Source organism: Drosophila teissieri, chromosome X (genome assembly GCF_016746235.2).
Source record: "Drosophila teissieri strain GT53w chromosome X, Prin_Dtei_1.1, whole genome shotgun sequence".
In the NCBI taxonomy this organism is placed as follows: domain Eukaryota; kingdom Metazoa; phylum Arthropoda; class Insecta; order Diptera; family Drosophilidae; genus Drosophila; species Drosophila teissieri.
In genome coordinates, this window is record NC_053034.1 from 8623885 (window position 1) to 8743290 (window position 119406).

General features: G+C 43.0%; 4 protein-coding genes and 2 long non-coding RNA genes across 17 annotated transcripts; 2 read left to right on the top strand and 4 right to left on the bottom strand.

Moving 5' to 3' along the window:
- Positions 1 to 14317: 14317 nt before the first annotated feature.
- LOC122624893 lies at positions 14318 to 18175 on the bottom strand. Its single transcript, XR_006326518.1, has 3 exons — positions 18037 to 18175; positions 14550 to 14657; positions 14318 to 14466 (listed from the first exon to the last, which is right to left on the bottom strand). It is a non-coding gene; the product is annotated as an uncharacterized LOC122624893 (long non-coding RNA).
- Positions 18176 to 24384: 6209 nt separating this feature from the next.
- On the bottom strand, positions 24385 to 79036 carry LOC122623574 (transcription factor Sp9). 4 transcript variants are annotated; one of them, XM_043802802.1, is made up of 4 exons: positions 51879 to 51936; positions 51058 to 51448; positions 27523 to 27851; positions 24385 to 27340 (listed from the first exon to the last, which is right to left on the bottom strand). In XM_043802802.1, exons 2-4 carry the CDS (start codon positions 51169 to 51171, stop codon positions 25609 to 25611), a joined length of 2175 nt encoding a protein of 724 aa, XP_043658737.1. In that variant the 5' UTR covers positions 51172 to 51448; positions 51879 to 51936; the 3' UTR covers positions 24385 to 25608. The 4 variants fall into 4 exon arrangements, with proteins under 4 accessions (XP_043658737.1, XP_043658739.1, XP_043658738.1 ...); XM_043802804.1 differs by lacking the exons at positions 51058 to 51448; positions 51879 to 51936 and adding an exon at positions 78932 to 79036; XM_043802803.1 differs by having other exon boundaries at positions 24385 to 27325; positions 51058 to 52112.
- A 5583-nt stretch (positions 79037 to 84619) lies between these two features.
- On the bottom strand, positions 84620 to 87326 carry LOC122624592 (transcription factor btd). Its single transcript, XM_043804230.1, has 2 exons — positions 86514 to 87326; positions 84620 to 85881 (listed from the first exon to the last, which is right to left on the bottom strand). Exons 1-2 carry the CDS (start codon positions 87275 to 87277, stop codon positions 84630 to 84632), a joined length of 2016 nt encoding a protein of 671 aa, XP_043660165.1. The 5' UTR covers positions 87278 to 87326; the 3' UTR covers positions 84620 to 84629.
- A 5936-nt stretch (positions 87327 to 93262) lies between these two features.
- On the bottom strand, positions 93263 to 94685 carry LOC122624575. Of its 2 annotated transcripts, none has more exons than XR_006326484.1 (5): positions 94606 to 94685; positions 94279 to 94512; positions 94141 to 94218; positions 93991 to 94081; positions 93263 to 93935 (listed from the first exon to the last, which is right to left on the bottom strand). It is a non-coding gene; the product is annotated as an uncharacterized LOC122624575 (long non-coding RNA). The 2 variants fall into 2 exon arrangements; XR_006326485.1 differs by having other exon boundaries at positions 93991 to 94084.
- Positions 94686 to 95716: 1031 nt separating this feature from the next.
- LOC122624547 (mediator of RNA polymerase II transcription subunit 13-like) lies at positions 95717 to 100156 on the top strand. Of its 5 annotated transcripts, none has more exons than XM_043804180.1 (2): positions 95717 to 95836; positions 98828 to 100156. In XM_043804180.1, the coding sequence occupies exon 2, from the start codon at positions 99324 to 99326 to the stop codon at positions 100149 to 100151; it is 828 nt and encodes a 275-aa protein (XP_043660115.1). In that variant the 5' UTR covers positions 95717 to 95836; positions 98828 to 99323; the 3' UTR covers positions 100152 to 100156. The 5 variants fall into 5 exon arrangements, with proteins under 5 accessions (XP_043660115.1, XP_043660118.1, XP_043660114.1 ...); XM_043804183.1 differs by lacking the exon at positions 95717 to 95836 and adding an exon at positions 96167 to 96184; XM_043804179.1 differs by lacking the exon at positions 95717 to 95836 and adding an exon at positions 97258 to 97438.
- A 381-nt stretch (positions 100157 to 100537) lies between these two features.
- LOC122624546 (CREB-binding protein) lies at positions 100538 to 117348 on the top strand. Of its 4 annotated transcripts, none has more exons than XM_043804175.1 (13): positions 100538 to 100678; positions 101021 to 101614; positions 101708 to 102076; positions 102141 to 106277; positions 106341 to 106630; positions 106700 to 106857; positions 108620 to 108730; positions 109129 to 110077; positions 110246 to 110476; positions 110550 to 110780; positions 110896 to 111299; positions 111402 to 112893; positions 113152 to 117348. In XM_043804175.1, the coding sequence occupies exons 1-13, from the start codon at positions 100624 to 100626 to the stop codon at positions 114046 to 114048; spliced, it is 9918 nt and encodes a 3305-aa protein (XP_043660110.1). In that variant the 5' UTR covers positions 100538 to 100623; the 3' UTR covers positions 114049 to 117348. The 4 variants fall into 4 exon arrangements, with proteins under 4 accessions (XP_043660110.1, XP_043660112.1, XP_043660111.1 ...); XM_043804177.1 differs by having other exon boundaries at positions 108650 to 108730; XM_043804176.1 differs by having other exon boundaries at positions 102159 to 106277.
- Positions 117349 to 119406: the final 2058 nt, after the last annotated feature.

The following is a 119406-nucleotide window of genomic DNA, read 5'->3' on the forward strand; positions in this document are numbered from 1 at the left end:
TCGCTGGCTTTATGGCCAACTGAAACGCAATCCACGGGATGGGGAAAAAAACGAAAAAACCGAGAAAAAACGACGGGAGGGGCAAAAGGGTGGTGTGGGTATCAGGTTTGTTGATCTTTCGCGATTGTTGGCAATCGATTTGGATCGTTGGGCGATGCGCTTTGATTGATTCGCTGGTCGCCGCGTTTATGGCCCTAATTAAAAGATCCGTTATGCGTGATCGGTCCACCTTTCGGTGTACGATCATTTCGGATCGGTACGATCATGTGCGTGCTAGAAAACTTACTTATAATTTCACGCTGTCTTGCCCTGCTCTCCCCGACCGACCAGTTTCTTTATTCAAGGCACCTCTTTGCGGTTGTCCGACCGTTTAAAAATCCATTTGCAACTGACCCTGGACAACTGTTTTTCATTTATTTCTCTCTTATTTATTTTTTTATTTTTTATGATGCACTGGAGCATGTAATACCTTTGTAATGTTTGTCCACACCAAACCGCAGCAGTAGAGATCCTTGCGGTCCACGCCTGCTGACGATTGCAAGTTGTTCGATCGCTTTGTGGTTTCATGCTGCTGCAAACCACCTGCATTCTGATCCTTGGCAGAAGTCAAATACTAGCTGAAAAATCAATAAGGCAACGGACAAAATCTACTATTACAATTACATTTTTATCAAATAAGATTGCAATCATAAAAAAATGTTTGTTCACACCTATAAAGAAACAAATTAGCAGCAAAGTACCATTTCCCAGAAATTCGTTATTAAATACACAACTTTCAACACAATTCCAAGGACTCTGCTGCGCTGCGCCCAAAAGTTATTCAATTTCCTACATGATTATTTAACGCTAAGCCAGCGTGTTTTGCATATTGTTTGTTGTTTGCGCTAATTAAGCTGACTTTTAATTGCCTTTTATTGCGCTTAATTATTGGAGTGGAGTCGCGTAGAAAATGGTGCCCGCATAAGGTCGCTGGCGAGAGAAAGAGGTTTGGGGCACGTATGTAGTGAGGTCTCATAAATTTGTATATATATGACTGGATAATTGCGGTTCCCGCGGAATTAGCCCAACGAGCCACCACGCATCTCGATTTCCACTCCCATTCGCACCCACATTACGCGCGGGGCGTGGCCACACAAAAAAAATACAGAAAACAAAAAAAATGTGAAAGAAGGGGGCCAGGGGAATGGGGGCGTGGCCACCGAGGGCAGGTGGAAGCGAACTCCACCACACAGAAATGAACTGAATGCATACCAAAGCCGAGCTCATTCGTTTCCAGCTTGTTGCTCCAATTAAAAAAAAGTGGTAACAGAAATACAAAAAAAAAAAGAAAACAACAACTGGAAAAGTGGCAAAAACGTATACAACAAGCAACAACAAGCAAGCCATTCATATTCATAACCATTTGGCGGTTGGCTTTTTTTATTGCCTTTAATTACAACGTGCTCCGTATTCAAATTGTTCTGGGGCTTGGAAAATTTTCAGAAGCAAACAAAAGACTTAGGCAACGAACTCGACTGATCTTTAAGCGGCATTTGGTGGGCGGGGAGTGGGAGGAGTTCAATGGGGTGGAAAGGGAGAAAATATAACATTTGTAAACAGACAAGCCCGAAATAAGAAATATTCTGAAGTTTAATTTTATCTCTACACAGATGACAGAAAGTAAAGTAGTAACGTAATTAAACGACACTGAAAAGGAAATTGTTGGTCAAATGCTTTTGCATTATCATTATTTATTCATAATTTGTTTATTGTTTAATTCGTTGTGCGATTAAACTTAATAAATCAGATAGTTCAGAGTTGAGTCTTATCTTTAGCATCGACATCGGATTGCTTCTTTGATCCTCCCCCATTCTGCGCGTTTCATTCTCCTCGATCAGCATTTTTATTTTATCCAGACCATTTGCATAACGATCTCGACTATCTGGGGGTATACATATCCATATCCACATCCCCATCCACATCGGAGGCATCGTCAAGTGCATCCTCCCTAATGACCGCGACCGTCATGCAAATTGCAACTGCTGCAAGACTCACTCGCATAACGATGTGCCATCAATGCATCAGCTGCCAAATTACATGTTGCAGGCCGCCGAGAGAAATTATGAATTATTACGGAAAATACGAAAAATAAGAAAATAAGAAAAGCAACGGAGGGAAAATGCATGCCTGACAACTAAGACAAGGATCTGCATGAGGATCTCAGGCATAGAGTTCATACATAGGATGGGGTATCAATTTTGGGGTATAAATTAGAGGAAGTGGAAAAGGTGCCGCAAAAGAGGGTCGATCGTGTGTCATTGTTATAGAAAAAGCCTGACACCGGAACGCACAAAAAATATGTATATATACATATATTTTTTATTTCGTGCATGTATGAAATATATAAACTGGGCGTTACCCCGGCCACGCCCCCAGCCACACGGTCCGAAAATGGAAATCGTAATAAACGCAATAATAATCATGAGCTGGGAAAACAACAATGCGCGAGGGCAGAAATAAAAAATAGGAAAATATATTTATATGACGACGACGACGACGAACCCAATGGATATGGTAAGCGAAAGCCACCCCTAATATTTGATTTACTTTGCACCACCTCCGCCGGATAACCGAATTATAAACACATAGGTGCACCACCATCCAGCATCCTTCATCCTCCATCCTCCATTCAGCATCCAGCACGTGATGCCCTTCCTGCCTTTAATTTTTTTTTGTGGGCTCTTGGGCTCCTCTGAGTGCTCCTCCTGATGCCCTAGTGTTTCGTTGTTGTATTAAGCGATTATCACCGCAGGACACTAATCGAATTGAATCGCATCGAATCGAAATCGAAGTCGTAGTCGGGGTAATAGTGGAGCGTGCTTGGCCCTAAGTTATCGTCGCTCCTCCTCCTTCTTTTCCTCCTATTTTTCCGGCAGCTGCCATCTGAATGGCATTTCCCGGCCTCAAAGGCGATCATTGCTAGGAAAGGAGTGGAAATCAATTGCCATTGATTCGCAAATATCCGAAGATAAGCTCAAGAAAACGTTTGCCTTGGGAAAAGTTCGCTGCGCAGGAACAACGATGGAAAATCTGTAAGCGAATTGAGTAAGAAAATGCAGGCTTTTCATGGTTTTCAGGGTTACTAAATAAAAAATGTGTTGGATTAACAGCATTGGAATTATTTCAAAAGGAAAGCAAAGCAGTAAGACTCAGAGTTTACTAAACGTTATATATCTAGTTATTATTTAATTAAATAAACCATTTATTTATTCATTCAAATGAAGAGTGTGCCGTTTAGGAATGATACCGATTGTCTTGCAGATAAGTAAAGTTCAACTGGTTTATAAAGAGATTCGCGCAGAATCTGGGGAATCTTTCGAATCTTCAGAGGCAACTACACTCTGAGAAACCCGCCTTATCTCCCGGGGGCAAATGGCGCATAATTTCCATTTGGAACGGCCATTTTTGCCACAGCAATTACTTTGGTAGCCTGAACCTGTCTCGGGGAAACGCCCCCCCTGCTCCCCAACAATTTTTCAGCGAACGCATTGCATTCGGTGTAGTTTTTGTTGTGCAAAACAACAAAAAAAAAAAAGAGGCAATAAAAATTAAGTTGCAGTTGAATTTGAAATTCAGATGACGACGACGACGACGGACGACGACGACGACTTGCCCAATTATTATTAATAATAGCAACAACAGCAGCAGCAGCAGCAGCAGCAACTTGAAGAAGCAGCAGCAGCAAGTTTTAGCAGGAAAAAAAAAAATACGGAGGAAAAAAGTTAATAGGACCGCATTCATTAAATCCATTTAATGCACAGAGAGGCAAATTATTGCGCTAAAGGAAAAGCAACAACACACTCGGAAAAAAAAGGCCGGCAGAAAAAACGAAATAATTGCAGTTGGCTGAACACCCCAAATGGCCAAGAAGAAGAAGAAGCAGAAGCAGAAGTAAAGAAGTAGAAGAAACGGCGACGTTCGGTCGGCGGCCATTAAAATGGCCAACGAATTGGCCAAAAGTGGGCTGGAAAGGGGCAGGTGGCAGGGGGCGGGGGGCGGATGGAGTTGCCAAGTCCAACTGGCCATGTAAACTGGCTTCGCGGCCTGTGCAAGCGAGAGAGAGAGCGAGAAAGAGAGAGAGACACGGAGAGTCGCGAATAGAGCGAGACCGAAAACCGGTAGCTCCACTTTAATGAGCGCCAAACGCAAAGAAACAAAAATTCCAGTCAAAAGGAGCTGCGGCCTGTTCCCCCTCCCCCAAAAAATACAGGGTACTCCAAGGGTGTACTCCTTACTTTTTAAGATGCAGCGAAAAAATGCGTCATTGATTCAAATTTTATGCGCTTTTTGCAATTGAATAGTACTCATACTTTTATAGTAAGATTCAAAGGTATTCTTTTATGTATTTTCTATTCAACAATTTCAAAATAATTCTTTTTCCGTGAAAAAAAAACCTTAAGAAATAATTTTATCTTATTTTCTCTTTTAACAAACAGTTGCAGTCTTTAGAATAATACATTTACAGGGTATTTCACGCTTCGGATGCCTGGAAGGTTGGCAATGTTTGTGCTGCCCGCATTAATTACTTTCTGGGAAAACACGCGCGCCATTTTGGTTTGATGGGTCAGCTGAAGGGGGCGGGGGGTGGCATTTCCTTCACTCCATTTAAATTGTAATTTCCATTGGCTTTCCATTTGTGCATTTTTCGCGTTCGGTTTGCCCCAAAAGATTCGCCGTCTCTTTCTTAATCGTCAAACAATTTGCAAATCGCATGCAATTTTCCTGCCTTCTGACTTTTCCTCGTTACTGCCTTCGTGCTGTTGCATTTCCTGTCGCCAGCTAAACCCCCTTTTCCCCCCCTCTCCCCCCATTTTCCGCCGCCCCTGACCATTCCCGCATACGTTTTGTATATTACATGATCATTAATGAACTGCTCCAATTATAGAGAGCGAGGAGAAAAATTACAGAAAACAAAAAGTACGTGAGGAAAATAAAACATACTTCCATATCTGGATTTCCATATTGCAGGGGGGGGAATGGGAGGGGGGGCCCGGGGGGTTTCTGGGGAGGCGCCTTGGTCACTTAAATTGTTGTTTTGCATGTGAACTTCACATTTTCCACACCTTTTAATTGACGGGCCCAAGCGAATCCATTCGGAATAGGACGAACGGCCAACGAGCGAGTGATGGTAAATGGTAAATGGGAAATGGAAAATGGGAAATGGACAGGGGAAATAGGAAAATTTCTGAGCGGAAAGCGCCAGCTGCCCGTAGCAATTTCTGCGACTTTCCGCCGCGTTTCCGCCGCCAACTGGGCCACGTCATCGGATTCAATTGTCCAGCGGAACCACGTGGATCCGATAGACAGATTGGGTATCTGTATCTGCATCTGCATCTCTATCTGTATCTGTATCTGTAAGCTGAGCACCCAAGAGAGGTTTTCAAAATAAATCGGTCACAAGTGTAAAATTACTTGATTATTACCTTAAGCGAAATATAAAAACATTTGTAAGCTAAAAATAATTTGTATGTTTATATTATTCACAACTTGGCTAAAAATGCTTATAAAGATGAAAGAATAACTGTTTTGTGCAGCTAATTACCAAATCTAACCATCCCTATCATTTTTAAACGGATTTAGGAAAATTCATTTATGGATCAGTTTTTGCGTTGTTTGTAAGGGGTAACATCGGAAAAAATTGCAAAATATGTGAAAAAAAATGTATATCCATTTTTAAACACAGTTTTATTGGAAATTTAATGACGAACTCAACGAGATATGGCAATCCATAATCAGACCATTATTTTTGAAGTTGTGGACAAAAAACCGATATTTATATGACAAAAATTCGGATAAACACCTTTCGGCAAAAACTAACATCAAAAAAATTGAAAAAAAATGTGAAAAAAATGCATTTTTATTTTTAAACACAGTTTTTTTTGGAAATTTAATGACGAACTCAACGAGATATGGCATTCCATATTCAGACAATTATTTTTTAAGTTGTGGACAAAAAACCAATATTTATATGACAAAAATTCGAATAAACAGCTTTTCGCAAAAACTAACATCATAAAAATGTAAAAAAGTAAAAAAAAAATGAATTTCCATTCTTGAACACAGTTTTATTGCAAATTTAATGACGAACTCAACGATATATGGCTTTCCATAATCAGACAATTATTTTTTAAGTTGTGGACAAAAAACCGATTATTATATGACAAAATACGGATTAACAGCTTTTGGCAAAAACTAACATCATAAAAATATAAAAAAAAAGTGAAAAAAAATCAACTTTCATTTTTAAACGCAGTTTTATTGGAAATTTAATAACGAACTCGTCGAGATATGGCACTTCATAATCAGACAATTATTTTTTATGTTGTGGACAAAAAACCGAATTTTATATGACAAAAATACGGATAAACAGCTTTTGGCAAAAACTGACATCAGAAAAATTGGCAAAAAATGTGAAAAAAAAAAAATTTTATTTTTAAACACAGTTTTGTTGGAAATTTAATGACGAACTTATCGAGATATGCCATTCTATATTCCGACCATTATTTTTAAAGTTGTGAACAAAAAACTGATATTTATATGACAAAAATTCGAATAAACACCTTTTGGCAAAACTAACATCAGAAAAATTGGCAAAAAATGTGAAAAAAAATTAATTTAAATTTTTAAACACAGTTTTATTGGAAATTTAATGACGAACTCAACAAGATATGGCATTCATTATTCCGACAATTATTTTATAAGTTGTGGACAAAAAACCGATTATTATATGACAAAAATTCAGATAAACAGCTTTTGGCAAAAATTAAATAATTAATTGGAATTTGTATCATAACTTGGCTTAAAGTTGTCATATAGCTGAAAGAATAACTGTTTTGAGCAGCTAATTACGAAATCTAACTATTCCTGTTTCTTTTTTGACGGAATTTGGGAAATTGATTTTTGGGTCAAGTTTTGCATTTTTTGTAAGGGGTAACATCATTAAAATTGGCAAAAAAAATAGCAAAAAAAAAATTGTCAACTTTTGAACACAGTTCGATTGGGAATTTAATGACGAGCTCAACGAGACATAACAATCCTCATTTAGAGTACAACTTGAACTGTTTTGGTCAAAATAGTGATTATTTTTGGGGTAAGACGTAAAAAAGTAAGTGCAGTGATTTCAGAGGGCGTTACTTGGGAAAATACTTGTCAATCACGCTGGAAGCTGTGGAATAAACCCACTGACGCAACCAATTGGAAAATTGAAATGGGCGCGTTACGTAAGGCCAACTCAGTAGCAGGTTACTGGACATTCGTTCGATTGGCACTCAATCAGCCGCCTGAAATATTGTATCTGCCAGATCTAAAAATCCCCCGCACATCCCATGTATTGAAACGAATTCCGTCACGTAAGACGCGATTGGCACCTGCGTGGCATGGAGTGGAGTGGCGTGGCATGGAGTGGAGTGGCATGGAATGGCGTGGCGTGGCGAGTCAATGAAATCGATGGAATCGAGTTGATATTGGCCCGAATCGATATAGCCGGGCTAAGAGCGAACTAACGGTTAGCGGGCCATTTCGCAGGTAAGTTAATAATGCGCAGTGCCCCGCGGGAAATTGCAGAGAACGAAAAGCCAGCGCATTCGTAATTGAGCTTATTATTATTTTTTTTGTTTGCTTGTTGTGTGTGTGTTGTATGATTACGTTTTAGCAGCTTTCTTTTCGCTCGAAATGACGCATTTTTGTGCCGGCCAGCAAAATGGCAACAATCGCGGAATCGCAAAATCGCTAGCCAGAAAGAGATGGCTGGCTCAAGCGGCGGCGTTTCGCGATTGGATTGCAAGAAACTGAGCAAAAAACAAAAACAAAAAACCGGCCCCGCTGGCAAACACACACATTCGCACAACCAGCAACATCCACAGCAACCAGCAACATGCACACCAGCAACTAGCAACATGCAGCAACAGCAACAGCAGCAGCAGCAGCAGCAGCAACACGCGGACAACGCCTTCCAACGTGACTGATTGCCACTTGGCACGCAAGCCAAAGGAAGCCAGCCACGTTGCCAAAGTTACTGCAGTCAGTGGTTTGGCTAAAAACTAAAATAGCGCCCCCCGCCCCCCTCCGTCCCCCCTTCAGCGCAGCCATTGTGGCCAAAAGCAATGGCCGTCAAAAGCCGCTGTTGTTTACCATTTTGTGCGTGTGTGCTGCGTTTTATTTGCTGCTGGCATGCAAACTCAAGCCCCTTTTTTATTTCCAGCCACACCCGATCCTCAGTTGGCTTGGGTTACAAAAAAAATAACAAAAAAGAAAAAGAAAACTGGTTAGATAGCAGGGGGGGGGTGGTGAGGGGGAAAACTCGTTGGATGCTCTCCACCAAGATGATTGACTTCTGCTGTTACACTTTAAGCAGCAGCCATCGCTGCCGATGGGTACTACACTATATACACGTGGATCGGCCAATTATAGAGGCGACTCTATAAAAAAAAGGAACCTTATTGATAAGGTGTGAAATGAAAACATTCCAATAAAAAATATATAAAACAAATATTAGCAAGTTGTGCACTCTTTCTAATACGAAATACTTCATTCGCTGTAAATACATACCACATTATTATTAAACTACGATTGTTATCTAATCTATCTATCTATCTATCTTTTAGCTATCTATCTATCTATCTTTTAGCTATCTATCTATCTATCTATTTATCTATCTATCTATCTATCTATCTATCTATCTATCTATCTATCTATCTATCTATCTATCTATCTATCTATCTATCTATCTATCTATCTATCTTTTTTAGTATCTCGAAAATGATCTTAATCATATTAAAATGCTTATCCTGTGTGATTTGAAGCCACTTTGGAGCACTTTTAGCTAGAGATCCCACTCAGTTTGCAGTCTTGCCAAGCAGTTGCATCTATTTGTGGCATCCATTTGGGCTAATAGTTTATCTCTTGCGTAGCTGTCATATTACAGGGTATCTGAAGCTTCGTTCTGGCCAATTTCGGGCTATTTGTCTCTGCCCGATTACCGATCAGCGATCGAGTCAGAAACTGGAATTGTGGGCATCATCAAAATGCTGCCGTTGTTATTGTAATTTTTTATGATAATTTGCGGAATTTTGTTTGCTGCTGTTGAGCGTGATTACAAGCATTGCACTCTTGGCCATCAGCGGGCTGTTCTTGTTCTTGTTTTTTTCCGCTTTTTTGCTTATTTTTTTTATTTTTTTTTTGGCCCGCAGGCACTGGAATCGGAGGCAGTGAATCGGAGTTGGCCAGTTTCCAGACTTGGGGCCATCGAAGCATTGTTATTAGGCGCATCTTATCGACAGGAAGCGATCATCGCACATTGGAATGGCCTCGACTTCGACTTCGACCCCCCCTCCCCCCTTTCACCTCCCTGAAAAGAGGGAGGGTGGGGGGGTTAACCCCCCTTTATTAACCCCCTTTTTATGAGTGCCACTGATTGCTGGCTGTGCACTTGTTGTTGCAGTTTGCTGCTGCTGCCGTTGCCATTTGCAGTTGCAGTTGCTTATTAAATGGATTTCGTTGTATTATTAAGTTCTCTGGCATTCGTGGAAATTGTTACTTAGCCAGCGCAACTGGTTGTGCTTGTGGTTGTGCAGTTGCTACTGCATTGCAGTGATACTCGCAATTTTCCATCTCGATTTGGCATTGTTCGTGCCCGAGCAGCACCATCCACAATCCGGCAATCCAGCAATCCGGCAATCCGACAATCTGGCTATCTGGCTATCCGGCAATCCAGCAATTCAACTGGGCCAAAACCAGATGCCAGATACATTTAGTGGCTTTGTTTCGCTGGCTCCCCCGCCAAAGTGTGAATAAATGCATATTAATCTGGCGCTGTTTTGCCTTAATTATTTATCATTACTTGGTTTAGGCCACGTAATTGCCAACTGCAAGTTTCCCTTTTTGGTTTTTCCTTTACGCCAGCTGGAGGAAAATGGCAAATAGAGACGTTAGATTTGGACCAAAGATTTGGGGAAAATCATAGAGGAAAGTTGCAACTCTATTTTAGCTTGACTGCGTGGCTTTACCCCCATTTTTTTTAGCAAAATTAGAGGCGCATTTTGCATTTTAAATGGTGTGAATTGGAATTTATACTTTTACTTGACTTGCAATATTATAATAAGTTTCTAGGCACAATTCAGCATTATAAGCTACTTAAGATCATAAATATATTTTAGAAATCTCGCAGGCAAATCGAAAGCTATGTATTACTTGCTACATACTACTTACTATTACTTTTCAAAATACGTTTATGCCAAGTCTATTCACACGTTAAGTCTTTAGAAGTACATATTTTCTTTGTATTTCTAGGGACCTTTTTGAATTATGACAGCGCCATTAGATCAATCATTCAGCTATTTGCACTCAGCTTGAGTTGAGGGAATTACGCTGAAGGACCTCCCGACGACCTGAGAGGTCCTAGCACGTGCTCTTTGCCCTCCCCGCCCCTCTCCACCTCCGGGGGTAATCAATCTTTCAATTACTCAAACAGCGCGCGAAAATTACGCTTTTCATTTTGCCAACCAGCCAACTAGAGAGGGAATAATTTTCAATGTTTTTTTGAAATCAAATTATTCGCCAACTGGCAACTGTTTGATTCCAGGCAGCTGCAGCAAGGACACCGAGGACACCGAGGACTTGGCATTCTCGGGACAGGATGTTGGAAAAACGATACTCGCGCGCATTGTTGCCGATAATTATATAGTGCGTCGATGTCGATCCAACGCACCCAGATTTCGCTATTCAGATGCCGAGGAGCGATTGGTGCACATGGGCACATGGCCATCCATCAGGAAATCGCTGGCATCAGCGAGTCGCAAGCACATGGCTTCCGCTCGCCAGGACACTCGAGACGCAGGACCAACAGCAGCAGCAGCAACAGCAGCAGCAGCAGCAGCAAGTTCCTGGATTCGCGGCACCCTGGGCTCTGATTTTTTGGGTGCTGTGAAAGCGCTTCCGGCCGGGCTCTATAATTATATTAGTGCGGAATTCAATGCCCGAAAAGGGTGCACTACTCACACACACGCACAACACGAGCTGGCGAGTCCTGCGTGGAAAGTGCTGCGTAATTACGACAAATCACAGACAGCGTAATAGAATTCAAGAGCTAGTGCCAGATTTTACACCAGGAGAAATATATTTTCGAAATTCATTAATTAGTTGAACCACTAATTGGCATTTTAAATATAATTTTAAATATATATAATAAATATATACCATTACTGTATGTATATTAAAAAACAAAATATTTAATAATAAATAATAAAATGAATAAATAAATATATATAATAAATATATATGTACTATTACTGTATGTATATTAAAAAACAAAATATGTAATAATAAATAATAAAATAAATAATAAATAATATTAATATTTAATAATAAAATCAAGTGAACGGGTATATGTATATATATTTGCCAGCAGAAAACATGTTGAACTTCATTTCTTTTCTCAATCAATTTACATGCTAAAGTGCCTGGGAAGAAAGTACTTACTTACTGAAAGTACTTACTTACTTTTAGCCCTCAAAATGAACTCATATTCGTATTTGTTTTAGCACTTAGCCAAATCGGCAATTGGCAATTGGCAACTGGAAATTGGCTCACCCTAAATCCAGATTGCAGCAGTGTATTGTGCGCCTTTGGTTTTCGCACACTTCCGGTTTGACATGTGACAGGCAGCGTGTCCTTGCTCCCCCGCTCCCCGCTCCCTCCTCACCCGATGCCCGTTGCCCGTTGCCCATGTGCCGAGTGGGCGTGTCACGCCCGCCCGTCAAATGAATGGGCTGCTCCCCACCTTCCTCCTTTCGCACAGGATGCAAAACCAACAAAAACGAAAGCAAAGCGAAAGAACAAAAATTCAAGCAAAATGAATGCAAGAGTAAAGGCAAAAAAAAAAAAAGAATAATAATAATAATAAAAACCCGCGCCAGAAATGGGCCGGCTGTGGAAGGTCCTGGCCGGGCTACTACAGCTCTTTGGGGGCGTGGCAGGATCCGGGGTTTTGCACCTCGTCAACGTCCCCCCCCTTCCCCTTTTCCTGCTGCTGCTGCTGCATTTTAAAGGAGCTCGCTCGCTCGCGTTTGTCGCTCGTCGCACAATTGGCACGCCCGTCACGCCGCCGCCTCCTGTTCTCTGACGCTCTGCATCTCGCTGCCCAGCATCGGGAATGTCCTTTGTCCTTTGTCCCTTGGCCAGGTCCTGTTAATGGCCCGGTCCTCTGGCTGCACAGCAAGAAAATACTAGCACAAGCATCGAACTCTTTGTTTTCATTTTACAGCATTTTTAAGTCAATTAGGTGGCAATATAGATAATAGATTATTAAAAGCATGCTTTAAAAAAGGGCAAAAATAAAGACTTATAAATTAAATGAAAATAGTGAAGTTGCTTTGCATTGTTATAAAATATTTACAATAGATCAAATTGCTTTTAAATGTTATAAAATAATATAATATAATTGCTTTTCAAAGTTAAAAAATAATTACAATATATCAAATTGCTTTTCAAAGTTTTAAAATAATTACAATAGATCAAATTGCTTTTAAATGTTATAAAATAATTACAATAGATCAAATGGCTTTTTATGTTATAAAATAATTATAACTATTGTAATTAAATTAAATTAAATTAAAATAGTTATGTTGCCGTTCAATGTTATAAAATAATAAATCTAAGAGTTAAAATAAGTAATTGGATTTCGATGGTTTTGAAACGCATTTGAAGCTGCTTAAATGATTTTAGTTTATGGTTTTAGTTTATTTCATAGGGACTTTCATTTGCTGCACTTATTCGAGGACTCACTGAAAAGTAGAGCCCATTTATTGCAGTGTAGCCACACAAAATCACACGAACTGAAGTACGCACCAGCGTTCCATGGAACGTGTCGACCTAATCAGCTGCGAGCTGCGCGTTGTCCTCGTCCTTGTAATCCTTTTTGTGCATCAATACATATGGATATGGATGTGGAAGGGAATGGAATAAAATCATAAGGCTGCACTCCCGTTCCGCCCATTTTGGCCCTCGCTTTTTCGGGGGCGTGGCCAGTTGGCTGCATAATTGTGTGGGCGCTGATACACTTAAAAATTTTACCAGAAAACTGAGAAACCCATTTGACAATCTCTTCCGCATTTGCTGCTAATGCGGATCAGATCCTTGACAGTAACAATGCGTCCTGGGGGCGGAGTTGCCATTGTGGGTGGGTCCCAGTTATGACAGCCTAATATGAAGGATTATTCTGGGGGATTCGTCGGAAATGTTTTGCGAATTGGCTTACGATGGCATTTGGGTATTAACATTAAATCGCTGGCAGTTGGGCACTCTGAAAAAGGGGTGTGATAATGCTGTTTCTGAGAGCACTTAAATATGCCAACAATTGATCTGTAATTATTTGCATAAATCCTCTTCACAACTTGTTCAAAATATATAACACAATAATAACTCAGTTGTATGTATCTTTAAAGCCTTCGTAAATTAGCAAGTAAATTATAGCGAGTATACATTTCTATGTATGAATTGGTTTCAAATGTAGTTCGTATAAGAAGTAAAGCACATTTGAATATAATATTTTAATATAAAAAATCTATATTATTTAAAGTATAGAATCCAGAGAGAGAGACAGACTGAAAGCGAGGCCATCTGGGAAAAATGGTGCATCCCCTTGAATCGATTGACTGACTGCGGCATTTGGGCCAAGTTCTGTGGCCAATGGTTTCGACCTGGCCCTGTACTTATCGCAATTACACGGTGGCAACTTGCCACAGCAAGTGGCACGTTGCACATCACAGTGCGTGTGTCTCGCCGCATTAAAAGTAGACAAATAGTACAATAATATATTAAATGGTAAAAACCAGTAAAAAAAGAGAAAAAAGGGTTGCCAGGTGCGTGACAACGAGATGAGAAAATGAAAATGCGCTCGTCTGCCCGTTGACGTTTTTTTTTTTCCATTGCACGCATATGGCTTATGGGTTATTATTGCCACTACTACTACTACTGCACTGGAAATGCGTTTTTCAATTTGCAGTTAAATGGCAGTTAGAAAAGTACACGCGAACCCTGAGATACTCGTACAGCCGCCTTTGACTTCTCCGTTGACCGCAAGGGCGATTACCAAGGTCCATCAAGCATGGCAAAAATGGGGGAACACAAAAAATAAAACAACAAAAATACTAAAAAATAGTTTACAATAAAAGGAAAAACAAAAAAAAAATAGATGGCAAATGGGGAGGCAGATGGCCAAACAGATTGGTGGGCCAAGAAAAAGAAGCCGAGCTAAGTGAAGCCAATCGGCGGTCGTTGTTTGCCACAACAAACAATCGTTGGTTGGCCAGCGGAGGGTTAAGCCATCTGCCCTCTCGCTCGCACAGCCGCTAGGCCATCTCTTTCGCACACGGTCTCCAACTATGCGTATCATCCCAGCCATGGGACTCTTGCCTCAAATGAAATGAAAAACTGAAAGAAAAAAATAATAAGCAGAGGAAATATATAGATAGATAGATATATAAACTGATTATTAACTTTAACCGCGTAATTACAGGAGGAGGCGGTCTGGGGGCGTGGCACTCGTTCCGTTGACAGTTTTTTCTTCTATTTGTATCTCCAGTCAGTCATTGTCATATGCTTGGTTATAATGTATAGTATATCTGAAAAAAAAGCCACTCATTCGCATTTTTCACATTTTCCATTCAATTTTTTGTCGTTTTTCGTTTTTGGTTCGTTTCGTTTATTTGCCATAATCACATAGGCGACGAGCAATGTTTATTTAATTTCGCTCATTGTTGTCTGTTTATTATTATTTTTTGTTGTTGTTTTTTTTCTTTTTTTTTTTGTTGTTGTTGTTGCGCTATGCCTGTAATGTAATCAGGGGGCTGTGGCACGCCCACTTTGGTCAGCGTTTTGTCGAACATTTTGCACACAAACGTTTAATTTTTTTCGTATTTCTTTTGTTATTCGATTTGTTATGGTTTTTTTTTTTTTGTATTGTTTGCGATGTTTGCACAAATTATATGTTGTAAACAAATCACACAAAAAGTAATACAAACCTGCATGGGTCGTATACATTTAAGGGCTTAACTTAACCTGTAATCAAAAACCTAAAAGTTCTAGAACTTGGAAGATGAAACAAAATAGCAAAAATAATTATGCTAACTATGCTGTAAGAATATATTTATAAGATAAAAATATATATATATTTAATTTATCCAAGCTTGCTAATATAATTCGTTAATTACGCATAATGTTGCCAAAGTTTTGGGCCACTCAGGCGATTCGCTTTGCATGCCAAACAAAATCGAATTATGAACTGAAATTATGCAAAAAAATAAAAATAAAATCAAAATTATAGGAAAGGGGAATGTCCGAATCAGTCAAGTGTGCATAATGCGTCGGTTTATTCATGGGAAGTCGATTGAAAACGTGGATAAATGCCAATTGTGCTGAAAGTTCGTTAAGCAATTAAAAAGTTTGACAAAACACAACGAAATTAACGCACAAACACATCAGGCGCGATTTTCAATTTAAGCATTTGTATTTATATCCTTTTTCTGCATATACAAATATATGTATATATATATATATAAATAACCCCCGGTTTTTGGTTAAATTGTTTTGTTTGCTTTTATAGGTTTACTACGGCGAGCGAAGGACATTGAATGCATATGCATGCATATGTGGGGACCACATGCTGTGCATGCTCCTTTGTTTGCCACCGATCCTTTTGGCCAGGACACTTCTGCGGTTAGCCAGGGGGGTGGGGATGGAGATGAGGAAGCAGCAGCAGCAAAGGATCGCAGCTCGAGGGATGCAGCATCATGCCAAATGCAATCTGGCCGATCGATTCGATCGATCAGACAAATGCCAGGCGACCGAAAACTGACAGCCATTATCATCGTTTATGGGGATTTACGAGCCCCTCACTCTCTCACTCTCTCTCTTCGGCAATTGTGTGTGCGGAAAATGGGAAATGCACAATTGGAAAATGGGAAATGGGCAGAGGGTTTTCCCCCTCCGCTGGCCGTGATTTGTCACTGTGAAAATTTGTCAGCGCATGTCGCGTAATTAGAAGGCCTCGAGCACAACAACTGCAAAACGGAGTTTTTGGTAATTCGGATTTTGGATTTCGGAATTCGGAATTTTCCTTTAATTGATAAATTGTGTCGCATGCTGCGTTGTCCTCGACGCCGACCGCACTGCCATTGTGTCGCTGGACTCGGGAGACAGGGATTCAGGAGACAGGGATTCAGGATACAGGGATTCAGGATACAGTATACAGTATAGAGGATTCTGGATTCAGGACTACGGGTGCCGAACTCTGAACTGCGGACGCTCATTGTCAGTTGCGTAAAGTTGACATTTATGCGTGTTATTGTCTGTCCCCTCGACGATTGAGCGTATCAATTACTTGGGCAAACACAATCGAGTCCGCAGCCCTCATAAAGGACTTTGACTTCTGTGTGCCAGTTTGTCTGCCATTTGCCATTCGGCATTTGTGTCCTTGTTGTAACTTTTTATTATTTCCCTCACTTGCCTCTCACTTTTTGCCTGGCCGTCGTTGGCCATTTATGGCCGTGTCTATTGTGCGGCAAGCAGAGGAATCTGTATGTCCTTTTTATTATTTCTTATCATTCTTTTTCTTTTTATTTCTTTTTTTTTGTCTGCCGGTGGGCAACGGTAACTACTTCCTGGAAGTCTCTATTACACTGAAAACTTACCGACCACGGGCGGCTCCTTTGAGGGAATCTGGGAAATAAGAGCGGTCAGTTCCAACAAAGGGCTAAACAAACTTTGCCTCAAGTTGCAACAATTAATTGGAATAATTATAATTGATATACCAATTTGCAAGTGCAAGCAAATGCATACAAAGTCTAGGGGTAATAACAATAGAGTTATTAATTGTAACTTGCAAACTAATGTCATGCTTGGGAACTAAGAATATATGCTTATAAAAATCATAATTTTTAAATTAACAAACAAACAAATGGTTAGCAAAAGAGTCTAAATATTTGAGAAGTAAGAAAAAGGCCTAAATATTTGAAAAGTAAGAAAAAGGCCTAAATATTTGAAAAGTAAGAAAAAGGCCTACATATTTGAAAAGTAATAAAAAGGCCTACATATTTGAAAAGTAATAACAAGGCCTAAATATTTGAAAAGTAATAAAAAGGCCTACATATTTGAAAAGTAATAAAAAGTTTGAAAATACATTGATCAATTTTAATATGACCTAAAAACCATTCCTAACAAGCACAACTCTTAAATAAAAGCCTAGAAATCAATAAGTGACACTTTTCTGTGCCTTTGAGTGTCTTTAAAAATGCCTTTTGAATATATATATGTACATATATGTATATACATGTATGTATTTGTTAGAATTTTCCACAATTATCATTTTTAATTTTCAGCAGTGCTGTGCATGTGTGGCTAGTTGTTGGCCATTGTGGGATAGTTGGATACCAAGTTACTCGCATGCGGGGACATTTGTGCGGCGGCCTTTGGCAAATTGCAAGGCATGTTGAATCGATTCGAATCGAAACGAATCGAATCGAATTCGATTTAACTACTGCCAGTGCACACAAAACGACAATTGCCGATCATTTTCTAATTAAATCATTAAACTTAATAGCCACTTGTCTCTCGGAGGTGGTCGAGTGGTCGACCAGAATGCCAACGACATGAGTTGTCGACTTAGAATGGCTCTAATGGCAAAGGGAGTTCTAAAACGCGGAGAATGGGTTGTGAATAGTCCTTGCCGAGCAACCAGGACACTGGTCAACTGACCAGCCAGGTAGTTTCACATTTTCACATTTTACATTCCCTTCGCCGCCAGATTGCTGATTCAGATGATTAATGCTAAATGGATTATGTCAAATTGCGTAAATGCCACGAGGTTCAATTGCTTTATTCCCCTGCGGCGCTCATTGTCCTCTGTGTGACTGGCAAAATTCAATTGCTGCAGTTGAGAACTGGTCCATCGTTATGGTATTTTTTGGAACTTTTCTTTAAATTAGCTGCCACATTACCACATACCAAATAGTTGACAGTCAGCGCACAGATTTCCGGCGCAAATTATTCTGCTCGAACGGCCAACGACAAATGATTTTCATTAGGATTTCTGTGGAGTGCGGAGAATTTTATTTTTTCAGAATTTTTAGAAAGGAAACTCGAAGGTAGCGAAGGGGCTATTGATTTTGAAATGGAAATGGTTGACAAATTTCAAGTAGAATTTATGGTTAGCATTTAAATTATGTACTAAAATAATGCACTAAATAATGAAATATATTTAAGAGATAGAAGTAGAAGTTAAGTACATAATTCTTAAATAATTCTCAAAGTCATATAGAAACTAAAAAGCTGCTAAGAAACTCTTGTCTTATGATAGTTCCTGAAATTCCTTTAAAATTCACTAAAATTGTAGATTTTTTTAAAGGAATTTCAGCTTATTTGTATGCCGCAATTAGCCAATTTGGTTTGATTTTTCAGTTTGGGCGATTTCTTTCAACTTTAATAACACGACCAGCAACTGAAATCAGGTGACCAGGTGGGCGGTTTGGACTTTTCCAAGGGCTTTTCACCGCTCGGCAATTTGTTGCACAATTCTATTTACGTAAGCAGAGCCGATGACTGCAGGCGAGGATCGACACGCGATGCAGTGCATCGGCAGTGGAACCCACACATCTGTAGACACCACATGCCACATCGCTTGAATTACAGGGACTGCGATTGGGAATCGGACAACTGGCCAGGTTTCCCAACTCAAAGGAGCAGCAAGGAGCATGCAGTTGACGAGGAGCTGAAAAGTGGCATCGAAAAACTTTTGCAGCTCTCTATAATTTCCACATAAAGGAAACTGAAAAATAATTATTAATGTGGCACATTTTTTTATATATATGTATGTATGTATATACTATTTTTGTGTTTTTTTATTGTGGCACCTCGTTGTGGCCATCGAATCCTGCTGAATAATTGAGAATGTCCTGCGGCGTTGGTGCGAAAGGCATGTGCGATACGATTTAAAATTTCCCAGGACACTCTGCCTTACGTGGGGTATTTGTATTTAGCTGTTGGTTATACAAATTAGCAGCAAGGAAATTATAGATAGGAATAAATTCTTATATAATATACTTTATTTTAAATAGCTTGCTAACTGATATATGGGCAAAACCTTGCCACACACTTGGAATCTTGCTGCAAGAACACATAAATGCTCGTTAGGGTATCAAAAGGGCAGGGTATTCGATTGTCAAGACTCGTTAGCCGCATTTAGTTTTTCGGTTGTGTTGTTACCAACTTTACTTGAATGTTTTACCATAATTGTTGTTGGTCTTAACAAGCTACACGACAGCAGCGTCAAACCGCAAAATGTTCATGAGGACACATCCACATGTAAAACCAAAAAAAAAAAGGACTACAACAAGATATCCACACAATTATACATGGAATAAAAAACAAACGAAACTAATTGTAATACCTTTCATTTGAAAAATATTAATTATAAAGCACGGAAATTTTCAACTGCCAGCTGTGGACATGTGGAATTTCTGATCCGTTTTTCCACACATTTCTTTTTTATTTTTTTGTCGGCTTAGAGTACTAATTTCTTTTAGGTTTTCACGAATGCAATGTTGACAAGTGGGCGTGCCTCGATATGGGAAAAATAAGAGTAGAATATGGAAACGGGGCTAATTGTGAGAATTCGGACAAGTTGTGCGCGGCGAAATCTGATAAAAACATATCCAAAAACACATGTTGCCAACAACCTTTTTATATTTTTTGTTCTGTATTTTTTGGGTGAAACCGAAGACTTATATTAGCAGGGAATGGCATTGGGAATCATCATCTAATGTGCGGATGATGGATGATAAGCCGACAAAATAGCTCGACACTCTCGCACTTCCTGTGCGCCTTTTTTGTATTTTCGCATCGTCTCCCGTTTCATCAATGGAAACTATATTATTGCAGCGTGGGAGCTCCGGGAGATGCCGGCAAGGATCAGGACAGGTACTGCTGCTGCTCCTGCACCCAGACGAATGTACATACAACATACTACATACTACCAAACTACATACAACATACAACATACTATGTGAATGAAGATTCGCTCTGACACACGATACTACTTCAAATGGCGAGGAGCAGAGAGCCAAAATGAAAGAAATAAAAATGAAAAGGAAGCAAAGGACAGGACAGGACAGGAGACACTCACTCGGGTGCAGAGCAAGGATAATAACGAGGCTAATAGACGGTATCGAATTTAACTCTAGCAGATAATCATCTTCGGGCCAAGGTAATTGTCTAAGGATACTTGACGCTGTGCCAGCAAGTGTCCTCCGCCGAGGTTAAGGAACTCCCAGCTCCTTTTCACAACTCTTTGTATATATCCTTTTTGGGACTTTTTGGGTGCCGGTGCCAGGTTCCTTTTGTCCTTTGTCCTCTGGCCTTGCGTGTCCTCCTTCGGCTCCTTGGGCTCCTCGTCCTCCTCTCAGCCAGTTGGATGCAATGAACCGGAGCAGATCCAATCTGACGTAATTAAATGCAACTATCTGCCATCGATGAAGATCCCTTCCTAATATCCTTTTCCGCGATTGCGTGCCACAATTAAATGGCATTTGGAGTTTCGAAAAATACGCGCTCAATTATTTACAGACACAGAGATATCGAAACTATAAAGTAAATATAAAATAAAGCATGTAAAATATAAACAAAATATAGAATACATTGATTGTTGCAACAGAAATTGTATCTTCAAGATTTTCGCTGATTTTGGTGAACCATATCATTGAAAATTTAGGATTTTCTTTGGTTTTTTTCTGCTCAGTCGCCAGTAAGCCAGTGCTCACTGTACTGGCACTTTCTCAGCCGAAAACCCGCCAAGTGCGACTGACAGCACTGGGAACTCAACCCTTTCGAAACTTCCGCTCAAACGCACGCAGTCGAAGTCCAAATGATAGGTTCGTCAATTGGAGACGCAGTCGAAATTAAATATTACCATTCGCCGAAGAGTTGTTAACGAACTTATTAGGCGCAAGGGGAGTGCCACGCCAGATAAGTAACTATATATTATACATATATATATGGAATATTCGTGTATATCTCTCTCTAACAACAGAAGCAGAACTTTGCGTCGAACAGATAGATAGGTACACTTCTCGAGTACATTAAATAATTGCCTTATGAGGTGAGGTGAGGAGAGTGGGTTGAAAGGGGTGAACGGGGTGAAGGGGTTCAAAAAGGGGGCGGACTGTACTGAGGGGATGGGGGGTGTGGCTACGGTTCGGGCTATGGCGATGGCTATGGCTATGTCATGTGGCTGGGCCAAGCGACTAATTGAGCAATTAGTGGCTAAAAAGGCAACAATTGAGGCCATTTGCTGGGAAACCTGCGGGGAATTCGTAATGACTGCAAATGAATGGGAGAAGCCTTTGCGAGCACACCTTAAAGGTCGAGAAGTTTTGCTATAATATATCTAACCATTCAACTTGAAATCTAGTGGGGATCCTGTACTCAACATATCACATTGCTATATTTTCTAAAATATAATGTGCTTAACCTTTATATAGTTATTGCTATGCAATCCAGAACAAGATATCTATATAAATTGCGTAACTTAATTAATTATTTTGAGGCAGGCAATGATACAGTTAGGGGGTTCCTTCGACAACTCTCAACGTGAAATTTAGAAACCGCAGGATAACAAATGTCATTTGCCACAACAATTTGTAATCAGCGGCAACACACAGAAAAAGTCAATATATAGGAATATGAATATAGAGACGAAGGGAAAGAGCGTCGCAATCGCGTCGACAGTTAATGAGATTAAAACACCCAGCGGGTATCCTTTTGCTCTTGGTCCTTGGTCCTGGGTACTGGGTCCTGGGTCCTGGTTATCCTGGCCCAGCGGGATATAACCAAATTGCGCAGTGCCACACCAAAGAATTGAGAAGTCAAATCGAGAAGTGAGGAGGAAGTGAGGAGGAAGTGAGGAGAAAGTGAGGAGCGCAGAGGGAAATATAGGGAATGCGAGGAATCCGAGACGAGAGCGCTGCATAAATCACTGCCATAAATTAGTTGGCTTTTAATTACGATTATTATGCTGATAATAGGGCGCATTTAACGCGCGATAAACATAAATAATCGTGTCAAATGCAAACAGATGTCGAAACAAGATGACAACGCCGATGCTCCCAAACAACTTCAGCAACTCCAAACCAAATCACAGAGTCTCCATTCAGGCGACGACTAAAGATTCAAAAAGATTAAGAAACTCTACCGACTCCTCGAATGCCGTGTAATATTTATTTCAATGGGATTTCAGCGAAACAAACTATCTAATCTTTGTTCCCTTTAAACAGCAATTAAAAGTCATTTGGATATATGTATTTAAAAAACAATAAATCTTTATTAAACATCACCTTTTCAATAGTTTGCTTAAGTATCTAAACTTATTTCTTATAGGAATATATGCAAATAGGTTATACCCCATTTGATCGATTATTGCCTACAGGGTATGCAAATATTTTCTGTGCGGCGTTCATTTTTTTGCTTAATGAAAACAATGTGTGAACAAGATTTGTGAACGGGGGCAGTCGGGGGCGTGGCAACCATTAAAAGATTCCTGGGATGCCTTCAACAACTCGGCGTTGACACCGTCTTGGAGTTTTGGGGATTGAATGGGGATACTCGCGGATACATGGGATCTGGATCTGGCAATGAAAGTGGGAATGGAAATGGAAATGGGTGTGGAACTGATGAGGATCTCGTTGCTGGCGCCTAACTCCGCTCAAATGTGTGAAAATCATATCTTAATTAAAGTTGGCTGCTAATGATTTTGTCAGCGCCGCAGTGTCGCTCGTTTATCATCGTCGCCAATCCTTTGGCCCCACTCAACTGCAGGTCCACAACTCCTTTGCCACTATACAAATATATGAATATATATACATACATATCTATATATACGAGTATATATTCAGGCAGCCCATGTCCTTTGCAAGGCGATGCCAAACGCATGTCCTGTCCTTTGTTTTATGTCGCTAGCTATCTCTTTTTTCACATGCCCCCCCGCCCCTCCTTTTGTGTTTGTATTTTTCATTATTTTAATTTACAACTTGCTCTGGCACTCTTTTGAAATCCGAATCCTGCAGAGTGCAGAGTGGGTGAGTATATGAGGATGAGTTGCCCAGCAGGATGCGGCTACCATGTGACACACAATACCCAGAAAACAGAACAGAAGAACAGAAGTCAAGGATTTCGAAACGAGAGAGAGTTGCCTCATTTCAATTCACCGCACTTGAGAGTTTTCTTCGAGGAACACTTACCAAACCCAAACTTTGATGGCATGATTTATGCCAAGAATACCAAAGCGTTTTTAACAAATTTATGGACATAATTAGATACCATTTTCACAGTTTAATAAAATAAAACATTCATATAGAAGAAGTTAAATGATAAATGATCTTTAATGTTTATGTTTGTAGCAATAAGCTGGATTTTTAATGCTAAATATACAGGTAAAATTCATTTGGGCAGTAAATAAAAAGGTACAAACACGTATCTTATATTTTCTAATGTCTATAGTCACTATATCTGTAAGTGCAAGCCATAATTTTTCATGGCTTTAAGTGAGCAGCAGCTTTCCATGGTTTTCCATTAATTCTCCCTAATGTGGAGAGCACTCATCGTCGCCCAGTTTGCCCATCTCGGCCAGAACGTTATTCATTTGAATCTTGAATTCATTGCCCTGGCAAATTGTTTTTTTTTTTCTATTTTCTCGACCGCCCCCCTGGGCGACCACACCCCCACCGAGGATGTCAAAACACCAGCGGGAAAAATAACTGCGCAGCTTAATCCACTTCTGATGCTGAATGATAAAAGGGGGTTGATATCGGAACGTTGGAAACAATCTGCACCCACTTGACTTGGGTGAGAATCTGAATCTGTTCCAGCGGATTGCGAGGGTGCCTTTTAGCCACGGTAATAAAATTTAAATCACCCACACACCACACACATCAGGATATCAGGACATCGCAGCATCAGGACATGAAGGGCAACACAGGGTCGACCTTTTAGATTGAGAGCGTTAAAAGTCGTTAACGACCAGATGATGAAACGGCATGCGGAGATGCAGGAGTACAGGAAGTCCAGCAGTTCGGCAGCATCCCCAACAGAAATACAACGAAAAAAAAAAAGCAAAACAAAATCAAAACCATGGGTAAACCACCCTCAATCAGATAAACATATTTTACGCTTATTCGCAGATACAAAGATTGATTTACCAAATTGATTCTGCCCATCCACAAAGATACTTTCCCAGCCCAGCCACTTTTCCCATATTCCTTTTCCTTTTTTTTTTGGTTGACAAATGAAATTGGCATCGCAGCGTTTTGTTGTACATTTATTTTGAATGAAATTTAAATAGTTTATTCGTATTTTAAATAATTAATTTACATAGACAAAAAAAAGTAATCGAAGATGATAAATTGCTGAATGCGGCCCACGTTTCGCAGGACTGGCCAAATCCATTTTGCATTTTGCATTTCGCATCCGTGATTCATATTTTTTTGTTGTTTCTTGTTCTTGTTGTTGTTGTGTGGTGCTAAGTATCTAAGTATCTGCTCTAAGCCTAGTTCAAATAAAACAACAAAACACATTTAGTTAAGGTTTAGCTTGGGTTTTCTCTTCTGCTTCCTTTTCTCCTTCCATCATTTCTCGTTTTTCGTTTAGTTTAGTTTAGTTTTAGTTTAGTTTAGTTTTAGTTGGGATCGATTAAAGCACTAGCGTCTAAGATATCCTCGGTTCGATGGGGTTAGCAAAAATAAATGAGGGACATATATGCTAATTTACAAGGGCTAGAGTTTCGATTTCCCCCCCTGCATTACCACCCCCCCCTACTAATTTTTGTTTTCTCTTTACAATTTTGGTTCGCTCACACTTCATAATTGGACTAGAAATATATTTATGATGTTTCCCCCCGCTTCAATATCCATATATATATTTTATATCAATATTTTTTTTAGGTGTCTTCTTCGTTTAGAATTGCATAATGGTTCTTATCTCGTTTTTTTAAAAGGTTTTTGTTTTTTTGTGGTGCTCGAAGCTTGTCTCTTGGTTAATGTCTATAATGTATGTAATGCTTAGTAGCTATGAAAAAAAATTACATATCCATAGGGCTAGTTAAAAAAAAAATCAAAAAAAAATATCGCTCTTCTTTTTTTTTTGTCTCACTGTGATAACTAGATAGTCTAGAAAATGGCTTAGTCTACAAATAGGCTATAAGCAATATATTTATATTTATATATTCATATTTATATTTATATATGTATATCTTGTAATATTTTACTTTCAGTTTTAGTTTAGTGCTGGGATTAGCGCGATAGACACATAGAGCGGGCGTTTCGTTTCGTTTCAAATATATATATTTACAGACATCTGCTGGCTATATGTACAACCGCAGGATAGCTTCAAATCAAAATGATATCGGTTTTGTATATACTATATATATACTACACATATATACGCAGTACGTAGTACGCAGTACATATGGTATTCATGGTGTGGAACCCTTGCGCTGCTTTAGTTGGTGAACAGGAAGGGTCCCAGCGATCCTCAAACCATGGGTGGCTTGATATCCACCAGGGAGCTGGGATCCAGACCCGGTGAGCCACCGGTGGCCAGGTGGTGCGAGTGGTGGGCATGGTGGTGCAGGTGATGGGCATGCGGATGCTGCTGCTGCCCAAATTGCTGATGATGATGCTGCTGCTGCTGTTGCTGGTGGTGTTGCTGCTGCTGCTGCTGATGTTGCTGTTGTTGATGTTGCTGCTGCTGCTGATGCTGCTGCTGTTGCTGCTGCTGTTGCTGCTGATGCTGCTGCTGCTGGTGGAGCATCACCGGCGAACCGCCCGCGGCGACCATCTGGTGCGGCGTGGCCAGGTGCAGACCGCCGCCCAGCAGGCTGCTGGACGTGCCATTGGCGCTGTGCGCGTGCAGCGAGGTCGGGGTGCCGGGATGGCTGCCAGAACCGGATACGGAACCGCTAACGGAACCGCTTGAGCCACCGGAATTGGAATTGGAATTGGAGTTAACTCCTGTACCGGATCCAGATCCAGTTCCCGCTCCGGTGGCCACCGATCCCGATACCGCTAACGTACCAGCACCAACTGGGCCCGAACTGGCGCCACCCCCGCCGCCACCGGCCCCGCCCGTCTGTGGGCCACTGCCCACGCCGCCCAGCCCGTTGGACTCGCCCGACTGGTTGGCGGCCTCCTCCGAGTCGCTACACGACTCCGAGGAGCCCTTCTTCAGCCCACCATTGTGGCCATTGGCCTGGTGACCGGCCGTGCCATTGTGCGTCTTCACGTGCTTGGCCAAATGGTCGCTGCGCATAAAGCGCTTGTTGCACACGGGGCATGCAAAGCGCTTCTCGCCGGTGTGCGTCCTCAAATGCCGTTGCAGCTCGTCGGAGCGTGTGAAACGCTTGCCGCAGAACAGCCAGTTGCACACAAAGGGACGCTCGCCGGTGTGCCACCGCAGGTGAGCCTTCAGATGCGATGTCTTGCCATACACCTTGCCACAGCCCGGTATGTGGCACGAATGGATGTTCTTCTTGCGCAGATGCACGCCGGCGGGCCCCAATCGCTCCGCCTCCTGGCAGTTGGGACAATCGCAGGTGGCCCGGCCGGCATAGCGCCTCTGGGAACGGGGTGATGGTGTCGATGATGTGCCACCCTGTGGTGAGCCGCCCGCTGCCGCTGCCGCTGTCGCCGTCGCTGCTGCCGCCGCCGATGGTGAACTGTGCGGCAGGGAGAAGCCACCCATGCCACCGCCCAGGCCCACGCCCACACCAACGCCCACACCCTGGCCGGGCAGCATGCTCTTGTACGTGTCCTGCAGCAAATGCTGTCCCGATCCCAACAGCGAATGACTCAACGCCGAGCTATAGTTCTCGCTGGCATAGTTGGCCATGGTGGAGTGCATGCCCGCACCACCCATATCCAGCCAGGAGCCGGCGGCACTGTGCATGTCCCACCAGCCGGAATTCACGCTGGCCGCCTCCTTGTGGGTCACCGCATTGAAGGGCCAATCGTAGGGATGGCGGGAGTAGACACCGCCAAAGGCGGCCGCACCCGCCTCCACTTTACCCAGCAGACCCTGATGCATATGATGGTTGTCCATGTTTGATGTGGAGGTGTTCGGAAAGTACAGATCACCGCCGTAGGCCGCTGCCACCGCCGATGCCGTCGATGATGACTGTGAGCCCGTGGCGGAGGAGGAGGAGCCGGCGGAGCCCCCGCCCACCGCCGCGCAGGAGGAGGCCAGGGGGCGACTGTAAGGATAGATGCTGAAATTACTCGCGAGTCGTATAGGGCCAGCTGCTGCGGCTTTCCGCGCACAGCGCTCCAAGGGATTCCCCCCCGTCCCAAGAAAAAGTGGTCAGGTGAATGGACGTCTGGAAGAATGGGGAGACCGGGGGGATACCGGGGGAATCCTTGCTGGATCGCTGTGCGCCGCCTGTCTGCTTACCTAGCTGTGATGTTCACCATGGTGCTGGCGCTCGAGGAGAGGCTCCTGGAGGATTGGCCACCACTCGAGCCGCTGGAGCTGGACGAGCTGGCCGCTGAGATGGCGCAGGGCGAGTGCTGACCACCGCTGCCTCCACCGCCGCCGCCGCCACCGCCACCACCGCCGGAGGAGCCACTGGAACCGGCGGCGGGTGAGTTGGGACTCTTCTTCCACGGATGGAAGCCCTTGCCCACGGCGGCGTCGGCCAGCGGGGGCGGGGATTTGTTGGAGAGCTTGTTGCACTGGGCGGCCAGCATGGCCAGCGGAGTTCCCCTCAAGCTGGGATGATCCTGAAAGGATACATAAATTGTATGATGTATTAGTATCAATAACAAATAGTTTACAAATAGATATAAGACATTAAAATATGTATTACTAAACATGGTAGAGATATAAACATATAAGAACATATTTCCCATTTATAAGATGCACTTTATAAACATTTAAAAACATTTTTCCCATTTCAAATATGCACCTATATAAACATATATAAAAATATTTCCCTTTTCAAATATGCACCTATATAAACATATATAAACATATTTCCCATTTCTAATATGCACTTTATAAACATATAGAAACATATTTCCCTTTACTAATATGCACTTTATAACACTTCAAGCTAAAGCCCACACATTTTTGTTAAACATTTCCCATGGGAATGCTTGCATTTCTTAATTAACTGCCGTTCGCGCGAATTTGCAAATTACTTAAATGCGAATTAGTCGAGCTCAATTTCGCTTCCTGCCCGATTTGGCTTTTTGTTTTGGCCAACGGTTTCTAATGTCTGTCTGTCTGTCTGTCTGCTGCAAGAGGGCCAAAAGGGCAGGCCGAGAGGGCCAAGAGCCATGAGCCAAGAAGCCAACAGCAACAGCAACCCACAAAATTAATTCGCTACGTAAATCAAAACTGAAATTCCCTTTTAGCGCTGCGAATGAGCCGCGATTTTATGGTCCCTGGCGTTCTGCAGATACTCTACTTTTTTTATTGGCAGCAAAGAGTTGAGACGACTGCAGAAAGATCTTAAACAAAATATTTAATATAAAAATATAAATGAATTAATCTTTAATTGGTAGTACAACAAAATATTGTTATGCATATTAAAGCACATGGTAAAATGTTTCATTAATTTGTATTCAAGAACTTTAGTTACTTGATTGTTTCAATCGCCTATCTAATGCATATTATTTGTTTAATAACATTTTTTTTATATACTTGTATTTTTCTAGGGTATTACCCATTCGGCTATACATTGCATACCCCTTTGCTGCCACAGACATTTATAATCGAGAGCTGCGAGTTTTTGGAAGGAAGTCATTAAAAGTCGGCTCGATTCCGGGGGTTAAGTCCTTGGCCCAAAACTAATTTTCAATTCCGCTTTTTGTCTAGCGGCGAATGCGGCACTTGCTTTTCTCCGTTTCTCACACGAAAATTGCTGCCTGATTGACGAAGGTCGAAGGATTTCTCTAGAGAAGGATTCTCCCAATCTCCCAATCTGCGGTGTCTCTGCGAATTGGATCCTCGTCAAACACATTTCATGCCTGCCACAGCTGCTTGAGTTGTAGTTGCTGCTGCTGGTAAACAACTTGGCACCACAGTCTTGCTTGTTGCAAGCAACAATAACAATAGCCATAATAAAAACAAAAACAAGAACAACAGAAACATAATAAAAACTAAAACCAACAACAACAAGAGCAAAAACAACAGCCAGAATTGTCAACAACAAGTTGAACAACTTTGGCAATACGGTAAAAGTTGTTCAATCAAGCGCCACAATATATTCGCACATATGTATGTACTATATACACTGATCCGAAATTAATCGGCCATTCATCGATTAACGGGGAAATGAGTCTATTTGAATTTGAATTTTCCACTCGTTCATTATTGGCTTTAATATTTGCCAACCGGTTTGGCTGAAGCTAACAATCAGTTTTAAATGGCAAGAATATATATTTAACTAGTATATTAGAACAAAACTGCATATGCATATCTCTTTTTATTACTATGGAAAATTGTAAGAAGTAATATATATGAACTGTAATTAAAGTTCGCCTTTTCTTCACTACCTTTTTGCAGCAATTATTTGTTTGAGTGCATTGTGGCCATTGCCCAGTAGTCGTGGCCTCGTCGAGTTGTCCAAAAAAATTAAGTTAATAGTTTACTGACTCGAGTCGGCCGATTTACAGTTGCCTAGTTTCGAGCTTTTACCGTTTTTCCTTGCCGATTTTCGAGTGTGCGGGGGGTGGTGGGTGGTGCTGTGGTGCAGTGGTTTTTATGGTGGCTCAGCTTTGGATGGCTTTGGCAACCAGCAATCAGCCGGAGATCGGGATCAGAGAGCCTCCGCGGAAGCTGCTATTTTGGCCAGTAATTGGCCACTCCAGAAATTGAGTGGAAAGGCAGCGAGGCTGGCGAATCTGGGGAATCCCCCTTACTACCGCCCACCTAACCACACACACACACATATATATACATATACATATATAGATATGTATGTATATTATTGCATTTCCTGACTTTCTGTGGAACTGTGTTGTGTGGCACGTTTATGTCGCTGCCGCTTTTTTTCAATTGCCAGTCCGCTCATCTCCCGCATCGGACAGGTGCTTTGGCAGCCTAATGACATCACCCATTCAAATCGTGAGCTTCTTCTGCATCTTCTGGATATCTGGATATCTGGATCTTCTGGCTATCTGGATAGCCAGCCACCGAACTACTTTGGCCCCTTAGTCGAGCAAAATAAGAGACGAAGCCAAGCCGAAAAAAGCACACACTTAATTGGAGCAATTTCAACGTCGTGCAACTGCGCGTATGAGTAATGGCTCTTGTGCCAGTGTGTGTGTTAGTGAGTGTGTGTGTTTGAGTGTGTGTGTTGGATAAATTATACAAAATGATATCGGGGCAGGCAAGTCAGTTAGTTAGTTAGTCAGTTGGTCAGCTAGTCAGTCAGTCAGCAGAGTCTGGGGCAAATTAAAATGCAACTCGATTTGATTAATCGATCAGACTTTTGATGCAAGCGGCTTAAATCTTCTGTAGGGGTATATAAAATCCTACCATGTAATGCCTTAATTCTTGGATTTAAAGTCTTGATATAAAATCCTAACATGAATTGCTTTAATTCATTGATTTAAAGTCTTAATAAGCAAATAATATTCCTACTAATTATTGCAGAAAATAATATCTTTATGCGTATTTAATACTTGCTACTTATCTTTATAACTTCATTAATTGAAAACTTCCTTTGACTCCTCCGACTTTTTTTTTATTATTGCCTCAAACGGATTTTAGAACCTGCTGCTTGCATTTTTTCTTGGCCACCTGAAGAGTTCTGCAGTTGGCCTAATTTAAAACCATACAATGTCATTTGGGAATCGGGAATCGGAATCTCGGCGCAAGTAAAGGGGATATCTTCAAAAGGCGCGAGCTAAACAAATTTGGTCAACGCAGCAGGTGATGTCCCCTGAGAGGGGAGAGGGGAACGGGAAAGGGGAAGCAGTTTACGGATTCAAGTTCGGATACAGATACAGTTGCAGATGCAGATGCAGATACAGATTCCCCCTGGTCGAATTCACAGCGGGCGCTATCAGCGAATGGCGCTGCAGGTTCCTCACCTTTTATCTACCTCAGCTCACGACCCCGACCCCGACCCCGATCTCCCATCTCACTTCCACCCGCTATGGCCCTCTCCCTCTCTCTCTCTACGATATAGCCCCATCTCTTTCGGCGGCAACAAGTTGGGCACATCAATCGGAGGCGGTGTCATAATTTTCACAGCAGGTGTCGTCGCTAATGATTTACAATGAGCCGGGGAAAAATGGGTAGAATCGGAGAATCAGAGAAATGCAGAGACAGAGTGAGAGAGAGAGATAGATAGAGAGAGAGAGAGAGAGAGGGAAATGCACACTGTTGCATCGGCGTGTCGGCAAACAACAATAAAAATGTGAAAAATCTAAATTCGTTGTGGTCGACGTCGCTGCCCGTTTGAAGTCCACTCCAAAGACCAATTCATTATTCATCGGTTTGCATTGTACGTCGTATATATGTATGCATATGTATGTATATATATGAGTATATAGGTGGGGCGTTGCAGTGGCTAATTTGCCGCTGGGATCGATGGGTTCTCGAACCGAAGAAGGTACGCCGACTGGCGCCAAGTGGCGCCCCCTAGGGTGCCAGAGTACCAGGGTGCCAGAGTGCCAAACAAATTGTTAACCATTGTGATCCGATTCGATTTGGAGGCGGTGGATCAAGGCGATTTTGTGTATATATATATATACTTGATCTGCATTCCTAATTGGTCAACTAGTTACTTCTAAACCCTTTTCTTCAATCGTTGTGATCTCTTTAGTTCACTTGTAATGCAGCTATACATTTCACTAGCAGAGATGTAACTATTTTTCAATAGCTGTTTGTTGATTAATCCCCAGATAAGTATCTATTACAACATGGCACAATCAAGAGCTTAATATCTATTGCAACTATGGCTCAATATGGATCCTTTAAATGGTAGTTGGCATTTGAATGCTGGAAGCTGGCAGTTAAAACGTAAGAGTCCATCAAAATAGGCCCATTAAATTTTGAATATTACTCCACACTTTTCGCATAACGATAACGAACACACAGGCGGCAAATGGCTATTCAGTCGCTTCCAATTATCGCTGCCATTTACATTGCTGATGAGTTTTCTCCGCCATAAAAGCAGCAGACTCCTAATAAAAAAAAACAACTATCGATGCCGACAATAATCGCCATTCATCAACGGGAATCAATCACAAGCTAATCCTTTGGAACGGCTAATCCGCAAACTTTGTGGCACAGTGTGTGAAAGGCAACAAAACACACTGCTCATCAGCCACAAACAAAAAATTAAACTTCAGCTAAAATAAGAAAATAACCAAAACTGCAAAACTCCGGCGCCAAAATGCAAATAAAACAAGAAATGCGACGAAAAAAAAAATAAAGAAACAAAAAACCAAAAACATAAAACGGCGCAACGCGAATATAAAAGATACTTTTAAATTGCAGAAGGCCTACGCCGAAGTGAAGAGGATGGAGCTACCGAATACGCTGGAGAATCGACTGGAGAATCGACTGAAGAATCGACTGGAGAATCGACTGAAGAATCGACTGGAGAATCAACTGAAGAATCGCAAGGAGCAACGAGGCAGATACAATTTTCATAGGCAATTAAAAAAAGTTCATTGGTTTTGATTTTATTTTCGGCGGCAGAGAACTTCGCCATTCCAGAAGCCACAACGCGCACAGCTCGAGGCATTTCGACTTCTTGAAAACCCAAAAGGATGGCAGACCAAACCAGACCAGATATATGCATACATATATATATATGTATATATAGGGCCAGAGCCACTTCCTTCCATTAGCATGTAAAGTGTAAACTAATGGCTTTGATTCTGATTCTGAAGGCGAGCGAAAGAGTCTCGCAAATTAAAAGCAGCGTGGGAACCCAGTCGCTTCTGTCCCAGAAGTTTATTAAAAAAGAGCGCCTGGCCCCCAAGTAGCAGCGGTCAACTTTGTCTTCATCGGCCGGGAGTTCCTTGGAACTGGTCTTATGATGCTCCTCTGGTCCTCTCACTTGAGGATCTGGACTACGCCTGGACCTGGGACCTGGGACCTGGAGCTGGACCTCAACCTGAAGCTGAAGCTGAAGCTGAACCTGAATCTGAACCTGGTCCTAAAAGGAGAGACCCATAAGTAAGCCATACACGAAAACTCATTAACAATGACGCTCCAAAAACGGCGGTGCAGAAGTAGCCGGGTAAAAATTAATGGAGTTTCCAAAGCTCCAGACTTTTTCATCATAATTTTTATTAGTATTTTTTCATCCTCGCTTCGCTTGTGCGTTTCTGTTTCATCCTTATCTCTGCTGCTGCCTCGTTGCTGCTTCCTTTTTTGTTTTTATTATTTATTATTTTTTTGAGAAATTTGCGAAAACAAAAATTAAAAAAAAAAGTGAAGATGGTAGGTGCCTATATCTCAGGCCTAAGTGATCTATAAATACTCTATAAATAAGAATGCCATCAAGTGCTTTAATAATGGTAATACAGAACAATGCCGTAGATAAAATCAACATTAGCACTTACTTTTGAGTAAGGCACTTAATTGGGGTATAGGGTATATGCCAGTCGATGTGAGCAGGGATTTTTTGGGTTGGCCCGATAATTACGAACTGAGGGAATTCGTCTGAAGGCGAAGTGGAGTGGAAGTCATAACCCAAATTGATGAAGTGCATTAAAGTGTCTTTAATGTGCGGCAATAAGAGTGAGGGCGAAAGAGATGGCAAGTGGCAGTGAGAGAGAGAGAGGAGAAGACAATTGCTTATAAGATTTTAATTTAGGAAATGCTTTAATTCGCTGTTCCTCCACTTTGCTGTTCATTTGGCTCTGGTGTTCGATATCACCCCAAACCACTTTTGCAACCCTTGGCGCTCTCAAGGACTCACTGTCACGCCTCCCCGAAAAATAACCGCCCACTTTTCTCCTGCTCCTCTGGAATATCATGATTAACTGACCGCTCATTAGAGCCACATGACATTCTCGACTGAAGGAGTTCCCCCCCAAATATTTGCCACCCCCTTTTTGGAAACGGGTCACATTTAATGTGCCTCGGATTGCAATTAATTTGAACCCGAACTTTGGCCTGTTTGGGTGTTTAAGTTCAGGCTGCAGACTTTGTTCCACTAATTGGGGTTGATTAGGTTTTCAATTTCGAACGATTGCTTGGCAAGTTGGCCAAGAAAGAAAAAGGGGTTAACAGCAAAGAGTGTGAAAATTTATAAAACAATTTCTGTTGAGTAATACTGCTTTAAAGTTGGGAAAATCTCGTTTCAAATAATTGGTAATAACAATCTTTTACTACTGTTGATTATCGTAGGGTATTTTGCTTTGGTTGGTTAAAAGAACGCCAACTGAATTAGCCCTTCGTTGGCCTCTCGCCTTGAACTGCCCCTCATCCCTGAGTGCTCCTTGTCTCGACATTAAGCCACCACATCCACATCCTTGACTCCTTCACACATTTCCTCAGCCCCGCGGACCGCAGCACTTCCCCTGTTGACGTGTTCAGCTCGCATTACACTTAGAGCCTGCTTAAAACTTCATAAAACTCACAACTTTCAGCACATTTGGGGGGATGATGGAGTAACCCCCATGGCTTACTACAAACAAAATAAACGCTGACAGTCAACAACACCAGCAACAACATGGGCCACAAATTTGCAACGTCATTAGCCGGCAAAAAGCAACAATAAAACACACATACATACTTATATTTGCCAAAAAGCGGTGAGCTCACACATTTTAACCCCTTTTTGCACACCAAAAAAAAACAGTTTGGAGTTTTTGTTAAATTTTCTCTTTTTTTTTTTAGAAGGGGCACTAAATTTAGGGTGGAGCTGCCAATTGGCTGGCATATTTAGGAACATAAATCCGCGTTTAATCCACTGTTTAATCGGCGCAGTTGCTCTATGGTTGCTCATAAAAAACGCAGCAATGCAACGAGAATATTTTACTGAATATAGGTAACTTTTATGTGGTCGTTTAATTGCCGCTGCAATTGCTCAGTTGCTCAGTTCGTGGGTAATTTATGCAATTTATGCGCTTTACGCCGCTTTCATTGCGGCAATTAAATCAAATTAATTGAATTATGTGTGCAGCTTGGCTAAGGTGTTGTTCCTGCACTTTGTTTTTATTTTTATTCTTTTTTGTTCTCTTGTTTTTTATAAGGTTTGCATGTCTGGCCATGTCTGCGGGCTAATTTGCAAAAAAAAAGGCAACACAAAATAACAGAAAAACTTAAAAAACACACCACGAAATGAAGACAAAACATTTGCCACAGGCCACAAAAGCAGCAGCATATTTAAGCACAACAGGAAAAAAAAATAAAAAAACACACACACACACATTAAAAATGCAAACAAAATTTGTTTCTAAGCCGATTAATAAACGAGGTCTAGCCGAATTCAAGATACTCTCAAATTGATTGGTTAAAAACCCTTTGGAAAATTGTTACAATATGCAATGACAATATATGAGTATATCAAGCCAATCGCTGATTGCTTGTCACCACTTAATGAAATATATATTTAATTTTATCAGCCACCTGATGTGGCAATCAAACTGACAAATTAGCGAGCCCAACAATGGCGAGATAGCATTTTCCGCTCCCAAGTTATGGCATCTGATCTCTAATGATCACTCGCAGGGTAATCGCTTAAATCAAATCAAATTGCCAACTATTAGACTAATCGTTGTCAGCAATAACAATCGCCGATCTATGGCATCAATCAGCAGTGCAGCTATATACTATATATAGTATATCCATATGGATCATGGCTGACAGCAAAGTGGATGGACCAGGGGGTTCAAGGTCCCAAAAAAAAAAAAAAGGAGAAAAAAAAAAGAAAGAGATCGCTAAAAGATACGAAAATTACAAATTTTGAAACTTTTCAGTTGAAAGCTTAATTTTAACAAATATTTACACGAACAGATAGAATCTTCAGCTCATTTTGTTTATAGTATGAACAAATTTAAACGTCGCCGCAAGCTGTCGATGTTCATGTCGATGGTCAGGCATTGGCGATCATCATCGCGATGATGATGTTGTACCCACCAGGGGACTGCTTGGTTAGTCGGTTAGTTCGATGGATGGATGGGTGGATGGATGGATGGATGCATGGATGGATGGATGGATGGGTGGATGGATGGATGACTGGATGGTTAAGCAGCCCCAAAGCAAGTTGGTCCGAGAGTCAAGTCAAGTCGTTGCGATCACAAGTCGGTATCGATTCACTCACTCACTTAGTCATCCATCCATCCATCCACCGATCGTTTGTATTTGTATCTGTAGCTGTGTATCTGTATCTGTGCAGCTGTGTATCGGAGTATCTGTGTATCTGCGTATCTGTGTGTAGGCGTGTGCAGCTGTGTGTCTTCATTAGCATAATGAGTTTGATTGAAAGCCAACTTGATATTGATATTGATATTTATGGCGAGACAATTGATTCAGTCTGTCTCCCTCGCCTCGGAATATATGTATATTACATAACACTTTTTCAATTTTTGTATTATTTTTCGCATATTTAAACTATATATATTATTACTATTTTATGCGATGACTGTACTTTGATGTCCCTGACTTGCTCTCACTCACACACATTAAGTGAGACAGAGACGGATACTTTAGAGGGGTGGATTAAAGGAGATGGGCTGATGGACTAAGTGCCGCTAAATGCTCGAAATGGCGCAGTAGGAGACGAAGGTCAAAGGGCAAGGCCGCCGCTGAATGAATGAAAGACAGAGAGAGAGAGAGAGAGAGGGAGGGAGGGAGGAAAGAGCGACAGAGAGGGCGCAAAAGAGGAGGCAACTGCCAAATGGCGGTGATGGATGGGCCAAAAAAATGGAAATGGAAATGAAAATGAAAATGAAAAGAGGGGATGCTGATGGGAAAAGGTACCGACTGACACGGATTCTCGACCCCATGGCGCGAACAACGAAATGTGCAATTTTTGTAACAAATTAGCGGTCTACGGAAAACGGGGAGAGCGACGTTGATCCTGTGATCCTGTGATCCTGCCAGCGATTATCGCCGCAGGATGTCAGAAGGAGAGCGAGCGAGCGAGCAAAAGAGCGAGCGAGATAGGAAGCGAGCGCTAGAGAGCTGACTGAAATCCAGCAGTTGATCCTGCAAATCCTTTAATGCCAGCACAGAGCGCCTGATTTAAGGCAAAAGAAAACACAACACATAGCACATAGCACTTATGCCAAATACAAAACTCTCCTTCTCTCTGTTTTCAGTTCGACACAAAGGACATTTGCTCTAAATCTGCGCTCTAATGAGAGAGTTCTTGTAAAAACAAGACACGGCGATCGGCATTGTCCTTTCGCAGCACTTGACCACACAAAACAATGCCGGACAATGGCAGAAAGCTGTCTTCGGGCCAAACAATGCAGTTCCACTTGATTCCGAAACTATGCCAAGAATATTTCGCCAGTAGGCCTAAAACAACAACAGGAACCAGAGAAAAAAAAAAGATAAATAAAAATAAAAGGAGAAAATACTACAGAGAAGCGCACTACTACCAACGAGTGTTTTTCACTTGAAATTTTCGCGCATTTTCTGTGTGCAGACACACTTAAAAGCTAGTTTCCTGCCACGCCCCCCTACGCCTATGCAGTGGATAAACCCCCCACTTTTTTGACACAGCTCCCCAGCACACAGCCATGTGTTATCATTAAAACCACGCGAAAAGTGTTCTAATTGCAAAACTTTTGCCATGCAATGTTGCTGCCGCTGCTGGTTTTCTGCGCCGCGTGTTTGTGGTAATTGCAAATTGCAGTGGCATGCAGCCGCAGCCCCCCTGGAAAACCCCCCTTGGAAAACTTTATAGATATATGTATGTACATGGTGCACACAACCTGGCCAAATAGTCAGGTAGGACTTGGCCAACAACTCGGTGGAACTCAGGCGGCGACTTTTAATTAAAAGTGACGAGTGTTTAATAAGTGATGGGCTACAGCAAACACCACACTTCTCTGCTATTCTATGCCATGCAAATTGATAGAACTTTCCATGCTCTAGATACTCGAATCGATTTCTGTCTTACTAAATGATTGAGGCACTCAATTAACAAATGAAACTATATTTTCTTTGAGTGATTAGGAAGTTGGTTTTTTTTTTTTGTTAAGCAAAAAAACCTAATGCACCTTTGTCATGTGGAAAGCCATTTGGTCAAGCCTCCAGTTGACGTGACTCCGTTTAATGGTTGTACAATGTGCAATCAGATTTGTTTTACAGCTCCAATTCCCACTATTTAAGTATATGTATATATATATATATATAAATAGGGGCGATCGGGCGATATTTAAGTGGGACAGGCGATGGCATTATCTGCCTTTGTGCTGCTCAGTTTAGCCAAGCAAATAAGCTGGCGAAAAACAGCGGCTAACTAACAATGGCTAAGTAAATAGACAAAAATGCGGTTCGTGTCAATGGCAAATAAATCTATTAGTAACTATACAGCACATCCGCCTATTTAGTTAGCCATCCACATAGCTGGATATCCCCAATTTCGTAACTCCATTGTGGCCTTTGTTCTGCTGCTAAAGTGCGACAATTTGTGTTAAACAAAAGACTTGGACAGCAAAACAGAGGCGAAAGCCACAAGACCAAGGAGTCGAAAGGTTGTGGCTGTGAATCTCGATGGGATGTGGATCTGAATGGGATGGGATGGAATGGAGTGGAGTGGAGTGGTTGGAGGGTCCAACTCCTACGGAATGTGTTTATAATTGGTTATGCAAATCAATTTGTTGTTGCTGCCGCCGCCTACCCAAAATGTTTGATAAATTGCAAGACACAGCCCATAAAATCGCTGCCAGCTTTTCGCTTTGCCGGCTTGCTGACATTCTAATACTCTTTCTGGCTCGCTTAACAGCTCTTCAATTTTTCAAAAAATTATATGTTGATACAGTTTAAATCGTGTGATATAAAAACCTTGATTTGGAAACCTGGCAGGGTATGCGCTATTCGCATTTGCGCCACTTCTGCAACGCCGCTTGTTTGCAGCTCATTTAAATTAGCTAAATAAGAGCGAATGGGGCCTGCTCCTCCTGCTCCTCCTCCTCCTGACCAACCTCCTCCATATCCCCATACTCCATATCCCATAGCAAGACCCATGCCTCATGCCCATGCCCATATCCATATGGCCGCATCCGCTATCCCGCTGTGAAGAGGGCTTGTCCAGCTGTCTGGGCAGCAGCTCCAAAATGCTGCCGGTTTTTGTATTTGGCCACAGCAGCAGAAGCAGCAGCAAAAGCAGCAGAAGCAGCAGCAGCAGCCGTTTCCCCCTGATTTTATATTTATTTATTCTCGCAGCCCGGCTCAGCTCTTTTGCATATTCATTTCATTTCGAATGGCACTCGAAAGGAGTCGAAGATGGCCGGAGATCGCAGAGCTGAATGCTAAAAAACTGAACCAACTGAACACAACTGAAAAAGTGAAAAAAACTGAAAAAAACTGAAAAAAACTGGAGACCGAGAGATGGGAGACAAAAGACAGAAGACAGAAGACCGGTAGCCAATTGCTTTGGCAGTTAAGGTTGCACCAATTCGTTTAATAATAAATAATGAAAATGCCCATGTCCGTAGCTGGCAATTTGACTTATTGATTTCTTTATTCGGCGGCGGCAGTTTATTTTGTATTTTATTTATTTGTATTTTTTTTCTGTTTTTTTGTTTTTTTGTTCATCATCTACGGTTGACAGTGGTGGACATTCAAAAGCGACGAGACGTCCAGACGCAGATTACCAAAAACGCCATGGGGCTGACTTTGATTAATGAGATGGCTAGTCTCGAACTAGTGGCTCCCTCTCCTCCCTCCCCTCCCATCGTCCATCTCCATCGATTAGTGTCTTTATAAATTTTAATTTCATAATCTAGCGAGCAGCTGAAGATGTAACCAGCTTTGCGAACTACACATGTGTATATACGTTTTTGATAAATTGATTTGACTGCAAGGCATGCTGGCATATGGATTTAGTCTTAACCCCTGGCTACTAAGTGTAAACTAGACATTTGTGTGGAAGAAGAAGGTGTTAAGCTGCGCTGCTGTGGCAGCAAAGAAAATTATAAAAATCATCCGCATAATCAATCAAAGCGCCCAAAGTTATTTAAATAATGTTTACAAACATTTCGCATTCTCTTCTAGGCATTTTGTAGTTTTTCTCTTCTTTTTTTTTTGTTTTTGTATCTAGTCACAATAAAATATGAGGATCGGCGAGTTGGTGTTTATGGCTTTTTATAGTGGCTGCTAAACAAGAAAATTATGATTATTATTTAATGACTCAATAAATCAGAAATCGTGTTGTGACTCTGATTTTGAATCGGATTCTGGCTAATGGCCTTTGCCTTTGAGTTTGCCATTGTTATTGTTATGGTTTTATTGGGCATTAAATGGCTAATTAACAAAACGCAACAAACACCAAGTGATCGTATCGTAGAGCTCATTATATTATTAGGAAATGATAGCAAAGTATGTGCATTATGGCGCTTTTTTTTTGGTGGCCTTTGTGAGCAGTTAACAAGTCGCCCATGGAAATCCATAGACATAACATAACGACGAGCCACTCTTGAAAGGTTTTTCCTCAAACGATTTTCCCTCGATTTTCCCCTCTTTCCGCCCCGCTTTCGCTACGTTTCGTTTTGTTTCGTTTCGTTTCGTTTTTCAGGCGCAAAGTAGAAAATTACAACCTGCACACACGCTAATGTTAACCGGGCGAAGGTAACCCCGAAAATTACCCACAATTTTCAGCCAGACAACCGGAGTCTGGCGTTTGACTTGCTGGCCCTCGGGGCCATTTTCTCAGTTCGGCTTTCGCCCCCCACCATCCCCGCACCCCCTCAGACATTTTCCACACTTTTCCCTCATCCCAGCAGTCCAAGCAATCTCCCTGGGCTGACGAATGTGGGAAAACTCTCGACTGGATTTTGAGTTTTCAATTTGATGTTGATAAACGCTTTCGATGGCCGAACGGTAACCGAGACTTGGCTCAAAATTCATTTAACTAATTGCATTTGTTGGACAAGCGACTGCCTCCACACACAAATTTGTCAAGTTAACAGGGCACAGTGGGCAAATTAGCAACAAAAACTGAGCAAAAACTGAGAGAAATACTAAAAAGTAAATTCTCACTGGCTAAATAGCAAAGAAGATGAGCACTTTGAATGGTTTAAGTATATATATCAATATCGACAAAGCAAGATAACCCAAAATTCCAGTTAAATATGATCATTAAATTGGCCAAGTTCGTGGGCTTTTCCATGCACTTGCAACCAATGTTGCTGCGGCAGCTTCTAGTTGCAGTTGCAGCTGAGATTCTGTTGCTGCTGCTGTCAAGACAACTTGACAAACAACCCGGATGGTCAAAGGTGAGCCTGGTGATTTTCATCAATGGAAAACCGCGCTGCAAGCATTTTGCCATTGAGAAAATTGTGTGCACTGGAATTTAATTCATTGCATACAAATTGCTGCTGCCGTTGATGTTGCAGTGGCAATTGCTGTTGCTGCTGTTGCTGCTGCTGCTGAATTTTCTTGCTGCTGCTGTTGCTATTTGCATGCAACTTATTTGTCAAGCGGCAACAATTTTCGCGTACACATTTCAATTGGGAAATTGTTGTGTGGCAGTTCCGCAATAAAAATAAAATCGAAGCGAAAAAATGTAAAAATAAATACTTGAGCTGCATCCGAGTTGCGAGTAGGCGTTGCACAATTTTCGTTGCGTTTCAATTGCATTTCGCCGCTTTTCCATTTACATTTGCATTTTGCATTTTGCATTTGCTTTGCTTTGCTTTTGGCTTGCTTTGCATTTTTTGTCGCCATGTTCAGATAGTTTTTGGCACGCCAGCGCAACAAGAACGCCCACTTTTGGCTGACGCACAACAAAAATCAAAAAAATCAACAACAAAAAAATAACAAAATAATACAAGTAAAAATAATATATAAAAAATGAAATAAGAAACGCGAGGGGGAATAATGCGAGTGGGTAAAAATGCCTTTAAAAATGAAATTGAAACTGAAACGAGTTTGCAACGTGGCCAAACGACTTTGGCTCAGCTTCGTGCCGTGGCAAATCAATCAATTTGTGGCATATTTTTACAGCCCGTGTTGCTGTTGCTGTTGCAGTTGTTGTTGTTGTTGTTGGTGGGGATAATCGTTGCGCTTCATCAAGCCACAAACATGAAACATGAACATCATCAACGCCATTTCAACGCGCGCCTCGGCGCAAAGTTATAAACCCAATTTCGGACTGGGACTCCAGAGGCTGAAGCGAAACTTGCAACTTGCAACTTGCAGCCCGCAAAAAACCGCGATGTTGCACAAGGACAAGATGGCATAAAAAAAGCATATAAAATGCTTAAGTACACGCTCGCCTGGTGGTAATCACAGCAGATACATCTTAAGCAGCCAGCGCAGCGGCCAACAAAATGCGGCAACAACAACAGCAACTCATGTTGCATGTTGCTGGCGGGCCTAACAACAGCAACATTGTTTCGCCGTAATATGTGTGTGTGTCGCGCGCTTTTAAGCACGAACCGCTTGCAGCGCTTAAGCATAATGTTGCTGCGCGACACTCAGAAAAAATGCGGCCTCAAAGGGCGCATTTCATAAGTTTCTAGAATATGTTATTCCAGAAGTGCAAAGTATTTCACATAAGTTTTATTCCAGAAGTGCAAAGTATTTCACATAAGTTTTATCGGTAGCTTTTATGCACAATTTTTTTAGCATTATTACTCAGCATTCTTAAGCAGTGCTTGCAACTTGCAACTTGCCAAATCAATTGGTATTTTTTTCCAGTGCCCAAGCTATTGCAGATTTTTGCGCTGCTTCAGCGTTGATAATGCGCACAGCTTGACCTTATGACTAGACCCCCAAAACAGTTTGACTTTGAGCAGCTGCAGCAGCAGCAACAGCACTTGTTGCAACCACATAGGAACATACAATTGTGGCAAGGTAAATATTGGAGAATACATAGGAAACGGACTAGAAAAGGCTTTTGCCCCATACCCCTTCTTGCTAATTGCCGCCAAGAACAGTGGTATTAAGTCGGAGTGAAGCATTTGCCAATTGCATGGCAACTTACACGCAACAGCAGCAACTGCAACTGCAGCAAGTGCATCAGCAGCAGCAACAGAAGCGGCAGCGGCAACATCTCCGCACGGCGGCAACATGCGAATTTTACTAGCTATGAATAATGAGGCGGTATGCGCAAATGCGGCAGCCGAAAAGTGTTTTGCATGCATTTGTCAATTTAGCATGCCATCAAACATCCTTTCAATTCCTTTTGACAACAGCCGACTGAAGTCATGGGCCGTGATTTTGATGCGCCAGATTGCCAAGCAGCCAAAAAGTGGGTGGAGTCGTCGTCATCCCCAGTGTTCCGCAGTGTTCCCCAGTGCAAAAAGGCCACCTCACTTGTCAACGCGACTGACTAACGAGTGCACCATTAAACGATTTTAACGACTTCATTTAATGTTTAACACAATATTTACAGCTGGGTCTCTTTTGCTGCGGCTGAGATTTTCCCTTTGGAACAACTGTGTTGACAGACAGACGGGTGAAAAACACACACACACACACCGAAGAGTGGGAGCTATCAAAGGAAAGATCAGGGGGCCGCAAAGCACACACTTGACTTTCATATGATATACCCAATTTAACAGCATTTTTCAGGGATTAAATGAAGTTATTTAAGTGTTACGTGTGCATAATTGGTTTAAACAATCTGAACTCGAACTTGAAATATTATTAAGTAAAGTCATGTTACTTACATACTTATAATTGACTTAAGCACACAATCTCTGCATAACGGACAGTTACGGACAGGCGAGGATTGATCGTGAAGGATCTGGTTTAGGTCAATTGGAGATCGTAGAGTTGCTAACCCAAAAACCCGAAAAACTTCCCCTCCTCGTAAATCACCCACCACCTACAACATAAATCAGGCGAAAGCGGCAAAATGAGCTGAGTTTTAGTGGGCTGCCTTTGACATTCGATGAGATATTCGCTTGGCGAGTGTAAAAACTAACGGCAATTAAACATGCCGAGGAGTTGAAGCGTTTTACGGCTCGGCGCTCGTTTCCTGTCATTCGAAGGGCCCCCCCAACTTATCCCAACCAAAAACACAAAGACACCAAAAAAAAAGAAGAAAATATCCCAAACATCCCAACTTGGGATGTCAGTCAGGCACACTTCAGCACTTGCAAGAAATATGACCACATAAAAAGTTGTGAAATGCACAGCAAACACAGAGGATTTTCGTCTTCTTGTTTTTTGTTTTTGTGTTATGAGGAATGGGTAGGATAAATCCACTGTGGCATTTCAGTCCTAAGCCGCCTAAGCAAATAAACCAAAAACCGAGGCGCTTGAGCAGGCCAAAGCACTAAATAGCCGTAACGAAAACAAACTGCATACCAGATACATCTGTATATAGATATATGTGGCATACATCACCGTCATCGTCATCGTCGTCATCGTCATCATCATCATCATCGGCCACACATTGTTGTGCCTTGTTAAGTTGCCCCTGAGCCGAAAATCTCCTGACAAATCTGAGCGCTGCGCCTTTCTTTCTCTATAATTCCGTGTGTGTCGGAATTATCTCCGCTTTGGTCTCCTTTCATTGTCCTCGTTCTTTTCTTCTGCTTTTTTCCCCGGTTTTTGTTGAGAAATTAGCAAAATTCTTTGTTATGCAGAATGCATAGTCGTGGGGGAATTAGACTAAGTGATACTCCTCAGTCGAAAAGGAACTCATGTGTTCCCAAGGTGAACAAGTCAAAAAGGTCCTAGACAACACGCATGTGAAGTAACAAGATGGAGATTGATATGGGTAGATACAAAATTATAGATATAAACTAAGTCGCAAAGGTCATTTTATGTGCTAAAGCAAACATATTAAAGACAATTTGTAGTTATAAAATCAAATGAAATAGGGATTGTATATTGTGTGGAATATTTTGTAGATATTTCGAGAGTCACCCAGATGAACATTTCATAAATGCCTCTACCATTTGGCTGGTCGAAATGAAATCTTTTATGCATTTTAGACACGCATCCCTCCAACTTATATGGCTGCCACTTCAGCCGCTCCCTTAACCCTTGTGCAGCCCCGATTTCTGTATCGATTCCGGGGCCAAAAATAAAAAACTAAAAAAAAAAGGAACAAAAAGCCAAAATAGCAAGGGACGAGAGCGAGAAATATCTGCGAATGCGAACTGCGCCCGAACCTTTTCGGTATGATTATCACAATTATCTGTAATTCAGACCATAAATCATTTCATTCTGCAAGCGCACAAAACTTTTAAACGTAACCCAATCTTGTGGCTCAGCTCAACTCAGCCGCCGTTGCTCGTTGCTGTTTTCGTTTTTGGTTTACGTTTTTTTTCTCGTTTTTATCAAGTTATACAAGGCTTTATAAAAAATACATATAAATAAATAATGTCTTGCCCCGACTCTGGGCTCTGGGGTCCGTGTCCGTATAAGGCCAGTTTTGCGAGCCTCGACTCCGGAGTCGGCCATCGCCGTCACCAAGTTGGAAAATAGCAGCCAAGTTGGGTACGAGCAGAAATTTACAACACGATCAAACAATTCCATGCTGTTTTCGAGGCGAGGCTCTGGCTGCATCGATTGATTGCTTAAGGAGGGTAGCGATTGCTGCCAGGGGCGCGCAGAGAATGGGGGGGGTTTTGGCCATACTCGGTACTATACTCGTGCTATGGTGTGTAGTAGGTAAGTATCTGGCGGCGATCGATGTGTAGACGACGTGATCGGGTCTCAAACTTGTTGCCTGGTGTGCGAGGCATTAAAATTGATTAACTCATGAACTTGCATTCAAATCAACGCTGCTCAAACGCTTTGACTTCGTGTCAACAAAATTTATAACGAGTTATCGTCGATTTTGCACTTGGCCAGCGAAAAGCAGATGAAAATTGTGCCCAAAAAGGAACTAAGCTGTAAGAGTATGATCCTAACTTATGTAAAATACCTAGCTTTCCTAACGAAAAGGCGCCAATGTTCGGGCGCCAATGGCACATGGAACTTTACCTAATGAAATTAATATGATTACCATACATCAGCATTACAAGTACATACATCATTAATTGACAGTACTCCGTTTAATTACAAAAGTTGAAGTTAAAGCATTGTGATAAATGTGGATATAAGCGAGGGTTGTAGTGGGCGTGTCCCTACCAAAAAGTTCCTACCGATTGTCAGCGGTTGTCACCTGCAGTGTATTCGATGTCAGTTCAAATTAGCAGTGAATAATAGTACAGAGACACCACACAACGCGAGGGTGCTATTGGAGCATGAGCGAGGGATAGGGAAAGGTATAGGGATAGGTAGCCACATCTCACCTGGGAATGTTCCCGAGTGTAAGGTGTAAAGCGAACACACACACACACACACACACACAGACAGACACACTCCTTCCCCGCCGCCACTCAACTCATTAGAAGCGCATTCAGACCATTCAGCATTGAGTGATTGCCGTTGTTGCTGGCGCTGTTGCAGGTAATTGCCGAGCCATCTAATATGCACTTGGCCCGGTAGTCAGTCATTCTGTCAGCCAGTCAGTCAGTCACTCAGTCCATCAGTCCACCCGTTCAGCTCTGTCCAGTCCAGTCCAGTCAATCAATCCCTGGGGGCCCCCTGGGTATTCAAATTCATATTCATATTCATTAGAAACGAAACGAACTGAACCGAACCCATTGGAATGTTGAGAGAAAGGGGTAATATTCGCGTTTAGCCATTTTATATCTATTCATAAGTACTTTTATATATAAATTCAATTAGTATTAGCATTTTTTAAACATTCTCATTTCGAGAGAGCAGCAAATTAGCATAAATTCTATTTGGCATTTAAATTGTTTATTATGAAAAGGGGGAGCGGCACTTGACTGGCAGTTAACACGTGTTGTAATCTCAATTATCCAGGCCTGAACCCTGAGGGGCGTGTAAAGTTTACTCTAGAAGGGTTACAAACAGCTACAATATACAACATATCTATATGTATATATTTTTAAATGCATTTCAACTAGGAGTCAGTAATGGTCGATCAAACACTTGAGTCCATTTAAATATATTACCACATATTGTTGTTATTATTGAACTATTTTGAACAAGCAATTGCTGATCTGAAAATTTCGGTCAGGGTCTGTTGTTCCAGTTTTTCGCATTTTGGCATGCAAATTTTAGAGCTTGTCGCTTCGAGCATTGCGTATACGCAGCGTGTTCTCACCATAGTTTTTTTCGTTATGGCCATGTTTTAAACTGCAAGTCAGAATGTCAGATATATGCATTTTTGGTGCGTGGTCTGTGTGTAATTGAAAAATAAAAAGGAAAAATGCCGGGGTAAAAAGGAAAAACCAAAAACCCAAATTGAAAAAGGCTTTTCAAGCGGCGCTTTTGAAGCGGCAGCGACCTTGTGCCGCTCGCACTACCCCCTCTCCCGCTACCGCTCCCTTGCTGTTCCCCTCTGGATTCCCACTACATTTTTTTTTGCAGCATCATGCCAACTAATTTTCCAAATGACGCAAGTTAATTGCGACGGGCACAGCCTTTGTCAAAGGTGAAAAATGCCCCGACTAGAAAAGAGGGGAAAAGAATGGCCACAATGTGGCAGAGTGGCAGCGTGGCAGGGGGGCAGAGGCACAAAGACCAAGGCGCATTCATTAAGCCAAATCATATTAAGTAAATATGTCGAGCAGCCAGAAGGAGGTAAGTGCACTGGCCAAAAAAGCGTGTTAGTCACTTTGTTTTGGGAAATATCATTAAGGAAAACCAATGATATCTGCAGTGAAATGGTTTAACTCTAATGATTGTATACATTTTTCGCTGTGAGTTGGTGTATTTTCTCCGGGTGTACGATCTATGGGGCGCCTGTCACGGCTACCGCTGGCCACTCCCATACCTTTCAAGATCTCTGGCGCCTTCTTAACACGGAGTGGAGAAAGATGCGATGCCGGAGAAGCCACACAACCAACAGAACCAACAGAACCAACAGAGCCACAAACAAATTAGTCAATGACGCGGCGATCTTCTCCCCCCAGTGTATTTTCATTAATATTTTATTGCTTAATTCCTTTTGTTATGCTGATTATGCCGACGACGCCGAACACTGAACACACTGAACACACTGAACACTGAACAAATGAGGCTGCTGTTCATGGGAAAAACGGAACGGAACGGAACGCCGCGGATCGTTGCATGATTTTCAATAATTTAACAGCGGCTTTCAATATATGTACGATTATAATCCCTTTTCAGTGGAGCTCAGCTCTGGAGCTTTTCTGTGATCTGCTAGCCACACGGCTGTCTCTTTTTTTTTTTTGTTTTTTTTTTTTTGGTTTCCCGGCACAAATGCTCATTTCAGTTTGTCTCGGCAATTTATCATCTTTCTTCTGCGCCTGCTGTTCAGTTTTTTTTCTCTCATCATATTTCTTGGCTATGATGTCTTTAAACGCTTTTAATTAAAACCAATGCGCATGTGTAACTTTCTTAAGCAGGCCCCAAAGTCGTAGTCATTTTTTTTTTTACATTTTTCTTTATATTTATATGCTTGGCTTTTTGCTTTTTGGTCTAGTCGCAGCCGTCGCTTTGAACTTGGCCGACAGGCGCGTTTGTTAAATGATTGATGTGGTATTAATTTTAATAAACGTTTCTCGTTCCTCGCTGCTCCATCAATATGCAGATCCGTTGGAGAACGAGACCAAGAGACCCAAAGACCGAAAGACTGAAAGACCAGGCCAGTTTATAGGAGCCAGCTCGTTTCGTTTCGTTCTGCGGTTCTTGGCAAATACATTTTTTATGGGCACACGCAATTGCGTGGCGTCTGCACTTTGGTTCAAAAAAAAAACAAAAACCAAAAAAAAGGTGCAAAAATGGGCGAAAAATAAACGTGAAAAAAGGGGGCGGGGCAGCAGATTGCCATTGCCTCAATCACATTGCGCCCATTTGGCGTGGCTGACTCTATTAAAAGTGTCATGCGATTCAAGCCAATTCCTCACAACAGCGCTGATAAATCTAGAATACTTTTATTTCCAAAATTAAATAAATGCAAATGCGTGTGTTATTTCAATTATTCGGAAATATGCAATTGTTTTGCACATCTTGTCAAATATAAGTTACTTTCTGCTCTTCTTAATGTAACTTGGCATACATTTTTGATTATGCTTTTAATGATCTGTGGCATAATTTAAATTTGGCAGCCAAATCATAGGGGGAAATTTACCATACATTTTTAGCCAACTGATCTAGCCGCTTTTGCCGACCTTTTGCTGTGAATTACAGGCTTTTGGAAGCCATATTATATGATGTGGGCCAAGACGCGATGGGCTTGCATAATCAGCTAACTGAAATCCGAATTGAATCCGAAATCGAGAGCAAAAGCCCGGAGGAGACCGGCCAAAACGATCATTAGCGGAAATCTGTCTTAGTTTTTCAGTTTCAGCTTCAGTTTTCAGTTCAGTTTTCAGTTCGGGCCAGATCAAAGGCCGCACGAGATTGATGAGCGAATTTCGGATCGGGGCCAGAAGATCATTATGAGCGCCGGTCTGATGCGTTTTAGCCTTTAAGTGTTCGCTTCCGCCGTGCGATAAGCGATACAAGTCGAAAAGTCAGCGTGGAAATACGATCTCTACAGATTTGCCAAAAACCCAAAAGAAAAAAAAACGATTTTAAGTAGACCCAGGAATGATTCCATCGTTAGCTTCACACCTCAAGTGAGCCTGAATAATTGATTTTGAGACCGAGAAACGGGAAACGGCAAACGGCGCCTACCTGGCAGCCTCAGTAGCTCAGCCTATCAATAGTATCTGTATCTGTATCTGCAGCTATGTATCTGCGGCCCATACCGTGAAATCCGTTGGCACACAGAAAACAGTGAACACTGAACAGTGAAAAATCCGGGGCTGAACAAGCCGCGTCCAATCGATTTGTATCCCCGTTTCCACGGCATTAGATGCCACCAAAAACACACCCGATGAGTTCCAATCATCGCCTCACTCACAAATAGGGAATCCAGCTGAGCGGCTGACAAAAGGTGTGCGCTACTGTGAATCTGTGAATCTCTCGGATGCGAAATCGTATCCGTAACTGAATACACTTAGGAATCCGCGGCGTCTGTTTGTCATTGTTTGTTTATGGCCGTGCATTGTCAATGCTAATGCCATGTAAGTGGCTGATTTGTCCGATTACAATATGTACATACATGTATTTATACGCGACAATTGGTAAGGATTCTGTGAGATACTTGCAGATACTTGGCAAAGATACTTGCCGTTTAACAACTTGACTGCTCTGCGCGAATGATTTATGCCGTGGGAGGCATTCATCAAATCATGACTAAGTCGGAAAATGCCTGCCAGTCACTTGTCTGCAGTGAGCTCACATGTGTATCTATGAGATACTTCGGGCTAAATTCTGCAGCGAGATCTATGAAATGTTTGGCGAAGCGAAGAGTGGGTGTGAAACATGGCTCATAGTATATTTTCTAGAATAGTTGGTTACTTAAGACACAAATTTCAATATGTTTATAATTCTGTACACTACAATTAATCATAAAGTTTGTATTATTCCATCAGATAAATGGCAATGGTATCTAGAGCGAAGGTAATCATAGTTGTATCATTTCTTATCCAGCTAGATACATTTGTATCTCTACACCCAGTAATGGTACCTATCCAATAGAATCTATCTACTACTTTCTGGCTATGATGTGGATAATTTTCCATTCGATGGATGGCAATTGTGTGTAAAGTGACGGTAAGTGTGCATAATTGAAGGCCAGTGTTGAAAGAGATGCACTTCGATAAGGACGCTTAACCCAAATCGCATCTGGAGTGACCTATCTGCTAGATACATATCTCGATGTGCGGTTTTGGGATCTGCGCATTTCTGATTTAGGATTACGGATTTCAGATTTCGGCTTACCGGATTAACTTGTGGCTTCTGCAAGTGTGTGGCGATGTTGGTGATGTTCATGCCCATGGTCGGTATCTGGGATCCGTAGAGCTGACCGGCGGTCGGTGTCATGTCCGTTAGCATGGTTGCTGCTGCTGCTGCGGCTGCTGCGGCTGCTGATGTTTCTGCTGCTGCTGCAGTGGCAGTGGCAGTTGCAGTTGTCGTTGCTGCTGCGGCTGCTGCGGCTGCTGCTGATGTCAATTTGAGGCGCACAATGATGCTGTCTGTTTTGCTTCTGCTTTGTTTTGCGGCCACTTGGGTTTAAGGTTCGATTTTGTTTTCTTCTCAACTCAACTGAACTACTTTTCTTCTTTTTTTTGTTGCTTTGTTGCGGCTATTGTTGCAGGCCAGGCTCACTGATCTTGGAGAGTAAGGGAAAAAGATGTAAAGGACATGGACAAATGGATTGGCAAGCACAGCACAGCACAGCACAGTACAGCACAGCACAGCACAAGCACACACGCACTCAGAAAAAAAGCAAAGTGGGCTAAATCGCTAGAGAGGATTAAGGCCCAGCTAATAGCCCAGATATGTATAATCCGTTTTTGTATCTGTATCTGGGTATCTGTATCTTTTCTCGAGTCCGTCGGCGTTGCACTTTTCTTCACTCGGCCGTCGGCTGATGTTTGCTGCTGCGAGTTGCAATGTTTGACTGCTCTTATTGTCACTGGGGTTTTCTCCTATATATATGGGTATATTTTTTTTATTCTTTATAGACTTTTGGTTTTTTTTTCTAAGGAACACAGGCAAAAAAAGAAATGTAAGCGTTGGAAATCAAAGGAAACTCGAACCAAAAATGCACACAGTTGTTTTGTTTAGCTTGGCTGCTTGTTGGCTTGTTTATGTTTGTTTGCTTGTTTGCTTGTTGGTTTATTGTTTATTTATTTTGTTTGTTTCTTTGTTTGTTTGTTTGTATGTTTATTGGTTGATTTGTTTATTGTGTTTGCTTTTGGTGACAGGAGGCGCCTGCCAACGAAAAAAAAGTGTCGCTGCTGTATCCGCGCCAAAAGTAACGCCGTCGTCGCTGATCGTTCAAAGGCTTGCAACTGTTTCACGCGAACAAAAAGCTTGTCTAAATGTCGCCGCTGCCACCAATGCTGCCACCAATGCTGCCACAGTCGCTGCCTCCGTCGGCGTCGCAGCGGCAGCAGCAGCGGTGCGAGCGAGACAGCAATTGACGAGTCGTAAATTCACTCCAACCGCCAGCTTATCAACGGCGGCGGGGCAAGGGGGTGAGGGCGCCAACACAGCCAGCAGTGTGAGCGAGATGGTCGTACAGACAATCCAACAAAAAGAACTAAAGTGAAACCCACACACACACGCACACACCACTCTTTGGTGGTGCGAATGGATGTACATATATGCCGGTGGTGTGTGCGCCTTTCCCTTCCAGTTTCATTCATAAAAACGGAGGAAAAAACCCCGGCTGCTTGTGGGTAAAACCAGTTCCCGGAGCTCAGCCCCCTCCCATGTGGCACGCCATTGGCCAATGGCAGTTCGCAGCGGGCATAACCTATAATTAGAGCGATGGCCGCTGTGCGAGCGAGATGGCTGTGCGCACGAACGGACAAACGGACACGTGCCCCTCGTGCCGTCTCTGTCGCCAGTCCTGCGGCCCTCTCTCTCATCGCATCGCGTGCCTCTGCGTGAAATGAAAAACTGCAAATTGTTAACTGAAAACTGGGAAACTGAAAACTGAAAACTGGGAAACTGAATGCGCTGCTAGTATTGCGTTCAATTAACTGTTCGCCCAATGTTGTTTTCCCCGAACTGGCTAGCGAAAAAAATCATAGAAAAATCTAAAAAGTGAAAGAAAAACAAAGAAAAAGAAATACAAGAAAAAGAAAGAAAAGTAAAGAAAAAGAAAAGAAAAGGGTATATGAAATATATGTATGGCATAGAAATGAAAATCCACGCAAAATGACAAATTGTTTTCCCATTCTGATTTTCTAGCGCGGCTGCAGCGAAAGACAGTTTTTTTTTCAGCGGCTTCTGCAAAAGGAAGTTTTCCTTTTTTTGAGGGAAATAGTAGTCGTGTTTTTAGAGCGAAAACAAACGAATTAAGGAAATGAATATCTGGTCAGTTATTTGGTCAATTATTTGATAAAGACCAAGCGAAACTTGCATTGCAACAGCTTTGCCCCCGAAAGTAGACTAACTTCGCAAAGAGCGACTTTAAATGATCTTATATCCAGATGCGGTTTTATCTCAGAGCTTAGGATTGGAAAATATTGGAAAATATTGTAAAATATACATAAATAGTTAGGAATGTGAGGAAATCATGTAAAATACTAGGCGGATTTCAGCTTAGCTAAGGCTGCAGAAAAAGAAAGGGTTTTACGATTAGATTTAACTTTATCTTAAATATATAAAAATTCTGTATTATATAAATATTAAGTATTTTTGCGATCACATTGCATATTTAATACATAATATAAATGTACTTATGTACCTATAATCTAGATAATCGTGATATTTTGGAACCAAATCCAGATTAACCCGTGCCAGTTGGGCCTCCCACAGCTGGAAGCTGCCGGTCGAGCTGTTGCATTTGGGCATTAGGGCTGCAGCTGAGAAGCGGGCTAATTGAACCACCCCCCCCGTCCCGCCCCGCCTCTCAGCGCCCCTCACCGCCCCTCCGCACACTCTGGCCGCTCTATGCAAACAAAACGCCCAGGCAGCCGAAAAACGCCAGCCCCTGTGAAAAGCTGAAAAGTCCAACAACATCCACGGACTGGAGGTGGATGATGATGGAGGTGGATGAAGTGGCAGTGGCAGTGGCAGTGGAAATGGAAGTGTGTCGAGCACAAGTCGCCTGGCCGCGGGAAATTCTCTGCACAGCGGGAATATTAGAGAACAAACAAAAAAAAAACTGTATAGATTTTATTACACAAAGAAAACTTGGCGTTGGGCCAATCAAAATGCAATCGAACATAATAACTTGCTAATGCAAACACATTTAATAATTAATTATAAATAAGATGATTTGAAATAGTTTACATAACTTAAAACATTTGATACATGCTCATTTGCCAAACATTTTATTTGAACTTTCCAGTGTTTGTAGTAAATTAGGGCTTCCACTTCAGTTGGCCAATTCGGGTTTCTTGCAGTGACTGCAGAGTTTCCCAACTTCAAATCACGACCGTGCTGCAGGACAAATGCAACACATTAAGTGGGGGGCGGTGGGTGGTGGACGGGTGGGCGGGTGGTTGGGTTGGACGGGCGGAGTGGGTGGTGCCAAGGGGTGTGCCCAAAGTCGCAGGCAAGGCCAAGCCACTTCCTGACTTTCCATGGCCATGGAGTTGCGGTTGGACCTCATCAGCTGGGCAAACTGATAACGCTGACTGATTGCACGTGGGCATCCCCCCTCACCCCTCCCCCTTCCCCTGCCGTGGAAAACTGTCGGTATTCATCTGTTTCGCTGAGATTTGTACGGCGAATCAGCTTTCTGCACTGCATCTCTCTGTCTCACCCAAACACTCCACCTGTCTCTTTTCCGCCCGCCCGGGGTGGTCTGTCACGCATTTTCCCGCCGCTTTTCCCGCCTCCCACTTTTCATTTGGGTGGGTGGGCTTACCTCTCGGCATTGTTGTTGCCCCTTTTGAGTGGCTCCAATTGCCGCACATCAAGTCGATACATTTGCAAAGGGAAACAGTGCCAAAAGTAATTTTTTCCATTTTTCGTCAACAAAATATTTCGTTTTTTTGGACACTTCATTAAAAATAATAGCCCAAGTATGGAAATACCTTCCTAATCTGGTAATTAAATTTCCCATTGAATTGTATTAAAAAAAAAATATTTTCATTTTGCAAATTTTGATGATTCGATAATTAACACAAGAATTCATTTTTCTACTTAAAACAAATATATTTTCAGCTTTATGTTCACTTAATACCATGTTATGATTCAAAAGCCCATCAAAAAATGTTGTAATTTTTGCCAAATCCCTTTTTTTTTGACACAACTTGAAAAATAATTGTCTGACTATGGAATGCCATATTTCGTTAAGCTCGTAATTAAATTTCCAATTAAATTTTTTTTTAAATTTTCCAATTAAAAACCAATTTTTTTGCCATTTCTTCACATTTTATGATGCTACAAAAAATGCAAAAATGGACAAAAAAATTTATTTTCCCTAATTCATCAAAAAGTGAAAGGGATCGGTATTTGCTATATACAAATTTTATTTTATATATATGTGGACATTTATAGCAAAGTTATGACAAAAACTACCATCGTAGGTACCTAATTTTGTCAAATGCGGAATTTCCGTCATAAAAGAATCAGTATTTTGGACATAATGTTATAAAGAAAATATAAATATAAAAAATATATAAAAAAGTTATGAGGAAAAAAACCCTACGTAAATTCGTAGATTAGCCAAAAATGTACTTAGCACTACTTAACAACATTTCGTGGAATCCTTGTTAGCTTTCGTGTGCAATTATTCAACTTTATTCAACTGAAATACTTAGTACTACTTAACAGCATTTCGTGGAATCCTTTTTAGCTTTCTTGTGCATTTATTTCGTTGGCATTCCCATTTGGCTGCGAGCACGACTTTATTTACGATTTCATTAATTCAGTGCACGCACTGCTCGAAATCGACGGCGTTTGTAGTTCTCCTCCGTGTTGCCAACTCCCTCGGCAAATTTTCCAACTTCATTTGGGGGCGTGGCCCATTTTGCGGGCGAGGTCCTCGACGAGGGCGACAAGGACGACGAGGTCCTGGCGATGATTTGCACTTTCCTTCATTGTGCCTGTCAACAATTATAATGACACTCTTATTGTCAGCCATTCGAGACTTTCGAGCTTTCAGCTTTCTGCTTCGCTTAATTAAACCATTTTGCAATTTCGCTAAAGTTCTGCCTGCCACGCCCCCGCGTTGCCTGAATGGCCCTCGAAATCGTCATCCCCACCACCATCATCATTATCATTATAATCATCATCATCAACATGGTAGTAGTCTTTGCGAGTTTTATGCATTTAATTAAAAATTAAATTTTTAATTGCACTCAGTGGCGGACAGGGAGCAATGTTCGTTCGTTAGCCATTTTCGCTCGCTTTTATTGCGCTTTTTAATTAAATTGTTTGCAACACCCACAAGTGACAGGCGACGACATCAAGACGATGATGATTTTAGTTTCAAGTTTCACTCAACTTCATACATGTATCTCAATTAAAAATCGCTCAAACTGATTAGCGTATTGCCGATGATATAATACAGTGGGTATAAATAAGACGGCAATTGCCAAAAAAAAACTGATCCAAATTGCGTGATTTATGTGCCTAGAATGAAGGCATATTTATTCAAATTTATGAAGCTTGAATCATCGAGCAGAAAGTTAAAGTTTTTAAATGTTTTATGCTTTGTACGCGGGGCATATGTTTAAAAAGGCTTTTAAATCGATTACTAACAATGCATTTCCACCCTTCTAATTTGATCTTTTAATAGAATAGAAAAACTCTTTGTGAAATTACACCATTAGTAAGTTGTGAGTAGTGAGTATTTATTTGGTGGTTGACTTTCTGGCCAAATGAATTGGTATTCATTGCGAACGTATGGCGGGCATAAAATAAAAGTAACCCCCGAATGCAGCGACTAAAACTACTCGAGGCTATTTTACGGATATCAAAATGCGATTCAGACAAATCCAACGTTCTGTGGCAAAGGATGGTGGGGCAAGTGGTATGGGGCATGGGGCATGGGGCGTGGGGCACCCAAACCCCTGGGCTCATGAATGCGAATGTAAATGTTGTTGGCAACGCGGTTAAAGTTGTGGTTGTTGCCGTTTGTCTCTCTGCTGCTTGAGTAAAAGTACAAGTTATGCGTCAAAACAACGAAAGCAGCCCAACGAGCACGAGGACATTGAGGGCGGGGCGGGGGGGTGGAAATTGGAAGGAAGAGGTTTGAGGAGTCCAAGTTCGTTCCTCTAAATTGCTAGGCGAGGGCGTGGCCCAGAATCGTAAATCACTTTGAAGTGGGTCGTAGACGTCCGAGCTGCGTTCCAGACAACAAAAAGCAACAGCAGCAGCAGCAGACACTGAACCCCCCCTAAAGGGCCCCCCTTGGTAAACCCACTGGTACATCCCTCGTTGCACACCCCCCGCCCCCACCCGCCCATGTATCCTATATTTTAGTTCGAAGCCCCGCGGCGACAGGAAAAAGCACGCTAGGCGCTGCCAAAGCTGCTTATCCTGCCACACGGTAGCCGTTAAGTGTCCAAGTTAAAAACCAAAAACAAAAAAAAACGGAGAAAAAAAATATCGAAAACCACAGGCAGCGGAAGGAAGCGAAGATAATACCTTTCGTTCGTGAATCGATCGGGGTTGGCAGGCAAATCAATCAGCAAATTTATTGATATCACTCATCACCCCACAAAACAGAAAACAGAAGAAAAAACACAAAAAAAAAGCGCAAGAAAACACAACACAGTTTTCGGTTTTCTGCGTGGCCCAGCCCATTTAATAACAATAATTATTCAGTAAATTAAGCCGCACGCATCCTGAAAAGTGCAGGCTTGAGAACCATGATCATGTCGAATCTGCTGGCCAATCGATCTTGATCTGCAACGTTTCGGTGTTGATGAGTTGTCTTAGCCAAAAGACGGCTGCCCCGGGCGACTCTTGGCCAATTTGGCTGTAACGCTAAGTGAGATGTGCCCCAAAGTGCGTGAGATGATGATGTGCCACATAGATCGGCGCGAATTTGGCGCAATTTACATATACTTAGCTAGCTGCGAGTATCAGCGAAAGTAAGCTGTAAAATGTCGCATTTTTTAAAGGAAATATCAGCTTGAATATAAAGCTTAATATCAGCTTGAATATAAAGCTTAAATAACGTACAAAAATCTAGAAAATATCAGCTTGAATATAAAGCTTAAATAACGTACAAAAATCTAGAAAATATCAGCTTGAATATGAAGCTTAAATAAAGTACGAAAAATCTAGAAAATATTAAAGATCTGCACAAAAAAGTATCTGTAAGATGGCCAAGATCGGCGAATAAACTGTTCAATCAAAGATAACTGCATGCTTAGTGAGCTTTGCAAGCGTAAGCGATTGTCTTAGATGAGATTTAATTTGCGGGCGATTTAATAGAGCTATCAAAGTGAAATCTCCAAAAAGGCAGCAGCTACAGCTACACGTTGGATGGGGAGAAATGCGCAATCAACGCCAGCATATTGTACAATGCTATACATAAATTCCAGGGTAAGGCGCAACTTACCATATAATGACTACCTACCTTGATTACACACACTCCTTTTGGTGTTGAGGGTGTTGCTTAAGCTCTCCGGCCGAAACGTTGATGCCACCGATGGCAGCGATGCCACCGATGCCAGCGATGCCTCCTGGAACGATGCTGCATGCCCCCAAAACTGATGCCCAAAACCTGTGTTTATGGCTGAAGAGGGTGCCAACATGCGGCGACCCAGGAAACGGCGAAGGAACCTCAGAGCAGCCTCAGAGGAAGCCCAGCAGAACCACAGTGGCAGCCCAGAAGAACTTCAGAGGAACTTCAGAAGAACCCAAACTCAAACCCAAACCCAAAACCCAAAGGAAACCCATGCGAAAAACCCATGGTGCAAAAAAGAGCTGCGTGCCAACTGACGACGCCTGATTGCTGCTGCTGCTGCTGCTTGATGCTGCTTCATTGCACTTAATTATTGTTATTTATTATTTTTATATTGTTTTGATGAGATGTTCAGCAGCATGTTGACGAAATGTCGAATTTGCAAATTGTTTAAATCAACTGCCGGCGCTGTTGGCTGTTTGCTGTTTGCTGTTGCCTGTTGGCCGTATAATTGATCGATTGCAGGCTCAGGGCGTTTTACGTGTGAAATTATCATAATTAGACTAAATGCTATGGATGATGGGGCTGGATGATGCTACCGATGATGCAGCATGCTGCATGCCACATATGTATGTATGTACATGGCCATCCTTTTTTGACACTTGCCTCTTGCCAACTCCTTTATCGATGGCGCCATCGATTCAACAGATTTGTCGCCGTCATTTCGCAACTCGCATTTAATTGCATAATTGCTGTTAATTATAGGGTTGTATGATGTAGAGCAGATCGTTAATAAAATGCATTCGATTTCAGTTGATTAAGTTGGAAATTAGGCGCGTAATTTGCTGTTATAGTCAGCGTGCCATTTTCCCAGTTTTCCCCCTTTTTTCCATTTATCCATTTTTTTCCCATTTATCCATTTTTTTGCCCATATTTGCAATTACCACTCGAATGCGAAATTCAAATTTAAACGTCGACTATCACTTGCATACATACGTATCTATGTATGTAGGTACATTTATTTTTGAAGACATTTAAGCCAACAGTAGCTGCAAGTGTCAGGGAAAACTAATGGAAATTGCTGTGGTCAAACCCGTTTGTCCCTCTTTCGGTTTGGCTGCAGTAATTTCTGTTTCTGTTGCTGTTTTTATTTCTCATTTGGTTTCCCATTGACTTTAGTTCTTCGTTTTTTTTATATTTTTTATTTTTTTCCTTTTGGTTTTGGCGCGTCCACACAATTAATTACACAAAAAAAAGTCGGCAAAAGTCCGGGACGAGGCCATAAAAAACATATATACATACGTATGTATATGTACGTATGTATTTGTATAACTAAGGAGTTAAGAGGGGAAGGGGAGGGGGGTGTAGATGCGAAGAGAAACATATTTTTCTTCTTACAGCACAACCTGTAATTATCGTTCGATACAAATCGAAAAGCGAGAGACACAAAACAATTTATTATTGTGAATTAATAAATTTTATTTTTCATTTTGGCCGCTGCTTCCTTCCATTTTCCTTTTCGCCTTTTCGCCTTTTCATTTCATATTTTTTCGCTCATTTTTTTCTTATTTTTTTTTCTTTCTCATTTTTGCCCGTGCAGTGTGTGTGTGTGTGTGTGCAAGTGTATGTGTGCTTGTGGGCCTGACAAGGCGCATATATCTTGGGCATTATCTTGTCATACGATCTGGCAGCGGCATTAAAATGCTAAAATGCGCAAAAAGCCAAAAGAAAAACGTAATAAAAAAACCAAAACAAAAAAATGCCAAGCTAAAAATTAACCAATGGATTTTGGGCTCTACTGCAATAAAAGAGAAATTTTTACGTAATTCTTTAGTGTTTTTTTTTGCCTGCACATTTCTAAAACGCGCATAAAAAGTTTTAAGTTCATTTTAATCGCCCATTAGAAAAACTAGTTAACGTTTTTTCCACGAAACTCTTTATGTGCTCGGCTAAAACGGGCAAAGGCATGGCAGTTAAGTTTTTCCTCCAGCACTTTGCCTAAATTCCGCATTTTATCAGCGGAAATTCATTACAAAGATTACGCATACGCCGTGTTGAGTGCGCGCTGAGTGCGCTCTGTTTATCCTGGTAAAATCCAAATGGGGCGTGGTTGCGCCCACCCGCTTTGCTTTTTTTCTGTTTTTTTTTTTTGATTTTTATGATGCAACAACAAAGGGAAACATTTAATGAAGTTTCAATAAAAACGAGAGGCAACAAGAACATAAAAATAAACCGAAAGAACAAACAGCAAGAAAAGAAAAAAAAAGAAAGGGGGGAAAATAAAAAGTCAAATAAAGAAATCAAGCAACAAACAACAAGGAGCGTTTGCTGATGACAATGACAAAATAAAAATGGGAAAACTGGAAGAGTGGAAATGGTGAATGGTAAATGTTAAATGGGAAAATGGGAAAACGGGAAACTGGGAAATGGGGGGCGACTTGCAGTTGGCTGCTAGGAAGAGTTTTCGCCCTGCTTCTCCCACCAGCCGCCTCGATTGAAATTAACGCAAAAAAGGCGTGGCCTTTGCCGTTGTGACAACAACAACAACAACATCTGGGTGGTGGGTGGTGTACCCAGGGAATAGCAACACAACCGCCAATGTGCAATAAACAAACAGGCAAGACCACCAACAACAACAACAACAGCAAAGGGGTTGGGCGGTGGGTGGTGGGTTGTGGGTGTTTTGTGGGGTTTTTAGCGCTGCCTTTGACTGCCACTCAATTAGTTTTTATTGCGCTGTCAGCAAACTAAGCCTGACAACAACAACAACCAACCAACAAAAAAAACAACAAAAAATCAAAAGAGGAAGAAAAAGAAGAAGGGGGAAAGGGGAAAGAAGAAAGGGGAGAAGTACGGATCTACCTCGTTTTGTCAGCTCATAAAAATGTCACAGCAGCCAATTAAACGGAATGAGGAAAGATGCTGCCCTGTGTTGTGACAGCTGCCGCATAAAAGTTTGACAAACAGCTCGGCACACACACACACACACACACATAGAAAATGGAAAACGATACATGGATTGAAAAGCGTTAACCAAAAATCCCAATACCAATCTGCGTTGATTGACAACCAAAAAAAAATAAAAACGTATCGCAGCGATCGCATGCCAGCCACACTGGGAACACCCATTTTCCCAGCCCACCAGCTAATCACCTGCTTCGGAGTGTTGCGCAAATTGATTTTCATTAGCGTCCGACTAATTAATTGGCCCAAACGAACGAGCCGCACCAGCCCCACTGATTAATTTGCATGTCGATGGGGCTAATACATATACATATGTATATACACGGCGAAAAAAATGAAGATCGATTGATCAAGATGTTGCTTCAAAATCAGACTAAGAAAAACTGTTAGTTCCAAAACGATATAAACGATTTTTTATGAAATTATGAAGTTTCATCACAACTTATGTATATATCGCTAGAAATTAAAAGACAATATAAAAAATATAAAAAGCAAATATAAAAAACCTATCTTACAAACATTTCTTATACCTGATTTATATATTATTATTAATGTTTATATTTTTTATTATTTATTAACCTATTTTTAAACGTTAACGCCACTTGTTCAAATTTGTAACATGCTCATTTAGTTTTGCATGATCCAATTATCGAGTATCTCTGTATCTCTAAGATGCTCAACGAAGTTTTAGGCCGGCTTTCAATTTGGCCAAGTTTGCCGCTTACTCATTAGCCAATAGCAATTATACTTAACATATATGCATATACATATATATCTATTTAGTGAAAAGTGGGCGTGTCGCTGGCCCAGTTGAGCGCAGAAAAATCCAATACAGAACCATTAACGAATGAATGAATTATATTTGTTTGAATGCTCTTTTTCACTATTCCACCTCTCCAATTTTTCCCCCTTTTTATTTTCTTTCTGGGCTGTGAAATTCAAAGCTTGGCCGAGTGAAATTTCCATGTCAAAAGCAGCCTGGCCTCCACCCCATTGGCCATGCTAAATTTTCGTGATGCTGCGAAAGTCAAATATAAGCCAAAAACACAAAAAATATACATATATACAAAAAGCAGCAGAAAACTTCAAAACGCAAAATGCCGACAGAAAACCGAAAAAAAATATATAATTTTAAGGGGAAAATATGCTAAAGAAAAGAAGCCATGGCAAACGGGGGTAAAAACAAAAACCAAAAAAAAAAGAATGTAAAAGCCGAAACATTTTCGCAACGCTCTCGAAAAGAAAAAAAAAGAAAAAACCGAAAGACGACGGCATTATCCAATGTCCAAATGGCCAAAAAGCGAGGCGAAAGGGGTTAAGAGATGCGAGGAGGCGGTGGTGGTCTCACCTGCCTCAATCCGCAATCCGCAGTTCGCAATCCGCAATCCTCGATGCCAGGCATCTGCATCTTTAACCTCGACGACTTGACGACTTTGACTTTTGTTATGGCAGCGCCAGTGCTTCAGTGCTTCAGAGTTTCAGTGCTTCAGAGTTTTTAGAGTTCCAGAGAGTTTCCAGCACTCCGTGGATGAGATGGCATGGCCCACGGGTACCGAAGATACCGACGCGTTGAAGATTTTGTGCCAACCCACTTTTTCTTTCACGTCCCCGAGTCGCCAAGTTGCAAGTTCCCCCCAAAACCCCCCTCCCTGTGTGGCAGACATGGGGCAGACCAGACCTCAAGGAGGCATTCTCCAGCTCCAAAACTGCAAACTGCAAACTACAAAGCTCCAAGCTCGAACTTCAAGCATTCGCTCGCTTTCTGCGCTCATTTATTTAACGTTGCCATGAGAATTATTAAAAATTTTATTCGCATAATTTGTGAATTATTTTCTGTCTGGTTTTGAGGTTTTCGGTATTTTTTTCCTTTTCTTTTCCAATTTTTTTTTTGGCTTTTGCTTTCGGTTTGGTTCTGCGCCTTCAACGCCAACGTTGTCATGGAGGCACCACCTCCTCCTCTGCGCGGGAACCCAAGAAACAGTCGAGATTTGCACTTGCCAAAGCTTAACCCTCATTGTTAACCCGCCGTTGGCTGAAATTTTATATTTTATCCTTTCAAAAAATGATGTTTTGCCTCAGTAACTAAGCCACTAATATAGAGTTATGTACATATATTTCTACAACTGATCTGCACTGGTAAACAATATTACGCCTGCATATATATTATTCTTTCATCGAATTTCGACTCTGCCTGAAATGCACCTTTGCTGACCCCGGTGCCCGACTAAGGGTTAACAAGATCATGGCGGCCCTCCTAGATTTCCCCCACCGTTTAAATGCAGCCCACACACAAAAAGTGGCGGGGAAATCTCGTTGAGAAAAGGAGTTTGTTTAACCACGCGATAAGCATTTTTTTTTTAATGCATAATAATGGCGCAAAACTAATTAAATTGTTGCAGTAAGAGCTGCAAAGCGGCCAAAATGCATCGTGATAATAATTTCTCTTTCTGGCAAAAAACGAAAAGAAAAACAAATCTTTTTAACTCGCAAGCGTGTGGAAAGTCGATTAAGGTATTTGATATCTATTATGAGTGGTTGGTATGGTGATTAGCTGAGCACCAAATAAGTGCTATATAACAGCCATATATCATTCATATAAGGCTAACAAAAAATACGTTTTCTTTTGCTTGTACATATATTTTTCATTTAAAGCCGATGGACTGCGTGTTCAGGTTTTTCGAAGCATAATTAGGGTGCTCGATTTGACATCATTAGCTGCCATTTGAACGTTTGCCAAAATTGGGCAGCTGCCTGAAATCGGAATCGAAAATGGATCATAGAGCTGCGAACTGCAGGTGACCAGTTCACCAGTTCAACAGTTCACCAGTTGACCAGGCTTTGAAGGTGGCCGAAATGGGCAGCTCATTAGCCGCTCGAAATTCAGTTGCAGTTCCTGGAATTACACGGGCAAAAAGGGAGAAAAAAATAAAATGAACTGCACTGAAATGGTGAAATGGTTGAAAGAGGAGCCGAGTATGCCGAGTATTTCGAAACGGCGAAAGGAAACACGAGCAAATTCATTCAGCAATTGCACTAATTACACAGTCAAGTGGCGCGGCAGTCGGCAGGTCAGTTCATTCATAGCACCGAATCCATTTATCACCCGATGCCCTGCTGCGTTTAATTAGCCTTTAGAGGCAAAAAAAAGAGGAGGAAAAAAGGAGCAGGAGCAGCAGGAGCAGGAGTACCAAAAGGACCATGAAGGACGAGGCTTGCTATGACAAATTGACCAGGGCTAACTGCAATTTGCTGCTGCTGCTGTTGCTGCAACAATTTTGTAATGAAATTAATTGAACTTGCTTGCTCCAATTTTGGGCGTACGCCCACCTAGAGAAAAACCGAAATAAAATAAAAATAAATAGCCCAGGGAAAATCTAATAAATGTTGTGCAACCTTGGCCCTTTTTTGACACCTGTTTGTCCTCTGCGGTCTCAAGGACTCAGCCAGGAGCCAGGAGCCAGGACTCAAGTTTTGAGTTGGCCTGGTGAAACTGTCTACAAATCATTCATCATCGGTCTTCTTCCTCATCCTTTCACAGCGCAAAGCAACATTAAGTTGAAACTTCTCTGCTCGCATCCAGATCCTTTTGCAACTTCACTTTGCCTCATCTTTCATATAAATGATTTCTTCGTTTCGTTGTCCGTTTCTTTGTTCGGTTTCTCCTACTTCTGCTCTGCCCGCTAACCCATAATTATGCGTCTTATGAAAAGCAATACCAAAAAAGTAGAAATGTGGAAAAGACAACAACAAAATTAAACTACAGAAAAGGGGCAAGTATTAAATACAAAAAGGGGCTGCACTTTGGCATTGGCTGTTGCTCCAAAAAATACTCGGAATTTTCAGAACCATATATATCACTAGACAGTGCTCCCAGTCGTCCCAAGGATATTTTTTAAGCCCCTGTCAGGAGTCCGAAAAAAGCGGAGCAAATGATGATCCGTCTTTGTCTTCTTCTCAGTCTTTGCCCACAGGTGCAATTCTTCTAATGCAAGTCTTCGGAAGACTGTCTTCGTCGTCGTCTTCGTCGTGGGAAAAGTTCTGCACTCTTTGGGGGGTTGGATTCTCGAGCTTCCCCTGACAGACATCATAAGTCAGGCTTCCAGGTGCTGGCAGTGGAATATGAAAAGTATTAAGGATAAGAACAATATAGGGCAACGCTTCTTGAAGGAATCCTGCTCAAGTTTGCACAAACACATCTTTGCAATTTTTGTGAATTAAATATATCTATAATATTAACTTTAACTATTAACAATATTAAGTATATCTGTAATATTAACTATATCTATATTTGGATAATCCCCACCCATTTAAAAATTCAAAGTACATAAAAACCATTTAGAAATTCAAAGTATATAATAACCATTCCGAAATTCAAAGTAAATAAAAACCATTTAAAAAATTCGAAGTAAATACATAAAAACCATTAAGAAATTCAATGTACATAATAACCATTTAAAAATTAAAAGTACATAATAACCATTCCGAAATTCAAAGTACATAAAAACCATTTAGAAATTCAAAGTAAATACATAAAAACCATTTAAAAATTCAAAGTACATAATAACCATTTAGAAATTCAAAGTACATAATAACCATCAAGTTTTTGGCCAAATAAAAGAAATGCAGCCGTCGTGTGAAAATGTTGCGGGAAACTATGGTCTAGATTTAATTATAATTGATTTTGGTTGCAGCCTCCGTTCGCTTGGCCGAGAGTGAAAATCGATTAATGCAGCCCGAAGGAAATTAATAAAAACCCATTTTTCGTGCCACCGATTCATACATAATTCGATACTCAGTTCGGGATACTCAGTTTGGGCCAAGGGAATCGAAGATGTTGGCGCCACTTTGTCCCGGCGCATAATTAACCAAACAAAGAGCCGCACAAGCCGTTAAAGTGTCGAAGTTGAAGTTGAAGATGAAGTTGAAGTTGAAGCTGGGCTCGAAAAGTCAGTCGACAGACAAAAGAGCTGGCCGGGGAAAAAAAAAGAAAAAATTGAAAATAAAAAGGCAGAGAAAAAATCACTATTTTGAGAGCCGAACACAAAAAAAAAAAACACCAAACCAATTCAAAAATGCGGCAAACTACAAAGTCAAAGGAGAGCATGAGGATTGGAAACTGTAACGAAACGAGTGTGTGCGTGTGTTAGTGTGTGTGTGTGTTAACCACCTACGTACCGAAATACAAAAATAACAAAATTGATCAGAGGCCAAAATGCTGACGATGTTAATAATGATGATGATGATGATGATGACGAAGGGCCGAGAAAGGCTCACAGGGTCCAGAAATCATTAAGCGTGATTAAAATGCGCGAAAGGATGAAATGTTTTCCCCCTTTTAGACGAAGGTGAAAGAGCCAGCAAACCAAACCAGAAAACCAAAAACCAAAAACTCAATCAATATATCGCATAACATATTTCACTTTTGTTTTCAAGCCCCTGGAATTGTGTGGGAAATTAACAAATTTGCCCCTTTGACGAGGGTTGGTGAAATGGGCAAGGATCTCAAAGGCTCTCTGACGCCTTTTTGGCAACTCAAATTCTAATTCAAGGAACTAAAAGGAAAAGCTATTGTGTGGGAACATTTTGTTTTTAATTAGTTTATTCAATCATATTCAATCAGAAAAAATGAAATTAGAAATATACTAAATACTGCATTTATTATGCATTTTATGAGCATACATATACATATTTATACAAGATTTGAAGTGTTTTCTTCGAGTGCTAAGTTTTTAATAAATATTAAATGCACCCCTTCCCCTATTTTATCACCCCCCCTAATTTTGTTTTTTTGCACTTGGGACAAATGCAAATAAAGCAGCAGCAACTTAAATATATCATTTCTTTGGTTGTTGCTGTCGTTGTTTTGTGCCCTGTGCGTTGTTGTTGCCACTGGCAGCCTGTAATTAGCCGCAGACGTTGCCTGCCATTTGCCTTCATCTCTGGACTCTCTAAACAGCCCCGCCCCCCAATGTTGCCTCCCCCCTCCCACCAGCTTGTTGTGGAGACTGCCACTGCCACTGCCTGTGCTCTTTATTTATTTTTTCCCCTGGATTTTGGCATCTACAGCTGCCGGCGCAAGTTTCTAAGTTTTCAAATCCAACTCAAGACTTTGGGCCACAAAACTCAAGTCCATGGCCAAAAGTAGTTGCTGTTCTTGTTGTTGCTTGTTGCTCTTGTGCTTGTTCGTTGTTGTTTTTGTTTTTTTTTTTTTTTTTTTTTTGGTTTTTGGTTTTGGTTTTGTGGTGTTCTTGGGCTCGTCGCAACGTTTTTGACGTTGCCCGTTTGACCTGCCAACTAAAAGTCCGGACAGGCTGCAGTTCTTGTTTCCCCAATGTTTTCTTTTTATAATTCTTTTATTTTTCTGCCGATTTTTTTTTTTTGGTTTTGTAGGCGCAACTCGTAAAAGTCTAGACGTGATTGTATCACGATTTCTATCGCCATTTTTGTTGTATTTTCCCCATCTTCTTGGCCGTTCGCGTTTTGCTTCGATTCTTGGCCGATTGCTTTTTTTTTTTGAAAGACTTGCGCCTGCGAAAGATTCCTGGGAATTCTTCGTTCGGCCGCTGAACACAAAAAATATATATATATATAAATTTCTCATTAGCCAAACTTTAATCCAATGCGTGGGACTTGTCGGCTAAAAAAAAATAAAAATAAAAAGAAAAAAAAGAGGAGAAGAGCTCCAGATCTTAATGAGTTTGTATGAAATATTAGTATGCCAGGAAGCACCACAAAATTCGAACGGTAAATAACCAATTTTTTGTGCTTATTCAAAAGTTCCCATAGCACTACGCACACACACACACACCCATTTAATAAAACAATCAAATTTTTGTGTATAGATTTGTAAACTAGGTAAACTCACAAAACGTTTTCGACATTTCCCAATTGACAAATTATTTATGATAGAAAATACCCCTTTGAAAATATTTGATTTACCAAAAGACGTATATGGGACTATTATTAAGCATACGTCAAGGGGACCCACTTAGTGCCCAAAAACCTTTGTTTTTTTGTGATAAAAGAAATATATATAAATGGGTGTACATACAACCGAATTTTCCCATAATTAAAGGCTTCGACAAAATGTAAATTTAGAAAATTTCACGAGAGGCAAACGGAGGCATTTCGATTGAGTTGTCACGGAAAGCGAAAAAAGGGGTTCGATGTTGGCCAGAGGGCAAAATAATCATTAATCAATAATGATTAAGCCCGCTTCGGCTTAACCCCTTGGCGGCCATCGCAGAAAAGCATGGCGCCCAAAAGCATACGAGTATATATACTTTAATTTATACAAATGACAAAATAATTAAAATTACCTAGGCGGTCGGTCGGCTCGAGCGTCAACTAGGCCATATATCATTAGCTTAACTACAATGGACATTCACTCTCTCATTCACTCACTCACTCACTCAGTCAGTCAGTTAGTCCAGCAGAAACGAGGCACGAGCACGAAAGCCCCCGCACCTGCTAATATAAATATAAATATATAAATACATACATATGTATATAGTAGTCAAGTGGACCCCTCAGTATCGCGGTGTTTTCTGCTTCCCAACCCCCGGGTGACAATTTCCATTATTGACAAATTAATTGTCACCTTTTAACAAAATGCAGCCAAGCGGCCACATCGGGGATCTCCAGTTCAGTTTTTTTTCAGAGCCGAGGGGGCTCATTTCAATAAGAATTACAGTACAAAAGGAACACTTTCTTGGCCATTGTGGTGGCATGGTGTGGCATGGTGTGGCAAAGAAATCACATAATTATGATTAGATTGTCTAGATAGAGAAGTTCGTAGGTTGAAAGAAAAATGTAGAGTAGCAGGATAACCGATGGGGTAATACCCTGTTGGTAGAGAGTTCATTGCAGAAGATGTTCATTGCAGAAGAGGTTCATTGCTGATAGTGTTCATTGCAGAAGGTGTTCATGGCAGAAGGGGTTCATTGCAGAAAGGGTTCATTGCAGAAGAGGTTCATTGCTGGTGGTGTTCATTGCAGAAGAGGTTCATTGCAGAAGGGGTGTATTGCAGAAGGGGTTCATTGCAGAAAGGGTTTATTGCAGAAAAGGTTCATTGCTGATAGTGTTCATTGCAGAAGGTGTTCATTGCAGAAGGTGTTCATTGCAGAAGGTGTTCATTGCAGAAGGTGTTCATTGCTGATAGTGCTCATTGCAGAAGGTGTTCATTTTCAAATAAATTAATCTCAACTAATGATGTACTGCTAAAAAATAAAACAACTAAACAAGCACATGATTAAAACTGCAAAACAATCAGTTTTCGATTTTTCACATCGATTTTTCTAATTCATAACATATACCTTGACAAACTGTCGTTAAATCCGATACTGCCCTTGTGCATACCCTGCACACTTTTCTTCCGCCTATTTTCTGAGCACAAAAAGCGTAAACGCCGAACACGTAAAACTTAGATTAGCGCCTTTTGTCAGCCCACAAGTGTCATTAGTTAGCACAGGATACGCTATATACCTGGTAGACTGCATATATATATATATATGTATATATATGTTGAACAGGAGGTCGCTAAAGGAAGCCAGAGTGGAGTTCTAATTAAATAGACACGACAATGGCACGAACCGCAAAGTTAATCATATTTTAATGTTCCATCCAACCCCGAGAGCCGCGATGGGTGGGCTTTTCCTTTCCGTACCTTTAGAACCCTTGGCTAATTACAATAACAAGGCCGCGGAACAGCCAACGATAGCGAGCTATTGTCATTAGCCAGGACTATCAGGACTGTGAGGACTGTGAGGACTGCGAGGACTGTGAGGACTTCGATAGCCATCGATGGCACCTTGCCATTCCAACTTTGACCCCACAAGTTCTTTCACTCAATAATTGAACAGCAAACAGGGCAAACGGAGCAAAGCTGGAATGTAATTTATCTAATGCAGTCATTAATTTCGTATTAACAAGGTGTGGATGGTAAATTAAACTAGCCAAGGTATGCATCTGGGGCGATTGGATAATGGAGAGGTAAAAGAAATGACTGAATTGGGTGAAAAGGGTGAATCCTGTAAGCCAAATACTTTAGGTATTTTATCACAGTGTGTATCTTAAACTGATTTGAACTTGGCTTTAAAGAGTCGCACAGACAAACGGTCGACTAATATGGATAGCTAATTGTGCAGACCTACGACCCCTAAAACTTTCCTTATAATATTCACCCTTTATTTTCCTCACTGTACAGCGAGTGGAGCAGCCAGCCAAGTATGTAATTTCTGGCGAAAAATTAGCTCGTTAAAGGATAAAGTTCTGGCGAGGACTTTTTGATCCGCAGTGCCAGTTCGGATTACTGCCTCGTCCTCGGACTCCGTTTTCAATCATTAACGCCGGGCGCCAGTGGGTTTCAAGTTCAATTGTCCTTGGGTTGCACTGGCTGCGACCACACCCCTAGTTACACCCAGTAGCCACCCAGTACCACCCAGTACCACCCAGTAACCACCCAGTAACCCCCCATGTAACCACCCAGTACCACCCAGTACCACCCATGCACTCCAGTCTCATCTCACACTTTCGATGAGAGCTGAGCTGAGCTGAGCTGAAAGATAAATCTACAAATGTCGCAAACGAATGCCACGTGACCTTTGACACATTAGTGTCAGTTGTGTGGGTGGCAATGGGGAGTGGGATTTTAAACACAGAAAACCAGAGCAAGACCAAGACCAAGAACCAAGTCAAAGAACAAACAGCATGACGAGGCAATTTACACAATTGTTGTCAAATTAAAGTGCATCCGCTTCGTTGGTCATTTAAAGCCAAAAGTCGTAAAATGGCATGGATATATACGAGTACGGGTATATATGGCCAACCCCCGATGTCTAATGAGATCGCTACACTGGCATCATGTACGCTTCTCAAAAACAGTTTCAGCCTGATTTAGCTAAAACGAAAAAAATTGTTAAGCAAAATGGGAGGGGGAAATGGGAAGGGGAAAAGGGAAAAGGGAAGGAAAAGGGAGCCAGCACAGCAGCAACAATGTTGACGTTAATAAATTATAAAATGAAACTAATGACAAAACACATAAGTAAAGACAGAGGCGGCGGATGGATGTGGATGTGGATGTGAATCCGTTGGATGGGGATGCGGATTGGTTCCGGGTGGTTTCATCATCGACGGCTGGGGAACTTTAAAATATCTTTGCTGTGGGGGGTGGTGGTGCATGGAAGTGGAAGTGGAAGTTGAAGTTGAAAGCAATTTCAACCGCGTAACGAGCGCAAATTGTTTGCCTCCCGGGAGGCTGTAAAGCTATCTACGCAGGACACGTGACCGGGCTGGAAAACATATTCGCTGCACCACCACCCCCCATATAAACCCCCAGCTGCTTTTCTGATTTTGTTGCCCTTTTTCGCCTGATTGTTGCTTTCAACTTTCCACTTTTATGCGCCTGCTTTTTAGCTATTTTCCAAGGAAATAAAGTGTCAAGTCAACAGCAGCACCAGAGTTAATTAGTTGGCTGGCTTTTTGGCAGAGTCAATTAGTTGTCTGCCTTTTTGGCGACACATTGTCCTTATAAAATAGCGTTTCCATACAAATTTCATTAGCTCCAAGTACTTGTTCTTTTTGCAAAATTTTTTTTCCCCTGATAAGCTCTGAAGCTCTATAGGTACATACATCCTGCACCGCTCCTCACTTCTTGGCCATGCTAGGCAATGATTTAATATTACTCATACGCCATGTAAGTTAATTAAAAATTCTTTCGAACATGAAATTAATTTTTGCCGGCGCGTAGCGCATTGCCTCACCTGGCCAGTTGCCAGTTGCCAGTTGTTGATCTTTCTAGTTGGCTGGCACACCTGCAAGTGTCAGGGCTGCAATGGAGCCCCTCTTGCAGCTCTTTTCGAGGAGACGAAGTCGCGACTTCGTCGAGATCCACACAATTCGATAGTGCAAAGTGTGCCGCAAACACACACACCGCATACACACACACCCCATGTGCACAACGTGCACAGCACTCGCAAAATCAAGAAATCAAGCAAAAATATTTTACAACGCAGCAAGAGCTGGAGGAGAAAAACAAAAAAAACAAAAAAAACGCAAGAGAAAAATTATTAAAAAATAATTTCCAGAAATTGCTTGTGCCTTCTCTCTCTTTCGTTCGCCACTCGCCGTCTTTCTCTGTTGCCGGCGCACTTTATTAGATTTTTATCGGGCCCATGTTTAAAATGACTTGAGGTCTTTGGTATGTGCCCAGCGCCTGTGAGGAGCCTGAACCAAAAAAAAAAAAACAAAAAAAAAACGCAAAAAATAAAAACAGAAAAATATAAAAAACAAAACCGAAACTTGCAACTGCATAAGAAAACATGGCCTCGACTTTGCCGAGGTGTGTCCGTAAAGTTATCACACAAAAAAAGCAACGATTTACGCATAGAAGTTCTTCGCACTTTCCAATTTCCATAGAAGATCTTCGCACTTTCCAACTTACATAATCGGCACTAAATTTGTTTAAGTTATGATATTAAGATGATCCCAAAAATGATTACAGTGCGTGTAATTACAATGGCACAAAACTTTCAATAATAGATAGGCACTGCTCCAGTTACCGGCAGTGATCCGAAGACCTCCTTTCTCCCAGAACCTCTTTTTGGGTTTGGATCCTCGCGATTTGGTTTTGGGCTCCCACTCGTTGGTCCGTTATTATCATCTGGTGCATTTCGTCGTGGTGCATTTATGCATTTACAAGGCATAAAGCGGCGCAAACGCTCGACAAATTGCATTTAAAATGCGAATCGAAGAAGCCCAGCGGCCTCATCGGCCTCATCGGCTCGTCGTAATCTACGACTCATCCAATTTGCTGACACCCATCAATCAAAGCATCAAGCTCAAATCGCTGAGTGCTCGGTGGGCGGAGGGGGCGGTGCTGGGGGAGGGCGCTGTACAAAATGATCGCCGGTTCATGCGCTCAATTGAGCATTCAATCAATGCGCACGCCCCAACGCCCCAGAGAGAGTTTTTTTTTTGTTGTTGCTGTATTTTACTCGGTTGCTCGACTCTGTGGCTTTGGTTTTTTTTTTGGCTATCCAGCAGCTGGCACAGTAGTCAGACCTAGAGATGTGCACGTGACTGTGTCGTGAGGGGATCGTAAACTATAGAAGTGTACAAAAAAATATAAGCCATTTTGAACACATTATGTTCTGGTTTGATATAAGCTTGTTGCCAACTTGTATTCCTATAAGCGCACATTCATAGGAGACTTGTGTAACAAACATTTGGCGCCCAACGTGGGAGTCATTACAATACGAGAGAAGTTCGATACTTTGGCCCGCCCTTCGTGTCACGCATGCAACGCAGGCTGGCGGTGGCGGCTTCCTATGGTGGCACCACCATCTGACATTCAATTAAGCCGCACGAAGAAAGCGACGGGCTGCCTGCAATCTGAGAGATCTGCGGTGGGTGTTGCACTTCAGTGGTTCGATGGTGCGCCGCTTCGGTGGCTCAATGGCTCAAAACCCGATGGTTTGCTGGATCGCTGGCTGCTGCTGCACCGCACTGCACCTGCACCTGTACCTGTACCTGTACGTAATTTGCCTATTCATGTATCGACGGCAACGGCAAACGGCGTCGGCGGCTTTTGAAATCAAATTAACAGCCGCAATAACAGCGAAGATTTCTTGGAGAAATCCCACCGTTTTCTGTCCGGTCATCTTTACATCAGCAGTTTTGATGCGCGAAACTTAAAAGCATTTTGAGTGCGTCTTTTTAACAGAAGCCCGCTCGCTCGGCGCGCCTGTTGATTGATGTCAAGTTAAAAGTAGCAAAAGCCACAATCTCTTTAAAGATCGACGGATGCCGTCATCGTGCGCGATTTGTTCCCAAGAAATTTTCCGGGCTGCCGTCAAGGTCGCACTTTCAATAATCCCTGCGATATATACATATAATAATATCAACAATTGATATTCTGCTTTACAGGATTTCGAAACTATCATTTCAAGTAGCTTACAGAATTGGTCTCGAAAATTCGCATGTGGTCTACAGTGAACCCCTGCAAAAGTGGCACACAATCACACAGTCTGGCTGGCTGGCTGACTTGGCTGGCCCGGCAAATGAACAAGGGCCTCCTGGCCGCAGCTACTTATTTCTAAGAAATAAAAACCGCCTGGGCGTGTCGCCTCCGCCTGAACCGCCCAAGAATCCAGAATCCAGCATCCAGAATCCAGCCCCGGAATATATCCACGCAAAGTCGCAAAGTTGAGGAATCGAGGGGTCTGAGTTGAAATGCGGGGACCTGGACTCTCGATGCTCGGTTGGCTGGCATCGCTCAACTGAGCTCGAAGTTCAGCTCGCTTTGATAGGCCTTTTGTGGCCCTTTGGCACTCATGCGCGCCACTTTCAATAAAACACCCACTTTTCAGGGTCGATCCCTCCCCCAAAATGTCTTGTATATATTTTGGCAACAGCTATCCAACAAAAATGTTCACCGCAAATCAGTGGGAAGCACAGAAAGCGCAAAAAAAAGAGCAACCCTTTCTTTTTTTTTTTAAATTAACTGCCTGCTTACGCACTTGGCCAAGATGTGGGCGGTAAAGTCTCAGTTTTCGCTTTCGTTGCTCAAGCAATACGAATGGGATATACCCTGCCATATTCTATTACTTGGCATACATTCATATTTGAAATGAAACCTAGTTAGCTTAAGCAACTTTTCAAATTTGAAAGAACAACAAAGACTTTGCTAGCCATCAAACTTAAGCTTGGCCACCACAACTTCCGCAGTACTTTGGCAACTATTCTGTGAAAACCATCAGATATGCTGGCTATGCGACCCCTTGTATCCTTTCTTTCTAACATATTGCCAGTATCTGCGGGATCCTTTTGAATCCACGATGGAGCGTGTGTGTGTGTGAGTGTGTCAAGTGAGTTCGAAAAATGGGTGTCAACGCATGAAACGCAACAAACAGTCATTTTGTGTGCGGAGGCAGGATTATAAAAATAAAGGGGGTTTGGGGGAATGGGGGGGGGGGGATGGTACAGGACTTCAAAGAGTTGACAAACTCAAATAACCCATCGCAGGACCAAAAAAGGGTTCACGAAATTGCCGGGCGACGGCGTCCATTCATTTGAATGCACAGACGTTCGACTGATTTTGCGTTTTGTGTTCCAGGATGTGCGTGAGCAAAAAAGGATTCCAAAGGGCTGGGGAGCAAAGGATTCGCACTCGCCATCTCCGCACTCGAATGCTAATGCGAGAGTGCAGGCAATTGGAAAATTTATTCAATTGCTGGCAATTCAACTAAATCACTCATTGGCTTTATTATGTGCGCCTAATTTAAATACACGCGCGCTGTGCTCTCTGACTTTGTCGCAATCACCCGCCCCAAACCAAAAAACCAAACCCAAAAGTCTCCCAGTGCAAAATGCCACCCAAAAACCACCCACCACATTAGCATCGGGCCTTTAGCTTTCAGTTTTCAGTATTCAGCTTTCAGCTTTGGTGGAAATAATTCGAAAATTGAAATTACTTTGTCTTCGGCGGCTTGATTAAAGGCATATTGCGCCATCGTCAGTCAAGCCAAGTCGAAAGGAGTCTGCTGAGTCAGCCATTCAGTCATTCGGGCATTTCACAAGATTATGTCGAGGACGAGGGACCAGTTCAGGTGGTTAATTTGGGCATAAGGAAGCCAGATGAAGTCGTTTACTTCAGGTAGGAAAGTGTGTATGTAAATATCTCTAGATTAAACGCTTTAAATATCCCTAGCCAACACTATTTGATTTTCATCAATAGAAAGTAATGTTGTAGCATTTGCGAACACTGTTTAAGCAATCGTTTACTTCAGGTAGAACAGTGTGTATGCAAATATCTGTAGATTAAACGCTTTAAATATCCCTAGCCAACACTGTTTGGTCTTCATCAATAGAAAGTAATCATGTGGCATTTACGAACACTGTTTAAGCAATCACAAATTGCGTGCAAATACGCATTTCTAACCATGCTGGCATTTTGCACAATTGTTTTTAATGTAATCATACACATTTTCTTGTATCATTTACCAACACTGTTTTGAGGGATTGTCTCTTAATATTATTATTATTATTTTTATTTTTTTTTTTGCTTGGCCCATGGCCTGCTCACATTTCAATGTCCAAACAGCAGTCCGGCAGCAGAAGACACATGAGAACCGAAGAACCTTCAGAGCCGAAGAGTCGCAGAGTCGAGAAGAGTCGGAGTGGGAACCCTTTTTCACATGTCGGTTATAATTCTCGGGCTCTGACTAATGCCGGACACAGAAGTTAAGAAGTTAAGCTGCGTTGTCTTACGAATGGGGGCAAGAGCAATGCTAAAAATATTTCAAATGCGATAAATCAGTTGCCATTACACACGCGGCCCGGGTCCAAGTAATCAGCCCGGGGGCATGAAATATTTCAACTTAATATTTTCTTTTCCTACATTTTTGTGCCTCGACTGTTGCTGCTACTTCTGCTGTTGCTGCTGCTGCTGCTGCTCGATAATTATAGACTACAGTTAACAGGGCACATAAAGCATAAAATGGCATTTCATATGCGAGTTATATGTGGCAGACGTTCGGGCAGCTGGGCTAAGACTTCTTTTGCTGCCATGTCAATTGATATGAAATATAACAAAATAACAAAGCAACAACAAAAATAAGAAACGAGAAAAGGAAAGGAAAGGGAGTGGATCCCTAAACTAAGGGTTTTTTTTTTTCGTTTTTGTGGAGTACCTGGGAAAACCGAAACCAAGAACACACTTCCCGTCAGGTGTCGCAGAATTTTCGATGCTGCGAAATCCGATCGTTCGTTTTGGTTCGTTTGGCGGGGCTAATCAATGGCAAATACCGATGCCAGATTGCAAATGCAATCGTAATCGCAATCGCAATCGCATCAAATGTATCTGTATTGCCGCAAGTGCGATGCAAAGGACAATGCGACATACGGCATTGCGCACAGGATGTGTCAAGGATATCCGCTGCCGCATAAGTCTCTCATATTCAACGCTGTTTATCCTCTCAGTTTGCATTTAATTTTTCCGCTCCGGCAAGATGATAAATGCGATCGCATACAATATTTACAACATTTATTCATTGCATCAGGGGGGGGAGGTGTCGCCGTACAGGAAGCCCAAGCTTGACACATGAAACGTCCTGCTCAATGAGGGGAAAAGGACTAAGGCGAAACGGCGAAACGACGACTCCATAAAGGACTCTACATTATCATACGAAGTTCGTATGCCCTTTCAGGGTTCAATTCGCTTGCCAAATTGGTTTCCTAAGACGACTTGCCAGACGACCCATAATCATGTTTCGTCATTATTATTATAATACTGATATATTCTCACACCTTATGATATCTGTATTTGACAATTATATTATTAGCAAACACTTTCTGTTGCCAAACTCAATTAATTGGCGGCATTCGGCTCGGGCAAAAGTAATCGGAAAGTTGGAAAACTCTGCGTGTCCAGCGAAGCGGCGAAGCTCGATGATGTATACTGGTCCTTATCCGATTTCCCCATTGTTTGCCAATTGTTTGGCGTTGCGATTCCCATTTTTTATGCATTTTTTATGTATATCGGAGTACATGATTGTGTTGCTGTTCGACAAGTTCATAAAAAATGCAAACACGCTGCTTCAACGGGAATGTTTGTCCGCCTGTCCGTCCGTTCGTTTGTCCGTCTGTCCGTTTGTCCGTGATTTATGCCTTCGCGTAGCGGTCTCTCTCTTTTGCCCATTGTTGTTGGACTATTGGACAGCCGGACCCGGCTATTGGCGCCATGTACGGAATCCTGGTTGTCCGATGCTCGATTCCTGATTTCTGAATCCTGATTGCCGCTTCCCGAGCTTATCGAACACTCTACTACTACTACTACTGACCGCGCGGCATCCATTTCCATTTCCGCTTCCGCTGGCCATGTTTTCCACTGCCTCTTCGTATTTTTTTCAGCTTTTTTGTTGCGGCAAGCGGCATATAAAAAAGTTTATGCAAATTTTGATTTTTTTTTGTATTGTTTACTCAGTCAGCTCTTTGTGGTCGTTGTAGCCGGTTGTTCAAGTGTCGATTTCGAGTGGCAAACAGAAATCTGGGATGGGTAGCATGAGTACTTCGAGGGCCAGATACATATGTACATACAATACACAATATACATACATATGTATGTATGTATGTTGGGGTGGAAATACCCAAGCCCAAGATTTTTGTTTTCAGTTTTAAATGGGGGGAGCATTATTTCATGAGCTCATCATTGGGTTCATTAGTTGGATGTAAAGAGCAATCAAGTGGATAATACTTTCAAAATGGTGAAAGTTTACATTTTGCAATATGAGCGTAACAAGCAATTGCCTAAAAGCACATAAAATGTACAAAATGTACAAAAGTTTATGCAATTAGAGAGATTCCAGTAAATACATTTAAATATCCTTGCAAAAACATTTGCAAACAGTAAAGTAGAACGCAGAAAGGGTTTTAATTACAAAAAGGTTTTAGATTTTTGTTTAAGTTTAGCTCTAACTCGTAAATCAGTTAAATTATTAGACAAGCTAATTGAAAGTAAAGAGAAAACATTTTGCGAGTTCTTATTCGAAACCGGGTTGAGCGAATTTTGTTTATTTATGTACAGACCTTGTTTATTGTGTGCTATAAATAATAGAAATTGCCCACTTGAAATCCATTGTTCGGTATCGGCGTTTGGTGTTTTTATTTACTTTTTCACACATTGTTGTTAGCTCGGTATGGGAGAACTGAGAACTGAGACCTGAGAACTGAGGTGAACCTCTGGTACCGCTGGGTTCCAAATGCCAGAGCTCAGAACAAAACCGAAACCGGACTTCATGGGCCACACACACTTTGTAAGTGTTTTGCGGTCGTAAATAATCTCGAATAGTTCGCAGTCGTTGCTGAAGTTTGTTACATGGCATAAATCAAATTCTTGATTTATAATAATTGCAAAAACACTCACTCAAACTTGGGGGGAGCGACGGTAACTCGGAACTGTCCCACACATGTCAACCGTTTCTGGTTTCCAGGAGGTGCCAAGGGGAGTAGGGATACCATATATATTCGTAATTGTTGGCACACACGTCACAGCCAGGCCCACAAAAAAATCAGCTACAACGTGGAAAATTGTATAGAGAAACACGTGAAATATTACTGGAAAAAACTGCACACAGTAATGCATAAGTTTCTAAATCTATTTATTGCAAATAATTGATTTACAAGCTAAACAAAGTCCAAACCAAATGTATAACATATTTCATCTCAAGTTGAAGTATTTTATTATTAAGATTATTAAATACAAGCAAAAATTACTGAATAACCAAATCCAAAGTCCATTTAATGGTTATCCGGCTAAGAACGCCCATATCCCTGCTGCCTTTGATACCCTGTATAAACGGAAATCACACCGAAAAGCAGGCGCAGCAAATCGATTTATGCCCTCCAAAAGGGGAAATTCGGTAAGGAGGGAAATGGGAAATGGGAAAAACTTAATCAATTCGCAACGCTTTTTCATGGTCATAATGCGGCATTCATACACATACAGTATAGTATATATAGAACTCCCCTTTTCGGCTGAAGTGTGGGCGTGGCAGGTTGGGTTGGGCGGGGGGCGCTACACGGTGCAGACATTTAAATGCATTTTAATAGATTTTCCACTTTTCCTTTATTTTGTTTTCTATGCGCACCAGGAAACGGAAAACAAAACACACACGCGTATTAGCTGTGTGCGTGTGTGTGTGTGTGTGGGCGGAAATGGGGGCGGTGTGTAGTGTGGGGCAGTGGGCGTGGCGCATATATCGATAAACCGCAGCAAATCGAAAGAAACATTCTTTGACACAAACAAATAGGCGAAGCGCGAACAATAAAATCAAATTAAATGCAGCAGAAAAGGAGCAATTTACTCGAGTCCTTTTGCTCTTGGGGTCCTTTATTTAATTTTTTGTGTATGTGTGTGTGTGTTTTTCTTTTTTTTTGTGTGCCTATGTGAATTAAATGCGCCTGGTCATTGTGGAGCCATTAGCGGTCCTCGAGCGCCCCCTGTCCCCGTTTTCCTTCTTTTTTTTTTCTTTCTGTGCTGTCAGCATGAAAAGTGGAAAATTTATTGACTGCACATATGTCGCACTTTTTCCATTGGCTCCTGCCACCAGTTGTTGTTGTTGTTGTTGTGTCCTTAATGTTTGCCCTCGCCTAATGCACACACATAAATATTTTAATTTGTATGCCACAGATGCCGTTGGCCCGATTGAGTTGTCCTTCGATGGCCGGCGATGAGGTCCTTATCCCTTTTGGCCACTTTACTGCTCGAATCGAATCGAATCGCATCGTATGGAATGAAATGAATTGGAATTGGAATTGAATCGTATCCCAGCGAATCCCCAATCCTTCACATGTCCTTAACGATTGTCACGCTCTGATGTGAGCGACAGTGATTGGGTCACGTGCCCAAAATCGACAAAGGACTCCTTTTGTTGGCAGTTCATCGATTGGACTCAGCGCTATTCATCAGGTTGATGGTTTTTGATGGGTAAACATTTGATAGTCAAATGTGTGAGACACTTGGGCATTTTACCTGTCTGCTCAATTTATTACATTTTAAGTTAAGTTATGTAAAGCAATGTTAAGATGCTAGTAATAATATCACTCATAATAGGTGCCATAAATGAAGACATCCATCCATATCTACATTTCAATAATACCCAGCTGAAGGCAATCCATCGCTGAGCTGTTTATCTTGGGCCTTTTGGCAATCGCAATCGGCATTGCGATCTTGTTGCGCGATTATCCTTTAAACACATGTCATCTTACAACTTTGTATTTGTACTCCTGCCGAGATCTGCACCCGCATCCAGCCAAAATACCAGGCCATATGCCGCAGCAAAACGATCTTGGGCCAGAAGACAAAAGGCTGCAGAACCCACACACACAAACACACAGGACTCGGTCCTCGACCGCAGGACACAACCGAAATTTATAATCACCGATGACCATGTCAAACACGCCCACCGCCAACGCCCCTCCCACCAAAAAACCAAAAAATGAACCGAAAAAACATCGAGAATAATAGGGGAAAATGTGAAAAGTGAAAAGTAAAAACTAATAAATACCAAGTGCCGATGAAACATAAAACATTTTCTAGTTAAGTCATGTTCGATCATCTCGGCCGCAGGACCTTTTCCATTTCTTCTTTTTTTTAGACACGCTTGCTTAGCGCAGGCAGCGAGATAATCTCAACTCAATTTGCTGTCCTCTCGAAGGACGAAGACGAAGGACGAGGAGCACACGGCTTGCTCCTGCGATCCTGCGAGCGCCGAACATCAAAACATCGATTCTGTGGAAATGTCAAGCAAACCATGGCGAGTCAAGTGCTCAAAGCAGCCCGATATTATTTATAGCCCCGATTAAAATTAGAACGATATCTGGTTACCCCAAAAAAACCGAAAAAAAAGTAAAAACTACGACAGCGCCACTTGAGAATCGGAGATCCTTGTTTGAGGAGCGTGCCCAGAAGTCGCAGTTCACTCGAGTCGACTCGAGTATGTGTGACAACACTTTCGGTTTTGCCCCATATCCATAATTCTCATATATACTCGTATATAGTAGTGGAGTATCTCTTTGAGTGGCCATAGGTGTGGTGTCAGCTAGCCACAAATTCTGGGAACTTCTCGGCTGCTGGCTGTTCTAATTTCCAGTCGCTCTCTTAAGTGGTTAGTCATGTCGCAATATCGGCTTATGACTTCACTTCTGGGCATGTGATTTCATAATTTGTTTAATTTGTGTTTTCTAACAGTTTCGTGGGCAAAACAGATCTCTTTAATCTCGAGCGATTGCTACGTAGTTTTATAGATTGTTTTATTACGGGTTAACATATCATTGTGTATAAGAAATGTATATCATATCCTTACAGTATGATTATCTATGAGCAAAAGGGTAACAATTTAGGTATACGTTCTTGCAATTTCGCTTGAGTTGTTTAGAAAAACACACAATAATATATAATCTATAAAGCAAACTCACTTATATAGACCCCGATCAAGAAACATTTCCAGCAATTCTGTAACCCATACTTAAAATTACACTTTCGCCCCGTAGATCCACGTACCGAGTTGGTCGAGAGCACTTTTCGAGCCATTAAACCGGCCAAAACAGAAAAGACGTATACCTCAATGTTCGGGTTAACTCCTCTACGCAATAAAACACAACAAAAAAATGAGGGGGGAGAAAATAAATAAAAAATAAAACAGAAACGAAGAGACGCGAAGAAAAATTAACAAATCATAACATCATCATTTATCATCATTAAGCTGCGAGATTTTATATTTTGTATTTCTTGTTGTACTCGTATTTTTTCATTCGTTTTTCGTTATTTTCTGGACTTTTCCCTTTTCGGTTAGGTTTTATTTTCCCTGGCTGACCGCAGACTTCAGTTATAAATCAATCAGATTTTGTTTGCCATTTAGTGGAGCGCCCCGAAAACAAAAAAAAATCAAGGTGGTGGTTGAGGGTGGGGCAAAAAGGGTTTCTGGGTGCTTGAGGTTTTGCCGTTTGGCGTTTGGGGTCTTAACGCGGCCAACGCGGCGTATGATTAACGTGCGTGTGAAGTTGTCGGGCTGCCCCATCACACCCTCCTCCTCCTCCTGCTCCTCCTCCTCCTCCTCCTGCTCCTCCTGCTCCTCCTCCTCCTCCATCTCCTCCTGCTCCACCTCCATAGAAAAGTTTCTTTCCCCATTTTTGGTTTGGGTCGTACACTTCTATGGCTCTACCAATCCGAGGTTGTCAACCGCTTCGTGCACTATTGCATCGGGCATCCAAAGATGGTGCGGACTTTGTGGTGGCGTAGGAAGGGGCGGGGGGGGGCATGGGGCATGGGGGCGTGGCACGTTCGTGGGCTTGGCGCTCACTCAACTTGAAAATTGATTGATGCCCGGGCTGGGCAGCATAAATCAATATTTTATATTGGCCGCAATCGATCTGCATCGCTATCTGCATCGGATTGGATCGATCTCTTCGCTCTCTCACTGCGGCGAGATTCGATTGCCAATCTTCACGCCATCATTGTAGTCTTTTTTTATTATTTTCCTTTTTTTTCCCCCCCCTTTTTTTTGTTGTTGTTGCTGCTGCTGGGACAAAATGTTTCCCGTTTAATTATAAACTCTGTGTTGGGCAATTCATTTTGGGGCTGGCCAAAGTGGGATAGTCGCTGGAGCTAAATTGACTCTCATTGGTTGCCTATAGATTGAATATGTGCCCCTTCTGAGTTATGATTCCCAGTTGAACTGCAGGGGGGGAGAGGGGCGGGAAATGAGATTAAATTAATTTCGCAGCTGGGTAAAGGATCTTTAAGATATCTGCAAAAATGTTGCAACGCTTTGGGTGAGAAAAACCAGAATTGCGCTGATTTTTAGAACTATAATACTATTAAATCTCGCCCGATTGTTATGATATTGTATTATTACATTGTATTAAAGGATATATATATATTTATATATATATATATATATAAAGGATGGCCGACATAGGCAGACAGCTATAATGATGGCTATTGAAGAAGTTTCCATTATTATCCAGCACCCAAATGCAGATCAAGTTCGCCGGAAGTCGGCAAGCTTCCTGGATCCCTCGATTTATATGCAAGAAAGCAACCCCATGGAGGAGATGAAACAACCCTAAATGGAAAATATAACCCAACCATGAACCCATCAACGAGAAGGGTGCGTCGTGATCGGAGGGAATAATAAAAACTGGATTCGCTTTGTTTTTCGATATAATTTTGTTCGTTTTTTTTTATTGTTAGGATTTCAGTGTGGGGATTTTGTCGCCTTGTTGGTTTTTTTTTGCTTTTCGCTTTTTGTTGTTGTATATAATTTATCTTAAAGACAATTAACAATTATTATGGTACACAACTAGATGGTTTCTCTCATTCTATCATATATAAGGTATGGCTTAAAAAGAACGCTCTATATATATGTATGTATGTACAGACATGCAAAAAAAAATGCCTTAACTAGATTTGGGGGAAAAAAAAATGAAAAAAGTTCAAGTTCTAATTCTCTACATGTATAGTTATATACTATAATATATAGTTATATATTATAATATTATTTAATGCCTTATGCTGTATTTTGTGGATTCATATTTTTTTTCGATTTTCACATTATATATTTTTATATCAACAATAAACACTGAAAAAAAAAACACACACTAGATTTTCGTTCTACGCTTGCTTTGTTGCCTTTCTGGGTTTTGGGACATTATGGCATTTGTTTCATTTCACTTCATCAACTTCATTCAACTGTAACAATCTCTGGGCAGGATTGGGGGCATCCTAGGCGGTGGCATGCGGATGATAGGCCGCTGCCCACGCATTGTGATGATGGTGCGGATGCGAGTGCGGATGCGAGTGCGGATGCGGATAGCCGTAACTGGCTGTGCCCGCACCAAAATCGGCCGGATAACTGGCCGCATACTCGGACTTCATGTGGCAACTGGAGCTGGAGTCCTGGCTAGCGCCGCTGGCCAATCCGCTCATGGTTAGCCCATACTCCGCCGCCAGCTGCGACTCACTTTGCATGGCCAGTGCGGCATAATGATGCTGGGCCAGCGCCGTCGCGGATGCGGACGCGGATGCGGATGCGGCTGGTGAGGATGCCGTGCCGGTGGCGGAAACGACCGCTGCCGCTGCTGGCGAACTGGCACTGGAGGATGTGGAGGATGAACTGGCTGAGGTAGTGGCTGGTTGTATGGCACGGCTGATGCTGATGCTGCTGCCGCTGCTACTGCTGCTCCACGGCTGCTCCGCCGCCATCTGCTGCTGGAAGAGTGGCGGCGGTGGTGGCGGTGCATTCACACTCGCTGATGCCGCCGATGTGGCATGCTGGTAGAGATTGGCATAGGGCGCATAGTTGACCAGCGGTGTCGTATCCGGCTGCTCCTGCTTGAATTCCACGGGCGGCGTCAAAGGTTTGCCCGACTTCTTCTCCTTCTTCTCCAGCTTTATCGACGACGACGCCGCCGCCGCCGCCTGCTCCTTGGCCTCGGCGGCCAGTGCCTTCTTGCTCTTCTTGTCCTTGAAATGGGTCTTCTTGTGCTTGCTGAGGTGATCGCTGCGCGAGAATTTCTTCGAGCAAATGGGGCAGGCATACGGGCGGTAATTGGTGTGCGTGCGTCCGTGCCGCTGCAGTTCGTCCGATCGCGAGAAGCGCTTGCCGCACGTGAGGCACAGGAATGGCCGTTCGCCGGTGTGCCAACGCAGATGGGTCTTCAGATGCGACGCCTTGCCGTACAGCCGCTCGCAGCCGGGTATGTGGCAAATGTGCTGCTTGCGTCCGCGCTCATCGGGACCCACAATCGGTGGCAGGCCGCTCATCTCGTTGGTGCAATTGGGGCACGTGCAGCGCACGGAGCGGCGTTGCAATTGCGTTTGGAAGGCGATGTCATCGAAATTGAAGCCCGGATAGCTCTGTGAACTCCATGGCTGATACAGGCGCTCCTGGTGCGAGAACCATGCCGCCGACGAGGACATGCCCACCGCATTGCCGTAGTAATCGGAGGCGTACTGCGCATATGGGAACTGGCTTCTAGAAGAAAAAAAAGAAATGAAGATAGAGCAATGGTTAATTCAGTGTTTCAAATGATTTATTCAATGAATGTAATTATAACCATTGTGCTGGGCATTTTGCTATGATTTTTATCTAACTACAATTAGCAGTTGGAAATGGTTTAATCAACATTTTATTCCTATCATTACGCGTTCAAACCCCCTAATTTGATCGCAAGATCGCTTTGCGTTATAAGGTGGCAACAAATTGAAACAATCTGCATGCTAACTTGTATGAAAAATATACATTCACTGTATTCATTTAATGAATCTATCATTTTATAATTTATGATGCACTACTTGAGATTATTTATATGATAATCCAATTTTAATCGCATATTAATGTGACTAATGGGATTAATAAATTCCTATGCAGTAAACTGTGTAATTTGAGTAAGATATATGTCTTTATTGTGCCGAAGATTAGAATGCACTCAGTCTGTAGTTATTCTATTAGGAGATTTTTTAAAGATTAGGATTATAAAGTTATATCTTCAGGTGGAATATCTACAGCATTTGACCTGCCTAGCATTTGATAGATCCCCATTTGATAGATTCCCATTTGATAGATCCCCATTTGATAGATCCCCATGTGATTGTATAGATATTTACCTTGGTGGCCCCAATCCGGAGTAGGCGGTATTCCAGCCGTAGGCGGCACTGGCGACCGCCGCTGCTCCGAGGTCCGCTGCTGCAGCAGCCGCTGCTGCGGCCGCCGCTGCCGCTGATGCCGCCGACGAGGATGGGGACGAGGATGTGGGTGATCCCGCTAGGGCACCCGCTCCCGCCGCTGTGGGTGGCGCCAGGGTGGTGGTGGGCGTGGATGGACTGGCCGAAATGGAGGCGAATGACTGGGCGGGCGATGGGAAGATGCTGGGCGACACGGAGGCCGATGATGGCGCCGATTGGATGCTGGAGTTGGGCGATGCGGTGCCCGTGGAGGAGGCCTGTGGATACGGCAGTTCCAGTTTCATTGGTGGCTTTCCGTACAGCGGAGAGCTGCCCGAACTGGAGCCGGAACTCGAGCCGGAGAGGGATGGGGGGGCGGACAGCAGGGCGGCGGCGCTGAGGAAGTCATGTTGCTGCTGTTGCGGCTGTTGTTGCTGTTGCTGCTGTTGCTGCTGCTGCTGCTGTTGTTGTTGCTGTTGCTGCTGCAGTTGCTGTTGCTGCTGGGTCAAGTGTTGCATGTGCTGCTGTTGCGCCTGCTGATGCGACAAGTGCAGATGATGTTGCGCCTGCTGCATGTGCAGATGATGTTGCTGCTGTTGCGCGTGTTGCTGCTGCTGCGCCTGCTGCTGTTGCGCGTGTTGCTGCTGCTGCGCCTGATGCTGTTGATGCGCATAGGGATTCAAGTAATTGCACGCCGCATCGATCATGTTGAAAACGTTAGCGATTTCGAATGTTGCGCTGATTTGTCTTTTTATTATTTTTGTGATCCTACTGCTGCTGTTGCTGTTGCGGCTGCTGCTGCTACTGCGTTTTGTTGCTTCTGGTTGCTACTGCGTTCGTTAGCAATTTTCGCACATTGCTCTTGCACTTATTGATATTCGCTCGTGTAATTATGGCACGCTTTTCACTTTAGTTTTATAATTATAGTCTTTTGCTGCCGCGCACGTAATTGCGAGCACGCGGAGGAGAACACGGAAAAAACACAAACAAATTAAAGGCGGCCGAAAATTCGCCAATGCTGCGTGCACATATATATATATATATCCCTCTATATATGCATATATATATATATATAGATCCGAAAACGAGCGAGTTTCTCTGCTGCCACTGCGGCTGGCTCTTCTGCTTCTTCTTCTTTCGTTCGTAGTGCTGCTGCTGCTGCTGCTGCGCGTGATGTGATGTGATACAACCACCGGTAATTATCGTCGATTGTCGACTGAATTCCAAAACGCGGCGAGAGAGTCTAACAACGTACAAAACGAATCGCTTGGCTGCGGGCAGAGGCGCGGGCAGAGGGCAGCGGCAGCGCTGCTGCTGCTCGTGCTATCACGTTCTCGCACTTGTCTATCGCCACTGAGCGCCCGCAGTCAGCTCTCGCTCTCTCTCGCTCTCGGCGCCCATTATGGTGGTTGTTTTTGGCCGCAACGGTGTGCCTTCGGGGCAACTCGCTTCGTCTCGCTTGCACGTGCGGTGCGGATGTGTCACTACCGGCAGCAGCAGCCACTCTCTGGTGCTCGCTCTCTCTTTCTGTCGCTCTGTTTGCGACATGCTGCTCTCTCTCCACGTTGCTGGGCATTGTTGTTGTTTCTGGCGCTGCTGCCGCAGGCGTTTTGTTTTAATTTCTATGTGTGGGTTTGTGTGTCAAAGCAATTGGGTGAGCATGCGTTTTGTTGTTGTTGTTCCAGCTAGTACTCATATTGCTTCTTCTTGTTGTTATTGTTGGTCAAATCTAAACTTTAAGCCAAAAACGTTGACTTATCTTTAATGCAAATCATTTTAAATTATAGTTTATTATTTTCACTTGGACTTATGAATTTGTACGTATATTTTACATTATAACTTTTTGTAGTAAAGTAATTTTATTATTTAGTTGGATAAAAAATATTTCAACATTTAAAATATTCCTAACCCATTTCATAGCCCCTTAGAAATTTGTTGTATCAAATAATTAAATGTAAGTTATCTTTTATAATTCAAAATAAATAGATTAGCAAATATTTAGGAAAATGTTTATTAATTTATTTGAATCTGCTAACCTGGATATATTTTCGAAACACAAATTTGGTTTATATTTTTAATTTTAAGCTTTCAAATTGCTTGTATAAACCTTAAGTGCGTAATGAACATAAGTATTTTTCATATTTCCCAGCGATTTTGAATGCCCATAAATTACTCGACATTTTACACATTTGAAGTACCGTCATTAAAAGCACGAATATCTGCTTAAATTCCCATTATACCCTTTGCCCATTCAGTTCGGACCTTCAATTTGTTTCGATGAAAGTAAGCAGACGGAGAAAAGTATGGCTCATCACTTTAATTAAATTAAAATTTCGGCTTAATGGCGTTTAATTTTTCATTTTGCTCCAGAGGATCCCAATGATAAAAGAAAACCCAAAAAAAAGAACAACAAAACGATGGTGGAAGAAGAGGGAGCGGGCATGCTTCAATATCAATACAATAACAATAAAAACTAATAAATTTGTGGTCGCGGCCCAATGAAATAACTGTATTTAAAGGGGCGTTGACCAAACACCACCACAAAAGAGACAGCAGCTCTCTCCTGCGCTCTCTCGCTCTCGCATGGCCTGCGCCCGATTGTGTGTGTGCGCTTGTGTGTGTGTGTGTGTGTACATATGTTTGTGTGCCGCATATTAATCACAATTGCTGTTGCTGTAGCTGTTGTTGTTGTTGCTGCTGCTGTTGTTGTTGTTGTTGTTGTTGTTTTCGCTCCCTTTTTATTATGCGGCGTCTTTTTTATTACGCATACGCAACGTGGGTCTGAGCCACAAATTTTACGATTTGCTGCTGCTGTGAAAAGATAATGATGACTCCCAAAACGAAACGAGCTCACGGCAATGCATCTCGACCCTTTAGTTACCCCTTGTTTAGATGGAAATCATTATGTAGGCGATTATGAGTTCTAAAGATGAAACTTTTTATTTAGTTTAGTTATGACTAAATGCCGTTGCATCTCAAGTATTTCGGGATTTAAGATATTGCTACTATGTTCAAAAGATTGTTACGATACAATTTATTCTAAAGTTGTTCAAATAACTATGAAATTTGGTATGGCATTAAATTAAAGCTAAAAGAAATTTAGTAGCAAATATTCCTGATTTGTCGGTATTGTTTGTAGTTTTTTTAGATTATAAATGAATGCAAATTACTTCAAAATACATACCAATCGCATATGCCCCACTTGGTCCCTACAGGGTATGCGGCTGGGACTTCTGGGCAACATGTAATGAAACGGAAGATACAATTATATCGAGGCAAGCAGCGCAACAACGAGGAGCCTGTCTCGTGCTGGCAGTCTCCTCTTTGTTCCCCCTCCTTCCTCCTTCCTTCATCCTTCATCCTTCCTTCTGCCCCTTGTGGCTCCTCCGGCTCCTCTGGCTTCTCTGGCTCCTCTGCCCCTTTTGGCTACCGAAGATTTATGACAATGCTGAAGTCAACTAGACTCGAAGACCGTCTGCCCTGCGCAGCCCAGCCCCACCCAGTCCCTCCCCTTGCTGGCCCACCCTCTCCCTCTCCGTCTCCTCTCCTCCATCACCGAACTAGCCTCCTTTGCAGTTGGCTCCTGGCTCTTGGCTCCTGGCTCCTCGAGTCCTTGTCCTTGCTCTTGCTTTTGCTCTTGTTCTGGCTCTTGTCCTTGGGCCACAACGTCGCCGCATAATCAATTAGCAAAAAGTCGGCAGCAGCAGCAAGGAAAGTTCCCACTATGCCTATAGACTATAGACGCCCACCCGGAGGAACGCCCACTTTTTTGCACCACTAGGTCAAGTGAAGTTGGGAAATCGCAATGGTTTTTATGTGCCACACAAGGTTTTGATGGAAACGAATGGAGCACGGAAAAATGAAAATAAATTATAAATAAAATTAAATAAATTAAAATATTGAAAAAATAACCAAGCTGTTTGTTAGGTATTATCTGGGAATTACAAATAACCGAGCTATAAGTTAGGTATTATATTTAAATAAAAAATAACCAAGCTTTAAGTTAGTTATTATCTGGGAATTGCAAGTAACCGAGCTATAAATTAGGTATTATTTAGGAATTAAATCAAATTTTACCACTTATCAAATTTCCAAAAAAAAGCCTCTAATGATAGATGCACTTAACGCATACCCCTTACTTAGTCGCCACTAAATCGGAAGCAGTGATCTGCAAGTCGCCGGCATGTTTTGTAAATCTCTCAAAATATTGTGCAAATTGATGGCTAATCTATTTTGAGGAAGTGACTCCAGCTAAGCGATCTCGACCATCGCGATCTCCTCCCAAAAACGATCCGTTGCGATAATCAATTGATTAGCCGCGACGAGCCCACCAAACAAGGCGTGGGATCAGCAGATCAGCAGATCTCCAGATCAGCGATGTCAGGTAGGATCTCCTGATCACCACTCTCTCTCCATGGGAGGAGGAGCAACTAAGCTGGGCTTAAGCTGGAAAAGTTTTGACTTCGCCGCATCAAAGCTCCTCATCCGCGGGATTTCTCGCTGGATCGCCACTAATCCCGAAGTCCGGATTACCCCGTTTTGTTTTGCTACCTAGCCCCCTGACTCGGTTACGCCTGAATCGTAATTATTGATATCTTGATCCTGATCGCAGTGTCCTTTGGCGGATTAATGCGACATCTCTGCGCTGGCTGGCTTGCACTGAGAGAAAGCAGCCAGACTTTCGGTTTTCATCATTTGCACTTCTTTTCATAGTCATTGCACACTTTAAACATAATTGGGTAGTTAATAGTTAATACTTGTTTTTAATAGTTAATAATTGCAAAGTTAATAGTTAATAGATTTATTCAAATTACCAAATTTTTCATAATTTGCATTATATTGAAAATATATCTATCAGCTTATAAATAATTATAGTTTTTGCGACATTTGCCATTCTGGGCATGCCGAACGCACTGCTACTTTCTCGCAGTGCAGCTATATGGCTGTCCCATCGGTTGTTGGTGGTCTCGGATTAAACCGCACCCTCTGACCAAAGGTCCTGTGGGTTGCTCCTTCAGTGGGTGGTTGGGTGGTTGCGACGCTGCCGCGGGGTGCCATAAATGCATAATCCACGTTTTACGATCGCTTAGCAGGAAAAGTCAAGGGATCGTCTGCGGTAATCCGAAAGAGAGGCCAGATATATCCATATATATATATTCATATATATATATATATATATATAAATATACATACAGGTAGTGCAGGCGAGCGAAAAGTATTCAATTGAATTTGTTGGCTGCTCGGCATGGGCCTCGTAATCCTTTGGCGTAAACCTTAACCCGTTATGCAGATTTGTGTTAATTGGATTTATGGGGATTTTCGCATCTAAATCCTTTCACTGTCTGCAAATATTTTGGGCTCTCTAGCGTCTTCGGCCCGTTCTTCGTTGCAGATTAGATTAATCTCCGGGGTTTTTTCGCCAATTGACTTTGTACATATATCTCTGCTTGTATCTACCTCTTTCTACCTATCGCTAACTACCATGTATCTTTGACTTCTGCACAATCGCTGACTTTGGCCAAAAGTTAAACTGTGTTCTAATCTTTAGTCTGTCAAATGGGTTGATTTCTCTAATAACAGAATGCTGATTAACAATCCCGTTTCATATACAATATATAGTTTTGCTTATCCACGAGATGCAACAGATGGCGAAGGAATTCATCTGAGCAGATCCACGAAACGCCCCCGATTTTCTTTACCCTTCTCCAGATATATGTATACCTATACATATCGATCGGCTGTTTGACGACAGATTGCGCAATACTCAGGCCGCAACGCAAGGTCGTGCCACGCCCCCTTTGACCTTTACGGGGCGCACTTGTAGCCATCTCTCGGGATCTCGGGATCGCGGCATCTCGCATCCCTGGACTTCCACTGAATTCTCTAATCAAGCGGCAACGATGCAAAAAACACACGCACAGTCGAACCAAAAGAAAAACAATAGCATCAAACAATAAATTTTAATTTCAATAATAAATATTAGCCTGCCTGTGTGTGTGTGTGTGTGTCCCTTTTCTACTCTGCCGTGTTTTTTGTGTGTGTGTTCCTTGCTGAAGCGTGTGTCGCAGAGGGGTTAGAACCGCGAACAAGATATTAGAGAACTCCTCGGAGACCGTTTTGCACTAAAAATGTCAACAGCCTCAATTTACAGCCCCTAAATAGGGGCAGAAAGAGAGGGGGCGCACGAAAGAGGGGGGAGGGGCGCAAGAAAGAGTGCCGAAACAAGGGGATCCTAACACTTCCCGGGAAATCACTTGGTCGAACCAAAAAGAATCTCCAGATATCTGAGCTCGAGGCACTTGTTGCAACACTCGAAAAAAATATATAAAAAAAAAAATATAAAAAAAAAATTATAAAAAATATATAAAAACAATATATACAAAAATACATAACAAAAATATATAGTCAACAAAGTAAAGTTAAAAAAAAGTCAAAAAAGTTAAGTTGAAAAAAGTCAACAAAGTAAAGTTGAAAAAAGTCTAGAAATTATTGTTGAAAAAAGTCTAGAAATTAAAGTTAAAATTAAAATTAAAAAAGTAACTGCGAAAAGGAAACTGTTTAAAAAAGATACAGATATTTGTTTTAAAAAAAATATATAAAAAACATATATGTATAGTCAACAAAGTAATGTTGAAAAAAGTCAACAAAGTAAAGTTATTTGTTATTCAGATAAAAACATTAATGCCAAACGATTTGCTGTTATGCGTGACAATTTACAATTTTAATCAAATAAGAACGACAAAATTTAAAATGCGCAAATTTACCAATGCGATAATCTCGCTTGCAAAGGCTTGAAATAGCATGGAACTTGAAATGGTATTGCGCACATCCAGGCGCTTTTCTCGCAGTGCACGGCGAACAGGAGCAGAGGAGCAAAACAAGAAAAGAGAACGCCGCATAAACGGGGTGTCGAAATGATCATCAGTTGAGGGCGCCCCGCGGCGGGCCGCTCCTCTGATCTTTGCACCGCACGCCCCGCTGCGCTCCTTCCACGCGGCTCACAACTGCAAACAGAGAGAAGGACACAAATCGAAAAGGATCCTCGACTGCGTAACAGGACTCGCCGCCTTGGCCACCGTAAAACAGTGGCAATCTGGAGAAAAGCCATGGGCAAATGGGCCATGGGCCATGGGAAAATCAAAATCAAAATCCAAAAACGTTGTTGTTTGCGAAATGCAGGCGACAAAGGTGGCAGCGCACAAAGGACAACTAATTGGTTCGATTCCAAATTGAGAGTTCGCTGTTCTTTTGAGTCCTTAGAACCTGCCGCTGCTTCTTTGTGCCGGCATCGTGGTGGCTTTTTGTCTCAGTCGGTGGCACACACACACAGGTTCAAAGGCACTTGCGACCTTTGCCCTGTGAAAACTGCAAATATTTATTTAATATGCTGTAAACGGGGCGCTTACCAAAAGTTGCTTACCAAAATGAACATTATACAAAATATACAAATCATCGAATGAACTTCGGCTTTGGAATGAGAAATGTTAACTTGTTTTGCATCATAAATGTAACTACTTCACAGCAAAAAGAAAGCACATCAAGTTTAGTTTCAATCCTATGCACTACTCACCTTGGCATCGCACTACTTTCTACTACTATATCTCCCGATTTAGAGAGTTTGGCCCCTAACATATTATGCAGGAAGAATCTAGATGTAAGGTAATCTTATACTTTTGTAGCGTTGGATTATCTTTTGTGATATTCTCACTTGTTCTAGTAGAAGTAGTAGTACTCGAGTCTGCTTGATTTTGCACTTCGGTTTCGGGACTTGCATCGCCCACTTGGGATGAGGATGGGGATGGGGATGGATCTTCATGGACTTCAGTTTCAGTTGCAACTGGCTGTTTTGGCCGGCGGGTTCGCCTCCTTTTCTTCGGCTCAGTATAGATAACTGTGCGACTTCGCAAGGTTATGTAATCTTCTGGCTCATTATTTTCCATATCTGTTTGAGTTTTTTTTTTGTTTTTTTGGTTGGTTTTGGTTGGTTTTGGTTTCAAATTGTTATTCAATATTATTGAATATTGATATATATTACCGGAGTTGTCTGTCTTGCTTTCGTGGCTGGGAATAGAACTGAGGGTTTTGCTTAGATGAGAAGTTTCTGGTGACTGAAATTTCATTCAATGCCTACTACCTTAAAAAACGTTTTTGTTGATATAAATTATTATTTGTATAAATTACAAATATTATTTCTCTGTGCAGTAGTAAATAGCAAATACACGCACCCAATTAGCGAATTTACCATCCTGCAGTAGCCAGGACACCCACCACAACATTCTACTTTTATAAACTCCATCTAGCGGAGTGTTGTGGAACTAATGGGGCAAGAGTTTCTCTTTTCTTTACCTAGGTGACGCCATTTCTATTAAAAAGAGTGCATAGGCACTACACCGAAAAAAAGCAGTAGATGATCAAAATTATATAAACAATAAAAAAAATGTTAAATAATTTTTGAAAAGTATTGTCTTAATAGAGAAGAGTCCAGCACTGCACCGAAAAAAAACAGTAGATGATCAAAATTATATAAACAATAAAATAAATGTTAAATAAGTTCTGAAAAGTATTGTCTTAATAGAGAAAAGTCCAGCATCGTATTACTTTGCTACCTTTATTGCAATATCTCAGTTAGTACACTTACTAGACTTTCTAAGCCAAACTACCTTAACGTGGGATAATTTCTATTAATTGCATATGCACTTCTAAAAATAAAGTTATTTCTTTACGCTTACACTTAAATAAGGAAACCGAAAAACTATGATTATTTTGGGATTGGCAACAAAAAGAAGTATGCAATTTAAACGCATTGCACACTTTACCCAATAAATAAAACAATAAATTAAACCTCTCAAACCAAACAGATTAACCAATGGTTTACTTCTTTTCCTCAAACATATGCTTTCTTTTAAGTACAAATAGTACGTACATTGGAATACAAATTTTAATTGTGCAATTAAATAAGACTCTATTGTAAGTAGCAATGGGATAATATTTCTTCACTGCTATTATGGGACATTCATATCCATATAAATGTAGGAGCTTATAGGCAAATGACAATAATATCAGAGAAGATAGCTAGATAATGACTAATTACGCGTTTTAGCTACACAGTGGCCACTTTGGCAACACTGCGTCGCATACGAATGCTAGCGCGAGGAAGAGGAAGAGACGAGCGGTGCTGGGCTGAAAAAAAGACGAGAAAAAGGGGGGAAAATTGGCGCAAATTGTGCACGCGAGGCGCAGCCAGTGACGTTGGATCGGAACTATCGGTTTGTGTGGCTTATTTAGCGGCAAATTTAATGCGGCCAATTGCCGATATACCGAGGAAAATAGCATAATTAAATAACCAGAGCCAGCGCATCTAGTGTAAAAAGTCGGGCATGATTCCCAATCGCAAAAGAGAGAGAATCGGTATCACTCGCTGACCCGACTCGTTCGAGTCTCGATCGCGGCATCTCGCTCGCACCTACGTACCGACCGCCAGCCAGCCATATTGCCATCCCGCTCATTTCGGTGACAACGTGTCGGTGTGTGTGCATGAGTGTGCCAGAGTGGAAGCTTATGTGTGTGCGCTGTGTATGTGCAACAAACAACGGCGGCCGCTAACAAAAAAAATTGTAAATAAATACGCTGGCTTTCGACAGCGCGCGAAAATCGAAAAAGTGCACAAAAAGTGAACGGAAGAGCGCCCTCTAAAAAAAAATTTAAAATTCCGGTAGCAAAAAAGGGGGAAAAATGAAAAGCAAGTGGGACATTTATTGAACAATTTGAAATTTAATTTGTTCTTTGCGTTGTTTGCATGGCCACCGGTTCGTCGGACAAGGACGACGATAGTGTTATCCTTCGGCGGCTGATTTTTCGGCTTGCCCCTCTCTCTCACGTTCTCTTTGTCTCTCGCGGCAAGAGCGAGCGGAAAACACGCTCACACTGCACCCACTAGAGATGCGCAAAGCCAATGACTTGATTACTTGCGTGATCCTCCGTAGATATTTTTCTTTAAGAAGATCTTACTAAACTAAATTGTTACAATAGACAAACGTTTTAAAAATCAATGCTTACAAATACTTATTTAAACAATAAATTCCAAGCTATTGCACGAAATTAATTTATATTAATAAACAATAGACAAACGTTTTAGAGATCAAAGCTTACAAATACCTATTTAAACAATAAATTCCAAGCTATTGTAGAAATTAAATTATATTATATATCTTATTCGAATACACCTTCATATCATTAAATTCAAATAGAAACGATTTTTATTGACCATTTTTGTTTCAAAAACGCTGAAAAGAACTATAATTTCATAATATTGCAGTCCAACCAAAGCGGTTAATACAAAATTTCTTTGTGCGCAATTTCAAGTGACCGCATAAAAGTATCGCCGAATGTGTCACCGTCATCATGTGGTCATCTCTGGACTCGCTGCTTTGTTATCTGGCGCGCCATATGTGTGCGCGTGTGTGTGTATCGGCTCTCAGAGAGCGCGTGGCGTGAGCGGACTCGCCGACGCAGAGAGCGAGAGGCTAGAGCGAAACAGAGCTCAGACAGCGGCTAACAGATGTTACGGCGCCAACAGTCTGCTAGCAGAGGCATTTATATGGATTTCGAGCCGTAACAGTGCGACAACAGCGGCCCAACAGCACGCGAGAGCGACGAGAGCCCACTCGCGTGTTGTGGCAAACAGTCAATTTTAGTGTATTTCCGAGCTCGGTGGTGTATTTGAACGGCTAGCCGCGGTCACACTGAAGCAAAAACATTTTTGGCTCGGAGAACGATTAACACAAGCGGACTGAAATTTTTTTGTTTTAGTGTTGCGAAAAAGTTTGTGGGATTTTTCTAAAATCGCCGGAAAATGTGAAAAATATATGGTATAAAACCAAAATTCGGCAAAATTGCTAAGAATATTTAGAAATTTAGTGCGTGGCAATCGGTGATGGTGAAAAAATAAAAAAACCGGCCAAAATCTGACCGGAATTTTTTTCAAATTTTCTACGGCATTTTCTTGAGTTTCGTATTTTTGCCAATTATTTTTGCGATTTTTGTGCGGGCCGGGAAAAATGAAAAACGCTCTGGCGGAGACAACACAAAAAATTTCTGCAATAGAAACTTTGAAACGACGTGAAGAAGAAAACGAAACGAAAACGACGAGCGAACACAGAAAAAAATGGAATATATTTCTGTCGTCTGTTTTTCTTTCTTTTTCCAATGCTCCTCGCACTCGTTGCCGCTTACCGTCGTGTGTATATTGCACACTAATGCCGCTCGGCACTAATACTATCGCACGCTTTCTCTCTCGGACTCGTGCTCGCTCTTGCACGAACTCGCTGTTTTCGATGTGTGTGTGTGTGTGTGTGTAACTGTGTGGTGAAAACGTCGTTGGCGTCGCTGTGAGAATTCTGTACGCGCGCCCCAAACCCCAAATGTGTGTGCGTGCGTGTGTGAAAGCTTTTGTCAGCCAGCCCCACTGCACTCTAGTGTCATCCCGCTCGCACCCCACTCGCCACTCGCCGCCCCAACAAATTGAATTTCATATGATGGCCGCTCGAATGCGGAAGCAAAACCAAAATACGGCCACTTTTTCGGCCATTTAATTTATAAATTGGACTGTAGACCACAGCCGTAACTGGCTGAGACTTCAATTGATATTTTTCTTAGCAGTGTTCTGCCATTTCTACCTTTAAAGGTGTAATTTTTTTTTCAAAAATGTATTTGTCATAAAAAATTGAAGCATTTTTCAAAGTATAATTTTGCCAACGACGGCACTTGTTATCCATATTTTTTCGGTGAACTGGCGGCAAAATGAAATTTATTATTTTCATTTTCGTGGTGTGCGCCAAAAGAGCGAGAGGCCAACACACACGTCCACACGTCTGCGAGCAAAATAGCGAGTACAGCGCTGGTAGTATTGGCGAATAAAATCGCGAGACAAGAACAGACCAGAGAGAGAGAGAGAGAGCGAGTGGTCGTCAAGCGGCGCACAGAAGAGTGCAACGAGACCGAGAGAATTCTCAGTTCCCGTTCTCGTTGTTCTCTTCCCTTTTCGCCCCCGTTTTCGGCACGTCTCGTCGCATTTTAGTTTCGTTTCGATTCCCTTTTCCCCTCGGTTTCACTGGCCACTCGCGCGCGGCTAAAATACAAAAAAACGAAGAAAGAAAGAAGAAAATAAATAAATATTGCTTTCGATTTGTGTGCGGTGTGTGTTCGTTCATTCAACATAATCTAATAGGCTGCGTATTATTCTTCTTGTGCGTTTACAGTTAATGTGCAATGTTAGAGCGGCAAACGTCGGCAGTAGCAGCAGCAGCAACAACATCAACATCAGCATCGACAAAAACAACAGCAGCAGCAGCCGAAGCAGAAGCGCCAGCAACAAAAACAAAACGAAACACAACAAACCCAACAACAACAGCCAACAATGTGAATTGCTTTTTTTTTCCTTATTAATTGTAAACGAAAACCGAATCAAGTGCAGTAAAAATTAAACACAAGCGTATATAAATATATGGTCAAAATATATTTATATCAATGTGTGACAAAAAGCCGCCAAAAACAAATCACGTAAAAGATGTAAGATAGCGGAAAAAAAAGGCGGAACGAAAAGGAAGAGAAAGAGAAGAGAGCCAGACCCAACAACCGTTCTTTTTCGCTCAGTGGAGGCAGGCAGGCAACAACAAACAAACAAGCAAACAAACAATAACAAGAGCCGCCCAGCCAAGGTCAACTTTTGGTGTTTTTGGGGCCCAACAACACAAAATGCACGCGTGTGTCTGCTGCTGTTCGACAAACAACAATTGCAACAACAAGAACAACGACGGCAGCAGCAGCAGTAACCACAACAACAACGACAGTAGCAGCAGCGGCATCAGCAGCAACAACAACAACAAATTGCAGCTAAGAAAGCGCAGGACAGAAGTCGTCGTCGTCGAAGAAGAAGAAGAGGAGGTACTGGTCAAGCGGTCACAGGATAAGTACAAGCATCAACAGGAGCAGCAGAAGGAGCAGGAGGAGGAGGAACACCAGGCGGTGGAGGAGTTGTCTGCTGGCCAAAGCGCCAGTGGCGGCGACAACGACAACGATCTCAACGGCGCCGCAACGAGAAGGCGGTGGTGGCTGCGCGATCCTCCAGGATCAGCGGAAGCGGCAGAAGGAGAAGGAAAAGGCGAAGGAGTGGGAGTGGACGTGGAAGTGGGTGTGGGAGCAGCCGGAGCAGCAACAGCAGCAGGAGCAGCAGCAGCAGCGGGCACAGGACCGACGACGTGGTGGTGGTCAGCTCCATTCGTTGACGTTGCGGTGACGATAGCGCCGGCTACGTTGTTGCTGTCGTTGCAGCGGCAATTAGCAAGGGAATTATCTAAAACAACAACTTCAACAACAACAAGAACAACTACAAAAACTACTACAACAACAAAAGAAGAAGAAGTAGAAGACGAAGAAGAAGCCACATCCTTAGCAATAAAAAGCGGAGCAGCAGCGATAATATCATCACTAACAGCAAGCATCGCCACCATCATTGATTACCAGTTCCCAAAACACCAACAATACCAAAACCAAATCCCAATCCTCGCCAGCCACGCCTTTTGAGTGCCTCTTTTTGTGTGTTGTGTATTGTGCGTGCGTGCGTGTGTTGCAAAGTGTCCAAACTAATCAAGAAATCTACAACTTAAAAACACTAAACACTAAACACTTAACAACCAAAACAAACAACCTGTGCAAAACTGTGACAGGCGACAAAAGATTTGAAAACGAAGAAGCAGCACAGGCTTTGTGACAAGTTCCAAAACGAAAAATCAGAACACAATCGAACTTCAACACTGTCGGTTCATTATAGAGAAAAAACAAACTTGAAAAATAACAAGGAAAAATACACAGAAAGGAAAAACGGAAAAAACGTTCATCAACTCATTGAAACTCATAGAACTCGGGGTAGTTAGAAACACAGAGGATTTCCTCCGATTTCCCGAACAGTTTTCCATCCTCGTTCTTGTTTTTTTTTTTTTGTTGTATTCGCTTGGATTCGCGTGCGTCCGCAACGGAAGAATCCAACTAACTCTATATGATGGCCGATCACTTAGACGAACCGCCCCAAAAGCGGGTGAAAATGGATCCAAGTGAGTACCGAAACCAGAAGATTCCACTTTTTCACTTTTCCATTTCCATTTTGATTTTTCATTTCGATTTTTGTTTTGACATTGACATTTCGCAAGCCGGCATTTTAATATTTTTGTTGTAAACTCTTTAATAAGTCATATTGACTTTTAGCATTAGCCTAATTTTTTACAAACAAAAAAACCAAATAAATAAATGAATTTTATTAAATTTACGATAAAAATGTTTGCCAATTATTTCACAATTTCTGAAACCAATGATTCTATCCTTACACTTTTCCTATATTGATAATTTACGAGCAACCCTTGCTAAAAAAAAACCCATATGGTATTGTCTTCCTCCAGCGGACATCTCCTACTTTCTGGAGGAGAACCTGCCCGATGAGCTGGTGTCCTCGAACAGCGGCTGGTCGGATCAGCTGACCGGCGGAGCAGGCGGTGGCAATGGAGGTGGCGGCGCCTCCGGTGTGACCACAAATTCCACATCCGGCCCAAATCCCGGCGGCGGACCCAACAAACCGGCAGCCCAAGGACCCGGTCCCGGCTCTGGCACTGGCGGAGTCGGTGTTGGAGTCAATGTGGCCGTCGGTGGTGTTGTCGGCGTCGGCGTTGTGCCTTCCCAGATGAACGGAGCCGGCGGCGGCAACGGATCCGGAACGGGTGGCGACGACGGCAGTGGCAACGGCTCCGGCGCGGGCAACAGAATTAGTCAAATGCAGCACCACCAGCAGCTGCAGCACCTACTCCAGCAGCAGCAGCAGGGCCAGAAGGGCGCCATGGTGGTGCCCGGGATGCAGCAGCTGGGCAGCAAGTCGCCCAACCTACAGTCACCCAACCAGGGTGGCATGCAGCAGGTGGTGGGCACTCAGATGGGTATGGTCAACTCAATGCCCATGTCAATATCGAATAATGGCAACAATGGCATGAACGCCATACCAGGTGAGTGGTCCCATTCCCATTTGCAATTTGGCTAACCAAACTGCAAGGAGCAAGAGTCGTTTGTAAACACCATCTATGTTGTATCTTCCGCAGGCATGAACACCATTGCGCAGGGCAATCTGGGAAACATGGTGCTGACCAACAGCGTTGGCGGCGGCATGGGCGGCATGGTCAATCATCTCAAGCAGCAGCCTGGCGGCGGCGGCGGTGGGATGATCAATGCCGTTTCGGTACCGGGAGGACCTGGATCGGGAGCTGGAGGCGTTGGAGCTGGCGGCGGTGGTGCCGTTACCGCCAACCAAGGCATGCATATGCAGAACGGCCCGATGATGGGCCGGATGGTGGGGCAACAGCATATGCTACGTGGTCCGCATCTCATGGGTGCCGCTGGAGGAGCTGGTGGGCCTGGCAATGGACCTGGTGGCGGCGGGCCACGCATGCAGAATCCCAACATGCAAATGAGTGAGTTTCTAGTTGCAGATCTAGTTGATTCCCAGCATGGAATTGAATCGATGGCTAATGTAAGGTTTTCGTCCGTTTGCAGCTCAACTCAACAGCCTGCCCTACGGAGTGGGTCAGTATGGTGGCCCAGGCGGTGGCAACAATCCCCAGCAGCAGCAGCAGCAACAACAGCAGCAACAACTCCTCGCCCAGCAGATGGCCCAAAGAGGCGGCGTCGTACCGGGCATGCCGCAGGGCAATCGACCCGTTGGCACAGTGGTGCCCATGTCCACACTCGGTGGCGATGGATCAGTGCCCGCGGGGCAGCTGGTCAGCGGGAATCCTCAGCAGCAACAGATGCTGGCGCAACAGCAAACCGGAGCCATGGGCCCGCGTCCTCCGCAACCCAACCAGCTGCTTGGTCATCCCGGACAGCAGCAGCAACAGCAGCCAGGCACCTCGCAGCAGCAGCAACAGGGAGTTGGTCTCGGAGGAGCAGGCGTTGTGGCGAATGCAGGAACCGTTGCTGGCGTGCCGACAGTGGCAGGCGGCGGAGCCGGTGGCGCCGTACAAGCTAGCGGCCCTGGTGGCGCCAATCGCGATGTGCCCGACGACCGTAAGCGACAGATCCAGCAGCAACTGATGCTGCTCCTCCATGCACACAAGTGCAATCGCAGGGAGAACCTGAATCCGAACAGGGAGGTGTGCAACGTCAACTACTGCAAGGCGATGAAATCAGTGCTGGCCCACATGGGCACTTGCAAACAGAGCAAGGACTGCACCATGCAGCATTGTGCCTCCTCGCGCCAAATCCTGTTGCATTACAAGACGTGCACGAACAGTGGCTGCGTGATTTGCTATCCCTTCCGCCAGAATCATTCGGTTTTTCAAAATGCTAATGTGCCGCCAGGAGGCGGGCCGCCGGGAATTGGTGGTGCGCCTCCAGGTGGCGGCGGAGCGGCTGGTGGATCGGCTGGAGCAGGCGGTAATCTTCAGCAGCAACAGCAGCAGCAACAACAGCAGCAGCAGCAGAACCAGCAGCCCAATCTGACCGGTCTGGTGGTGGATGGCAAGCAAGGACAACAGGTGGCACCAGGAGGTGGCCAAAACACTGCCATAGTTCTACCCCAGCAGCAGGGAGCGGGCGGTGCACCGGGTGCGCCGAAAACGCCTGCGGACATGGTCCAACAATTGACCCAACAGCAGCAGCAGCAGCAGCAACAGCAGGTGCACCAGCAGCAGGTTCAGCAGCAGGAACTCCGTCGATTCGATGGCATGGGCCAAGTTGGACTATCGCCGGTGCCAGCTGGCGGTATGCAGCAGCAGCAGGGTTTGCCTCCTGTGATTCGCATGCAAGGCGGCGTTCAGCCGGCCGTCAGGGTACTGGGACCAGGTGGTCCCGGCGGCCCAAGTGGACCCAATGTACTGCCGAACGATGTTAACAGCCTGCATCAACAACAGCAGCAGATGCTCCAACAGCAGCAGCAGCAACAGGGCCAGAATCGACGACGCGGTGGCCTGGCCACCATGGTCGAGCAGCAGCAACAACAGCAGCAGCAGCAGCAACAACAACAGCAGCAGCAGCAACCCAATCCCGCCCAGCTGGGTGGCAACATTCCAACACCACTCTCTGTTAACGTCGGCTTTGGCAATGCCAATTTCGGTGGTGCGGCAGCCGGCGGAGCCGTGGGAGCCAATGACAAGCAGCAGCTGAAGGTGGCCCAAGTGCATCCGCAGAGCCATGGCGTTGGAGCGGGCGGAGCAGCAGCGGGCGCCGGTGCGAGTGGTGGTCAAGTGGCAGCTGGTTCCAGTGTACTGATGCCAGCCGATACCACGGGCAGTGGTAATGCAGGCAATCCCAACCAGAATGCAGGCGGTGGAGCAGGAGGTGCCGGCGGTGGCAATGGCGGAAACTCCGGGCCACCGGGCGACAACGAGAAAGACTGGCGGGAATCGGTGACCGCCGATCTGCGCAACCACCTCGTCCACAAACTGGTGCAGGCCATCTTCCCCACCTCGGATCCCACGACCATGCAGGACAAGCGGATGCATAATCTCGTTTCCTACGCGGAAAAGGTCGAGAAGGATATGTACGAAATGGCCAAGTCCAGATCGGAGTACTATCACCTGCTGGCCGAAAAGATCTACAAGATCCAAAAGGAGCTGGAGGAGAAGCGACTGAAGCGTAAGGAGCAGCACCAACAAATGCTGATGCAGCAGCAGGGCGGTGCGAATCCAGTGGCCGGAGGAGCGGCTGGCGGTGCAGGCAGTGCAGCTGGTGGAGCGGGCGGTGTAGTCTTGCCCCAGCAGCAGCAGCAACAGCAGCAGCAACAACAGCAGCAGCAGGGTCAACAACCGCTGCAGAGCTGTATCCATCCCAGCATCAGTCCAATGGGCGGTGTGATGCCTCCGCAGCAGCTGCGTCCACAAGGACCACCTGGAATACTGGGCCAGCAGACGGCAGCAGGCCTGGGCGTCGGCGTGGGTGGTGTCACCAACAACATGGTGACCATGCGCAGTCATTCGCCCGGTGGCAACATGCTCGCCCTGCAGCAACAACAGCGCATGCAGTTCCCGCAACAACAGCAGCAACAACCGCCCGGTTCTGGTGCCGGCAAAATGCTGGTCGGCCCACCAGGACCCAGTCCCGGTGGCATGGTGGTCAATCCCGCGCTCTCGCCTTATCAGACGACCAATGTGCTTACCAGTCCGGTGCCAGGACAGCAGCAACAGCAGCAGTTCATCAATGCGAACGGCGGCACTGGCGCCAATCCTCAGCTGAGCGAGATCATGAAGCAGCGACACATTCACCAGCAGCAGCAGCAACAGCAGGTGCAGCAGCAGCAGCAGCAACAACAGCAGCAGCAGCAGCAGGGAATGTTGTTGCCGCAGTCGCCATTCAGCAATGCCACACCTCTACAACAACAACAGCAGCAGCAGCAGGCGACTAGCAACAGCTTTAGCTCACCAATGCAGCAGCAACAGCAGCAGCAGCAGCAGCAAGGTCAGCAACAGCAACAACAGAAGCCCGGCAGTGTGCTGAACAATATGCCGCCCACGCCGACGAGTCTGGAAGCACTGAATGCGGGAGGTGGAGCGCCGGGAACGGGAGGATCTGCCTCCAATGTGACGGTTTCCGCTCCGAGCCCATCGCCCGGCTTCCTGTCCAATGGCCCGTCGATTGGCACGCCCTCCAACAATAATAATAGTAGTAGTGCTAACAACAACCCGCCCTCGGTGAGCAGTCTAATGCAACAGCCGCTGAGCAATCGGCCGGGTACGCCTCCATATATACCCGCCTCCCCAGTGCCGGCGACAAGTGCCTCCGGATTGGCGGCGAGCAGTACGCCCGCATCAGCAGCAGCCACCTGTGCGAGTAGTGGCAGTGGCAGCAATAGCAGCAGTGGAGCCACTGCAGCGGGTGCTAGTTCCACGTCATCATCTTCCTCGGCGGGCTCGGGTACACCACTCAGTTCGGTATCGACTCCCACATCGGCCACGATGGCCACCAGCAGCGGTGGTGGTGCTGGCGCTGCAGGAGGCGGATCATCCACAACGCCCGCTAGCAATCCACTGCTCCTCATGTCTGGAGGAACGGCAGGAGGCGGAACGGGTGCGACGACCACCACATCGACGTCTTCGAGCAGTCGCATGATGAGCAGCTCCAGCAGTCTCTCCTCCCAGATGGCTGCCCTGGAGGCTGCGGCGCGAGACAACGACGATGAGACACCATCGCCGTCCGGCGAGAATACGAATGGCAGTGGTGGAAGTGGAAATGCCGGCGGCATGGCCTCCAAGGGCAAGCTGGACTCCATTAAGCAGGATGACGATATCAAGAAGGAGTTCATGGATGACAGCTGTGGCGGCAATAACGATAGCTCGCAAATGGATTGCTCGACGGGTGGTGGCAAGGGCAAGAATGTGAACAACGACGGCACCAGCATGATCAAAATGGAGATCAAGACGGAGGAGGGACTCGATGGCGAGGTGAAGATCAAAACGGAGGCCATGGATGTGGACGAGGCTGGTGGCTCGACAGCCGGTGACCATCATGGTGAAGGTGGCGGCGGCAGTGGTGTTGGCGGCGGCAAGGACAACATCAATGGTGCGCACGATGGCGGATCGGCAGGTGGTGCTGTGGACATAAAGCCCAAGACGGATACGAAGCCACTCGTGCCGGAACCACTGGCACCCAATGCGGGTGACAAGAAAAAGAAGTGCCGTAAGTACCAGTTTATTGTGGAACTTTTATTATATTTTAATATTCGCTTATTCTTATGTGCAGAATTCAATCCCGAAGAACTGCGCACCGCTCTGCTGCCGACGCTGGAGAAGCTCTACAGGCAGGAGCCCGAGTCCGTGCCCTTTCGCTACCCAGTTGATCCCCAGGCGCTGGGCATACCCGATTACTTTGAGATCGTGAAGAAGCCCATGGACCTGGGCACCATACGCACCAACATACAGAATGGCAAGTACAGTGATCCCTGGGAGTATGTGGACGACGTTTGGCTGATGTTCGACAATGCCTGGCTGTATAATCGCAAAACATCGCGGGTCTATCGCTATTGCACAAAGGTAGGAGCGCTGACATTACACATGATCCCCAAATGAATCTGGAAGTTAATGGTGCATCTTTTCCTTTAGCTTTCCGAAGTTTTTGAGGCGGAGATTGATCCGGTGATGCAGGCGCTGGGCTATTGCTGCGGCAGGAAGTACACATTCAATCCACAGGTGCTCTGCTGCTACGGCAAGCAGCTGTGCACAATTCCGCGGGATGCGAAGTACTACAGCTACCAGAACAGGTATGTGTTGATCTGATACGATCTGATCTGATCTGATCTGATCTGATCTGATTTAAATCCAATTCGATCCGATGATCCTCCATTCGTGATCCACACCTTCTCGATCTCAACAATCGAGGATCTTTGCTTGACTCCGTTTAGTTTCGTTTCGTTTCTGTTTCTCTGTTTGATGTGAAATGTAATTTAGTTAAACCGCTTGCTCGTTTATGAATGTTCCAATTCAGCGAGTCCTTCGAATTGAGTTCGTATTGAAAATCAGAGGCCTGTTTCGGTTTGCAAATTTTCAGACAAAATTCAAAACAATATATATATATATTTAGGATATATAGAAATTGTGTATAAAGTTCTAAAGCCAGAACAGGTCCTGTGATTTAGTTATAAACCGCTTGCTCTCTTTTACCGATCCTATATCAATGTTCGATGACTGCTCTCAGTATTTTTATCGTATACAAAGTCAGTTTTGTGCACTAATTTAATGGCTTTTGATCCTTGATCCTTGATCCTTTCCCCTTCCTTTTCCACTGTGTTTTCTGTGTCTGTGATTTATTGCAAATGTTGCTGTGTACATAAAATCCAAAAACTACGTAAAATCACACTGCACCAGGAAATTCGATAGAATATCTATCTATGTAGATATATAACCAAAACCAACACACACATGCCCTAGTTATCCTTTGAAATCGCCGCTTTTGCTGCTGCTTGGTGCATTTCCTGATCTCCAACATGGCCATTGAATATTTTGGATTCAGTCCATTGCAATGCGATTGAAGGTTTAACATTCCACATATTTCGAATAGTCGGAACCGAGCAAAACGAAACCAAAACAGGGAATTTATTACCTTTCAAGAAGAATCTAAGAAATCTGATCATAGATTAATAGATTAAATATCCTGCGATTACCATAAAGTAGTGCTGAACTTAGAAAACAGTTTCTGGGATATTTAGTCTACTGATGATCGAAATGCAGGATCTGTTTTAAAGTCAAAATAGGAGAGATACAATAATATTTAATAAAAAATAATAATATAATATAAAATATTTTGACTTTTGTACATATATAAAATGAAGTTTAATAGAATATAGTAAAATAGATCTTGCATATAGTACAAGTGCTTAGAATATATCCCAATTTGTCAATGTAATGATCGTAATACTCGTGGGATATTAGAGGCCCTATATTGATATTGATTGTACCCCTTAAATGTTGTATTAATGTGACAAAAATTCTAATCCAAATCGAATCACTCTTTTTGTTTCTCTTCCTTTCTTTCTCTTTTCGTTTATTTTGATTTCTTTTCTCCCCCCGGCGACAACTGCAACAAAAAAACCAAAATAATAATAATAATAATACCTGTTAATCTGTGTCACCTCATAACTGTATTATTGCGTGTCTTTATCAAATTGTATATCTCTGTGTGTGTGCTGATATGTGTGTGTGTGTGTGTGTGACAACAACAAAATATGGAAAAACGAAAAAAAAAAAACAAAAAAAATTAAACCACCACACTCACACACTCTCGCAATTGACTAAATGCATATAACCATCTCGCTTGCACGCACACCTGTACATCCGTACATCCGAACACCTGTACACCTGTACACACATACACCTGTACACACGCCTGTGTTGTTGTGTTCCCTTTTTGGCTGCCATCTTCAAAATTCGTCCATAAATCAACTAAAATCGTAAACAAAACCAAAAAAAAAAAAACAAACAAAATAAAAACCAAACGCAATCGAACAATTGAACAAAAATCAACAGTCTAAAGGAATACGGTGTCGCCTCAAATAGATACACCTACTGCCAAAAGTGCTTTAACGACATCCAGGGCGATACGGTCACACTGGGCGACGATCCACTGCAATCACAAACGTGAGTATAAACCCAATGATAACTACCATTTGTAGTTAAGATATCATATAGAAGTGGGATCGAGATTCTAATTGATACATTAGATAATATTACAGGATCATAGTATGGATAAATTCCATCTTAGGCGGGGTAATACAAACAAGTTCTTAAAACATATGCATTACATTAACTTATGAATTATGAATAACTTTATGCATTTTTGATAATATATAATGTTTCCATACTGAAGCTACCATACTATAAAGAAATCTCTACTTTGAATATCAGAATAGTTCTTAGTTCAATTGAATGATATTAAAATACGTCGTCACAGCTGGGGTTTCAATAGACTAATAATATAATATGAATAAGAAAGTAAATAATGCAAAACTCTTACGTGCTTTTCACCATCCATCCAGCCAAATCAAAAAGGATCAGTTCAAGGAGATGAAGAACGATCATCTCGAGCTGGAGCCGTTTGTCGATTGCCAGGAGTGCGGACGCAAACAGCACCAGATCTGCGTCCTCTGGCTGGATTCCATTTGGCCCGGTGGCTTTGTGTGCGACAACTGCCTGAAGAAGAAGAACTCGAAGCGGAAGGAGAACAAGTTCAATGCGAAACGCCTGCCCACCACCAAGCTGGGCGTGTACATAGAGACGCGGGTGAACAACTTCCTCAAGAAGAAGGAGGCTGGTGCCGGCGAGGTGCACATACGTGTGGTCAGCTCATCGGACAAGTGTGTGGAGGTGAAGCCCGGGATGCGGCGGCGATTCGTCGAGCAGAACGAGATGATGAACGAGTTTCCTTATCGGGCCAAAGCCCTCTTCGCCTTCGAGGAGGTGGACGGCATCGATGTGTGCTTCTTTGGCATGCACGTCCAGGAGTATGGATCCGAATGCCCGGCGCCGAATACGCGTCGTGTGTACATCGCCTATTTGGATTCCGTTCATTTCTTCCGGCCACGACAGTACCGTACAGCGGTATATCACGAAATCCTGCTCGGCTACATGGACTACGTGAAACAGCTGGGCTATACAATGGCCCACATCTGGGCATGTCCGCCATCCGAGGGCGATGACTACATCTTCCATTGCCATCCCACGGACCAGAAGATACCCAAGCCCAAACGCCTGCAGGAGTGGTACAAAAAGATGCTTGACAAGGGCATGATCGAGCGCATCATACAGGACTACAAGGACATCCTGAAGCAGGCGATGGAGGACAAACTGGGCTCCGCCGCCGAGTTGCCCTACTTTGAGGGCGACTTCTGGCCCAATGTGCTGGAGGAGAGCATCAAGGAACTGGACCAGGAGGAGGAGGAGAAGCGCAAGCAGGCCGAGGCCGCGGAAGCAGCAGCTGCGGCAAATGTAAGTGGTTTAACGAGAATAATTTGCCTATTATTACAATTGGTTTGCGTGTTTCGTATAATTATGCAAATTTGCCTGCTAATTCGATTTGTATAGTTTGTAGAGTGTGTAGGCCAAGCTGTGTTTTTGAAAAATCTAACCGCTAAGCTCTCTTCTCAACTCCTGCAGCTTTTCTCCATCGAGGAAAACGAGGTCAGCGGCGATGGCAAAAAGAAGGGCCAAAAGAAGGCCAAGAAGTCGAACAAATCGAAAGCGGCGCAGCGTAAGAACAGCAAAAAGTCCAATGAACATCAATCGGGCAACGATCTCTCCGCCAAGATATATGCGACCATGGAGAAGCACAAGGAGGTCTTCTTCGTCATCCGCCTGCATTCGGCGCAGTCGGCAGCTAGTTTAGCGGTAAGTGTGCTTGGCTAACCCATCCTGTTTATTTTGGGAAACTTGACTTAACGTGCCTGTTGCATATTTACAGCCCATCCAAGATCCCGATCCGCTGCTCACATGCGATCTGATGGACGGACGCGATGCCTTCCTGACCCTCGCCCGCGACAAGCACTTTGAGTTCTCGTCGCTGCGGCGCGCACAGTTCTCCACACTGTCCATGTTGTATGAGCTGCATAACCAGGGTCAGGACAAGTTCGTTTACACCTGCAACCACTGCAAGGCGGCTGTGGAGACGCGCTACCACTGCACTGTTTGTGATGTGAGTATTAACTACGTTTACTGCACATATTTAGTGCTCTCAAAAGAGCATAAACTGATGTGTACCCAAATGTACAACATGATCTAATTTGTCGCTGTTTCTCACCACTCCGCAGGACTTCGATCTGTGTATCGTGTGCAAGACGAAGGTTGGCCATCAGCACAAGATGGAGAAGCTCGGCTTCGACATCGACGACGGCTCTGCGCTGTCGGATCACAAGCAGGCGAATCCGCAGGAGGCCCGCAAGCAGTCCATCCAGCGTTGCATCCAATCGCTGGTGCACGCCTGCCAGTGTCGCGACGCCAACTGCCGCCTGCCATCGTGCCAGAAGATGAAGCGCGTAGTCCAGCACACGAAGAACTGCAAGCGCAAGACCAACGCCAATGGAGGATGCCCCATTTGCAAGCAGCTCATCGCCCTCTGTTGCTACCATGCCAAGCACTGTCAGGAGCAGAAGTGCCCCGTGCCGTTCTGTCCCAACATCAAGCACAAGCTCCATCAGCAGCAGTCCCAGCAGAAGTAAGTTTGCATTGATTTAGGCATTTGATTTGAATTTAAAACATATCCTACCATGATTATGCAACCTAACCATATCCTACTCTCTCACTCTCTCCTTCCCAGATTCCAGCAGCAGCAGTTGCTGCGTCGTCGTGTGGCGCTCATGTCGCGTACAGCAGCTCCAGCGGCCCTGCAAGGCCCAACTGCAGTCAGCGGTCCGACCGTCGTCTCTGGCGGAGTGCCCGTGGTGGGCATGTCCGGTGTGGCAGTTAGCCAACAGGTGATACCCGGCCAGGCGGGTATACTGCCACCGGGAGCGGGTGGCATGTCGCCATCTACCGTGGCAGTGCCATCGCCCGTTTCGGGAGGAGCTGGCGCCGGTGGAATGGGTGGCATGACCTCACCACATCCGCATCAACCGGGTATAGGCATGAAACCAGGTGGCGGTCACTCGCCGTCACCAAATGTGCTGCAAGTGGTGAAGCAGGTGCAGGAAGAGGCAGCTCGTCAGCAGGTCTCGCATGGCGGTGGCTTCGGCAAGGGTGTACCCATGGCGCCGCCCGTGATGAATCGACCGATGGGCGGCGCAGGACCCAACCAAAATGTTGTTAATCAACTCGGCGGCATGGGCGTTGGAGTTGGTGGTGTCGGCGGCGTTGGCGTCGGAGGCGTTGGCGGTGTGGGTGTCAATCAACTGAATTCAGGTGGTGGTGGCAATACACCAGGCGGCCCCATACCCGGCTCCGGAATGAATCACCTCATGTCCATAGATCAGTGGGGCGGTGGCGGAGCCGGCGGCGGTGGTGGCAATCCCGGCGGTGGTAATCCCCAAGCGCGCTATGCCAACAACACCGGCGGCATGCGCCAGCCCAACCAGATGATGCAAACGAATCTGATACCGCCGCAGCAACAGATGATGGGCGGACTGGGCGGACCCAATCAACTGGGTGGTGGCCAGATGCCAGTCGGCGGACAGCACGGAGGCATGGGAATGGGCATGGGAGCACCGCCAATGGCCGGAACTGTTGGCGGAGTGCGGCCCGGAGCAGGTGGTGGCGGTGGAAGTGCGACTGGGGGCGGTCTAAATACGCAACAACTCGCCCAGATCATGCAGAAGATCAAGAACAATCCCACCAACGAGAGCAACCAGCACATCCTCACCATACTGAAACAGAATCCGCAGATCATGGCGGCGATCATCAAGCAGCGCCAGCAGAGCCACCAGTCGCAAATCAATGCGGCGGCGGGCGGTGGAGCACCTGGCCCCGGTGGTGGTGCCTTGCAGCAGCAGCAGGCGGGCAACGGACCGCAGAATCCTCAACAGCAGCAACAGCAGCAGCAGCAACAACAGCAGCAGCAGCAGCAACAGGTGATGCAGCAACAGCAGATGCAGCACATGATGAACCAGCAGCAGGGCGGTGGCGGTCCACAGCAGATGAATCCCAACCAGCAGCAGCAGCAGCAGGTCAATCTCATGCAGCAGCAGCAACAAGGCGGACCCGGAGGACCAGGCTCGGGACTGCCCACGCGCATGCCCAACATGCCCAATGCCTTGAACATGCTGCAGAGCCTTCCGCCCAACATGTCGCCCGGCGTTTCCGCCCAGGGAGGAATGGTAAGTGGCCAGAACAATGGCAATCTCCAAAAACCATAGTCCCTGCAGAAAGCCTTTTTATTTTCCACTTTTCATTTAACTATTGCATATGTAAGCAAGTTTTAATCTGATAATCTGAATTGATATGGCCGATAAAACCCATTTTAGTAGTTGAACTATTTTATTTTAATTTTTACTTGTTAAAATGTAAAACACTTAAGTTAGCCCTATGATGATTTCCCGCTTTTATACTGAGAAAACATTCCACCCTCGACACAGGTGCCCAACCAGAACTGGAACAAGATGCGCTACATGCAGATGGGCCAGTACCCGCCACCGTATCCGCAGCGCCAGCGTGGTCCGCACATGGGCGGAGCGGGACCCGGTCCCGGCCAGCAACAGTTCCCCGGCGGCGGCGGTGGTGCGGGCAACTTCAATGCGGGCGGTGCTGGTGGTGCCGGCGGCGTTGTCGGTGTGGGCGGAGTGCCCGGTGGAGCTGGATCGGTGCCCGGTGGCGATCAGTACTCGATGGCGAATGCGGCGGCTGCCTCCAATATGCTGCAACAGCAGCAGGGACAGGTGGGCGTCGGCGTGGGCGTTGGTGTGAAGCCAGGACCCGGCCAGCAGCAACAGCAGATGGGCGTGGGCATGCCGCCGGGCATGCAGCAGCAACAGCAACAGCAGCAACAACAACCGCTGCAGCAGCAGCAAATGATGCAGGTGTCAATGCCGAATGCGAATGCCCAAAATCCGTCGGCGGTGGTGGGCGGACCCAATGCCCAGGTGATGGGTCCACCGACGCCGCACTCTCTGCAACAGCAGCTGATGCAATCGGCCCGCTCGTCGCCGCCCATACGCTCGCCGCAGCCAACGCCATCGCCACGTTCGGCCCCGTCGCCACGTGCTGCTCCCTCCGCCTCGCCAAGGGCACAGCCCTCGCCGCACCATGTGATGAGCAGCCATTCGCCGGCGCCGCAGGGACCACCGCATGATGGTATGCACAATCATGGCATGCATCATCAGTCGCCACTGCCGGGAGTGCCGCAGGATGTTGGCGTGGGCGTCGGAGTCGGTGTCGGTGTTGGCGTGAACGTTGGCAACGTGGGCGTGGGCAACGCCGGAGGTGCCCTGCCCGACGCCTCCGACCAGCTGACCAAGTTTGTGGAGAGACTCTAGTGCAGCAACAGCGGCAGCAGCAGCAGCAGCAGCAGCAGTAGCAACACCAGCATCAGCAACAGCACCACCAACAGCTACAATGGTTGGTAGCCGCCGTGGCAGAGGGCTAGACTGAATGGATGCCCAGTAGCCGCAGTAGCCGTAGCCGCAGACGACGACGACGACGACGACCAACATCATTATCAGCCAGCAGGGATCACCAGTGTGTGTTAAACTAATTAACAACTATTACTAACTAAATCTATTACTTTTTTTTTTTATCAAAAACCACGGCACCCCTATTTGTATAGTGTTATAATTAAACCAATAACTATCACACCTAAGTTGTACTGTAGATTAAGATGACCCACCATTACAATCACTAACAATCCCCTATTATTTAAGTCTAGGACAAAATTTGAACAAAGCATTATGATTCGATTTCCATTTTATGTCCGCGATTTAGCAAATATATATATCATATATTTCATATGCCCCTACAAAACACACACACACCATGTATTAATGAATGCAATTCCTTCGTTTCCACTAAAACAGATATAGAAAACGGAAAAAAACAATGAGGTCCGGGATAGGGATTAGAAGGAGCTACAGGATAGACATCTCTCGATGTGACATGGCGTTCAAAACGTTAAGCGAAAGCTCTAAATACCTTTCCATAGTGACTCGCATCGGAATGTTTAGTGTAAAGTAACATTATTTATTTTGGTGACTCCGCCACTAGAAAGCCAACGAATAGCAATCTGTTGCAAGTTTGTCAAGATTGTGAGACATAACAGCATGTTGTAAAGTTGAATTAAGTTTTTTGTACCCTTGTAGTGTTGTAAGCCAGTTGACCCACGACGAAGACGAAGACGACAACCACAACCACAGCCACAGCAACGACGACTCGACTCAATTCACCCGACCCGACCATTCGCATCTGCATCCGCATCCGCATCCGCACAAGAAATATATAGCCTATAGTGAACATGTGCCTGTTGGCGATCGGCAGTTGATTAATTGCTCCTTATAGGAGCTGCAAATTGGGAACACGCATAGAGTAAATACATATTTTTATACACAGATCGAACGGAATAAGTATCTGAAACAGAAACAAAAACGAAAACAGAATCTGAATCGAACTCGAAATTTAAATTGAAATTGAAACCCATCTGAGCGCAAAATCGAAATTCAAGTCTAAAAGAAACTGAGTTCGAGGACGAAGAAGAAGGAGAACGCAATTAGGAGAATCAGGATCAGGAATCAGGACAGTAGCAAACGAAACACCAAACAGATGATGAGAGGAGTAGGAGTAGGAGTAGGATGGACGGGGTTTAGCGATACGAAAGGAGTATGATGATGATGATGATGACGATGATGATGATAAACAAGAGCAACAAAATAGCAATAGCCAAAATGCTTTGAAAACAGTTTTAGGGTACTTGAACTAATTTAGGAACGTAACATTTACAACATATATGCATACGTAGGACAACAACAAATTAGTGTTGTAATTTCTAACAAATTGTTCACGATTGATTGTTTATATTGTTTAAGAACGATTTTAGCCTAAGGACCACGCCCCATGTGTGTGTGTGTGTGTGTGTGCGTGTGTGCGTGAGTGCGTGTGAGTGTGTCTGTGCGCGTTCCTAATTCTTCGATTATTACAACCATTTAATTTTCGATCTTTTTGTACATAACTTGACGTTTTACTTAGTATTTGATTTTGTGATAGCGAAAAGGATATATAAAGGATATATAGGGGAGCGCCGCCAGGAACCCCATTTGTCTCAAAAGCAGGAAGCAGGATATTTAACGGGGTACGCAGGATTGATTGCTATTTATTAACGCTAAAATACAACAAACAATTTAAAACAGAAAAAAAAACCATCTAGGCTATAGACTTTTAGGCTAAAACGCGATGATTTAGGTTTATCACTATTTATTAGACGTAGTCTGTAGTTTTCAACTGGGTTTTAGTTCATTAATCGGATATATCATGTCTTAACTATCATTGATTTCTTAACTCTTTTTTTTGTTCGTATATCTAAGATGATATGTGAAAGCTATTGTTTTCGTTTTCAAACTGTTTTCATTCTAACAGTTGCCGCCGCCCAAGAAACAGAAAGAGAAAGAGACAGCGAGAGAGCGAGACAGTAGATGAGTGATGAGTGGAAATGATGAGGGGATTTTGTAAATTTTAGATACTAGGATACTTATTCACTGCGCATAAAAATGCCTTCAATTGCGACATCAGCAAGTAACTAACATAACTGTAAATACCCAACAACAAAACACACACACACACACAAAACATACGAATACAAGTAAACACAATATAAAGATATACATATATATTAATAACAATATATATAATATATATATTTACCGATTACTTACTGATAGGTGTAGTAGGTCACTCGTACGCGAAAGTTGGTAATATCCAATGCCTAGTTCGTAAGCCGCGCATTCATATATCGAAACAATCGGGTATATCGTTTATATTAGGATCGATCGACACCGCGACTAACGAACACACACACACACCCACACACACACATATGGCATATAAATACATATATGTATATATCGGGATATATACTTTTAGTTAGTGTTTTTAAACGAAACGCGCAGAGTTTCCTTAGCTAAGCGAAAGACAAAAACAAAAAAAATGGGAAAACCAACTAAAAAAGCTGCGCCTGCCAACGATAAAAAGCCGATAAGAAAAAAGAAAAAAAATAAAATAAAAAGGACGAGGAGAATGCGAAACCCACGCTGCGCTGCACACAATCAAAAAACAAACAAAAAAAACAAAAATCATTAAACAGACACCAAAAAACAAAAAAACTTTAAAATAAAGCAACTTAAAATATATATTATTATATAGAAACGAAAACATACTCAAGTCACTGGGCTCTGCCGCCGAATGCCTTTGTACTTTTAACGTATGGAACAATGATCGGTAATTGATTATCGACAATCGTTGATCGGTAATGTTGCGATAACAAGACGCTGCCTTCAAAACGCAGACGCCGCGTGCTGGTGCAAAAATTAGAAATCACAAAAAACGGAATAACGGAAAATAAGTTATCGGATTTGCGGGCGCAGCGTTTAATTATTAATTAAGCCCACGATAGTAACCAAAAATAAGAAGGAAGATGATAGAGCGAGAGAGAGAGAGAGAAAGAAAGAGCTGCTTGCCGTCTTTTTTCTGCGAATTGTTTTTGTTTTTTTTTTTTTTAACAACCTCACACAGTCAACAGCAATGAACAAAGTTATGGGTGTGAAAGAGAGCGAGCGAGAGAGCGAGAGAGAGAGTGAGTGTGTGCGAGTGGCAAAGACACATCAATTATCGTTTTTTAACCGTTTTGTGTGTGTGAGAGCGACGGAAACAGCGAACGTAAGAGAGAAAGAGAGAGCATATTCCAAAACTATTTGTGATTACAATTATATATGATGATGATAACGATGATGATGATGATGATGAAGAAAGCGGAAGTTAAGAAAACCGGAAGCCAGAAAACCAGAAAACTTAGAAGCAACACAAAACGCATTAACCGGATGATACATAGATTTTAAGCCTTAGTCTAAAGCCAGCGCTATATACACATTTATATACATACATAGGTACGATCGATCACACGAGAGCGGGGGATATATATATACATATATATATATATATAATAGAGTTAAGTCGACAATTGTAAATTATAAATGAACATTTATTCTTAATGCAGCAACGGAACTGCAGAAGAGAAACAAAAAAAAAACGAGAAAATGAAAACGTTAACCGAAGACGAAGCACTTTGCTAAGCGCGTTTATTATTATGCATACAAAATGTAATTTCTTATAACAAAAACCCAGAAAACACACAAAAAAACAAAAACAACTGAACTCGAGAGGGGGAAAAAGAAAATGAATAACAAATACGAAAACAAAAACAAAAAACACAATGGATGCGAAGGATAGATAAGTCAAGTGTAAAGTAAACCAAGCCTTAGTAAAAACTAGTTCTAACACAACAACCACAACAACAACAACAAGAAAAAGAAAATCAAGAGAAGAGAGAAGAAATGGTAAAAGAAAAACGAAAGAAAACGATTGATACTAATAACTAATATTAATAATGAGTACGATAATGTTTATGCTAATGATTACGATAACGATAAATGATAATGATAATGATAAATGATAATGATAAACCGTTATGACATAATACCTACTTGTAAAATAGTGCGAAAGTTAAGCTGATAAGATGACTTTGACTTTTCTATCAGATTTCATTAATTTAATGACCTCCCCCCCCACCCCCCAACCCCAAAGTCCCCACAAAAACAAAACACACACACATACATACACACACCCACACCCACACACACACGCATACACATCGATTGCATGTGTGTATGATTAAACATAAATATATAAATATTTTTTTTACTATTATTACGATGATTATAATTATTAATATTATTATTGTTTTCTACCAATCTCTATTTCCTACTTTATTTCCCCTCTGTTTTTGTCGTATTGATCCAAAATCACAGCAAACCAAGCGAAACAAAACAAAGCAAACAAAAACAACAAAATAAAAGAAACCAACAACATTGTAATTAACTAAATACTTTGCTTGAAAGTGTAAAATAAATTAATTTAAATAAAAATTATGAAATTAAAATGAACGACCACTGAGGTTGCTTTTTTATGGCGGGAAATGCAATATGTGCTATTTATTTTATTGAAAGGCTCTTTAAACCACAAATGAGTTCTTCACTTTTAACTAATCATCGCTGGATTATATACATAAATCGCCGGAGTTGCCGATCACTGTCCAAAAATAATGCTCGATAATGGCCATATATACTATGCATATTTTCCAAAAAAAATTTAAATATAACCCAATGGAATCGTGGTTGATGATAAGCCAGCACAGGTGCGTCTGTGTATTTGGGGAATTCAAAATCGAGAGTTACGAGTGGAGTACCCTTGAATTATTGGGTCGATATGATTCACATTCGTCGAAGGATTTATGGCCCCTCAAGCTTCGATTCTCTGTATATCGCCAGGCGGAAATCGGGAGAACCACGGCTGTTTGGGTGCAAAGTCCGTAACGCTCCTCCTACAAATAAGTACATACATATATTGTGTGGTTTAGGGAATTATCCGTTATTATCAACCCGTGCCATCGTCACATGGAAGATCTATAAATAATGTTTCGCAAACAGTTTCAAGTGCCGGCCAATTGACGTGCTAAGTCCGAGGGATATAAGTGTGCTGATCGCATCGAATCGTATAGAATCGTATAGAATCCGATCTCTGATAGCTCCATCTAAGGTGGACCCGAGTGTTATGGCAGCAAAAAAGTGATTACGAGT

Coding starts and splice junctions, on each gene's coding strand:
- LOC122624547 (XM_043804180.1), top strand. CDS start 99,324: ATGCACGCGTGTGTCTGCTGCTGTTCGACAAACAACAATTGCAACAAC.
- LOC122623574 (XM_043802801.1), bottom strand. CDS start 51,171: ATGCTAACGGACATGACACCGACCGCCGGTCAGCTCTACGGATCCCAG. Junction 27,852..51,057: donor AGAAGCCACAAGTTAATCCG/GTAAGCCGAAAT, acceptor GTATCCTTTCAG/GATCATCCCAGCTTGAGGGG. Junction 27,341..27,522: donor ATGGTGAACATCACAGCTAG/GTAAGCAGACAG, acceptor GAGTAATTTCAG/CATCTATCCTTACAGTCGCC.
- LOC122624592 (XM_043804230.1), bottom strand. CDS start 87,277: ATGATCGATGCGGCGTGCAATTACTTGAATCCCTATGCGCATCAACAG. Junction 85,882..86,513: donor TCCGGATTGGGGCCACCAAG/GTAAATATCTAT, acceptor TTTTTCTTCTAG/AAGCCAGTTCCCATATGCGC.
- LOC122624546 (XM_043804175.1), top strand. CDS start 100,624: ATGATGGCCGATCACTTAGACGAACCGCCCCAAAAGCGGGTGAAAATG. Junction 102,077..102,140: donor GAATCCCAACATGCAAATGA/GTGAGTTTCTAG, acceptor GGCTAATGTAAG/GTTTTCGTCCGTTTGCAGCT. Junction 106,631..106,699: donor TCTATCGCTATTGCACAAAG/GTAGGAGCGCTG, acceptor CTTTTCCTTTAG/CTTTCCGAAGTTTTTGAGGC.